The following is a 142,550-nucleotide window of genomic DNA, read 5'->3' as shown; positions in this document are numbered from 1 at the left end:
TGATTCACACTTTTTCTAAGCACACTCAGTTCAGGAGCTGTGAAGTGCCTGGTGAGTAATGAATGAGATGATCCCAAAGCTTGAAGGTGAGACTGCAGGAGCCACAATCTGCCTGCCTCATGAGAGCCTTTCTGGTGAGCACTTTGTTGTGAAAGCTGAAGGAAAGACTCAATGAAAAGAGTTCTGTCTTGCTGAGGCAGTCACAGACACCCAACTTGCCATCCTGTCTCTCTCCCTCTGAAGTATTTAATGGGCACTTGGCACACTGGGTCAAGCAGCCACTGAAGAAGAACTGGAACAATAATCTTTTTTATCTCAAGAGATAGGTAGAACTTGGATTAATACAGCTCTTTCTCATCAGCAGTTACTGATTTGAGCTCTTATGGGTCTGCCCCACTAGTTGCTTAGGTTTATTAAGAAACTAGGGAATGGCAGGTTCTGTGTGAAGGGGCAATGAGACCACACTGAGTAACTTAATTGGGTAAAAAAATAATTTAACAAATAGAGGTCTTCACAGCAGTATTATACCCCTGGGGGCCAGCCCTGTATATTTACAGTCTTGAAACCAATGGAATCCATGCAATTCTAGAAAAATGGATAGAAAAAAAGTTCTGGCTTTTGAATTACTGTGATGATGTAGCAGCTCCTGGATCTATAGTAGTGTAGGAGTTTCTGAATTGCAACCAACGAAATAGAGCTCCCCGCCAGCTGCCAGTGTGGGGCTGGTTGTTTGCAGGATGCTAAGGTCACACACTGGACTCTGTGGGACTGCAGAAACTCCTCCTGCTCTGGGGTCATGTTCTGAGTGTTCAATCATCCTCTGCCCCATAGCCCTAGGGTTCATAGCTTTGCTAAGATGCACTATTCTTGTTTTTAATTAAACCATACATATATATATATATATATTACTCTCTGTATATATGTAATTGTGGATCCTGACAGTACTCCTTTCCTTAAATACTACAGCTTTCAGTAGGAGCTGAACACTGCCCCTGGGGAGCTGTAGTAAACAGCACATGGGGTTTGTGAAGTGCAACTGGAGCTGGTCTCTATGAATCTGAGAGGTACTGGTGCAGCTCCTGTTGTTTACTGGGATCTGGGTACAATGCTGAAGCTGTTCTGTAAATTTTGTACAAACCTGAATTTTTAAAAATCTCTATTTCATACACCAACCTTGACCCGTGGTTCTGCAGTGGAAGCTTTAATAGGATGTTTGCCTGTGCTGTGGGAAATGTCATATGCAATTTTTCCCCCTTTCCCAGTGCTGATGGCCAGTCAGGTGTGTGCTTAGAAAAAGCCCATTTCAGTTGAAAGGCATGGTGCAGGTGCTGAGAGGGAAAATCAAGGAGCTTTCTGATATTTGCCTTTCCACACCACTCTGAAAAGCCAAGTTTAGGCTTTCTGGGGAAACCAGTGCAGAAATATTTTAAGAACCTGGTTCCTTTTATTGACCGAATTCTTGCACACACCCATTTCTTACTCCATAGGGCCCCAAATCTCTTTTTTTTCTGTTTAATCCAGACATCCCCTCAGTCCTTCAAAACCTTAGGGTTGTTTCTTCAGGGAGAGGCAGAGGCAGCCTCCCTGCCCCATTGTGTTCTTTGAATGCTTGGACATCATTTTGCCATGTGAAATGAAGGATCCTGTTCTGGAGATCTTTCAAGGAAGCACTGCTCCCAGAGTTGTAGATTCAGCTGTGCTAAAGAGGCAGATGTGAGAAAGGAGAGCAGGGTTTTGTTTCTGAATGTCTGCTAAATTTTGTTCTTGATTAAGAAGTGCATTGCTGAGCTCAGCAGCAGGGATGGCAGTCACATTATTACCTCAGATTTCTCATTTCTGATCTGAGATTTTCTGATCTGATCATTTTTTTCTGGTTTATATTCCAGTACCAGAGAAGTTTCACAGCTCACAGCCACTTGTGTATCTGTCTTTCCCAAAGAAACATGGAGGTGGATCTCTCTCATGGCTCACTCTGGTAACCCAGATAGCTCTGCACCTGGTTAAACCTGAAGAGACTGGATAAATCTTGCTTTCTCACAATACAACAAGAACTTCACTCATTGGCTTTTGAGTTCAGTCAAGTAATGAATGGGAAAAGCGGGGTCTAAAAACTTAGTCTATCCATGAGCAGAGGAATTAAATTCCTCACATCAGATTTTTTTGTCATGAGTCTTGTTTAATATGATCAGATACCATAGACTTTGAAATCTTATAAAGAAAAGGTTTTGTTCTTCTATTTTCTGTCACAGGCTTATGAAATCCTAGGGTCTTATTTACAGGAGGACAAAAAGCCAGCAGTGTTCTGGGTTCTAACCAGTGACAGCAAGAATTAGAAGTGATGCACTTCTGTGTGTTTCTGGTATTTCCACATCATGTGTGCTGTCTCCTGGTATGTCAGCAAGTGATGGAGTTTAAGTATTATTGCAGGAAGCAATGTTACAGGCAGTCTCTGAGAAGGGGGTGGGAAATGACAGAAAAAATGCACCTTATGCATGGTTGTAATTACTGTTGAAAACTCATGTTCAGTGCAAATTACTACTTACAGAAAGGAAGGACTTGACTAAAATGTCATGTTTGCCATTCTAGCTTTTTTTTGCCTTTTTTTTTTTTTTTTAATATAATAGGGTTGTTTATGTACATAAGTCAGCAGAGTTTGGAGTGTGATGCAGATCAGGAACATATGATCTGCCTGCTCAGGTTTTTCTTGTGGTATCATGGCTTGTAGATGAGAAATTTCAGAATGGTATTTGTGCACAATTTTTCATCTTACCCAGGGTTATTTTGTTGTTTTTTGGTTTTGCCTGTTTCCATCCTGCTCTGGTTCTTCCCATGGTGCAGCATTGCCACGTCTTAGTAATGAAGCCTGAGCAAAGGCTTTGTCTTGTTGTCAGGGTTTAACACTGCCCTGGCAGTTAAACCCAATGAGAGATTCTCTCTGTTAATCCCCCACCCCTCCCTGATAAAGGAAGGAGAGAGAATAAGGGAGAGAGACTGATGGGTTGGGAACTGAACTACACTGCTTGAATGGAACAGTAATGATAAATAGGAAAAATGACTCAATCTACACAAATACACAGGAAAATTGATCCCAGGTTCCTCCCCCTCTCCCCCAATAACTCTCACATCACCACCAAGGCTGTAGGGCAGCCCTGGGAAAGTCCAGGCTGGAATCCTGGAGTCAGCAGCAGTTGGGAGCTGGAGGCAGGAACACCCAGATTCAGGCTGGGATGGATCAGGAGCACAGGCAGAGGAAGGGATGGAATCCTCCCAGGATGCTGAAGCAAAGAGGGAGAGGAGAAGAAGGGGAAGCAGGAAGGGGTTTGAGCCTGGTGATCCCTCCAATTTCTCCTGAGGATGAGGTGGATGGGATGGAATCCTCTGTTTGGTCACTTCTGGCATCTCTCTTGTCCCTTCCTGCCCACAGGAGGGTTCCAGGTGTGACCTCTTGACTCCTTTTCTCCTTCTGGAGGGCAAACTGTTCCTCAGAGCTGAGCAGTGTCCTTGGTTCTGCTGTAACTCTAACCATGGAGTGGGATCAGTCCCAGCAGCAGACACTGCCTGAGAAACTTGCTGTTTGTTTCAGCAAGTGCAGCTGCTTCCAAGAGACTGAGCTGAAAGCAAAAGTACAAGACAGAAAATCCCCTTTATCCTGACCCAACCCAGGACACTTTTACTGTTACTGAGCAGAGCCTGAGAAGTGTCCTGGATGCAAACAACATTTCTCTGGACTGACAGTGTTGCTCTGACCTGAGGAGTGGTTGGCAGTGATCCACATGCCTGTCTGAATTCTGGGGAATCTTATCACGTGCATCAGCAGGATCAACCCTTTCCCATGGAAGTGACCAGGGAGCCCACCCAGAGCTTTGCTTTCTGCCACCAGACCTTTGCTGTGGGACATGGAGCAGGAGGTGCAGAGCCAGGGACTGTCCCTTTCTGACATTCCTTCCTGCCCCATAGGAATGAGAGTTTCCTGCAGGAGCTCTCTGGATTCTGGCTGAAGGTATATCCAGGTATATCCTCTCCCTTTCTCCTCTTCCCCTGTAAATCACTGGGACAGGAGCTGGTTTAGGGCTCACAGAAGTGTCTGTCCCTCTCCAGTTGATAGCCACACATCCACACGTTTTCCCCTGAGCTGGGTAGCAGATGGGGTGCTCTGCTTTTCCTTGGCAAGGACCTTGACATTCCTGCAGACTCTTGAGTGCTGAATTCTTGGGAAGGTTATTATTACCTTGCAATAAAAAGGTGGTCATTGTTTGAAAAACAATTTGAAAAATTGTTGAAAAACACTTTGAAAAAAACTTCCTAGCAGGTAAGTAGTAATGAAATGTACTACTAGGCACTCTGGGTGGCATCATGAGAAGAAAAGAACCCCTGATAGGTAACCCACACAAATGTTCTTGGAAATGTTTCATCATTAAAGCCAAGACACAAACAAAACCATTTGCCATTTAAATGAGGGGTGTCTGGAGGGGTTGACTGGCATGACAGGTCAGTTCATCTGTTCAGTCCCAGTTGTGCCAGAAGCTGTCTGGTTGGGCTGTTCTGTTTCTGGGCAGCTTTTCCTGTACTGCTCTGTCAGGGCTGGTGGCCCCTGGGAAGTGGGTGCCTGGGAGCAAAAGGCTGGGTGGAGATGGCCAAATCAGTGTTCTTGTTAAATGACTCACTCCTGATTTTGGTCTTTTTGGCTTCATCCTATTTGAACTTGGTTCCTTCTTTGTGAAGTGAGAAGATAAGAAAGGCCACATAGGCCACATGGCTCTGTTGTCTGTGCCATTTGGCTCAAAGTCCTGTCTCTTAAAAGTGACCAAAGTCAGATGTCCAGGAAAAAAAAAAAAAAAGTGTAGCAAACTTACAGCAAACTTCTCCTGAGCATTCTGTCATCTGCCAACAGATCTTCTTCAGTCAGAGAAGTCTTGTAACTAGGAAGTTGTTAAGTATAGGACTGGTTGTCAAGAGCTGGGGTGACAATAACTTCTGACTTGTGTATTCATTTCCAGGAGAAGAGCTCTGCTGGGGCTCTGGGATTAATGAACTGCTGAAGAAAGGGCCATGGGATACTGAAGCCCTAACAACTTATCCTGGCTTTGTCTCATTTCTTGTCAAGAGCAAATCAGTGTCTCTGAGCTCCCTTTCTCTACGTGATCAGGGGAGCACTGACCTGGGGATGCCATGAAGCATGGTGTCAAGATGTGTGTTATGTCAGGGGATGCCTCATTTGCTCCAGAAATAGATTTGTAGCAGTACAACTCCCAGTCTGTCCCCTCTGCCTCTTTTCTGCATAGTTATTCTTGGGGGTCATCTCATCTTAAAAGAAAGAAAACATTTCTTCATATTTTCTTTGTATTTCTCCAATGTGACTGAATATCAGTTTTCACTTAAGGATAATACTTTAAGCATTAGTTATGCTGCTGAAACTTCACTGTCTGTTAACATCTGATATTATCAGTGGATTTCACTGATACTTTGTTCTGCTTTAAGAAAGAGCATTTATGGGGTTTACTTCACAGGAATACAGATAAAAGTCTTTGCAATTATATATATATATAATTTTTTTGTTTGTTTATCCATGCACGAAATGAAGTCATTGCCATTGGATTTGTGTATGTTAATTATAGCTACTCCAAAGTATTTTTCATCAGCCAGCTTTTGATAACACGTTCCTCCCCCTTCTCCCCCAGTAACTCTCACATCACCACTGAGGCTGCAGGGCAGCCCTGGGAAAGTCCAGGCTGGAATCCTGGGGTCAGCAGCAGTTGGGAGCTGGAGGCAGGAACACACAGATTCAGGCTGGGATGGATCAGGAGCACAGGCAGAGGAAGGGATGGAATCCTCCCAGGATGCTGAAGCAAAGAGGGAGAGGAGAAGAAGGGGAAGCAGGAAGGGGTTTGAGCCTGGAGATCCCTCCAGTTTCTCCTGAGGATGGGGTGTATGGGATGGAATCCTCTGTTTGGTCACTTCTGGCATCTCTATTGTCCCTTCCTACCCAAAGGAGGATTCCAGGTGTGACCTCTTGACTCCTTTTCTCCTTCTGGAGGGCAAACTGTTCCTCAGAGCTGAGCAGTGTCCTTGGTTCTGCTGTAACTATAACCATGGAGTGGGATCAGTCCCAGCAGCAGACACTGCCTGAGAAACTTGCTGTTCATTTCAGCAGTGCAGCTGCTTCCAAGAGACTGAGCTGAAAGCAAAAGTACAAGACAGAAAATCCCCTTTATCCTGACCCAACCCAGGACACGTGGCAATGTGTGCTCAGACCCAGAAAGCCTCCTGTGTCCTGGGCTGCATCAGAAGCTGCAAGGCCAGGAGGGCAGGAGAAGGAGTGCTGCCCCTGTGCTCCTGTGGATCCCACCTGGAGTGCTGTGTCTGGCCAGGGAATCCTCAGCTTGGGAAAGACACAGAGCTGGTGGTCTAAGTCCAGAGAAGGGCTACAAATAAGATTAGAGAGGTGGAACACTTCTTCTGTGGAGCCAAACTTTGAAGGGGGCTTGTAAGAAAGGAGACAAACTTGTCTCAGGGCTCTGTTTCTTCTGTGGCAACACCCCTGGCTGGTAAAGGACTTGAGATGCATCTTTTGGCAGGTTGTCCTGTCCTCCATACTTTATGTCTGGTGACTACAAGCCAGCTATACAGTAGATACAAACAAAGAAGTTCAAGGCACTCTGGTATTAATTTTTGTTATTAAATGTTGCATAGTTTTTCTGGAAGTTCACCTTCACTTCCTTATTGACCCCATAAATAAATTTGCAGTCTTGTTTTAAACACTGAGAATTTTGAGTGGCAGAAAAATTATTTATGTGGGGTACATATTAGGGCTCTCCTATAAAAATAACCAAAATCTGTGTTATTAATCTCTGAACAGTAAATCTTATTGCTAAATAAGGGGCTAAGACTCTCTAGATTAATTTTAAGATAAATCCTCCTTTAATTGATTGTTGGGACAATACTTTTTAAACCTCTTATAGTTCAAGTCTTTGGAAAAATGTAAAAGCTGTTGAGTAATTCAGCATTCCACCTCCACCCAAGCCTGTGTGACCAAGCCTTTTAGAGCAGCAACTACTCTGTTCCCATGGAAGAGAAATGGTGGAGCAGTGGGCAGGCAGGTATGGCTAAATCCATGAGTTCTTTGGGGATGCTTTTCAGCCAAAGAAGGTGTTTTATATTACTGTTTTTAAAAAACTGATCAGTGTTCCTGAATTAGTGGAGCTGTTCATTGTGAAAGGAAACCTTGAAGCTGGGATTATCTTGGCCTATATAGAACTTTGCTGCAGACCACCACTTAACCCTCCCTACGTAAAGGATGGGATGCATAGACCCCTCTGGTATCTGTGTAGTACCCACCAAAATCTGAAAAAGAGCCAAACATTGTTTCTCAATACACAATGTGCTGGGCAAGAAATATCCTCTTTGTTTCTCATTATCTGTTCCACACCACACGCTTCTGAGGTGCTGTGCTTCCAGTTGCACCTGCTCTATGATCACTGAAAAAAACTGCAAAATGCTGCAGGCTCCAGCCCTGAGAAGAAAAGTTTCCCATACAACAATTTTTCTCCAGTTCTGCTGCTCTTACATCCCTGTGGGAATAGTCTCTGCAGACAGCCAAAGGGTCACTTGTTAAAAGATCCTTTAGCACAGAAGGAGGTCATTCTGAGGTGGGATTTTTTTAGACAGAAAAATGAGGAGCTGGCAGCTCTTCAAACTTAGATCAACCTTCACTTTGGGCACCATCTCACTGCTGCTGTAGCCCTGCTCACTTTCTACATCCACCTTGGTGGAGTGTGGGGATTGTTTTGCTGGGGAAGATTGGGCTGTTAATTATTTAAAACCATTAAACCTGGATTTTGAGTTTGATTCCCATCAAACATTCAACAAGCTCTACTTCAGGGTGTTTGGGCACGCAGCAAAAACTTCCTAGCAGGGGAAGCAGCCTTTCCATCTCCTGGCTCCCTTCCCCTTCTGATGTCTACTCTGATGCTGAGGTGCCCCCAGCCTTGGTGCCTGCATGGGAGGAGCACTCTGGTTCCTGCCCCACCAGACAGGCTGAGCTGGAAGGAAGGAAGGGAGGAAGGAAGGGAGGACTCTCAGGTGACAAGAAGTAGGTCCCTGTTAAAAGAGGCAAAGAGTTTGTCATGTGCCTCTCTGCTCTTGCTCCAAGGAAGTGGGAATTTCAGTGGAGCTATGGAGCAGTAGCAGGGAAACCTGGGCAGTTCCAGTTGCATTTTGCTGGTAGTTTAAATCCAACATGTTGCTGGAGCTGTGGAATATTTCAGGCCCCTGATGTCAGATGCTGGGATTTGGCTCATACAGATGAGTGAAGCCTGAAGACTCCCTGAGAAGTGGTCTCCAGTCTTTGGATGTGAAAAATCAGAGGATTTTTACAGCTCTGGTTTCAGCTGCCTCCTTTGAAGAACCAACGAAGAAGCTTTCAGGGCACATGAAGCTCAGAGAAGAGTGTGGCACTACAGAGATTCCAGGGCAGGCAGTGGGCACAACTGCCAGGTGAAACCATTCCAGCTTTTGCTTTAGCACTGCAAAACTTGGCATCAGCCTGTGCTTGTGGCTGTTGGCAGGAAGAGCTGATCCTGACTCAGGGAATTGATAGGGCAGCAGAGCAGTGGATCTGGGAGAAGCTCCTGATGGAACCTGGCACCTTGATTCTGGCCCAGGCAGTGGAGATGAGGTCACGGGTGGGGAGAGCGTTGCAGAAACCTTTCCCTGGATTTATTCCTGTACTGCCAAAACACTGGGAGAACTGTCCCAGCACTGATGTGATCTGGAAAACAAGAAGTTTTCATTGCTGTAATCTGTGGTACTACCAGGAACAGAAAATATGCTCTGCCCTTACAGCAAAATACCATCAGCAGAAGCAAACTCAATTCATCCCATCCTGTCATAACCCAGTGTCATCCCCACCTGTTATGGGGAGGCAACCAAGATGTCCTGGCACTTCAACTAGAAACCATGGGAGAGTCAGGAATTTCCAGGTAGGATGTTGATTCCAAGGGACCAGGAAATAGTGAGAAAGCTAAACAAAAAACCTGGGGCCAGATTGTTGGAATTGTGGCTGTGTTGGTTAGATGGAATCCTAACTCTAGACTAAGTTCGAGTCCTCTAGGTTGTGCTGCAGCAAGTTTAAGATCTGACAGAGAAATAATGGTATTCATGGAATTCTGAACTTGTTACTACTGCCCCCAAAAAATCTTCTTAACCCTTGATAAAACATGGCAACAGAACTCATTTCTGTAAGAGCTGAGATCTGTGGGAACCTCCATCAATCCATAGCCACTGAGCATTAAATGTAGCAGTCCTGTGCCAGAGCATCACATTTTTACAGATACCTGTAAATAAAGATCATAAATAGTGATTTTGAAGGAGGAGAGAGGCCAGTGGGCATCATAGGTTTAAGACCATATCTAAGGTACGTGATATTCTGCTGTACCATACCTCTGTCCACAGTATTCTGCTCTATTTTAGTCTAAATTTTCTACTTCTATTTCATGGCAGAAGAAAGGAGAATCCTCTCCTTTTCTTCCTTTTTATTGTTTTTATTTTTTCATTTTCATTAAGAGACACGATTGCAACAACCTCTTTGATTCTGACAGTCACTCTGCTTGACTTCCCTCTGGCAGGTCAGAAGTGACCATTTGTGTAAGGTAGCAACAGGGCTGGGAAGCCAGGAAACTCATGGAATCAGAGATGAGAAAATGACAATTTTTAGCAGAAACACTAGCAAAATAAGAGAACTCCAAGCACAGTCTGTGTGCTTGAGATCATTACTGGGCAATCTTATGTAGTCTCCCTCTAAAATACTGAGGAAATAGTGTTTGGGAGTGTTTTATGATGTTTCTCCCTGTGCTTCTTGCTTTGTCCCTGTTGAATACTTTGTCATTTTTGTACCTCTGATGCCTGTTGTTAGTGCTGCTCCTGACAGGTAATGAAAAAAATATTGAGGTTGCCAATTTCTGGTGCTCTTTGCATATTCAGCATGAAAGCAATGAGAAAGGTAACTAAAGAGAAATGAACTGTACTGAGAAGTACTCTGACCTGGAGCAGGATCTTCAAAGACTTGGAAGTGTCTGATTTCCATTTCTTTTTTTCCTTTTAAATATCACTTGATCTTTGTGGTTAAGAGCAAAGCTGAGATCTGTATTTTTTTTAAAGTAAAGCTTAGAGCTTTTTGGATGTTCATGCAGGTCTTGGTGCCATTTTTCTTGTGCTGACCTTAAGAACGTATCAGAGGAGACAGAATTTCTGCAAGACTATTTTTGGGCTAAAGATGGTTCTAAGTCAGTGCTGTGCCAAGCAAACCCACTAGGTAGGAGGCTGTAGTTACTGTTTTTCAGTACTGAAAGATGGATTTCCTCTTAAAATTCACATCTCTCTGAACTGCTAAGTTTCCAGATCTTTCCATGCATTCACGTTAGCACTGGATAGGTGAGGGATTGTAGTATGGATCAAGTGTCGCGATCTTGCTTACCTCTGACTCTATTCCCTGCCACACAGAGTGGGTCTGTGCTGATACCTGGGCAGGTATCTAGGGCAATTTGGGAGCCTGGGAACAGTTGAGGAATGAATGGTTTGATCTGACAGCACCCACTTTTGCACTGCTCACGATCTTGCTGTCCTGGATTTTCTTCTCCAAGACCTTGTCCTCTCTTCTTCATGTTGCGTGGAGAAATGGTGTGTGGTGGTTTATCAGAGTTTCTTTCACCTCCTTCAGCCCTCACTTCACTTCACAGTATGGAAAGCCAGACTCTTCCCACTGAATAAATGAGTGACAAACTCTTGAAATCAGTAGGTTTTTGGGGTACCAATTTCTGCTCCTTTAGTTTAAAAAAAAATAAATTTACTGCTTCATTGCTAAAGTTTAGGGAAACCAAAAACGAACACCTGAGCTGCAATCCTAGCACCTCCCTTGGGATGAAGTAGTTATGACGAGGAGCAGTTCCTCATCTGAAGAACTCAGTGGATATAGCTAGTGATCCTGTTTGGGGATATATAATGCTCTCTGCCAGTGGTAGAGTTTTTACTGTACCATCCATTTTCCCACGAGTGAGAGGAGCAGCTCAGGGTGTAGGGCAGATGAACCTAAATCAATCATGCCCCAGGGCCTGGGAGATGAACAACTTCTGTCCCATTTGCTGTCTTCTTTATCATACTGCAGTTTTGAGGCTTAAAATAAAAAGCTTAAGATGTAAGGACTGGGTGGTACATAACCATTTTGCAGTGGGAGGTCTTTTCTAGGCTAAGCAATGGGTCTGCTTTTTTCAGTCTTTTCTTGTATGTCACACTTGCTCAGCCTCTTATCTCTGCCATGGACATTTTTGAGCCCTTTCTGAGTTCTGCACCTAACCCCTGGAGTTGCAGAGAGCAGCCCAGGTTGGTTGTAGATCTGGATTGCTACAGGAATTCTTTGTTTCTGACTGCTTTTGTATGGCACCTCAGTGTATAATGGTGCAATCCCCTGGGCCTCTGCATTTCAGTAAAATAACTGAATGAGCACCAACAAGATAATTACTACTAATTAGAGGGGCTTCTCATCTGTCTTGCTGTTGAAGATCAGCTCTCCCTGTGTCATTCCTGTCAGCTGTTTTATCTAATCTCTACTTAAAGACAGAAAGTAATGGTGACTCCCTGGTATCCCCTAAGCAATCCATCCCACTTTTTCATTATTCTGTTGGGGGTTTTCTCATTTCTGTCACTTCAGCCTTCTCTGCTTCCATTTAAATCCCTTGCATCTTGTCTTATTTGTTTGGAGAGATGCTTACTACCTTGTAGCAGTAATTAAAGAGTGTTTTTACTTTGTATTATTCTATCTCTGCACTGCATACTTTACTTTCAGTCTTTCCCCATAGCTTATTCATTCTTGTTGCTCTTTTGATTATTGCAACTTGCTCCATGGGTCCCCTCCATGTAGAACACACATCAAGGGCTCTTGAAGTTTCCAGCTCAGACCTTACCTGTGCCAAGCTTGGCTTGTCCCTTGTCTCTGAAACTGCTCCATCTGGTCTTTTAGCCCTGTGTCCTCTTGGGAGTGTCAAGGAATCTCTGGAAGCCATTTACATGGATGAGTCAGGAGCCTTGTGGCAAAACCCCAGAATTGGTAATTAGAGTAACTCAGCCAGGTAGTGACAGTGTGTGTATATATATTTATATATAATCTGAATCAAAATGAAGTGACATCAAATGAAGTCATCATTCCTGAGAGCGGTGCAGGATCTTGGTGTGTTGAGGGCAGGGGGAATTTTGGTCACAGGTTCTTGTAACCCTCATGGATCTTGAAATATAAGGCAGGATTTGGGTGATGTCAGCTGATCTCATGAGACAGAAGATTGAATTCCCTTGAGTCTGGTCACTGCACCTGGCAGTTACAGTGCACCTCTGGGCTCAGGGGGTGTCACAGGAACAGGGGTGACATCAAGTATCCAAGGTCAAAGGAGAAGTAAGGCATTAAGCTGGATACTGAGCTACACCAAAAAAAGGCACCTGTGTAATTTATAACCCCCAACAGCTGTGAACATATCTGATAGTGTGCAGGAGATCTCAGCTCCAGGTCTTAAATCCTGGCAGGAACGCCTGAGGAAGACAGGCTCTTCCTTGAAGTCTGCCTTGTGGACAGAGAGAGGAGAGGAGCAGGGCACTCTGGCACAGGTTCCAGCTGCAGATCAGACCTGGCACTGGGGCAGTTTTTGTGCCTGTAGTGAAGCTGCTCAAAGAGCTGTAAACAGCCCTACTGCTTGGTGTTATGTGGAAAGGGAAATGGAAATACTGAGCAAAAAAAGGTTCTTGCCAATGGCACCGTCATGCAGATGAATTCATGCTCTTCAACATCATTGCTGTCTATGTTTTTTTTGAAACCTTTTTTATACAATTTGGCATATTACTGGAGCTCCTCTGCCTTTAAAAGCTCACAGAGAAGATTTCTCAACCACTTTGGAGAGAGGAGGAAGGGAGTGAGCAGATTGCTGGCTCTGGAGTATCTGGTGTTACCCAGGTAGGATAAACTCAAGGTGTGGGGATGCAGTGTTGTGCTGGATTGAAGTCCCCTCCTCAACTTCTGAGCAAGACCTGACCTCCCAGGTCTGAAAATCATCCTTCCCAGGTCTGAAAATCGTCCTTCCCATGTCCCACATTTTCCTGCCAACTCCACTTCTGGTGTAGCCTGTGTGAGAGCTGCCTTTGGCTGCAAAGCCTGTCAGCTGAGTTTGTTTGTGGAACATCAGCAAGAGCCCAGAGGCCAGGTTGTATCTTCAGGACACTGGTGTAAGAAGTATCTTCTGCAGTTCAGTAGGGGAGGGAGAGTCCTGGTGTATTTTGTGCATACAGAGAGACATCAACCAGGAGTTAACCTGAAGATTAAGGACAATGACAAGAAAAGGAGGAAAAAAACCTTGTCTGGCTATCAAAGCCAGGCTGACTCTTTTAACAAAGCTCTTACCTAAAGCTATCAAGAGCATGCAGTTAGTAATGGTAAGGCAGACTGAGACACAGAAAAGAATAACACTTTTATTATTAATATCTCATGTTGGGATTGCATGTTTAACTGAGTGTCTCACAGGGTGAGCCCTGTTAAACTCATCCCAGTGATACAAAATGCAGTACTAGTCTTCCTCATTTGTTCTTTCTTCCTACTAATTTCCTTCCTCTTGATGTCCACCCCACTTCTGCCTTTTCCTTGAGGCTATTCCTCCTTAAAATGCGGGAAGAGTCTACAGATAGCTGGGGTGGTTTTCTGAGCTGTCAGCCCTAAGAATCCCCTGATGTCTATACACACCTCTAGCTATGTCTCTCCTTACTGCCCTTGAGGTTTTCTGCCCACAGTAACCTGTGTGAGGAGACCTCAGCCCTCAGAGAGGCATTAGACTCAACAAAGAAATGAAAAGATAAAAATAATGAGCAGAGGCTGAGATGGCTGAATTCCTGGCTCCACTGCAGATGTTTCAGTGTGACTTGACCATATAATTTACTCTGAATCTGTAAAATCAAAGTAGTACTTCCTTTTCCTGTTTCTTTCCCTTTATTTTACATAGTTGTAGTGGGGCAGACACTGTCACCATGTTTCTGCAGCACTTAGCACAATTAGGTGATGAGAGCTGTAGCATCTAGGAACTTACAGACTGCTATGCCAGAGGAAGGCTGTGTAGTGTAATAATACTGCAACAGAGCTGATAAAAGGAGCAGCATAACCACCAAAAAATGAACTGAAAGGCAAGCAGTGTAATCAAGAGGGAGATGCAGTGGCTGAGTGCTTTGAGCAGTTTGTGGTGGTGTTTCCAGCAATGGCAGGAGGAGGTCAGGAATGGCAGGATTTTGTATCAGTCACTGCTTTGTGTCTCCTGGGCTTCTCATAGCTCCTTTCCTTCACTCGTAGGCTCTTTTAAACAACAGTATTAATTATGACTGTATGCAGACTGATTTTCTTGATTAAACAAAGTGGTTCTAAAAATGGGCTGATGAGGTAAACCAAACAAGCCATGGATGTCTTGACTTCCAGCTTCCATGCAGTTCCTTCCTGGAACACTGAATTCCTGATCCCTGAGGGAACATCTGGGTGTCTGGTGGCCACACAGACACACGTACATGTGAGATTGCTTGGACCCTTTGTCCTTAATGGTGTCTTTTTTCACTTAGTTTCTTCCTTAGAGGAACATGCCCTGTCTTTAAGTTATTTGTTGTCTCTCTACTCCTCTGGTTCAGCATTATTTCTATAATTTCTCAATGGCACTCAAGGAAAAAAAAGGGCTTGTGAAAAAAAGAACTGAGTTTTCAAAATGTGAACATATCTGTGCTAAAGTGTACTCACAAAAAAGTTATCCTAGCAAGTTCCCAGAGGAAACCACCACAGCAGTCTCTTCCTGGTCTTCTGAAAGTAAAAATCTCCACTTATATTTTCACCCAAACTCCTGAAGGTTCCCACTCAGCTGGGTTCAAGCATGCCTTTAATTAGTCTGAAGGCAACTGTGAGTGTTGTGTTCTTTCAGGAGGGAGCAGAAGGCTGGAATGATCTTTAAAGAGAAAACCAAGATCCACTGGTGGAGGGATGTTAGTACATCCTGAGCTGCAGAGCACAGGAGTTGAGCATCAGCCCTGTCTTTGGAGGGAATTCACATCATTTCTGGGTAAGGGTTTTGGTCTGTGCAGAGCTGAGTGTTCCCTCTGCCAGACAGCTTCAACCTCACCTCAGTGCATCTTCCTTAGAGAAGGTGAATGGTAAATTCAGGAGCAGGTGTACATTTGCTTTCATGGCAGAGCAAGAGCCTCTCTGTGCCCAAGCAAGCTGAATTTCCATTTTAGCACAAACAAAAATTTTTTTCAGTGAAGTTTAGTCCCCTGTTTGATGGGAGCAATGATAACTGCTCATAGGTTTACACTATCTTAAACAGGAACGCTGTTAACTTCTGATTTTTTTTTTTCTCCTGGGACAGTCCCCAGTTTTTCTGTCTTAAAAAAAAGGTGGAGGAACAGTGAGAGACAGGAAGGGAAAATATTGACTTGAGAAGAAAATATTATCAGAGAAGCAAAAAAGATTTCCTGTTTTCATGAAAAGATAATGAGAAATGTAACACTGTCAGCCTTCCCTGGGTTTAAGGCAGAGGTCTCATGAAGCAATGTATTTATTATCTGAAATTTGCCAGCAGAGGGAGTGTTGCAGTGCAATGAACGCAGATGGTTTCAAAGAGCAGGGAGGTTGCTTGAGCAGGAATTTTAACTGTTCACATTTCAAATTTTAATGTCATATTGTTTTGTTGACTGAAAAATGATCCTTTTATATCTTGGAACAGTAACACTATTAATTATTTGCACATTTTAAACTTTCACATTTCAAGAGTGCCTTGGCTAAAATGTAGGGTTTCTTTTGGTACAAACAAATTGTCAGTTTCTGATGTACGTGTGAGAATAAATCAGCAGATATTTCTATGATAGTCGAGTCTGATACTGCTTCATTGATACAGGTGTATTTCTAATGTAAAGTGCAGTTTGTTGAACTTAATGGAAGAAATAAACCACAAGCAGAAGGTACAGGGAGCCACGAGCTTCAGTTTTGTGCTGTAGAAATGAGTTATCTTGCACATTCATCTTATGCTTAGCACAAGAAATCTTTATGCCTCTTCACTACCTCCCCTCCTGGCTGGGGCTAAAGCAATGATGAGAACTTGGTTGGTGAGATGCCTGAGCTGCAGGACAGTGAGAGCCTGGAGTGCATCTCTGAAGAGAGGATGCACCTCTAGATGGCACCCAGATCATGCACGGTAACATAAATAAATACACCCTGGCCGAGGGGTTTATCCTGCCCAACGTTTCTGCTGAGCTGTATGTGGTAGCAGGAGTGTTAATGCTGCCAAAGGAGGGGGAGAAATGGTTTTGGCTTTAGGATATTAAGTTGAAATTGGCTTGTTAAAAGGAACTTGGAGTCTCATATGATTGGGCTGCGATGTTGAAGCACTCACTCAAACAGAAGCAGAGCATGGGCATGCAAGCTGGCAGGAGGGGGAGATGCCCTGAGATTTTTGGCAGTTATGATGCTGTTTTGATGTTCAGATATTAGACTGGTTCTCTGCACACTGTTCCCATTGGTTCCAGCCCCTTCTCCCTCCTGCCCTGAGTGATGGTCGCTGCCAGAGCCCTGTGCAATTGCTCCGCTGGTCCTGCTGATCTGGGAATTGCTCAACCATTTGGAGGCTTTCCAGTGAAGTTATGAAATTCATGAAGAGCAAGGCACTTGTGCAGAGGATGGCTGCTGTTGTTTCCTCAGGCCATGAGTTGTTAGGGTAGTGCATCTTCTGCCAAACCCATAGCACTGCCTTGGAGATCTTTTTTCAGCAAAAATTACCCCACTCTTTGGGAACAATCAACAACTCATCCCTCTCTTGCAGAAAAGGGGTGTGTTTTTCTAGTGACTTTAGATATGAATGGTTCTGTCGATAAAAATGTTACAGCATAAGGGTGGAATACCCTGCAAATAGTGCTGTTGTTGTGTATAGATGATTAATAAAACAACTGTGTCACCAAACTGCTAAAGGACTTTGTACCAAAGTCACTTTTGGACTCCTGTACCCATCTGCAGTGACTGAAGCAAGAATCTGCTGGGGAAGTTCTGCTTTTCTCACCCATCCCATCCATTGTCCTTCCTCTTGGACAGTTAAGATGCAAATGTTTGTGTCCTCCATCAAAAACTGCCTATGTTTTGCAAATAAAATGTCATCATTCCGTGGTTATTGAGCACTTTCCTCACTGCCTGCAGAGGATTCTGGTTTTAGTACCTTTCATAGTTCCTGTCAAACTGCCATTTGTGTGCAGAGCAGAAACAGTCTGAAGGTTCAGAACCACTTCTCAGGGTGCTGTGCTACTCTTATCACTGCTTTGCTCTTTAAAAACATCCATAGTACCTATAAAACCACTGAAATGACAGGCAATTTGGATAACTTGTTTTTCTGCTGCCTGAGAAGCCCAAGTTCTGTCCAAAGTTAATGTTTTTAAATCTACTTCTTACTCATTAAGTGTAACAAGGTTTGTTTTTACAGGCAAGTAGCAGAAAATGAGAGCTTTGCCAGTCTGTTCTCTTTTCCTTTTTCCTTCCCTGCTTTCCATTATTCATGATGAAGGCAATTTAAGAAAAGGGCATGAATAGACAGATTTGATAAGAAGATAATTTGAGGCCATGGTCTGGCTAGCTTACATGGTGTTTTTGTCAGAGTTTCTAATCTGCTTTCATGTTGTCTTGAATTCAGGGAAAAACTGTGCCAATGTTCCTTGATGCGGAACTTGCAAGTAAAAGATGAGACCATGTAAGTGGTCAGATGCTTTTTGTGGTTGTGAGATTTAAGAATAAAATCCTTCATTGAAAGATTGGTTGAAGTCCTACCAATTGTTAGGCAGCAAAAACGAGGGAAATGCCATGTCTGAGAAGCACACAATTGTTGCAGTAAGGTATTGTAAGTGTAAGCAAAATAAGCAAATACAGAATCTGATCTTGAGAAAAAAATGATATATGACTTTCCCCGCAAATAAAAAATACAGGAGTGGCTGGGTCCATGGGAGCAAACATCATATGAGCATTGCCAGTCCTCAGCTAGATGGCAACTTGGATGAAAGGTGTATTATGGTATGGAGATAGAGCTCTACAGGCATCAAAGTCACAAGTTTTATTTTCTGTTAACTTTAGGCTGATCTGATTATGTATGGCTGCAGCCAGTGGCAGCAAGACAGATCAGTAACTTCAGTGGGATCCTATTTTCTTGGTGCTTTTCAGGTGCAGTGAAAGATGAAAGAGCAAAGCAGGCAAGGGGGAGCTGTGCTGTGGTTTGCCTATTTTCTGTGAAGTGCAAAAGCCTTAGTTCAGAAGTAGTTCTTTTCATATTTATTCCAGGCTCACATTTTCCATCTGTTTATCTTCTTTTAGATTCTCAGCATGTTTAAACACACACTCCATGGGTGCTGAGCTTATTCTCAAGAGCCCTGCCCAGTAAAGAGCCATAAGTTGACTTTGGAAATTCTCAGTGAAATCTGGGAATTCCAGACTTGAGAACTGTCTTTAATCAGCAGCCTGCCTGAGATCCCTGCCTCCTGACTGTTCCCTTCCCAAGGGTGTGAGAGGTGGAGATGGGAATGAAAGAGGTAAAATAAAGAGAGGAGGAGGAGAGGAGAGCAAGGCCAGAGCAGGGACACCGAGGCCACCGAGGAAAGAGCAGAGAGGAGGTTCCCCAGCAGAGGTTTCCCCACAGCCCTAGTGAGGTGGCAGCTGTCCCCATGCCCTAGTGAGATGGCATCTGTCCCCATGCCCTAGTGAGATGGCAGCTGTCCCCATGCCCTAATGAGATGGCAGCTGTCCCCATGCTGGGGAGATGGCAGGGTGTCCCCATGCCCTAGTGAGATGGCAGCTGTCCCCATGCTGGGGAGATGGCAGGGTGTCCCCATGCCCTAGTGAGATGGCAGCTGTCCCCATGCCCTAATGAGATGGCAGGGTGTCCCCATGCAGGGGAGGTGGCAGCTGTCCCCATGCTGGGGAGATGGCAGCTGTCCCCATGCCCTAGTGAGGTGGCAGCTGTCCCCATGCAGCCCCTTGGGAGGAGCATGGTGGGGCAGAGGTGGATTTTCATCCCTTGCAGGATGATGGCGAGGGTCAGCCATGGATCTGCAGCCCTGGAGGAGCTGGTGCCATGGAGGTGACAGTGCCACAGCAGCCATGGCTCTGTGTGCAGCTCCTCAGGGACTGCCCCTCTGGGAGGCACTCATGTCCCAGGGCTTCCTGAAGGACTCTCCCGGGGGAAGAAGGTGAGGAGTCCTCCCCTGAGGAGGTAAAGGGTCAGATACCCCAGGGGGGAACTGAGCCTGAACCCTCTTTGTCCCCTGTGCCCTGAGGGGAGGCAGCAAGGAAGGGACCCGGGAGACGGGGGAGGTGTTAAGATTCGGTTCTGTGTTCTCTTTTTCCTCCCCTATTTGGCTTTTGCCTGTTACTACAGCGGGGTAGTGAAAATCTCCCCGTTCTTCCCTTACTAATGAGCCCTTAGAGGGGGACTTTCTTCTCCCTGTCCCTCAGAGGCTGAGGGATGGGTTGCCTGAGGCCCAGCTGGTACCGGCTGGGCCCAAACCACCACAAAAGCTTGGTCAGGGATCCCTGCCTCATGTCTGCTTGGTTCTGTGATTGTAGAGGCTCTACCAAACCCTGCCCCTTTTGCTCCGAGTCCTTTAGACTTGATTTTTATAGAAAAAAAAGAAACAAAGGACACAAAAAGAGAAGCAGAAAAAAAAAAAAAAAGGACACAAGGAGAAGCAGTCCCACAAATCCTAACAATTATACCCACTCCGGGTTGGAAGGAAATTAAACTGCATGTGACAGGTGGTAAGAGCAGAGGCCAGGCCTGCCTGGAGGCCCCGAGAATTCAAAAGACTACAGAAAAAGGTAAAAATGGCACCATCTGAATGCAGTTTCCCTCAGGACTTCCACCATGCGAAGTTTAGCGAGCTCAGGAATTTCAGGTTTGCTGGAGGTCAACTCCAGGGCTCTGTTCTCTGTTAGGCAGAGGGCTTGCGTAGATACAGCAGGAGGTGAAGCTTCCAGGTCCTCTCTCCCACCAGGGGAGCTCCATCCCAGGGAACTCCAACTCCATTACCAGCACTGGGGCTCGTGTTTGGTCCTGGACACACTCCAGGGATGCTGGTTGACATTAATTGGTGCCCTTCATACCTACACTTGGTTTCTTCATTTCCCACCAGGTTTGAAGTGGGGCCTCTGTGTCTGCTTTGAATTGCATTGTTTTGTATAATACTTATGAAAATCAAGTAATTCACTCAGGGAGGGGTCACAGTATGAATAAATCAACTGTAATAAATCTCTACCCTGATTTTTTTAAATGTAATTCCTAATTATCCCTGGGGACAGTGGGGCGTCATAATTACTTTGTTCCTACTTGCCTGAGCAGTTTTTATCTTAGTTTATTGCCATCTGTAAATTTGTGTTCAGAACACTGCTGAGGAGTCAGTGCTGTTCCTGCTGAACAGCTGCTGCTGTGCTCAATGCTGTCTCAGCCAACTGCTCACAGTTTATGGTTCTCCATCATGATGTGGAATGCTGGTCACCTCCGTCCTGCCAGGAGCGGGATTTGACATTATTAAGGAACCTCAATTACATGTATCACTGATTGCACACAGCAAAGGGCACGTTGCTCTGCCAGCTCCGTGACTCATATTGCCATGATAGTGCAATTTGGTCAGGTTTAATGGTGTGAAAGTCATTTTGGGGCTTGGTTTGAACCACTGAATCCTCCTTCCCCTCCCTGCATTCAATTTGCATTTTCCTTCTGTTGACAGAAAACAGCAATTTTCTTAAGACTCCCTTTTAGAAAAAACCCCAGGGCCTTCCTTTTTCCAATTAACCCTCTGTGTTTTAGCATCTAGAATCCGAAACTCTGTGACATATCCTTTGATGTGATGTGGAATTTGTCCTCCTGTATAAGGACTTACATTTCCTCTGTGACAAAGCACTCTGGTGAAGGTGACATGCAGCTCAGCCTTGTGTTCTAGTCTGGTGGCTGCCATTCCCTTGGGGTCTGTTGGTGGGGTTTTGTTTCTTTTAATAGAGCTGTCTTTCATTTTTTATTATGTCAATTTACAAGTTTCAAAATGTGCTGATCATTCTTGTGATGACTGTTAAAACATGGTTAAAAAGGCACCCAGCATTAGTGTTAAAAGCTGACATTTATACTTACATAGCTTCTTCTTCTAGGCATTCATGGAATGAGGCTGGAATCATCTATATCTTTGTTGGGTGTGCTGATGGAACTTCTAACAATGTCTGCACCTGGAGCTGGCAGACAAATGGAAGTGCTGTTTTTACCTCAGGAAAGCTTGCTATGATTTAATTTTCTTCTTTAAATTTGAGAAATATCTGGACTTCTTTCTGATAGTTAAAAGAAAACCAAGACTCTCCTAGGCTATCTGTCTACAACAAAGACAGGTCTGAATACTAACACTCTGCTTTTGATCTTTCTTCTCTCAGCCACTGATTTGGATGTGTTCTGATAACTGATCCATACAGTGTTCCTGTTTTAATACTTCTAGAAAATGGCATCAAAGACTTTTCGGCTTTGTTTTGGGCTTTGCTATGGGTAATATCCTGTTATTCAATTGCAGACATGTTCTGCAAGTGTTAGTGTCATATTTCTGTAATTTGGACAGTAACAATTACTCCTTAGGTTTATCACATGAACCTTCTAAGATTTTAAGATGGATTCATTCGAGTTTGTTCATCTACTAGGGAGGAATAATTTACATTTGGCTTCTGAAAATCTGAATGTGAGATATGTCTTGTTATTGGGCTATGAAAGAAATGGGCCAAAGTGAAATATTAGCCTTTGCATAATTGGATATTAAAATTAAAAAATATTAATTAAGAGATATTAAGGAAGGAAAATTAACAAATAGAAAGACCTCAGATCAATCAACAAGTAAAATATCAAGAATAAGTTCCAAAGACATCATTGTCTACTACATGGTGTTTCTGAGTCCCTTTTGTAATAATAATTCATGCTCCTCTGCTGCTGTGGAAAACCTTTGCTAAATCATGCTTTTATTTATTCATAGACCCCAGAGCCAGTTGAAAACTACATCAGTGAAGAAGAGTTTGAAGATGATCTGAGTTCTACCCCAAGCACAACAGAGCTGGAGATACGTGGATCCAGCCAAGAAACAGATGAGGATTATTTTGAGACCCTGTCACATCAGAGTGGTTCTTTGTCAGATGTAAAAACTGAGCCTTATGAGAGTGCATCAGACACAGAATCTGTGAAATCTGTTTCCAGTGATATAACTGGGAAAACTTGCTTGGATTCAAACTTCCTTTTTACTGAAAAAAAACATCTGTCCTGTAAAACCAAGGCAGAAGCAACCCTCTATGAATTCAAGTGCTCAAGGCAACCAGAATTTCCCCATTGGGTGCAGTTAGAAGTGTCCTCCAAAATAAAAGCAGCATCAAGAAAACCTGAACTTTGCATACAGTCTGCAAAGTCAGAAGGTGAAGGCCTGGGTGATGAAGAGCTGACATTAACTAGTGAAATTTCCAACACAGAGAAGCAAGTTGGTGAGGAGGGTGTTATATCACAGACAAATACAAAGTTTGTAGCAGTATTGCAAGATAAAGCAGAATTTGAAAGCAGTAATGTGCAGTCCTCTACCAATTCAGTACTTACAGAAGGTGCTGTCACCAGGCAGACAGAACATCCTGAAGTGTTAAGCATTGCTTGTTGCAAAGCAAACTCAGAAAGTTGTTTGATTTTCCCTGAAGCACAGCAATTTTCCCTCCAGTCAGATGCAGCATCAAGCTGTAGTTTGCCTAATCTTCATTTTGAAACAATTGGAACAAATGGACCTGGCTGTAAAAGCTGCACTGAGACAACTGACATTTGTCAGTGTGAATTAGATTCTATGTCTAGTATCAAATGCAGCAGGAAGCACTCAGCTGACAGTGGGGAAACTACAGGTGAAAGGACAAAACATGGAAATACAGCTACCATGTCAACATCAGATTCATTCTTGCACAGGAGTTGTTTCAACCCAAAGTGTCACCCTTCACTCCCAAGGTCAAAGATTACAGAAAGTAAAACATGGCACAGTGTACCTGAAAATATCAGTGCTCAAGGCAAGACAGAAGATGGGGGAAACAAATTGAGATGGTCATGTTCCAGAACACATCTTCAAGGGCTGAATTTTGAACACACTTGGGAAAACTTTGGAAGGGAATCTGTAAGCCCTGAAAAAGCAGTAGAAATAGAAGGCAAATTTGGCATCAAAAGATCTTCTCTGGATACTGCCACAGACTCAGCTGAGTGTCAGCCTTCTCAGCCAGCAGGCTCTCCTCAGTGCACTGATGATTATTTGCTCTCTGAACAGGGGACACGTGGTCCTAGCCCAGAAGCAGAATGCACATGTGCTGAGAGCTTCTCTTTTACACACAGTGATGCTTGTGAGTGGAATCCAAAAGAAAAGGAGATTTCATCTGCCCTGGACTGTGAACCAGTGATCTTAAATACTGAAGGATTACTAAAAAGTGACCAGTACAAAGCTGGAAGAGATCTGGAAGCAGACAAATTCCTTTGTGGTACTGATACTGAATCTGGCATTGCTGGCACAGAGAATTTAGCAACTTCTCTTGTAGGTTTTCTTGCTGTTGTAGAAAACAGAGATTGTGGTTGTTCTGCAAAGTGTGTTTCCACAGGTAGCACACAGCAGAAAAATTTGAAGGAGAACGGCCTTGAATCTGAACTCTCAGGTATGGAGATCATGGGAGGGGAAAGAGGGGCAGATGAATCTTCTAACCTTGCTGTCAGTTGGAAAGTCCTGGAAAGCCCAGTGCTGTCAGATGGCAGTGAGAGTGTTGCAGAGCACAGAGAGTCAGCACAGCAAAATACAAGTTGTGAAGCTGGTGCCTTAAGGAGTCAGTCTGAGCCAGTAACAAATGAACATCCTCCTCAGAAAGGAAGGGATGGAGACAGTGTCTCTGATGTTAAAATGACTCCCAGATCAGATGGTACAAGCCAGGGAAGGCATTTAGTGACTCCTCCAGAGTTAAAGCCTGCCCTGATTATAATATCTGCCAAGCAGAAAGAATTACAGCCCAAGACACTGGATGATAACCTTCCTATTGAAGTGGTAACTGGGACATTGAAAAACTTAGTGAGTAAGGATTTGATGTCTCCTTATACTACCAGTGAAGCTCCTGATGAGCCAGAGAGAGTTCTGAGTAAAAGCTGTAGCTGTGAAGAACAAATTCTGGCCACCCACCCCATTCCTGGCAGTGCAGATGTACTCCCTGGTAGGGAGACAGCTGAAGAAAACACAGAAGTTTCACAAGAGAAAAGAGAGAAAAAAAATGGAGTTTCATCCTTAGGGTTCATCTGTAGTAATTCCAGTGTAACAAGTGCAACAGAGGAATTCAGTGGTGTTACTTTACCACTGGGCAATGATATCCTTACTGCAGAAAGTCAAGCAGATCCATGTGAAGAAGGACCATTAAAATCACTGAGCAAAAGTGGTGTTATGGAGAAAGAGCCTTGCAGAATAAGGACTAGTTTTGATCTGGAGACAGAAGAGCTGAGAAAGTCTGGAGCTGAGGAAGAGGAATTCAAAGCACATCAAGACAGAGAGGAAGGCTTATATCTGCCTAGTGCAGGAACACTGGGAATGTGCCATGCAGGTAGTTTGTGTCAGCAGCCTGGTGCTGGCGTTGATCTTCAGAGGCCCAGCAGCACCTCTGAACAAGCAGGGTATAGGCAAGGAAATGAGGGGTGTAATGGTTCAAAGGAAGAATTAAGTATTTGTGAAGAACCTTCTCCTAGCAAAGGAAAAGAGGCCTCTTCTGCAGAAGACACAGCTGGCCCCAGCAAGGATAGCACCCTGAATCTGGATGTATCTGATGTCTTTAACTATTCTGTGAAAAAGGAGACCCACAACCCTTGCATGCTGGGCCTGGATAATGTGAGTACCTGCAGCACCAACAGTGAGGAAATGGATGAGAGCTCACTGCACAGCCTGGGAAGTAACAGCAGTCTCTGTAAAGCTGTGCCAAAGCCCACGAAGAATGGAAATAGTGGGAAAACTTCCAAGTTTTTGGTGTTCTCAAAAATGACATCTTTCAGGAAAAATAAGCCTGGCACAACAGAAAATCAGGGAAGCAGCAGCTTTTTTGGCAGCAAGGTGAAGGTGGATGAACTGGATGCTGGGAAAGAGGATGAAGACACTGAAAGTTTGCAGTCTTTCAAGAGTTGTTCATCTGGTTCAGGCTTCCACAGGAAGGAGAGCTACACATCTGAGTACTCTGATGATGATGATTTATTCTATGAGAGACCTGCAGGTTTATTCAGCAGGATGAGCCTGCGGAAAGCTTCTGGCTCAGGTCGGATCCTGATGGAAGATGTAGATCCAAATTCAGCTTCTCCCACACTGGCAGCTGTCAAATATGCAGACAGACAAGTTCCAGGTCCTGCTGAAAACAATGACAGTGAACCTGGGGAATACTCTGGGGTTAGAAAATCACTCCCTGAAAATGAATGCAAAAGAAACAAAACCGCTGAGGGTAAGAAGTTCAGGACAAGGTTGGCCTTGGCACACAAATCCCTCTCCAGCTTCTTTGAATCCAAATCTCCAGAAAAGGAGAATACTGAGCAAAGCTCAAAAGTAGCACTGAAGAATGAAAAGGAGAAAGCCAAACCTCGCCAGAGTGCTTGGAAAGGTTTTCTAAAAAGCAAGGAGGCAGATGGGCTAAAAAGACCTGTCTTAGCAAGTTTGTCACCACCACAGGAAAGTCTGAATGCAACTGGTGACCAGGGAATGAGAGCTACATCAGCAGAGCAGCAGGATAGTTCCAGTGAACACACAGGTTTAAAAACAGAAACAATTAATGGCTCCTCAACAGACACAAACTGTTTTGATAGCTCTGTGGAGCCTGCTCATGTCTCTTTACCTGCAGGCACCTGGAGAAAACAAATCCAGGCTCATGACTCTGGGGTCAGATACACACAGAGCTCAAACTGTGATGAACAACAGGATGCTCTGAGCAACAGTTTCAATCCTTCTCTAGAGGAATACTGGATGAAATCTCCACTGAGCCCCACTGACTTACAGATGGCATTTAGTCAGTCAAGTCCATCCTGCCCTCAGCTCTCAAGCTCTGATGGGAAAGACATGCCTGCCAGGCCCATGAGTCCCAAACCACAGAGCCCAAGATCCACCTCTCAGCACAAGAGCTTCCGCTACCCTGGCAGGATTTGTGCCACTTCCCTCATCTCTCTGGGGAACATCTCTGCAGCTGAAGGCAATTTTGAAGCTCCTGAGAGACCCAGGACACTGAAACCCAGGGGCAGTCTCTTGGTTTCTGTGCACTCGTTGGACAGTGAATACCAGAGGGATGACAGTGGGCTGAGCAGTCAGTCCCAGAGCAGCTTAAACACAGCCCCTTCCATGAGTGACATGCTCCGGGATGAGGTGAGTTCCTGGGAATGAGCAAATGGTGCTTTGGTTTGCAGCATCTTTTGCTTTAATCTGGTTTAGGAATTGGAGTGAAACTCTTTAATGAACACGTTGGTTAGACGGGTGCATAAAGAATTCTCTGTCTAAGATAGGTAGCACCGTTTAGTCCTTCCATTTCCATTTTTTTCAGGAATCTCTGGAAACACAGCAGAGACATGGGGCAAAGTATATTTGCAATGCTTTCTTTCCAACATAATTCCCATCTCAGCACTAGGGCTGGTCTTCCATATGTGTGTTGATAAGTAATTAGCTTGTAAAATTAATTTTAATGCTGGATTTAAAGAAAAGTCCTTTTCTGTTCTACATCAGTAAGGACGTTCTTGCAAAAGAAATGCATCATTGTGAAGTTCCTTGGGCTCATTTCCCAGTGTGCCTTCCAGTCTGGGGACACATACACATTCCCTGGTGTTTTTCCCGTCCTGTCAGCTTTTTCTGTGTTGTGGTGTGTCTTACCAAACTGCACTGGATCAGCTTGCCCCTGGTGAGCCTGATTACCACCCTGGTAAGTAGCTCTTCTTAGCCTGCTGGAGCACAGACCAGCCCTTCTGTCATTGCCTGCTGATGGTTAACATTCTCAAAGTTACATACAGGACAAAGAGTTTATGCTGAAAACAGCAAGACAGAGGAATTGCCGGTGTGACCGTGTGTTTAGGTTTTCATTACATGTTTAATTAAGTGTTTTGTGGCGTGATTTTACTTATATAATTGTGTTATCCAGCAGGCAAGAGTGAACTGTTGTGATCTGTCCCATGTTTGGGATCTGTGCAAGTTCTCCTTGCTCCTCTCCAACCTGATGGGTGTAGACACTGAGTGCCAGCAGGATGCACTTTGCTTTTTCATGGCATCTAGTGGATAAGAAGTGATTCTAGACTGTGACATCTCTTACTGGTGGCAAAAAAGAATTGATCTGGGATTGTTGGTTAATTGAGAGTAATAGAGAGGTTCCTAAGGGCTGTTGATTTGAGTTCTTCAAATGAATTGTGAGAAACTGGAGAGATAACATTGGTGTGAAAAGAGACTCTAAGATCACTCTTTCATCAGTGTTATCTCCCACCTTAAATACTATTGGTGCTAACACTAGTGCTACCTGGAGCAGTAGTTAGGTGCCTCAGGGCATGATTGATTTCAAGTTGTTCCAGTATAAAAGCTCTAATTTTGTGCAGCCACTCCTTAGAAGCAAATGAGAGTGAAGTGCAAAGCTGTGCAGTTCCTTGCTCTTGGCCCCACATCAAGCAAATAAAATAGCACGAAGAGCAGCACATCAGGAAGCACAGGACTTACTTTGTCAGACCTGCAGGCATCTAGGAAGCCCCTTCACATTGTATAACTGCAGTGCAGTTGGAAAAGCCAGCCAGCCAAAGAATGCTCATTACTCTATTTGCAGAGACACTCTCTGTCTTTGTAAATAATATTTTACAGACAGAGTGACCTAAATCCCAGTAGTAATGTTGTTGTAGTACACCATCCACAGTGAGGGTGAAAAGGACAATGTCTGGTGCAGAGGGAGTGTATATCACACCCTCAGAGCATAAGAGCTGCTGCTTCAGGGTGAAGTGCCCCTTCTTCTGGTTTTCCACAGGCTGGTTTTCCAAAGCCTGGTTTCAGCCAGCCAGCACACTTGGGAAAGCATTTTCTTCTGAGTAGCTGATAACCAAGCTTTGCCATCTTCTGTTCTAACTGGTTTGAAGTCAACAAAATTTCCAGGCAGCAAACCCTGTGTTTTCACCTGCTGTTTGTAAAACAGGAGTCCAAACAGCACTGTCACACTCCACCTGAAAAGAGGCCAAATGACAAGTGGGTTCCTCAGCTCCAAAGGAGGCTCCCCCAGGTTCCAGCATCCCCACGCCCCATCTCCACCCTGGAGAGCAAAGCCTGGAGGCTTCCCTTCCTTGCTCCAGATGAAAAAGCCAAGGAGATTCCAGAGAGGAGGAGGAGGAGGAAGAGACCTAAACACCTGTATAAGTGCTTCAGCTTCGATGATGTTTGGATGGAGAGGACCCAGGAAAGGAAACTAGAGAAGGAGAGACAGCCAGAGAGAGGGATTCAATTGCAGCACCTCCCAGAGGACCAGTTAAAAGTAAGAACCTGTGCACCATCCTCCTCACGCTCTGGGGCTGTCTTCCTCTCTGCTCTGACTGCTTCTTTCTGCTCTCATCATGCTCCTGTCTTTACACCTTGTCTGGTACCAGGTCTGGCTGCTTTTCTTTGGGCTTGGTAGTCTGTGGAGACTGATGAAACACTCAGCTGGTTCAGAAGTGATGCTCTCTGAAGTGGAGGGGTTTTGGTGACTATAAATGGGCAGTGTTGCTGTGTTGGACAATAGGATGTGAAAGCATCAGATGGGTCAGTGAGCTGAAAGACAGAGAAAGCAAATCAAAGTTGCCTTAAGTCAACAGAAATTAAACTGATGAAATCTCATGGCTGTGGAGCTTTAACAAGGGACATCTAACTCCAGCTTCCCTTGGATCTGAGGCCAAATCCACACTTCCTACTGAGGCAAATTTCTTCTGAGAAGAGTCAAGTATTGCCATTGGAATTTTAGCTGTTAGTATTCACTTCTTCACTGAGAGAGACTTTTAGCTCAGCGTTGCTTGTGACAAACTTTGTGGCTGTTGTGACTCAAACTGATGGCATCTGTTATTTTTGGATCTAGAGCTAAGGTCTCTTCCTGCCTGGGAGAGCCATGGATCTGTCTCCAAAAGCCATATTTAGCCTTCATGCATAAAAAAAAAGAACTTCTGGGGAAAAAAGACATGAGACAGAGGGGCACTTCATGCAGAATCTGATGATAATATGGAGGTAGCTTCTGAGAAAGCTTGGGATCAAGTAGCAGACATTCAAATAGAAGCATTTTGGGGGGTTTTCTAGTTTGGTCCATTATCTGCATTTTTTTCCCTTTGCCTCTGTTTTTCTGGTTGCCTGTTTCTGGTTGCTCTTGCATCAAAATAACAACATTTGAGGAGAACTTAGGCTCCAGCTCATACAGCCAAATAGTTCTGAGGAGGGCAAGGGGGGAACATTCACCTGACACAGCTCAGCTTGTCCACTGTGGCTTGCCAGGAGTGAAGGTGTCCTCACATCTGTCTGCCTGGACATGAGAGCCTCCCATGGAAGCCATGGACACCTGGGACAGAAAGCCAGGCCAATTCCAGAGACAGGGGTTCTGAATATCTGCCCACTGTTCTCCCCTTCTCAAGAAAAGGGGCTGAAAATCTGCCATTTTGTATTTGTAGGACTCCTCAAACCCAAGTTGTTCCCATTTGCTGCTGGGTTGACTTCAGGGTATGATTCTGTGATGTGTTGCCCACTCTCAGTTCAGTGAGGTTGCTTCCCTGGCTCAGCCCCACTGGCACCTGTACATTGAAGAGAATGAATAGGGCTCCTCTCAGGCATAAATGTATGGTGACTTAAAAGAAAAATAATTAACTGTGTTACTTTTCTACCTTGTTGAGAGTTCTGAGTGCTTAGTGCTGGATGGGCACACAACAAGCTAAGGGAATATTAAATCCCAGGAGTACACAGACTCAGTGATAAAAGTCATTAAAACATACTAGAAATATTTCTTACAATTCCTTGACAAGCCTGGATATCTAGCCCATGGTGCAGGGCATGTTGGCCAACACTGGGGCCCTTAGTGCTTCCAAGAGGCACAACTAATTCCCTCAAGAATTTCCCTTAATGCCATCAGGTTATACAGCTTGAGTGCTGTCTCTTTGGCTGCCTGACTCCATGGTCTGGTGCTGCCAAAAACCAGCTTCTCCTTTAAATATTCCCCCCTTGCCTCATGCTGCAATCTGAACTCCAAATTGTCAACAGCAGTGCAGGGATTTGTGGGTGCCCCATTCCTGCTGGGAAACCCTCAGCTCCCTGGGGGCCTTTCCCACCTTTTCTCATTCCTTCTTTTTTGGGTGGTGGAGGTGGGTAGATCATCTCACATAGGTTAAGTTCTCCTGTTTCTGTTGACTTCAATGTGTTGTGTAGGTTATTGACACTTTCATCTTTTTGGGCAGAAGAAGAGGGCACAATGGTGAGTTTTATTGAAAAAGCTGTGTGGATTCAAGGTTTCTTCCCTGTGTTCCCAGATAACTGCATTTCTTGGCTTGTATGTTTTATTTATAATAGCCATCACACGGGGTTTTTTTTCCTCTTCTGTTTTATTTTGTCTTTGCAATGCTCCATTCCTGTAATAATGCTGCCTCATTCATAGTTCCAAGTATGGTGAATGTGCTCTCCCAAGCTGCAGTGTTTGAGGGCAGCTTTAGAAGGATGCTAAATCCCTTTTTATAAGGAGAAATAAATTATCACAAAGGAAGCTTTGTGAGATGTTCATTGTCTGTTGTGGTTTTGTGACTGGAATAAGGCAACTGTATGAGGTTTTGGAGGTCTGAAATTGCAAGTCTGATGTTTGGTGACACATGGCTGCCTTGGGTTGTGTGGCTTCAGTTATGGTGAGTCTTATTGTATTAAGATCAGGTCAGAGTACAAGGTGATGTAATGCTGCAATATTGTGGAAAAAACTTCATAGGTCAGGCCAAGGAGGAATAGAGAAGAAATTCTTTATTTTCAAGTGCTGATTTTTGATCCTGCTGTATCGTTCAGATCAGCATGACAAATGATCACAGTGGTAATAGGCTTTTCTGAAGTCTGGTACTTGAGATTCAGAGAGAGACAGAGAGTCAAGAAACTACCCTTAAACCAAGCAAAATAACCACTGGAAATACCACTCCTAAGCAACTCTGTATACTGGGCTTTGTTTTCCTCAGGCCCAATAAGCTGCTCATTTGCTTTACATGGGAACATTCTGTGTAAATCCCTGGAGATAAAGTCAAAGCTTGACCCAGCTGTCCCTTATAATGAAACCAGAAACAAGTTCAGCAGCTTCTGTTCTTGTACCTTAGAGTGTTACCATTTAAAGCTCCTTTAAAGGGAGCTCAGTTCCTCCCCACCTTGCTCACCCTGCACCCCTGGAAGTGGAAGAGAAACTCAGGTGGCTGTGGATGAATCCATTTTCCTCTGTTTGCATGGAAGCTTTGTGATTCACGTGGTGATGGGCTTCAAGGTGTAGCCTGGGGTCCTTTTTTATTGTAATGCAGTAGAAATCCCCTGGCTAGAGCAGAGGCAGTGCTCCAAACCACTGGTGCATGTAATGCTGTCATGGCAATAGACTCTGGTTTTGGAATGGCTTTTGCCAAAATTCTTTCAGTGATAGCTCTGAACTGCATCTTTGCTCCCATCTTGTTCTTTCTTCTTTTGAGAAAAAACTGAAAGGTGACTGTTAAGCTTGATGCCTCTCAACAGCGGAGGCACAGACCAGGCTTCTGCCTCCATTTGTTAGAGCACAGCTTCTGCACTGCCAAATTAGAGAGATTCCTAAAGGGCCCATCAGGGGACTGTACCCAGAGAGGGTTTAGGGCAGAAAAAGCTCTCTCTTTTGTTTTGATAGAGCAGTGAGAAGCAGTGAAAAATGGATCTTTAGCTCAGTGTCCTGAGTATGACCTTGGGAAAATTGATTTTACCCCATCTGAAATACAGAAAACTGATTTTTGTTTATGAGAATTGTGGGCACCTCCCATACACTTCTAGACGGTCATGAACACACTTGGAGAAAGGATTGGATGGGGTAAGTCCCTGCCTGTTGTGCACCTGACAAGTCCCAGACATGGAAGAGAGCTGTGAGCTCCTCTCAGGGACTGAGCTGCTGGGCATAAGAGCCCAGAAATAATGCTGTGGGACCTCTGTCAGCAAAGGTGGGAGAGAAGGTTGTTACTATGCTGAAATTCCCCATTTTCACTCCGCTCCCTTGTAGGTGGGAGAAAACCCTGCCCATATATTCCTGATGTGTCTTAAAATGCTGCTTCTGACTTGGGGTTGTAGAGGCTTGGCTTTCCTGCTAGAGAAATCAGATGATGCCTTTATCTGGCATTTTCTCTGATATCCTGGAGATGAATAAGAAGGAAGCCTGCAGTTTTTACTGGAATAGCTCTGAGGCAGTATTCTACAGTCTTGAGCAGAACAGTAATGCTTTCTGTCACCTTGCATGTAAATAACCTAGACTTTACCCTTGGTATTTTCAGAGCTCTCTCTCAGTATGGTGCCTGGTTTGCTGGGTTTCATTGTCCCTGGAAGCATTTGCTCTCACTGGGCCTCTGCTGTGACTTTGCTGGGTAAACAGGCACAGCTCAGGTTAATTTCAACTGGGTTTGTGCTGCCATCCCTCAGGAGGTTGTGGGTTTGTGCCAAAGTATTGGCTGTGTTCTCTTTTGGGTTCTAGGACAGGATGTCCAGGAAGAATATAAATGGTAATAGAAATGATAAAGCTGGCACAGAGCAGCAGCACCCAGCTGCTTGGGCAGGGTGTGGGTATTCAGTGGGCTTAGTTTGCAGTTTAGTTTTGGAAGGATGTTAGGACTAATTGCCATCTTTTAGGGAGGAGGCTTCAGCATTCAGGCTACTCAGCAGCTATGGGACATGGTCTGTGTGGTGGTAGGGAGAAGGAAAGAATCTTCAGAAAGTACTGGACTTAAATATCACAAATTCTGAGTTTAGTGAAGAATTAATACATTGCAAGTGAATGTCACAGCAGCAAAAGGAGGAGGCAATAGTGACAGAGATGAAAAAGGGCTGTTGAGCAGCTCATCTCCCAGCTGCCCACAGCCACTGCTCTTTGTTTGGGTGTGCCAAACATAAGAGGTCTGGGAGGGAATAAAAAAGAGAGGGAAAATTAATAAAAGAACATCTGCATTATGCCCTAGGTTCTCCAAGTTTCAGTGACTGTGTTGTCAGATGGGTCTATATTCTTGTAGTATATTGCCCAGTGTTTTGTGGTTCCCTGATGAAGCAGCAGAGGAAGGTTGGCCTCATTTCCCCCTATCAATGGTGTTGAGACAGTAAAGGAAACCAGTCTTGTCTACACTTTGGATTTTGTTGATTATTTTTTTTTTAATTCTAGCAAATGTCTCCATAAGATAGTGAGTTTGTCTGTGGGAGGATGGAGTATCTTTATGACAGTGCTTTATTTGTCTGTGTGATTTCTAAAGAAACAAACAAAAAATCTTGTATTTTCTGTTATTTTAAGCCTGACTTACTGAGGCATTAGAGGTCATGAGTGGTGTCTCATGTAGCTGTATGTTTTCCCCCTTAAACCAGCAAATGTTATCAATTGAGTGCCATCCCAATGGCATGGAGTTTTCAGATTTTCATGAAGTTGTGTAAGTTTTGTAAAATCAATCAGCCAGGTGAAGGAGAGAGCAAGAGATCTGAGTTGCACCTTTAACTGAAGCAAAGAAGGTTATGTTATCCATGTCCTGTGTTGTTGGGACAAGCCAAATAAATCCCTAGAGGGAGAACTTTGATTGAAGTGTTGAATACCAGCATGGGAATTACCAGTCATCAAATTGCAAGCAGCAGCTCAGCAGCTGAGGGGATTATTTGTTGGGGTGATATGCTTCCCCCTCCCACTGGATACCCTTTAGAGGAAGGAGTGTTGTGATGAATGAGTCCAGGATCTGGTTATCCACTGATGTTCTCCTGCCCTTGGATTTTCCCCTCTTTTCTGAGCTCTCCAGCCCCAACCATCCCCACATGTCACTAACACCTCCTGCACCACCAAGCACCAGAGCTGAGCTGCTCTGTGATGGACAACCTGAACATCCAAGTTTTATCTTTGTTGTCTTTGTGTTCTCTGTCCTGTTGCAGGCTGGAGTCAGTCCATCCATCATGTCTGCTGTGGCCTTTGAGCTCCTACCCCTCAACCTGCACCCGTTTTCCCAGAGCACCCCGACAGGCCTGGACTGCGTGGGCAGGAGCCGGCGCACCTCCTCTCCAGGTGGGTACCTGCCTCTGAGCTGGCCATGGCTCACAAGAGAATTCAGCTTGGTGTATTGGGCGTGGAAATTCTGTGATAAGCATTCCAACCTATTTCTGTGGAATGCTGCATCCAGGTATGAGCGAAAATCTCCTTTGTAGTTACTTCTTTCGTGTGCTTTTCACCTTGTGGTTGCTGCATCGGTGCAGCCTAAAAGCAGTGCTCAGTTTTTTAGTGACCAGAAGATCACCAACAGCAATGATACTGTGCTTGGTGTAGAAACATTTTGTTTCATGAGAACTGTGTCTCCCCGAAGATGGTGTCATTTGTAGCACACTCTTGCATCAAATATCTGCAAATGAAACAGACTGTCTTGTGTTTGCTGGAGATCAGTGATGCAGTAGGTATGATGAGGTTCCTCTCAAGCTGCTAATTAGGCACTAAAGCAAGTAAATGAGCCTCTAGAGACAGATTTTCCTGTACTTTAAATCATCTTAAAGAACAAGTATGTTGCGTTTTCACAAGGAATATACATGAAGTATCATGTCTGATTAATTTCCAATGACTGACACTTTATCAGAATTAAAATGTAAGTAGCAGAGATTATTGAACAGTGAGTCTTATATTTGCCAGGTTTTAAGATTCTCCATCTGATAGTGCCTGTTCAAACACTGCAGATACCTCTATCACAGCATTTTGGAGAGGGATAAGAAAAGAAGACTGTAGACTTGTTAGGCAGTTAGGAATCTAGCCAGGAAAAGCCAACCACAATTGGGTGCCAAGCTGCCATTTCTGACTTAGAAAGTCTCTTTGTACCATTGATTAAACACTGCTGGAATTACCTAATTAAGGGACAATAGCATTGTACTAATTACATCAGCAGTGAATGCTCATAATATTTTTTCAAGCAAAGCTGGTTTGCTTTCTGGCACTTTGTACAACTGGTGCACAGAGTCATGAAGCTTCATCTGGGAATGAGGAGCCAAGGTGCTTATGACAGTGTTGTCAGGAGAGCTGTCTCTGTTCTCTCAGCACTCAGGGCTTTGATCACTTGCTGGCACTCTCATTTGCTGTTGCCCTAATACTTAGGACCAGCTTCCTGGCTGAATTAAAACAGCTGCAGCTTTGCCCCTTGGAAATCCCTGGTGGAGACTCATCACTGTCAAGTTGTCTCTGCATCTCTGACATGAGGAGAAATCCCTAAGAGCTCCTGTCATGGAAGATGATCCTGAGTCACAGCTGATACAAACTTCATGGTAGTTCCCAAGTGGGACCTGGGCGAGTTAAAAAATACATATGAATTTTGGAGGGTGAGTAGGGGGTGTAAATGCAGACCGAGGAACTGGTAGTGCTGTAGGTGTCTGTATGCTATCCCAACATGGGGAATGAAACCTGAGCCATCCAGCATTCCAACAATATTCCTGAGGTAGGTACAAGAGGATGTCATACTGTGAGCTAAGCTCAGACCTCAAGAATTTCTGCATAAATGTAGCAAAAGAAATGAAATGGAGCAGAATCCTGTTTCCAGCTCCAAACACACACCACTGGGGGAGAAAACAGCTGAAGAGAAGCAGCTCTGTAATGGTTCTGTCACAGCTCTCCCTGGGAGCTGCTGCTGGGAGCTTCATGTCAAGCATCTGGGGAGTGATGAGTGTGTGCATGTGTCCTTCCTGGGGTAGGACCTGGCTGGAAAGAATACTGTAGATTACTGAAGCAGTACTCCTGAAGTTATTGGATGAGTTTTAGGATTGGGAATGTCTCCCAGTAGTGAAGTAGAATGCCCTCTGCCACAGCTTTGTTGTGATACATGTTGCTTTTGACATAGCTGGATGTCATTTAAAATAAATATATAAATAATCTGTTTAATCAAATTTTTAAGGATTCTAATGCTGAAGTTGCAACTGCTTGTATTAATGATCCTAGCATGTGCTTTAGTCATAAAAGACACTGGATATGAAAGTACTGTGCAATGTGCAGTGGTACTGTATGCTTCCACAGCTTAAATACAGATACAATTTTCACTCTCAAGGTTTTCAGCTGGCTGGGAATGCTGCAGTGATTTTGGGGGCTGGGGTGTCTCAAAGCCCTCTTTGGCTCCTCAGGTACAAAAAGGCCACAAAAAGACATCAGAAGGTGCAATGCATAGCTATGAGACTTCTGCCATGTGCTTACCCATTGCCTGAGGACAAGAGTTTAGCACAAACTCCCTGGTTTAGGTGAGGCTGACAGTGCCCAGCTGGAACATATCACCAGTGCTGGCAGAAGAATTTAATTTTAATGCTGTCCCTGCTGTGCTCTTTAGCTTCTTCTGAGCAGTCCCTGGCACTAGAGCACTGGGTCACTGCTCTCTCTGTTTTTGTACCATGCTGGGAGAAATGAGACAGGCTCAGCCCTGCCATTTGGATATTGCAGCAGTTGGGATCAGGCACACTGTGGTGCTCTTGGTCACTGATCAAGTTTTGCAGACTGCCTTCCTGTCTCATTTTCTGTCCAGAGCAGCCACTGGAGAAACCTGTGAGGTACCAGTAGATGGCCCTAACATCTGTGAAATACAGAGCAGCTGGGGTGGGACTAAACTCAGCAAAGGGTCAGTGAATCTTGAGCCTTCTTCAGAAAAGTGTAGAGGTTGAACACTTCCACCAACATGCACCCACACACAAGGTTAGGAAAGTAAACTGTCCTCTTCAGACATCAGGAGTGAATGCTTTAGAACGATCTTCTTAGCTGCCCTGCAGACTTTGGCAGGTGGATATCAGGTGTCTTTCCCCTTTTCTTGTCTGACTGTGCCCATGTCTATGTGCTGTGCAGTGTCTGCTCCACAGCTCCTGGTTTACTGCAGTGTTTGAATAGGCTGAGCTGGAGTGGAAGACCAACATAGGAAACAAACCACTTCTTAGTGAAGATGTGGGAATGCATTTCTGCTTTTGGCAGCCTCTGATGATCTCGAGACACCATTTAACACAGGAATTCCCCCAGGAAAAATGGGTGAGAATGAAGGGCCCCGAATGTACTGAGGGGAGCAGCAGTAGGGTAACAAGGCTTTGAATTAAAGCAGTGAAATAGCAGATTGGTCTGCAGGCTGTCTTACTTCTCACCTCCCTCCCAGTCTCTCTCCTGAGTCTGCTACCTGTTTGTTTGAGATACTGCCTAAAATTGAAGATGTTGGTGGGAAGCTGCTTGTTGGACAGTGGATGCCACTGTGAGAATGGTGAGTGGGCTGAAGCTAGGAGGTGAGATGAGATGAGATGAGAGGAGCAGTTCTGGGTGCAGGAGCTACTAGCTCACAGGTCTAGAGCAGAGTGAACTTTCTGGGGAGATGCTGCCATCTCTGAGCTTTTCCATTGGGATTTTTCACCCAGAGGCAACCATGAGGTGACACAGTGAGACAGACACAGGTAATTGTCTTTAGAGTCTTTACTTTTAGAGTCTTTAGGATGGGCAAGGGATCAGACCCAGCCAGCACGGGTTTAGGAAGGGCAGGTCCTGCCTGACCAACCTGATCTCCTTTTATAATCAGGTGACCCGACTGGTGGATGAGGGGAAGGCTGTGGATGTGGTCTACCTTGACTTCAGCAAGGCCTTTGACACCGTCTCCCACAGCATCCTCCTGAAAAAACTATCAGCCCGCGGCTTGGACAGGGGCACTCTGTGCTGGGTTAGGAACTGGCTGGAGGGCCGGGCCCAGAGAGTGGTGCTGAATGGGGCTGCATCCAGTTGGCAGCCGGTCACTAGTGGTGTCCCCCAGGGATCAGTGTTGGGCCCGGTTCTGTTCAATATCTTCATTGATGATTTAGATGAGGGGATTGAGTCCATCATCAGCAAATTCGCAGATGACACTAAGCTGGGGGGGGAGTGTGGATCAGCTGGAAGGCAGGAGGGCTCTGCAGAGGGACCTGGACAGACTGGAGAGTTGGGCTGATTCCAAGGGGATGAGGTTTAACACGGCCAAGTGCCGGGTCCTGCACTTTGGCCACAACAACCCCATGGGGAGCTCCATGCTGGGGACAGAGTGGCTGAGAGCAGCCAGGCAGAAAGGGACCTGGGAGTCTGGATCGACAGAAAGCTGAACATGAGCCAGCAGTGTGCCCAGGTGGCCAAGAAAGCCAATGGCATCCTGGCCTGTATCCGGAACAGCGTCACCAGCAGGTCCAAGGAGGTGATTCTGCCTCTGTACTCAGCCCTGGTGAGGCCACACCTCGAGTACTGTGTCCAGTTCTGGGCCCCCCAGTTCAGGAAGGATATCGAGGTCCTGGAGCAGGTGCAGAGGAGGGCAACCAGGCTGGTGAAGGGACTCGAGCACAGACCCTATGAGGAGAGGCTGAGAGAACTGGGGCTGTTCAGCCTAAAGAAGAGGAGGCTCAGAGGAGACCTCATCGCTCTCTACAACTCCCTGAAAGGAGGGTGTAGCCAGGGGGGGGTTGGGCTCTTTTGCCAGACAACTTTCAACAAGACAAGAGGGCAGGGTCTTAAGATGTGCCAGGGGAAGTTTAGGTTGGATATTAGAAAGAATTTCTTTACGGAGAGAGTGATCAGGCATTGGAATGGGCTGCCCAGGGAAGTAGTGGATTCTCCGTCCCTGGAGATATTTAAAAAGAGACTGGATGTGGCACTCAGTGCCATAGTCTAGCAACTGCAATGGTGGTTCAAGGGTTGGACTCAATGATCTCTGAGGTCCCTTCCAACCCAGCCAATTCTATGATTCTGTGATACTGTTCTCGTGTCTACTTCTCAGAATCCATGAAACTTTTGGAGAGGGTCACTTGTATGACTGTAAACCTTCAGGGTTCCTCCCTCTATGAGGGAGAAACTTGTAACTAGGGTATTACAAGATTATGTTTGTATCTCTGCTAAAACAATCTTAAACCTGTATTACTTCAAACCTTTATTTAAATGCAGGCTGAATCTTTGTGGCCATTTTCCTTGTGACTTGGGAGATTCAAACAGCCTAAGATCTTTACATTTCCTAACATTTTTACATTACATCTTTACATTAACATTTCCTGCTATGAGATAGGTACAAGAATTCCAGCACAGTGCTGGTGTTGGTTGTGTCATCCAAAGAGCCAGGAATTCATCCTGCTTGATCCATGATGAACATACGGGAGGCCTTGGAAGTCTTGCATGAGCACTTAGCATGGGCAAGCCAAGTTCTCAAAGTCTGGATCTTTTGTGGATAGTCTGCAAAAAAGTGACCATTTTGAAATACTGAGCTATCTATCCTCTGGCCTCACTGGTGTTGTGGAAAATATTTCTCAGAGGCAGAGGAACTGTTTATTTACTCAGCATCATGTGGCCAACTTTCATCTTCTTTTCCCAGCTATAGAAGGGCTGTGAAACTCACACTTGGCAAAGTTAATGTGAAGTTGTCTGACAGCCACTGGAGAAATCTATTCAGGGGGGAAACAATAGCTTTATAACAGGACTTCATCATGTCTTAGAAACATATAACAATCCTGTAGCTCAGCAAACTAACAAGCTGAGATATTTATTCCTTTTTTTTGCCATTTTAATTCTTGAAAAGACACAGGAAAAGAGTGGTATGCAAGTCTTCAGAAGTCTGTCATTGTAGCTGCAGCATGAAATGTCCATTACATCCATCGTCATTAACCTGTGGAGGTGCCATTGAATTTAAGTGGCTAAAAAGCAAACATGTTTTCCAGCTGTATTTTTCACTTTGTCTCTGAATCACAGAAAGATTAGACCCACTAATCAGTCCTCAGCCACAAATATTTGCACTTTGTGAGATCTCTGATAACATGTAGTCATTCAAAGATTTTCATCCAACCTTAAAAGCTGGGTCAGGGCATGACTGAATTCCTGAAAAATTGTGTCAGCAGGTGAAGTGAGATTGTCTGAATATTACTTACTGAAGTGAAACTTTCCCATGGGGCAATGAGTGAAAAAGAATATTCTAGCAAAACCTGAATGGTTCTGGCACTCACTGTTCAAAGGTGCAGGACTACAGAAGAATCCAAGAGAGACAAAAAAATGTAGCAGATATTTAGGATCAGGCTGTCCAGGACTCAGGTTAGCTGTGCAGTCAGATCCTGCATCTCTAGTTGGAGTACACTGTTGTAACAGCAACTTAAGTTAATTTTTCTCTCTGGAGTCACTAGAGAAGAAATTTTCTTACATAGATTTAAAAAAAAAAACAAACAAACAACCAAAAAAGGTGGTTAGCGGTGGTGCAGTTTAGAACTCTGATATAATATTGTGCTTTCCACAACCTGCCTTTCTAGTGTTCTTCCTCTCTTTCCATCCTATTAGCAAATGCCTGTGCAGGACGTACATACACTGTACATAACTCTGTAGCACTTTCACCTAGGATTACAGCACTCTTGTCTCTGGCACTGATTAAACATATATTGGTATTTGCCAAGAGCATTCGTTCCAAAGAGTTGTAGAGCTAGCAGGGGAATAGTGGGAGAGATTTAAGCAGGTTGGGGGCAAATATCTCCCAGGCTAAGGAATTTGCCACAGAGCCTCTGTGAATAATGTCAGGTTTAGCATTTGAGTCAAGGAGAGGTACCTGGATTTAACTTCTCGTGTACCAAGCATGGATTTCAAGGAGCAGGGGTAGGATAATGAGTACTGAAATGTAGCCTCTTCTAAGCACCTTTCATGTCTGAAAAACTGCTCTGTCCTGTCCTCAACACTCTGCTCTCCCCATCCACAGAATGGGGGTCCACAGCTGCATTTATATTTGTTGTTAATACTTAGCTTGCCTATCCCCTCACTATTATGGTCCAGAAGTGTTTCTCTCAGTTTTTACTTCACTGCAGGCAGTTCTAGGAGGCCCTGGCAGGATCAGCTCAATGCAGAAGAGTGGTTCTACTGCAGTCAAACAGAGAACATATTTTCATTTCTCTATTGTGAGGCATTAAACCATAATTTTTGATTTAAATACCCAAATCAGAAGATACTCCATCTAGTCCCCTGCTGATCTGGATGGTCTCACCCCCAGCAATCTATTTCTGTTCCTACACTTATCCTGGTAACATAAGTGTTAATGTTTTCTGCTCCACATGGTAGAAGCCATTATTTTGAAATTTTCTGAAATTATTTTGGTGGTTTGACAAATCTGCCAGGATAAGGCAGGTGTTTTACTGGAGTAGCAGTCTGGAAATGTCCTTTATCATAAAACTTCAGTGGCATCTCCAGGCTGGTGTTAAACTCTACAGGAATTTCTGCATTCTGGGGAAGCCAGTATTCTTTCAGAATAGGGGACACCTTGAACACAGGTTAGGTAATGAGAATATAAATTTTCTAGTTAAAAAGTAGTTAGTGATGCTGTTTCCCTTGGGGCTGAGGTCTCTCACAAAGATCCCACACTGAAATAGTGACCACCCCAGGTCTACAGTCTGGGAGTGGATGCTAAATGATTTTTCAAAGCTCCCAGATTCAACTTTCCCAGCTCTCAGCCTGTGCTTTTCTGGCTTTGATTTCGTGTTGAATTCTTCTTCTGAGTACTTACAAAAATAGTTTTTTAATAGCAGCAGCCACAGCCAGTTCTGAGCATGATTAGTGTATCTGTGGAGTCCTTTCCGAGTTCTCAGGGGAAGCAGCTAACACAAGGGCTCTCTCACTCGGGCGTTTTTAAAACACATGAAATGCTTCTATTCCCACCCATTTATATTTTAATCCCACAGTTCTGCTGAATTAGGAGGGAAGCTCTCTGTCCCACCCTGGCTTTTTAATGCCTTGAAATCAGCTTTAAGGAAATTCAGCTGCAAGAAGCTGCAGCTGAGAGCAGTGGAGCTGCCACCGAGGGAGCCTCCTTAGTGGACCCCTATGATGTCAGGGATGCATCGAGGCAAGCAAGCAGAGAGGAGGAGAGGAATCCAGCTCAGTCCTCAGGCAGCACTGCCAGGTACCACTGCCCTGGCAGCAGCTCCCCACCACTCTACCCATTTCCTCCCCCAGCAGAGCAGAGCCCCTGGCTCTCCCTCTTACCTGCCTGCATGAGGACCCAGCAGTGCCCCAGTGAGTCCAGTGGGGCACACAGTGGGGAGAACTGCAGCAGCAGTGGGAGCTCAGGGCTCTCACCAGGCTCGGATTCAGACAGCAGTGGGGTGGTGTGTGGTGGTGCTGGGATGAGAGGTGTCCTGTCCAGGTACTGGAGCTTGGAGAGTCTTCACTCTGCCACAGGTAAGCTGGTTGTTCCTTTTTTTCTTTTTTCTTTTTTTTCAAAAAAAAGGGGAAAAAAAGCCCTCACTGCTTTCTGATATTGCACTGACCTTGAGAAGCAAAATCAAACCTGGAAAAAGTATATAATTTGGAAATGTAGTCTTTTAGTCATGAGAAATAATGAAGATACTCAGTGTGTGCTCGTTGTTCCCCTTGCAGACTCACAGCTAAAGCAAAATGACACAGACCCTTAATACACTTCGTAAGTCAGACAGCAAGAAATAGTCTCTTAATGGCTTTGGAAACAGTGCTTAGATCTCTGTCTGGTTAAATCTGTGCTTTCCTTTTGGATCAGCATTTATTTCAGTTTGGTTTTACAGCACGCAGTGTCAGAGCTGGCATTTCTGTGTGTAAGTGCCAGTGCAGAGTACTGCTGCCTCTAGAAAATGTCCAAGTGAGGTGCTGTGCAGCAGCTGGGAGCTGGGTGGGTTTGCATTGCTGTGTACTGAGAGGGAAAGACAGGTCCCTGAGCCAGCTGCTCAGGTTCAGGTTCTCTTTTCCCATCCTTCATTTAATTCCTTTTTGAAGCAGAGGTTTGGGAAGCGTGTTCATGCAACCTGGATTTGGTCTGGCTTAGCCTGCCCCTGGATCTAGCATTCTAGTTTTTAATCACTGATGTGCCCATCTAGGGTTTATCTGCACTGCAAGCAGGGGAAAGAAGCTTTCTCGTTCCTAACTGATACTAGGAAAGGAGTCTGGCAATTATTTTAATGCCCCCCCAGTTGCTGAGCTGTTCAGTTTGTTTCTTGACTGTTGCTGTTTAGAGAATTTTTTTAGTGAAGCTGTAGGAAATTAGTTCCTCTCAGATAAATGCAGTCAAGTGCCTCCAAGGCCACCAGTGCCTGTCGTTTCCTTAGTAAAATTCCTTAGTGCTACCAGCTAGAGGCAAGGCTTGGGAAGAATGTTGAGTGTAGCTCTGTGTAGTCTGCTTTAGCTGCAGAAAGTCTTCTGGTTCCATCCCCTACTGTGTGTTTGGAGCTGCTCAATAAGATCTCTGCTGCTTCTCTGGAGTCTCAAGTGAGAGTGACTGCACTGCCATATGGAGAAGCACCACAGCCAGGTGGCCAGCCTGGCTTTCCAACCCACACACAGGGCCTGCTAGGTGGCCAGCAAACATTAAACACCTACAGTGTGTCCTGAGAATTCCAGGGGCAGGAAAAAAGGCTTAGGGTGAGATAAGGCCATTGATGTTCTGGCTTGGGGAAGGTCTGTGCTGCAAATGCAGGGAGATGCAGTTCTGTGTCTAAGTAGCATGTGCTGTCTCAGTTTCTTCTGTAACTGGGAATGTAAACAATCCCTAGCACAGGTCTGACAGTGGCATGGAATAACCCTGGCACAGGATCCTTTTCCATGCTGCTACTCAGAGAGTGACACGTGGGGCAGCAGTGGCGATTCAGTCCCCTCTGTCCTAGAGGATTTGCTGCCAGCTGTTCTCCAGGGATGCATTCCCAGGCTTAATCAGGTCAATTGATACACATGACATGCAGTGCTATAAAAGAAGGTTGATAACAAAAGCAGGCCTTGAAGTGAAGTCTCTTTTTCTAAATGCTCTTTTATTTCATATCATAGAAGCATGGAATGGTTTCGGTTGGGAAGGACCTTAAAAGCTGATCCAGTTCCAACCCCCTGGCATGGGCAGGGGCACCTCCTTCTGGCACCTCCTTCTGGTTGCTCCAAGCCCCATCCCACCTGGTCTTGAGCACTTCTGGGGATGGGGCATCCTCAACCTCCCTGGACAACACGAAAGAATTTCTTCCTCGTTTCTAACCTGACCCTACACTCTGCCAGTTTGCAACTCTTACCCCTTGTCCTGTCATTATATGCCCTTTTAAAAGGTCCCTTCCCAATATTCCACAATATTCTTGCTCCAAAGGGTGCAAGTTATGGTGTCATTTTGTGGATGCTGCACAGATTTAGCAGGACTTGCAGATGAAACAGAATGGAATGGAACATGGTATGGACAGACTGGGGGCAGGGAGAAACCAAATTTATGTTTCATAATTACAGTATTGCTATAGCAATAGAACAATAAAAGCAGATCACTGCACTGCAGGCTCCTCAAAATCCAATGGTTGGTGTCTTCTCCTGTAAAGGATGTCTGAGCACTTTGCCTGTAACTGCTAACAAAGTGCAAGTGATAATTAGAGTTAAACCTTGCAAAAGTATTTTGAATCTGCTCTATGAGTATTCTTTGGATTAAACCAAGGCAGACTGTGGTAGTAGAACTGTTCCTTGCCAGCAGTCAGCTGGAGGACTGGGGCAGAGTTCCTTTAAAGAATGTGCTAAATAACATTTCTGAATGGTAAAATCTAACACACTGATTAAAACAAACAAAAAAAAACCCCAAAACCCAGCAGAACCAGTGCTGGCAGTGCATGATAGTAGTGGTCAGTAGTATGCAATATGAAATCAGAATTACTATTCTAGTGGTAACTGGAATGCATAGCAGTATCCTCACCTTGGAGGGGCAGGGAGTCTCCAGCATGTTAGTGTGGTTCATGTCAAGAAGTAGGGGGAGAAAAGGTGTAAGCTGTGGGGAACTGCTGGGAGCTGCCTGATGGGGTATTTAAAAAGGGCTGGAAGATGAGTTGGTATCTTTGTCTGCTCTAAAGGGCTTCTGCATTTCCAGTAGTGGTTTTAAGTCTGGAGAACTGGACTTGTCAGGCAGGGTTTTGCCTTTATTCTCCCAGTGTGCACATAAACTTGTCTGCTGGGATCTCCATACTGAGTCTGTTGCTGTCTGAGACTTCATTAGAAATAAAACTGGCTCTAAGTGACTGAAAAGTGGAGGTGAGAACTCTTCGGTGCAATTCCAGTGCATCTATCTGAGTTTATCTTTCATGTAATTTAGGTCTCATGAGAGTGAAGAAACATCTATGTGTGTTTATAAATGTATGCATTTAACAGGTGTGATTTCAGAAATGAAATTTACATCCTCTGTGTAGACATTTTCTGAGGGTCACAAGGGGGGAAGAAGCTCCCTTTCCTTCATACTCTTCCTTTGCATTCATTAATGAATTTTGATTCCTTTTGTTTTGGAGTTGTCTTTCTTGTAAATATATTCTGTTCAATATCTTCATTGATGATTTAGATGAGGGGATTGAGTCCATCATCAGCAAATTCGCAGATGACACTAAGCTGGGGGGAAGTGTCGATCAACTGGAAGGCAGGAGGGCTCTGCAGAGGGACCTGGACAGACTGGAGAGTTGGGCTGATTCCAATGGGATGAGGTTTAACACGGCCAAGTGCCGGGTCCTGCACTTTGGCCACAACAACCCCATGGGGAGCTCCATGCTGGGGACAGGGTGGCTGAGAGCAGCCAGGCAGAAAGGGACCTGGGAGTCTGGATCGACAGAAAGCTGAACATGAGCCAGCAGTGTGCCCAGGTGGCCAAGAAGGCCAATGGCATCCTGGCCTGTATCCGGAACAGCGTCACCAGCAGGTCCAAGGAAGGGATTCTGCCCCTGTGCTCAGCCCTGGTGAGGCCCCACCTCGAGTACTGTGTCCAGTTCTGGGCCCCCCAGTTCAGGAAGGATATCGAGGTCCTGGAGCAGGTGCAGAGGAGGGCAACCAGGCTGGTGAAGGGACTCAAGCACAGACCCTATGAGGAGAGGCTGAGAGAGCTGGGGCTGTTCAGCCTGGAGAAGAGGAGGCTCAGAGGAGACCTCATCACTCTCTACAACTCCCTGAAAGGAGGTTGGAGCCAGGGGGGGGGTTGGGCTCTTTTGCCAGACGACTTTCAACAAGACAAGAGGGCAGGGTCTCAAGTTGTGCCAGGGGAAATTTAGGTTGGATATTAGAAAGAATTTCTTTACGGAGAGAGTGATCCGGCATTGGAATGGGCTGCCCAGGGAAGTAGTGGATTCTCCATCCCTGGAGCTATTTCAAAAGAGCCTGGATGTGGCACTCAGTGCCATAGTCTAGCAACCGCAACGGTGGTTCAAGGGTTGGAATCGATGATCTCTGAGGTCCCTTCCAACCAGCCAATTCTATGATTCTATGATTCTATGATTAATCAAGAGGATACAGAATTGAAAGAGAACTCCCATTGTTACAGCATGAGTTTTCTGCAAATTCCATTTGAAAGAATTATGCAGAAAACATAGTTGAGATTTGTGTTAAGTGAAAAATTCTACTTTTTTTAGCATCAGTCTAGCATTTTTGGTCTGCATGTCAATACACATTACATTACATTACATTACATGAGGAAGCTCTCCTCCCTGCAGCTACATAGAAACATGAAGAGAGGAAATGCTTTGCAGATCTACCAGGCTCTCCATCTGAGGATGCCACAGGACTTGATAAGCATAAATAATCCCCACAGAGGACCTAAGAGGCTTTTGAGGGTTTGTGTTGGATAGAAGAAGAGGTACAGATAGTTTGGCACTTGCTGTTTTTAAATAGTTATGAGTAATTTCCAAATGCTTGGCCAGTGCAGTACTCCAGTAAGGAAATGAGAGGGAGCTGGGGTTGCTCAGCAGTTCGGAAGATCAAGCCTCAAGTATCTTAAAAAATGGAGACATGAAAAAGATGGACAAAAAGATGTGAGGCCCCCAGATGCAAGGTGACCCAGTCAGTGATTCCGTGGCACTATGGGGATGCTAACACTGGTTTCCTGGGGAAGATTCTGTCCCAGGCTCATTTTGCCTGTATCCAACTCATCACTCTTGTACAGCCCTACTGAGCAGTGTGTTTCCTTCAGGGTATTCCTAGGTTGGAGTTTGGGCTCTCTGCTTTTCCAGCTCATTTGTTGCAGGTCCCTATCTCAATGATATGTCTTGTTTATGCTTTTGCTTGTCTAAGTTGGGCAAGACTGGAAATAAAAAAAATTAAGGACAAAGGGGGAATCAGAACTTGGTGGACTAGCAGTTGCCATAGTTTCCTAAAGACACCCTCTGTGTATCTGTGCATATGTAGGAACTGAATCTTACAGACTACAGTGCCTCCACACAGTTCTGTGCCTCCTGACATGCACATATCCTGGCGATATGGCCTTTAAACAAACATGAAAATATAGAGTATGGGTGGGTATTTGGTTGTTTTTTCTTTAACTGAGACTGGTTTGTTTTTTTTTAAAAAACAGTTTTAAGAGATTTTTTTTCAAGTTACTGCATTACTGTGGCTGATGGGTGAGCATAATATTGCCCTGCAAAAGCTTTGCATCTTTTTTTGTTTGGCAGGAGATTTTCTTCTGATTTGGCAGGAGATTTTCTTCTGAGCTTTTCCTCTTTCCTTTTTCTCCCCATAGCCCTGCCCTTCTGGTACTGGTGTCTGCAGTTGTGTCTCATAATTCCACTGACCCTTCTTTCCTTGGGGTCACAGAGTTAGCAGGAGTTAGAGAGGTCACACCATGTGATTGAAGGTTCAAAGTGTTTCAGAATGCTTACCTCAAAATACTCCCTGTAGCATGGTGATGTTGTGTTGAACCCTTGGCTTGGCAAATAGAGAGCTGGAATGTTTCAGCTGGAATGTTTCAGCTGGATTCATTGATTGCATTGCTGCATGTCCTGTTTGTTCCCCTCCCCTCATTTATTTCCTGTTTCACCTGCCAGAATAACTTCCACTCATCTTCTGAACAACTCATTTATAAAACCCAACCAACCAACAATCCGTGCTAAATTAACTTGGATTTTTTGCTCATGTGTAATGGTGACTGATACAGTTAGGAAAACCTAAGGGAATTCCTTAACTTTGGAGGAAGAATTACAAGATGAACAATTCATGAGCTGCCCTAAAACTTAAGTAAACATTTCTTGAAAATACATCTTCCAAATAATATGTTGAGCACTGCTGAACTGTGTCTTGGCATCATCTGCACGGAGTGAGGGCATCTGTATTAATAGTGGTTGATTTCATTCTAGTGAATGCAACCTCAGTAGCTGCAAAGTGTACATAACCTTGGCCCCTGACACATTCAGCACACTTAAACATTTTTTTCACTGATGCTAGATATCCTCTAGCATCATGCTTTTCCATGGCTTTTCCATGTTGTACTTGGTTATCTCAGAAGTCTTTTCCAACTGTGGCAATCCCCTGACAAGAACAGAAAGCAGTGTTAATGTAGGTAGAAAAGCCTCATCATGTTTGAATACCTCTGTAGCAGAACCCTTTTTTGCAAGGTCAGCTGTTTGCAGTTCTAGTTACATCTTAATGTGTTGGTTTGGTGGTGTTAGCTGAGTTTCCCTTGAGATTTTTGTGTTTTGTTTTAAGAGGAATAAATGCTTATTCTCATCCCCCTGATGCACAGATTACCACCTGTGCCTACCAAGTGAGACACATTTCCATCTTTGCTGATGCTGTGTTTGCAGGGGAAAAAGGTGTCTCTGTAGGAGCACTGCCTGTGCCACTGCCCCAGCTCTACCCCCTGTCCAGGTACACCATCTGAATTATTTTCATTCTCTGCTTTCAAAACTCCCATGAAGAAGATTGTTGTTACTGCTCTATTTGCTGAGGAATATGACATTTTCTAAGGCTGTATTTTACCTTTAAAGTAACCTTTCAGGCTTAACACTTCTTTCAGGTTTGTCCATGTTTCAGTTGCTGTTATTGCTCTGGATAAAGTGAAATAGCTTGGAGCCACTTCATTTAGATACTACCAGAATCACAGCTCTTGCAGCTAGAAGCTTGAGGTGCCTCCTTTCTCAGCCTGGGTAAGCATGCAAAAGCTTGGGGTAAGTGTTCATTTGGGTTAGCTGCACCTACTTCATGTAGGTAAAAATTGCAGTGAAGAAGTAGGTTATAAAGTGCTGCCCAATAGTATGTATGCCCAGTGGTCCTGAGGAACATGCATTATTGTTGCCTACACATGATGAAGCTTTATTATTACTGCTTAACAGTTTAAAAAAAAAAAAAAGGTAACAATCAGGCCTTTATTTTTACATTACACTGTATCCTCTCACTAAGCTTGTCTGTAACCAAGATTCCTTAATAAAAACTTGTTCTCCACTTCATCTGAATTACAAAAAGTATCTTTGGAGGATTAGAGAAACATGGTTCTCTTCTGAGGGTCAGTAATCATCTGTGGAGGTTTCTTAATTCAATTGGAATCCTGCTTCGCCTCAAAATCCTGAGGTTTGTTAAACCAAATAACCAGCTCACTATTTCCTTAGTGTGCTAGGGACAAGCTGGGTGCCCTGGGCTGGGCAGGATGTGGCTTGGAGAAGGTGAGGTGTCTGCTGGAGTACTGAATGCCTTCCCAGACCAAATTCCTGCTGGAAGTGGCATGTCTGCACCTGAGAGCAGGACAGGAACCTGGCTGTGAACTGAGAGAGCCACAGCTGGCACCTGGGCAAGTGTCTGGGATGACACTGTGTGGAGATAACAGGTGCTGGCAGTGTCACTACAAACATCTGGCTCATCTTTGCCTAAATGGTTTTAGAGCTTTGCTGCTGTGCTCAGTCCCTTCTCATCAAGGAGCAGGAGATTGCCTGGACTATGATGTTGGCTCCTAAGTAACATTTATATTGTTATGTAGTACAGACAAAGAGTAAATACTGAAGCTAGAGTAATTGGTCCATTTCCAAGTCATGCTGTATCCCAAGGAGTGCTCCTAGAAGTGCATTCGTCTCACATGCAGACAGAATTCTGTACTTTGTGGCTGGCAAGTGGTAGCAATTCATGCTTCAAAGGCAGCTGAGTTCACAGAGAAATAAAGCACAGAGCAATTGTTTTCAATGTCCTTGTTCTTGGTCTGTTCATTGCTCTTTTTATCTCATGTTTGAGTGTGGGTCTATATAAACAGTCGTTCACTGGTTAAGCTTAGAATTATTATCAAATCTACCTGAGAGGTTCAAAATGAGAACTTCTAGATTCGGGGTCTCAAATTGTTTAACTGCTGATGGATAAAATTAAGGTTTCTTGCAAAATCATTCTTAAAGGCTCTAATAAATGCTTAAGTAATTTGAAATCTATTTAAAAGCACTGTTCAGATATTTGGTGCCATCCTGCTGCACTGGAAGGCCAGTTACGTGTGAGTATTTATAAAATAACTTCAGAAGGAAGGTTTTGATTCAGGAACATGAGGAAAATGCACATCTTTGATTTCACTTTAATTTTTGTCCATCAAAGAACAACATCACTGTAATGTTTCATGTTGAGAATATTTTACATAGAGATAAGACTGACTATGTTTTCATAACAGCTGGCAGAGATGTATTTCCAGGTGGGAGTGAAATAGGAAGAGTTTTGCTTCTGGCTAATGGAAATAGTTTACATGAGGTAGTTTTGAATTGGCCTCTGCTTTTATTGAATTCAGTCCTTAAAAAATATAGGCAAAAAGATGATGTTCTGGGGGGCCCAATGTTGATGCAAAATTCTCTGGTTTTATGGGGAGAATTAAGTTGTCTGTGCTTAATGAAAGCTTTGCATTTCAGGTGTTAAAAAACATCAGCATAGTGAGGACCAAGAGCATTACCCAAATGCACACGCAGAAAGACAGAACTGGCATTTAGAAGTGGCAATTCATAGATTCTTTTAAGAAGAAAAAGAAAACTCCAGGCAGCATGTGTGAACTAATGGGACGTGGCTGCTTCTTCTTGGAGCTGCTGCTGAGGTTGTTCATTGCAGTCATCTTGAGAAAATACCAAGGCATAGACAAGTTTGGAGGAGGAAAAGCTGTCCACATGATTATTGGATGAAAAAAGAAAAAAAAAAGAGCTGGGTTGAAACTAAATGTTGAGCTGTAGCAATAAGGTGGAGCTCAGAGTGAGAATCAGTCTCAGGTGCTGAGAAGATGCACCCTGAGGGATGCTGGAGCTGCTTCTGTGGTGTGACTTTCACTGCTGTCTCTCAGTGTCAGGGTTTAACACTGGCCCAGCAATGACACCAAGTGACAGATGTTCCCTGTTAATCCCCCTCCCCTCCCTGATAAAGGAAGGAGAGAGAATAAGGGAGAGAGACTGATGGGTTGGGAGCTGAACTACACAGCTTGAATGGAACAGTAATGATAAATAGGAAAAATGACTCAATCTATACAAATACACAGGAAAATTGATCCCACGTTCCTCCCCCCTCTCCCCCAATAACTCTCACATCACCACCAAGGCTGCAGGGCAGCCCTGGGAAAGTCCAGGCTGGAATCCTGGGATCAGCAGCAGTTGGGAGCTGGAGGCAGGAACACCCAGATTCAGGCTGGGATGGATCAGGAGCACAGGCAGAGGAAGGGATGGAATCCTCCCAGGATGCTGAAGCAAACAGGGAGAGGAGAAGAAGGGGAAGCAGGAAGGGGTTTGAGCCTGGTGATCCCTCCACCTGAGGATGAGGTGGATGGGATGGAATCCTCTGTTTGGTCACTTCTGGCATCTCTCTTGTCCCTTCCTGCCCAAAGGAGGGTTCCAGGTGTGACCTCTTGACTCCTTTTCTCCTTCTGGAGGGCAAAATGTTCCTCAGAGCTGAGCAGTGTCCTTGGTTCTGCTGTAACTCTAACCATGGAGTGGGATCAGTCCCAGCAGCAGACACTGCCTGAGAAACTTGCTGTTTGTTTCAGCAGTGCAGCTGCTTACAAGAGACTGAGCTGAAAGCAAAAGTACAAGACAGAAAATCCCCTTTATCCTGGCCCAAACCAGGATATTCAGGTAACATTCCCTTCTGTTCTGTTCTGCTGTCTGGTCTGGGGCACAGTGGGGCCATGCTCGGGGCTGTGTGTTGAAGGGGTCAGTACAGAGTTCATCTGAAAACCAAACCCCTGCAGTAGTCAGATCTGAGCTCAGCTGTGCAGCAGCTCCAACAGGAAGATGCCAGGAGGCTGCTGAAAGCAGGGGTATGGTCAGAGGATAAAGCACTCTCAGCTCCAGGCTCAGCTGTTTTGTGTGTGCTACAGAAGGCAAAACTGCTCATGTGGTTATTGTGCAGATTTTGCTGTATGGATTTCTCCAAGTGTGTCAATTTCTGATGATAGGAAGTGACCTGGAAAAGAAAATAATAGCATGAATTCTGCTGCTTTTGTTAGAAGCCCTGAGTAGCTTCTGAGTTGGCTCTGGCTGCTGACTGGAGTGGGGTCTGGCACTGCTGCAGGTACCTCCTGCTCAAGGCAGAAACCTTCCCTGCCTGCCTGGTAGAACCTTTGATAATAAACATTTTAAGAGAGTTTAGTATGAAAACACAGCATTACTGATACCCTGAAACAGTGGGTTTGAAATGTGGCATTCTTATTAGCCTTAAAAGCCTGCATAAATTAAAAGTATGCAGAAACCATCTGGACTGAAAGTTGTTGATTGGATCTCTCAGCTTTCTTTAGTGAGAGCAGTAGAGTTCATTTGGGGGTAGTTCTGGTCCCAGTTATGAGCTTCAGCACTGAGAGATTCTCCACAGTGCTGTAAATCTGGGGTCTGGCAGTCCCAGCTGAAGATGCTGGTAGCATGTACAGGCTGGTCCTCTCCGTAGCCTGAATTTGGGGGATTTTCAAGCTTTCTCCTGTGCATCTGTGGTCACAGCTGGTGGTATAATGCTCACCTGTGCTGCTTTTCCTGGCTCATACGAGAGCAGGCATTGGGCAGCTGGGATTTTCATTGTGTCACCCCCCCCCAGCTGGGTCCCAGCTACCCCTTGACCATCACCTCTGAGACACTGGAGGAAGGCTCCAAAGTGAGTGTTTGTAGGACAGCTGCTGCATCCTTTAGACATCCACTCCAGATGACTCCTCTGCTCTGCAGAACTTGGCTTTCTGAAGAAAAACAATATACTTCTGAGGTTAAGGTAAAGAAATAGCACAGCTTTTCAAGCTTATAACTTGACACTTGATCAGAATTATTTTAAAAACCCACTGCATTAGTAATAGCCAAGTCATTAATTCAGACTCATTTGAATCATTCCTGATGTCTCTGGAACAATAAATATAGATGGGCATGAATGCTTCTGGTTCAGTTCATGGAAGACTTTGGCCACATTCAAGTTTCTGAGTGGAGATGGGGGCTGTAGGCTGGCATTCTGCCTGCCTCTCAGGACTGCTCTGCCGCCCCTTAGCTCTCATTTTCAGAAAGCATCTTCATTACAAATATTTTTCCCAGTTGCTATAAAAATAAACAGTAAGGACAACTTCTGGGTTTTATGTGAATATAGTGCCAGAACAGGGAAGAGAGGGATCCTCTTGTCAGAGGACTTGTTACCTGTTCTTAGATTTTACTCTTCTCTTCAGGCATTCCCTCATGTGCAGTGGCACCAGGGCTTTCGCTTTATCATACTGAGCAAAGAGGAGGTTCAGTGCTCAGAGGAAAATGAGCCTGTGCTAAGTGCAAACTATACAGATAAGGACAGAAGTGTTTTTTTTTTTTCCAGCTTCTTTCCAGCCTTTGCATATGACAGAGGTTTTAACAGCAGCAGGACTTGCCATTCACTGTGCTGGCTGGAGTATTGATCCTCTTCTCTGGTGGTGCAGGGGGGATGGAAGTTTCCCTCTGCACTTGGCAAGGAGGATAACTTGGGTGACTGATGCAGATTTTCTTTAATTCAGTTAACTCCTGTTTCCAGACTCCAGCATCCTCTGCAGTGGGCTGCTTCTGAAAACCTTGCCTACTGTGGAAAGTTGTAGTTATGCTTCAGGTCTTCCTCCCATCCTGAATTTCAGAATGCTTTGGGCACCTCTGGAGTCTGTCTGGTCCAGTCCCACTGCACAGGGTCACCTGGAGTGAGTAGCCAGTTGAGTTTTAAATACCTCTGGGAATGGAGACTCCATAAGCTCTCTGGGCAGCAAGTTCCAGGCTGTGATGACCCTTACAGTAGAAAGGAAAAAAAAAAAAAAAAAAAAAAAAAGTGTTACTTTTTAATGTAATTTACTGTATTTCAGTTTGTATCTGTCCTTGTCCTCTGAGCCTTCTCTTCCCCAGTGTGAGCAATCCAAGCTTGCTCATCCTCTCTGTCTGTGTTGGGTGCTCCACACTTCAGTCATGTCTGGCCTTTTGCTGGACTCATTTTCCTCACAGTGGAAACACACTCATTTTTTCCTCACAGTGTCATTTGCATTGGTTATCACCCCAGTCCTGAATTTAGTATGCTGGGGATTTTTGCGTCCCAGCCACCTTACTAAACATCCTTTTCCCTGGGGGTAGCAGAGCAACTGCTATTGCATCTGAAGCTTTATCTGGCAAGTACTTTTTTTTTTTTTTTTCTCCCCAAGGGAATTAGGTAGATGATATTTTCTGAAGATAAACAGCAGGAGCAAATTGTTGGTCAAGCAAGCACATAGTTGGAGAGGAAGCTTTGTGGCCACCAGACAGGTTGGTGTTGCCTAATTGCAAGGCATCTTGTCCTGGATGCTTCAGTGCTGACACAGTGGCTGTACAGGCAGTGTTTGATGCCCAAAGTTCTGACAGATTTGATTTTTCTAGGCTATGAATTGCATGGTGTGGGGTTTTTTTGTGGCCACTTGCTGTACTTTTCTGCATTTGGCAGTGGGAAAGTTCACACCTGGTCAGTTCTGATTTGCTTTTCTTCAAGTGGTGTCAGAGATGATCTGTGTCGTAGCCAGAGGTGGGTGCCAGGGCAGACTGCAGGGTGCATGTGAACCTGGTTGCACTTAGAGTTTATGCTGCAAGGATGAAGACTTGTCTGAAATAGCCCCAGAAAGCACTGAAGATGTATGCTCTTTGATCAAGCCCTCTCTGATTTCTGTATTCTACACACTAGGGCTTATTCAGCCTCTCCATTTCCAGCACTCAGCAAGTACCAAGTGGTCCATGTTGACACCAGAGCCTCCTATTTCCCTGCTGCAGAACTGTAATTCCCAGCCTCAGAAACATATGTCAGAGGTCAGTGTGCTTGTTAGAATGGACACTTGTGAGTAAATTCTATCTATAACCCAGTTTAAACCCAGCATCTGTTGGATGTGACAGGCTTCCCTTGTTACCCAGGCTGGGATATGAAGAGGGTGTCAATCTAACAATTGTTGTTACTCCATTTAAAGCATTACAGCTAAAAACAGGGCTTTCTCCTTGAAACAGGGATCCAGACTGCTTGCTTCTTGCCAAAGCACCTGAGGTAGCCAGACGTCAGGAGGGACTCAAAGCAGATAGGTGTGCTGGGAGAAAAGGATTCTTACCATCTCTGTGCTCCCTGTGGTAGGCAGGCACTTGAGCTATGCTCCTGCTCTCTTTTCCTCTCCTGCAAAGCCTAAATACAAAGGACAAGCTTACGTGGGTCACTAGGCACTGTCTGTAAGATAATTAAAAGGAAAACAGAGCCAAAAACATTGCTTCAGGTACCTACAAGGACCATGGGAAGAGCTCTGCTTTTGCTGCAGGTTGGGATTTTCTGGCTTAGCACTGAGCCAGTATCTGAGAGCCATGGGATTGGGAGTGCCTGAATGGATTTTCCGAGCTTAACAGTAGCTGGATGTACCCATTCACTGCCTTACATGGATTGCTCTTAAAATCCAAAGCAGTTCACACCCATTGGAGCTCCAGTTGTGCTGGAATGGTACCCAGGAGCCTGCAGTACAGCAGCGAGAGCAGAGTGTTCAGGTGTTGTCTTACAGCATGCAGAGTGTTGTGCCAAGGCAGCAGGTGACAGACAAGAAGATCCTGCACTGCAGTGGGATCCTTCAGTGGGTGCTGCTCTATGGGGCTCTGCAGGGCCGTCCTGCTGCTGCAGCCTCCCTTGGCCATGAGGAGGAGGAAGATGCTGGTGAGTCCTGCTGGGGTGACTTGAGAAGTTGTCTGTTCTTGGCTTCTGTCAGTCTTCTCCCTTCAAAGCTGAGCTGGTGAAATGAGGGTGAAACCCCAAATTTGAACATTCCTTCATCTGCAGTTAATGCTCAGCTGTTTGACTCTGCACTTAAGGAGCAGCTGAAGCAGGAGAGAGCATGGGTGGCAGAAATGTGGTGATCAACACATAAGAGCACTTATATCTCACAGCTCCACCAGTCATGCTCTGAGTGTTTGCCCACAGCCATAAGGAAGGAGCTGTGTTTCAATACAGTGCAGTGAAATGCCCTCTCATCTTTCTTTTCTGTTTATTGAAGCCAAATGTCTGTATTTTATACTTTCCAGGCTCTTGTCGTGGAATGGTCGCAGCAATACATCCATAGCAGAGCATCTCAGAAAGATGATGGGTGTTTGCAGTCTTCAGGTGCTCAGAATATTTATTCTTCAGCTTCTTAACTCCACTTGGAAAGCACACAACCGTTGGATTAGTTGTTTGGAGCTGCCATTGGAGAAATTGTGTAGAGAAATTGCTGGGTGTATTACCACCCAATGTTTGGACTTGAGCACAGAGCATTACTGAACACCACACAAGATGGGATCCCCAGTTACAATATTTTCCTTGATTTCATGCCTCTGCAGAGCAGTAATATCACTGCTCACTTCTATTTATCCTGCATTTCTACTGCGTGTGAGCTCTTGCACCTTCCTTCAAAGACAAAACTATTCTGAAAATGGTGGGGAAGAAAATCCTTCTCCTTTGGACTTTCTGTTGGAACATTATAGCTAGAAATGTCCTGGCATGTAGACAGATATTTCCTCCTGAACACATGGGAAAGAGTAATATTGAAGAGTTAATGAAGGTGAACTTAGAGGGGAGAAGTTGGTAATTTTAGCAGATTTTGTGTTGCTGCCAGGCCACCCTGCACTTCTCCCAGCAGCTGGGACAAGGGGAGGGAATTGAAGAAGGAGAATTTATTCTGTGAATAAATGTTGGATCTAATTGCCTCATATTAGAGTATTTTCCCAGCCTGTTGCTGCAGGGAGTTTTCTCAGCTCATGCCAAGCAGAGTCAGAAGATCTGAAACTTCAGAAGCAGGGGGGGAAGCTGCATCCTGTGAGTCAAACCTGAGCTCTGCAGGGTCCTTCCCTCCAGTGCCCACAGCTGGGGAGGAATTCCTCCTCCTTCCTGTGCAGCCTCAGCGTGCTGGGACCATTTACAAATCCTGCTTTTAATCAGAGAATTGGAGGGGTTTTTTCTCTGTTACCAAGGCAAATAGAGGCTGGTACGTGCGTGGTGAAAGTCCTGCTGTTTCTGATGCAGTCTGGTTGTGTAGCCGTGATCCACACATTGCCAGTTGGACTTTTCTGGTTCCAGGTCAAACATTTTCACTTATCACAATGGCTTTTGAAGACCAGACAAAATGAAGTTAATGTAATTCCTGTGCCCAGAATGAGCCCTGTCCCATGCTTCCCAGATACCCAGGGCAGGATTTATACATAATCCACCCCTCCTGTGCTCCCACCACCTCTGAAGGGCTTTAATGAACTTAATATTTTAAGATTTCAGGAACGCTTTTTTATTAATCAACTTCCCAGATTCTGTCATACATGAGCAATTTATATTAGAAGGGTAAAATGTATTTGTAATTAGAGCTTACCAAAACTCAAGTTTTCAAATTTTGCATTGTATATTAGATTTTTAAAAAAGAGAGAGCTTTATTGTTTTGATTAAGGTTTTGGTGAAATAGTCTGGTTTTTTGTACTTTTATTGGAGGTGTGTGTATGAAGGGAACCAGACTGGAAAGATTTTCAGTTTGCGTAGAGGTTTGCAAGCTAAGATTATCTGTTTTTTAGCTGCTTCTATCTGTGCCAGCTGTTCTGTCTGAGAAAGCATCTGCTTCCTTGAGGGTTCCCTGGCCCTATAAAATGGTCATATTGTGAATTCTGGCAGCTCTGGGCCACAGGACCCATAGTATTGCTGGGATCAAAAAAGAAACAGCAACAGCAGCAACCTGGAACTTACTGGCTATTTGAAAAACCCAAATGCTGAAAAATATTCTGTAAACTTAATTGTCATGACAAGTAAAATGAAAGATTTTCAATATTTATTATTAGATGCCATTAAATATTTATTTTAGATAGCATTTATTATTAAACAAGGTGCATCTTAATTTCACCTGCTCCTTACTAGGAGAATAGTTGTCTTGATTAGTTTCTTGATTAGCTTACACATTCAGCACATTGATGTAGCTGCCCTGGGCCTTTTATGTGCTTTTGCCAGCACAATGTGATTATGGTGGAATAATGGAATGAACAAAATGTAAAGTACAATCAGAACAAGTTCTCAGGCAGTTTTTCATTATAGAAATTGGTGCAGAAATTAAGAAGAAATACTTTCCTTTGAAAAAAAAACATTGTTATAGAAATTTTCTTGGACCATAGGGACTCCTGTAGGTATTCCTAACCTTGAGAAGTAATCTTTCAGATCCAGGAATCTCATCCTGGGAAGGAGGATGGCCAGGTGGCTGCTTTCAGTCCCTCTCTTTGGTGCACCTTTTCTTTTTGTATCTCAAGTGACAATACTGTCCTGCACTTGTTTTCTTGCTGGTTGGGACCACGTCAGAGGCAAATGTCAAGTGACAATTTCCAGTCTGCTCATTGTCTGACAAGCACAGATGAAGAAACCCCTGTGAGCTGGGGTGTATGTTCTGTTCAGCTCTGTACTGGCTTTTGTAGAAAGTGAAGGCAGTGTTCAAACTAACCTTTTGGTGAAGATACCAGAGGTGGAGAATTGCTGTCCTTATCTGGCTTCTTTCGGTGCATAGAAATTTCTCTTGACACTGTAGTGGAAAATTTGACACAGTGCAGAGGCAGAAAATGCCAAATGCAGAACTGTCAGAATCCCTCCTGCAGGATGCCAACTTGGCTGATACAGAAAGTCCAACTATTATTTCTCAGCATGAGGCATTTGACACCTAAGCTGCTTTGCCCTACTAAAACCTGCTCAGTTCCTCGTGCAGCTCTCAGCAGTTTCACACAGACACTTTTTTCCCCCTGTTATGTTTCCAGTTTGCATGTGTTTGGGGACTGCAGGTATGGCAGGCACCTTGGGTTCCTTAGAAACACTTTGATCAGAGAGAATTTAAGGATTAGGAGGTCTGTTCAGGAGGAGCAATATAAAGCTTTGTAATAAAATTCACCCAGGCAAGTGTTTTACTCTCTTGGTTTTTTGTAGCCTCCCTGCCTCCTCCCCCCACCCTCTCTGAGTAATTACTTGATCTGTTCTGTAGAGCCTGGGACCTCTGTGACATCACTGAAGAAATGGAGTTTGGGGTTAGGTATGCAGAAGCTGGTCATAGAAATATTGAATGTTTTGATGTTTTCAGATGGGTGACCTCTTGGCTGCCCTTAGCATTTGTGAGTAACCTGTCCTATATCTGGGTCACTGTCACCTCACCTGTCCTACCCATAGGGTCATTGTGCTTTTCTGTGTGCACAGTCACTCACCAGTTTTTTACTTTGGATTTATCTTCAGTTCTTCTCAAACATCCTGATGTCCTCTTTGTGTCATCCATATATGACCAGCTTCAGTGAGCTCTTTTTCACTCCCAAAATGTCCCCATCATCTCTGGTTCTCTATTACTGGGCTGAACACAAACCTCCTTGTGCTGCTAATGCAATCTCTCATTTTGCTTTCATCACTTATGGGCAGCTCCATGGAAGTTTCTGACACAGGTATCTGTTCTCCAGACACCTCCACCTGAACCTCCTTATAGATCATCCTGTACTAAACCTGGGGTTTTGCTGCCCAAGTTTGACTCAGTTTAACACTCAACACTGTGCCCCTGGCCTCTGTTGCTGTAAACTGCACCAGGTTGTGTCTTCTGCTGTCCCATGTGCAACTTCTTCGGCTTCAGGTCTGGATAAATTAGTTTAAAAGTAATTTTAAAACTTCTGTGGGCATTGCGAACAGATTTCAGTTAACTTTTACTTTTCCAAAAGTAAGCCTTAGAAGTGTGTCTGGAATGAAAATTTAGGCTTTCCAAGGCATCTTGTTCTGCTTGTATTGCTGTGAACTGAAAATTTCTCTTGTAAGAAAGAATGGTATGTAAGTGAGAAGATGCTATCTTGTGGAAAGACAAGTTTTCCAAAACAGTTGCATAATATTAGAGGCACGTGGAAAATTAAAGGCTATTTTGTATGAGAAGTTAGCTCTCACTAAATCTTGCTCTGCTCAGCTCAGAACTATCTAAAATAGTGATTTTCACATCAGGTGTCTCATTTGCATTGGGAGATGCTCATGTTCTGGGAGGTGATTCAGTGATTAGCTCTGGTGACTGAGAAATGAGCTTTCCTCCTTTAGCAGCTGAATACATTTGTAAATAGCTACCAATAGAGACACATATTGCCCAAGTTGAGGGGGTCTCTTGTACTCACATTCTTCTCTATACAGTAACCCTTTGCATAAACTGTTTGTGCTAGTCTTTGACATGACACCTGGAATGTCGTTTTAATGGCTTTCTCATAACACAGACTTAGACTGATGTAATGGATGGATGGATCTCCTGTTGCTGCCCTTCGAGGAATTGTATTTGAAATTGATGACTTGTTCTCTGAACAAGTAATTAGCATGAGGGATCAGAAAAATAGCCTCACAGAGGTAAAGACTATATGTAGCATAAATTGGAAATAGCAGGGCTTTATAGGGGGCAACTTCTTGCTGTTATTGTAATGCAAGTGGGCATGATTTAATTGGGTAAGAGCAGAGGAAGCTCTTAATTGGAATGAAAAAAGAGGTGAACATTCAGGAGAGAAGGTGCAAGTTTAGCACTAGAGAGAAAATGATTGTGCAGTGCTCACTGAAACATGCAGGTAGCTGGGTTTGAATTTGGTGAAGAATTTTGTAATACAGATACTTGGTGGGCAGTCAGCTCATTTCCAATGAATGCTGATTTGTGACTCCAGGTAATCTGAGCTCTGCTTTGTGACAGTTGTTGCTGGGGATACTGAGTCAAGTGAGGACAAAAGAAGACAAGCATGAGGCATGTGGAGCACAGCATTGGGTTTGTGAGTAAGGCTGGAATCTCTGTCCACCAGCAGCCCTTTCTGGGGAACACCTTGTGTGTCCACTCCTCAGCTGGAGAGTTAGTTGTACCCCCTGGATCCTACAGCCTCACAGGCACAGCCATGTAACATCTGGCAGTGCTCATGCAGAAAGGAATTCAACAAGTGCTTGGTATACACTTCAGATATATTTTCACACTTGGTAAGTACAGAAGGTAGCATACAAAGTTCTGAGTTCCTGAGGAGAACCATGCTTTATTTATATTGATGCTGGTTTTAATGTCAGACAAAGACAGGAACTCATTTCTGTATTGAAACTTACATTTACGGGTGAAATTATGGGAGGAAATTAATACGAAATATTAGTGGTAGCAGGAAACAGAACTGCTGTCCCAGGAATTCCATGTTTTGTATTCCTGTGCTGGACTTGCAAAGTTTGTGCATTCTCTCTCCAGTAGGAGCAGACTGTGAGGTGGTGAAAAATACAGGGTTTGGGTTTGGGGCTTTTCCACGTGTGGAACGTGAAGGCTTTTAATGTTGTGTTTAATGCAGTTTCCAAAGGGTTTCCAATTATCCCTTACAAATTAAGGAATTAGCTACTTGTTAGATTTTCATGTTGAAACACTTGCCAGAGGAAGGAGCCTGGAAGCAGGAGCCAGTGGATGGATGTCTCCTGCACATCAGCCACATCATCAAGACTCTCAGGGCAGAGCCTCTGGTATTTGTTTCCTGGCAGCTGGCCATTCTTGAAGCTTTGAACCACATATCTTATAAACTCAGAGCACGGGGACTTGAGTGGAATTAAGTTGGCTGAATCTGGGCCCTAATCCCAGTGCTCTCGTCTGTGGTTTAGCACTGTTAATTACTGTGCATTCTGAGGTTACAGTCTTGGTCATTAATGCTGAAAGAGGTAGAAAACAATATTATTTTCCATGCATGAGATTCCAGATATCCTGTGCTATCTGGAGACTTAAGACCTCAGATGTTTAGATCTCTGGGCATGGTGATGGATCTCTGTGTTGGGATCATTCTGCCACTCTGCTCTGTGTTGGGGGACATGCAGACACACCTGGGGGAGTGATTCCTTCCCTCTTCCACTTAACCACAAGCAGAAGTAGGGCTGTGATTGCTTAGTGGAGCCCAGGTTTGAATTCAAACTGTCTCTTCTTGGGTAAGATCTGGAAGGCCTTGCCTGCTGAGTTGACTCCCCAGGTGTTTATCTGTGCTGGGAACACCCATCTGTGTCTGTACTCTTAGCTTGAGGGGTGTCCTGGGCACTGCTTAGAGAGGGACAGACAGAAATTCCCTGCAAAGGGCACTCTGTCATTCTTAAGTGGGCACCAGAACTTCTACTGCCAAGGGGATTTTTGTCTAACCAAGAAGAGCAATCTTTGGTACCTCTTTTTACAGACATCAGCTGAACCTTCAAAGAATTCCATGCAGTTTTGCTTTCAGTGGAACAGGAATATTTAATGATAGTGACTTTTACCTGAGGAACTGAATTTGGAGAATCTCTAAAATCTTAGCTTGACACCTAAAATGGAATACAGAAAAGGGCTGTAATTCCTAAACCTATACCAGAGATGAAAGAAGCTGAAGTCATTAGCCTTCTGAGCCAGTGTAACAGCTTTTTTCTCTATTATTAATGTTTGCTTTAGAAATGAAGATGTACTTTCTCACTTGGTTCATTTTGTGCAAGTAATTTATATTCTGAGTTCAGCCATAGTGCTTTCCTTAGTGCTGTGGAATTTGGTTATACCAACAACGAAATTAAAATCCAGAGGATTAACCTAGGGACAGGCATAATTCCGGGAAACCCAGTGTGTTATCTTATTGCTCCAGTTTTCAGTAACAGAAGGAAACCATTCAGCTCTTTTTGTCTCTAAGTTATGACAGACAGCTCCTAAACTTGGGCTGCAAGAGAGAGCAAGGTTTATTCCTGTGAAACCTGAGAAGCTACTCTACCTTTTGGCTTTGAAAAATGAGGAGCTTAGGAATCTGTAAGCAAAGTATATTTGGGAAGAAATGTCCATAATGAAATAAAAATAAATTGGCTAGCCCAAACCCTGAACTAAATGTATACTTTTAAGAAAATACTGCAGACCAAATTCCTTGTTAAGTGATCTGAGGAGGTGTATTAGAAATCCAAGCCTCTTTAGGGGAATTTTCCTACTGCATACAACTCCTATGTAACCCAAGGTGGCAAACACCACTTCTGCTTTTCCCACTCCTTTGCAGAAGCTCTTCACTATGGAAGCACTACATTTTTTGTTAGTGTTTTTGTACTGTGACTTGTGGAGAGAAAGGGCACAAGAACATGAGAAGTTCAGGACCCAGTTTGTACAATGCTTTAAATTTAGAAATTGGACAAGCTGTGTAAACTTATTCTGCATTTTTGGGGCTTTTTGTTATTATTTGGTAGTTTTTCCTGCATAGCACAAAAATTGTTCCAAGTTCTGTCCTGCTCCCCTCTGTTTTTAGATTTGATCTGCTTCACTGGGAGCACTGGAATGTGAGCTTAGATCCCACTTGTGGAGAACACAGCAGCACAGTAAGCTGTAGGTTGATGCTAAATTCAAATGCCTTTCAGTAAAAATACAAGATTCTGCTGTTAGTATTTTACCCAAGAGTCTCTGTGCCTCAAACCCCTCTTGGTGCCCTGTGTTAGGACAGAGGAGAATGTCTCACTGTACTGGGTCAGTCACCCCACCTGGTTTGTATTCTTGAGGGCAGGTAACTGAGAGAAAAAAGCACTGTACCTGGTTTTAGGTTTATATACTATCTTATTTGGTTGCATGTTACAGGTACAGATCAGAACTGTGAAACTTGTGATGTATCAGGGCATTACAGCATTTCCACTGGCCAGAATGAACAGAAACCTGCATTAAGGTTGGGAGAAGTCAGTGCTTTTAAGTGTGGTTTTACTGCAGCTACCTCCAAGATTTGAGGTGGCAATAGAAATTTGGAATATGTTCATCCATGGAAGACTTCAGTGGATTTCTTGGTGTGTAATCCATATTAATCAGCAACAGATCACCTTCCCATGGTTGTGTTAGGGCTGTGAAATTAACAGGAGGGGATAACATTATCTTTTAATTTAAAAAGATAGGTCTGACCAAATGTGTCTACCACCTTTCAACAAGAAGAATTCCTAATTTAAGATCATAATTCCACTCCTAATTTAAAAACACAGCCCAGGGCTTTAAATAACCAAGCTAATAGGGTACAGCTCTTACAGAAAGAACAATTTTTTCCTGTTCTTTGCCACTGCTGTAGGGTCACAGGGTTGGGTCTGCTACAGTTTATGAAAGAGCTCATTTCGTTTTTCAGGTTTTCAGGTAGATAAGCAGACTTGGTTTACTCATGTTACGCAGAGCTTGCTCACTGTCTCAGCCCTGTCCCCATGATGAAGAACAGGAACAGGGGGTTCTTGGTGTCAGGCACTGGAGCAGGTTGGTCAGTTCACCCCAAGAGGTTCCTTCCTGAACAGGACTGCAGGATTCTAAGCTCCTCTAGAAGCTCAGGTAGCCTCTGCCTTTCTTTGCTCCACTTGCTCTCCAAACATGATGAACACTTTTTAAAGAGTTTGGGAACCTGTTGATGTTCCTCAAGTGCTTGCTTCCCATCAGAGCTGAAGGTGCTGTTTGGGGATCTGCCCTTCCTAACCTTGACATGAAGAGGAGCAGGAACATGAGGTGAGTCCTCTTACTTGTTGGTGTTCTGTATCACTTCCCTTGGTCCAAGATAGGCAGCAGCTTCTTGGCTGTTTCCTAATTTTCTTCTCCTCATCCAGATTCACCCCCTTTCATTTTTAGGTATTTAGGTTTTAATTTCTGAATGAGAAAGGGATCTCTGAAAGAAGTAGGCATGGCTGTTGTGTTAAGAAGGGAGAGAGAGAAAAAGTGAGGGATTGTGTGGCATGAGTGTTTGCCAAGGGACAGGCTGTTCAGTGGCACAGACTATCCATGATTTTATTCTAAAGCAGAAAGAAGTTCCCACTGGTCAGAGCTCAGCCCCAAAGGCATTGGCTGTAGCAATAGGCAGCAGCAGCCCTGCTTGGAAAGTTGGGTTTTTTTCAGATGTTTCTACATGAATAAATTCAGTTTGCATAATGGAGTGAGGAATACCTCTTTTTATAGCTGACCTCTTTTTGGCTTCTCAGCTTCTTTCACTGTCTAATAGCCAGAGACAAGCTCTATCTGAAATTCCCACAGTTCTTCTTCCCTTTCATTCCCCACCTAAAGACCACTTGTTTTTTTTCTGGATTAGTGCTGGGAAAGCAAGCTGGGAAATGTGAGAGTAAGAGGCTGCATTTCAAACTAATCTGAGTGCTGGGGGTAGCCTGGAACTACTAAAATCTGGTGCCATGTGTCCAGATAGGATGCAGAGAGTGGAGCAGTATTGGTCATATGGTATAGGATAACCAAGCTCTTCTCAGATTTATGGCACTTCTGCTTCAAGTCTGGGTTGTAATCAGAATTTTAATTTCAATTTTTGTAGAGGGATTACAATCTGTATTTCAAAAAGAAAGCAATCAGACATTTTAAGCTGGATTCTGACTCCTGCAGTAATTCCTGAAATATCATACTGGTTTTGTTTTAGAGCTCATTTGCCAAGACCAGTTCTCTGGAATATTGCAGATGTATTGAAAAAAGAAATACATTGTTTGATCAGTCTTTGCTCAGCAGCATGTTATTTAATGATGCCATTAAATCTGAGGAGCAGCCCTACACTGCAATATTTTCTGGGAGGTTATGATTTATCTCTTAAGTAATGTATTACTTTAATTTTTAGAATGTATGCCTCTGGCTCTTCTCTTTGACAGTTGAAATCTCCAGTGTTGATCTGGAACCGCAATATTTTCAGCCTGTTCTGGATGCTTGGTGGCTCCTGTGGAGCTTCTTGAGAGAAGTGCACTTGGACTGAAGTTCAACACTGGATGTGTAAACCGAGAGAGCTTCTGTACCCTGTGCTCCAAGTTGGTCAGCAAGTAGAGTCCAACTGTATGCTGCTGTTTAGCATGTTTTGCTTTGAGTTTATCAGATGATGTTATTCTGTAAGGTACAGAATTAGACCTCAGTCAGTTTTATATTATTCAGGGAATTGCACAGAGAATGTAGGTCATGATTTCACAGGGAAAAATGGGTCAAAAAAATATTACTGAGTAAGTCAGGGTCCCCTGGTGCTGTAGGGATGCAAAATGGAGATACATCCTCTACATGGTTAGTAGGCACCTCTCTCATGGGATCTGCATTGCTCATCTGCAGAAAGTGGGAAGAGATTTGGGGTTGTGATTGGAAGCCCTAACCCTGTGTTGTCCATATCTAACACACTTCATGGCCTAAGGGTAAGTCTGGGATGCACGAGGAATGTGGGTTTGCTGCCAAGTCTTACAAAATGTGGGGGAGACAGATCTGTCCCACAGAGTGTGCTCTAGAAAGATGCACAGACATCTTTTACATGATGTTGGTGGCCTTCTTTTGAGCTAAAGGACAACACAGGCTAGGAAATCTAGTGGCAAAAAGGTCCGAAGGGTTTTATTGTATCTTGCCCTAAAAAAAAAAAAAAAAAAAAAAGGCAATTTGGGAATGTTTCTATAGTTTTCTGGTGGGTTTTTCCTCTCTTGGTGACTGAGACTTTTTGCTAAATGGCATCATTAACATTGGTGCATGACTTTCAGCTCCCCATCCCTTCCCTATGAGTACTCTGAGTGGTTTATTCAGAGGTAACATGTGCTTCTGACCATAGGTAGAGTCACATTGCTTAGCTGGTAATCAGTGAAGTGGGTTTGAGTTGGAATAATTTAACCCAGTTTCACAGACACTACTTCAGCACCAACTCTTAGCCCAATACCCTTTGCTGTTATAGCCTCTGGTAAAGCAAGGACATCACAATTTCTCTCTTACCAGAAGGAAAAAGACCTTGATGAATACAAGTGATTGTCAGTAGTAAATTAAATAGTGAGATTAAACAGTGAGTAAATTAAACAGTGAGATTTCAGGTTGCTGTTGCAGGTAATTGAAGTTTTCCAGAGGGCCTGTATTGCAAAACCAAGCTTGAGCCTGGTAAACACTTTTCAGCAGGGTTATCCTTCCAGTGGTGTAGGGACTTCCACTCAAACTTGTCACAAACACCACAAGCAATTCCAGTTGGAGAGGAGATAAGCAGGTACGTAGTTGGTTTTTCTATATATCCTGCTCTCCATCCCCAGCAGGATCAGCCTGAGCCAGTAGGTCAAGTGGGGTTTTTTGCACACCTACTGTGGCTCCAGCAGCTGACTGCACATCCCCAGTTTGCCTCTCAGATGCTACAGGGAATCTGGGGAGTAGAGGCTTCCTTTGGGAGAGCCCTTCACGCCAAGCACGCTAATTAGTACTTGCAGAAAAGGAAGGAGGAGAAAAGCTCAGGAGACTTTTGAACTAGTCTGGCTTTTTGTTTCCCTGAAAAAAACCCTCAGCTTTTCCATTTTGTAGTAGTGTTAGTAAAGAGAAGTCATGCTTGTGCAAAGGGCTGTGTGTGCCACTGTTAACAATGATGCCTCTGCTCTGCCTCAAACAAATCTGCATCTTAATAAGTCTGAGAGTGGGATTAGAGAATGTGCTGTCATCTGTAGAGGACAAAAGATCTGAAGGGTCTGAAGTCAGAACTGACTCTGCTAGAAACCAGACCACCAGCTTCACCAGCTTCTTCACTGGCCAGGATTCTGAAGTGTGCTGTGCTGAGTTTAGTACAAAAACTCAGTTTTGGGCTGCCTTTGAAGATGAGAGTTCAATTTTTTCTATTCAGTATTCTTGTACCTGCTCTCCCACACCTTTGCCTCCATCACACCAACAGACCTCTTCAGTAATTCATGGAATTCTTCATTTATGAGACTGAAATGCTTTTCCAGGCTGATCCCTCTTTGCCAGGTGATGAATGACTGGCAATTGGAAGTTCTTCATCATTGTTTGTGCTGGCTTCATGACATCTCATGTCTCTCCAGCAGTACACAATCCAAAATCTCTTTGAAAGATTACTCAGTTGATGGGGTTAGGGGGTGGGGGAGAAGTATCTCTTATCTGTTTCAGGATACCTCTGTGCTGAGGATTGTTTTTAGGGAACCAGCAAGTCTCCTGACATAAATCTGAGAACTTGTTAACAGCCTTTCAGCCATATTTGAGCACCTGTTATCTTTAAACAGGAAGAAAAACAGATAAGAAAAAAAAAAAAAAAAAGGCATTAAAAGAAGAGATGATGTCAAACTCTGCAGGACAATGTAGTCTTTCCTCATGAAAAGAGCTGTGGAGAATGAGACTGTTGAGAGGCAAATCCTGATGTGAAGACAAGCCCCGTGCCAGCAGGTTTTGTCCCCTGAATAAAATGAAGGGAAGCTGGACATGGCCTGGCACAGGGCATTTCTTCCTTAACCAGTCAATGTGCTATATGAGCAGATCAGCCCTTGCTTTACTGCTTTGATCCTGGCATACTTCTTCTTCCTGAATTATGGATCCAATCCAAAGCCTGTTGGGTTCAGCAGGAGTAGGATAGTACCCCCCATAGCATGTTAGCACAGGAGCTGATGGGGAGATCAATGCTTATCACTCTGAAACATTTATCATCTAAACTTATTCCTCCTCCCCAAGATGGTTGTATCCAGGATACCTAGAGGGAACAATTAAATGGTTTGTCTTTAATTGACATAAACCTTTTGAGCCAATAAGCTTCCTACTCTGGTAGCAGGCTGTCAAACAAACTGAAAGAGCGTGTTGGTCAGCAGGCAGAAATTAATATCAAATATTTGCCTGGAGATGTTTGGAAGCCAGAAATGTTCATTAAAATGATCTCCACAGTGGATTAGTCAGCTGGTTGTGGAAGAATACTGAAAATTATTTTCTGGTGTGCTTTTGGCCTCCTTGCATGATTATTAACTGTGAGACTTAGCTCTGTAGCATGCTGCTAATGAAGTGGGGCTGCAGTGCTACAGACAAGTGTGGTCCCTTTTTTTTCTGTGCCCCAGCAAGGCAGTCAGAGATCCTGGGGTTGTCAGGAGCACAAGCCAGCCAGCCTGCCAGTTTCCTTTCCTCTAGGGATGACATGTCACATCCCATTTGACTACCTGCCTCTTCCAGTGAATCTCTCCCTTTTTTTCTTTTAATTTTAGAATTGTTTACCGCGTGCTTTTTCCAGGCGAGGCCGCAGCCTTTTGGACCTTTTGGGCTTGGTTTGGGGGTTTTTCATCAGTCAGCTGTGTGATTCAGTGCTGTCCTCCAGGCAGTGGTGGCTCCAGTGTGGAAACTGAAGGGCAAGGACAAGATGTAACTGGCAGCAGCAGATCTTATGTTGGTCAACACTGCCCCAGCTCTATGATCTGGTGAATCCTGGTGAACTCTTGTGAAATTTACTTAGGCTCCAGGTGCCTTAAATTGTTTCATTGCCTCCAGATCCAGCCTGATTTCTCTCATTTTACTGGGGAGAGTGATGGTTTCCTTCATTCTATTCCTGGAATCGTTGTCTGCTCTTAGCTAAAGTAACATAATGTTTGAGGTGGAGGTTTGTTCTGTAATTCCACTCTACATTTTTTTAGGGACAAAAGGATGCTGAAGGGGAAGATAGTGCCAGAAGTGTGGTTTTGTGTCCTCTCCCTGAAGGAAGCTCCTAACAGCTGGCTGTGGCTTGTAGCCTCTTGTACAGCTCTTTGTAGCTGGATATCCTTCATCTGGGAAGCCCATTCCTTATTCCTTGCTGGCCTATTGCTAGAAAGCTGTAGCATGTTAATTGTGTACCACTGCTTTTTAAATCTATTCTCTGTAGGAAAGAGACAAGAAAAATTGTTTCTGCTTCAAACAACCAGAGCAAGGCTTTTATCATGTGCTATGTGGCTCTGTATCCTCCTTCTGACCACCAGGCTGCTTTGAAGGAGAAGACAAATGCATAACTAGAGTAAGAAATGTGTTAACTTTAATTTCTCGACTTTCAAGTTTTATATTCCAAAGCTCTGTTGAACAGAAACTGCAAGACCATTACATTTTTTGCTAGCTGTGCTGTTCAGATATTGATCAAAATCTGCATTCACCGTTTTACCTGAGGTCTTGATGTATTATCTCTGAGCTAGCTCTTTCTTCTACCTAACTAACAAAGAAACAAACAAAAAAGTCCCTTAAATTATCACATTCTTTGTTTTGATCTAAATCTGTTATTATTGGAAAATTAAAGCTCATCTAGGAAGTTTTTTTGGATAGGATTTTACATCTGAATATTATCAGGGGCATTATGTGCATGTAACCTCTTTCTCCAAATTATAATTTAAAGCAGATCAGAGGGATTTGGAATTTGGTTAGTATAAAAGGATTCTTATGGACTTGTGGCCTACCCTGTGCCATCTTTACCATCAGCATGTGAGAAACATATGTGCTGATTGTGGGCTTTGTTAAAAATTAAGATTAATTCCATCTTTTCTGTCTCAAATTCCTTATTTGAGTTTTCTTATTAGTGTTTGCTTTTTAACTTTGGAAAATGTTGGGGTTTTCTGTTGGATTTACTTATTTGGCTTTCAGTTTCTGGGTTGTATTGGTATCTTCCTTGGCCAGGCTGAAATCCACAACTGAAAATATTACGAACAGCTAATCAAACCCTGGAATTCTTTGTAGGATAAAAAGACATAGTGACAACACTGCTTTGCATTCCTCTTACAAGATTTACTGGGATATGAAAACGTCCACAATAGGGGTATGGAAACCAGGGCACCTCCAAAGCTCAGGGTAGGTTTCCTATTCAAGGTAGCATGGTGGATAGCAAGATAATATTGTGAGCTTTAGGTTGGGTATTAGGAAGAAATTCCTAAGCCCATGGCCTCTTGTCTGGACACAGGACTCAAGGTGAGCACAGGGGCAGAATCCCTTCCCTGGGCCTGCTGGCCACCCTGTTCCTGATCCAGACCAGGATGCCATTGGCCTTCTTGGCCACCTGGGCACACTGCTGGCTCCTGGTCAGCTCCCACTTCAGCTGTGACTCAGGTGTGTGTGGCCCATGCTTAAATGCCACATTTGGGCACTTCCCAGCCTGGCCAGAGCTCCTGGGGTGTCCTAGGTTAGCTCTGGGTTAGCTCTGTCAGCCTGCAGGAGCTCTGCTCATTGCTCTGCTGGCTCCCTGGCTCGTCAGCCCTGCTCTCAGCTCCAGTCCTCACCCTGCACAGCTGCAGTAGTAAGGCTCCTTTGTTTCCAGCCTTGCACAGAGTTGTTTCAGCCCACCAGTGGGCAGCAAGTCTGCTTCTGCTTGCCAGTGCCTCCCACCCAGCCTTTGGAGAGGTGGCAGGCATGGAAGTTGTTGTGCCCCTTCTGTTTTGGGGAAAAGTCTCTTTTTCTGCTCTGCTCACTAAGGGAAAGCTCTGAGCTGCAGCCAGGATCTGACAGCAAAAGACCAGCTCCCAGAAAGACGAGTCTTCAACCAGTGTTTTTCAGGGAGGGCTGGGAAAGCCTCAGATGAGGGCCAAGGCAGCTGGAGGAGGAGAGGCTGAGCTGAATAGAAGATTGGCACTGGTTCCCCTCCTGCCCTCGTCCTGTGCAAGGGGGAACTCATTTCTTTGAGGGGAGCAGGAAAGAGCTCCTGGGTTTGAATCAAACCAGAAAATGGCTCCAGCAAAACTCCCTTGAATACGATTTTGTACTGCAAGCAGTGCCTCACAGACTTGCATGAAAAGCTGAAAAATATTTCAGTCTTCTGTGCCTTAGTCAGTCAGAAATATTGCCTGAGGTGTGTTACAGGATGCAGCTGTACAGGCAAGAGTTACAGCCCTTCTGTAGCTTCTGCTTGGGTGGGTGGAAAGGTCTGCAGGAAGGAATTTTGATCAATTCAATTTAGTCCAGAGAAATAAAATGACAAGAGGATCTTATTTCTTTCATCTTTATTAAATTCTAGGCTACATTTCCTTAAAAGACTTATGTGACTGTAACATTTTATTGATTTAGCACTAGTTTAAAAAAAGTTGGAGCTGTACCCTGGCATATTGAAGGATACAGATTCCTTTATGGTTTAGCAAACCTTTCCTATGCATTGTCCAACATCACTTGGCAAGGGATTTTATGTGTCTGTTATGTGAGGGTGCCCAGAGAGGTATTTGAATGTCTTGGATGCAGTCAGACAAGTAGCCCAGGGTACAGCTGAGCACAGTCCTGCATAGAGCACTTACGCCCTGTCTCTACACTTGGCTCCATGCACTTTTGTCCCTGCATGTGGAGTGAGCATCCTGCAGGTGTGTGGAATGTTTGTGTCATGCAGCAGAGCAGGAGCAGCCCCCTCACAGGCAGCAGTGTTTGGCACAGGTGTCTGACTTGGCTGCATTACTGCTGAGGGCTTTTTTGTTTGGGTTTTTTGTTGTTGTTGTGTTTTGGTTGGTTGGTTTGGGGTCTTTTTTGTTGTTGTTGTTTTGGGGGTTTTGTTGTTTTATGGTTTTTTTGCAGCTGTGCCTGATCCTTAATTTACCCTCCTCAGTTTATTTTTTTTAAAAAACCATCAGGACCATCAGGGAGTTGCTGAGTCTTAGAGTCTCATAAGAATTCCCTTTCTTCTTGGAGCCATCTGTATTCTGGGTTACCTGTACAACTTATTTTCTAGTGGTATCTGTAAATCACCTGGGCTGTCCTGTCCTCACCTCTGCTCTTTAGGAGGCTTTTCCATGACCTTACTGTTCTCTGCTTGGTGCTATTTATGCCAAGAGTTGAAAAGAACCTTGGCTCCCTCTGACCTCTGGGAGTTCACAGACTATGTCCTTATTTAATAAAAATAAGCCTGAATTTCCAGGCTTCTGTTAGCTTTTGTATGGCAAAGAGAAACCTTAGGTAACCCCTGAGCCAGATGGGTCTGAGCAAAAACGGGCTTGAGAGTCAGGGATCTGGGAAGGTGGCATCAAACCCACCATTAGTCAGTGATCCTTGTCCTCTCAAGAGGCTCTTACCATTGCATTTGCATCATAAGGGCAAAGTTCCTCCAGAAATACCATGAACAAGGAAGATGTTTGGGTTAAAGCCCCTGGCAGCCTCTGTCTTGCGTGCTTGTCTGACACTGAGAGCTCATGTTGAAGATTTGGAGCTTTTAGGCTCTGTATTAATGGCCTTAATTCTTTACATTCCTTGAGATTTGTTTATGTCCTTGGAAGCTGACCAAATTGGATGATGGAAGTGGCTCTGTGTGAGCTTAAGCTGTGCAGGGAGAGAACTCAATTCCAGCCTTGCTAGCACATCTTTGGTTACTTGTGCTGAGATACCCATGGGACTGCCCAGAGCAGCTTAAAACGAGTGATTCTCAGTGGTCAAGATTTTACTTACTGGTGAGCTCTTTTCCTTTGAATTCCCTTCTGTGTGTATGTTTCTGAAGGAGATGTCCCCTGCTTCTCACTCCCATGCTACTCCTAAGAGGAACATTTTTTTTAGCTGTGATACTGAAAATCTGAATCAGTGTCTGAACCTCCTTCACCCCAGCAATGGCCTCAACCTGGAGCTGTCTGGCACCACTCTGCTCACTCTCAAACTCTCTCTGTTTTTAAGGCTCTTTCCTGGATTCTTGGTTTGTAGGAAAGGTGCTCATCCTTTTAGTAGCAAAGACAGAATGGTGCCTCCTAATGTGTGCAGTAATGATACGTATCCCCAGCAGGTATAAAGTTTATGATTTATATGCACCAAAGATTGCCACAGGGAAAAGGTTTTGTGGTATTCCTGGTTCATCCAAAGTTGGCCTAATAGTGGAAAATGGGGACAGCATAAACCCAGGGGGACTGAAAGCATGTTGAGTTCCAACACAAGGAAGATGTAGCGAAGCACAGCACCATTGTCCAAGTTTGATGCTTGCCCAGGTTCTGTGAAGTGCCTAGGACGAGGGGATTTGAAAACCCAGGAAGGATGATGTCCTGACTTGGAGAGTGTTTTTGTGGGTTCGGGTGGAGAGGTGACTTCTTGCCAGCATGTGGCCAGGAGAACAATAACATCCTGCCCTGCTGGTAGGAAAACAAGCATGCTGGTGTGCATTAAGAAGCTTGTGATGCACATCCTGAACATGACTGTTGGCAAGGCACTCATATTCCCAAGCAAAATCAGAGGAGTATCCTGGGCTGAGAATCAGTTGAAGGGATAATGTGTAGACAATTACAGAGAGATGATTCTGTGGGTACTTTGAAGCACCAAAGTGTCCCCTTCTGGTCTGCCACCACTTGATTCTAGGTATTGTCTTTTTTCCCTGCTATTTTCTTTCTCTGTTGTAATTACTGCTGGGTGTGTGAGCTGCCTTGCTGCCTTTGGTGTCCTGCCCATTCCCTGTGGATGTCAGGGGAGCTGGTGGGCAACTGCTGCTGCCTGATGAGAAAGCCAAGTTGAGTATGTACAGCAATGAGAGGAGGACCACAAAATCCTGCAAACCTGAGCTTTTCCTACCTTTCTTCCAAAGCATAAATTCAGGGGTTTCTCTACTTTTTCCTTAAAGAAAACCACGTATGTTGCCATTCGCCTCTCTGGGCTTCCTTCTGCAGCTTGAAAAAAATGAAGGAAAAAAAAGGAAATGTCAGACCATTGCAAATGTACTGCAGTGGAGTCCTGCCAGGCAAGAGCCTCATGCCAGTGAGTCCAGCAGAAGCAGAGTGTGGGGTGAGTCTGCCCCAGGAGGGCAAATCTCCAAGTGACTGGGCTGGGGAGTGTGACTGAGTTGGTGCTGACCTGATCAGACAACAACCAGATCAATAAACATGTAATCCTCTGGCCAGACTTCTTGCAAACTTGCCTTTTCATTTCATCTAGAGCCATAAAGGTGGCTTAGGTGGTTTTTGAAATATTTTTACAAGTGGTTGGAGAGTGGCCTTAGGCAAAGCTTTTCTCTCCGCATGTCTCAGGATATTCTAAACTGAAAGGATGCTGTCGTGGTAGATAGCAGTTGCATAAGATGATTACAAAAACAAGTGAGCTTTCAGTCCTGTTTACAAAAGACCTGATATTGTGAGATTTTCTCCCAATGGTAAGAGCACAAGGAGCTATTTTACTGGAGAGTGCAGCAGGGGAACTGGAAAAAAGTAATATTTAGTCCTGTCTGAGTGTGCTTGCAAATAATGGTGCATGCTAGTGCATGTTAGTGCTGCAGCAACACTTTAAAAAGTAAGAATGATGAGATCTTAATCCAGTTTCAGCACTGCTCCCAGCACATTGCTTTGGCTCTCTCTGCTTTCTGCCATCACTGTTGTGTCACAGTTTGTCCCCCTGATCAGAGGACCTCGCAGACTGATGTTGGCTCCATTCTCAAGTGTCTGTATGGTGGTAAATCAAGGAGCTATATTTTTTTTAAAAAAAGAGCCCTGTTACAGTTTTGGAACATGCTCATCCTGAGCCCATTGTGCAGAAATAATAATTGTGTTCTTTGAGTAAATGGGCAGGAAAATGGTTTCCAAGGGGACATGAAAGTGGACATCATGGACCATGTTTTAGATGTGACTTCTGTGGCAGTTTTGCTTTAAATGACACACTGCTGTGTATAAGGCATGTAATTTGAGAGAAATTCATATTCTTTGGCACTATCATCTGAAAGGTTATTGCATGTTCATTAAGCAGTCACAACAACAATTTTATTTTGAGTTGACCTGCAAGCAGTTTGGTGATTATATTGCAAAAAGCTCCACAGTGCCTGAATTTTATGCATTTGCATTAAGCCCCAACAATTCCAGGATGTGTCTGATCTTGTGCAGCTGATCCCTTGTGTCTTTCTCCACACAAAAGACATGGAAGGGAGCAAAGCTGTGGTTATGGCCTAAATCATATGAGCAATTAGAGGAATGTCTTCCTGTGTTGTAAAAATTAGTCCAGCTTTAGCACTATCTTTCAGCATTTAACTCCCAGTTCTTGCTTAAGCAAGATGAGAAGGCTGTGAGCTTCTGCATCTTCTGTGCTCTCAGTACCCGCTTGCTGTGTGTGATTAAAAAGGCTGCTTGGAAAATGGGAATAAAGTGTAAGACACATGGCAGACAGGGTCTGGGAGGCAGTCTGGGTTCAGCTCTGTACTGGGCTGTGCCACAGGAGGAACTGGGATCTCCTCACTGAAATGGTTGAGCTCCTGCTTACTTGTGACAAGTCAGTGGTCTACAAGGCACAACTGAAGAGAGCATTTATATACTCAGGTGAGCAAAGGATTCACAGGTGTGACTGTGACATTCAGGTTTGGTTTGCTGTGGGCCCTATTTTACCCAAGCTTTAGTTTGGTGTTTCTTCCCTGGAAAGATCTGTGGCTAGAAAGGTGGCAAGGTAGCTTCCAGCTGTCAAATTGGAGCAGTGTTAAGGAGCTCAGGACAGTCTGGGATGAGCAGGGTTGTCTGTGTGAGTTAGATCTTGGTAGCCAGGCTGTGACAGGGACAGGGATGAACAGCCTGGCTTAAACAGTGAATTGGTGTCTCTGCCCTCCTTTTGGAGAGAGGGCATCATGGGCTAACTTGAATTAAAACTTTAAAGCTGCCTCGTGCTTCCTGCTGGAGGTGCTGTGACTGTAAGCTGGATACTGCCTTTAATTGAGAGCTTCCCTTGTGACCCTGGCACAGCTTTGCTCTTCTGGTGGCCACAAGGTATTAGATGTGATGTGACCCAAAAAGCTGTTGTGTTTGTTGTCCTGGTGCACTGCCCACCCTGGGATGGAGGAGAGCAGTGAAATTTTGCTGTGAGCCTGTCTGAACTCTGAGCTGGTCCTAACTCTGGAGTGGCTTCAGGCCCTTGGCTCCTCTCCCATCCCAGCACAGGCATGGTGCTGCAGCAGAGCCAGAGCATCAGGCAGGTATGAGAGAGCAACAAGCAAACCTTGCCAGATGAAAATGCCAAATGCAGATGCCTTGCCAGAGCAGTTTCTTAGTGGTGAAGTGAGGCTTCAAGGCATCCTCCCACTGCTGCTCTCAGGACAGCCAGAAATTGGAGCAAGGCACCATTATCCAGTGCAGCTGTGCTGTCACTTTTTTTGCACAGGTGAATAGCACTCAGAGCACATCTTGCTGGTCAAAAGCTTTCCAAATCCAGTGCAAGGCACAGACTGAGAGAGCTGTTCCTGCTGAGCAGGTCCCTGTTCCCCTTAGCTGGAGATGAGGGTGAGTGGGAGTGTTCTGCTCAGCATGAATTCCTGCTCCAAGCATTCCTCCCTCCCCACTGTGTCCCAGTGCCTGCTTGAGCCACTGCACTGCATTGTCCTGATCCCTGGCTCCCCATGTCCTCAGTCCCTGTGGGGCTGGAAGAGCCAGGATGTTCCAAGCCTTTGGTATGGGGGCAGCCTTAGGGCCTGGGGACTGCTTGAGCTGCTGCCCTTGACCTCAGCAGGACTGAAACAGCAGCTTCTTAACCCAGAGCACTGGTGCTTTTAGCAGTGCTATTTGACAGGGCCCTATAACAGGAACTTTAAACCAGCACAAATAATAATATCTGGAAAATTCCTGCCAGTGACTGAACGCAATTAAAAGGCAAATGTCCCTCTTCCCGTGGAAATCCCAGCTGGTGACTTGGTGGCAGCAGTTAATTAGTCTGGGCAAATGATCTCGTGCTGTGGGTGTTTCTCAGTGCCCTCACACTAACAGTTAAGCTAACTGGATAGAAAAAAGGGAATACTCCTGTCTGTCCTTCTGTGGTGGGAGCAGCAAACCTTCAGCCCCTGTGACTCCTTGCCAGACGGAGTCTTGGCTCTGGGCTGTTTTGTTCAGTCCTTTGCTCAACAAAATGCTTGGTGGCACCAGTGTCTCCTGAGGGTCCCTGAGGTGCCCCCAAGAAGCAGTAACAGCTCTCGTGTCAGGACCTGACTGAGCTGCACAGAGGTGAAAATGGGATTATCCACTGTCTGAGCTCCCTGGAGGAGGGTGAAGGAAGCTGAGGCCAAACTGGATACCAGTGACTCTGAGGTTTGTGCTAAATGCAGACCAAGAGAGGCCCAGTGAAAAAAGGAATTCTACATTTTCGAGCATGGTTGTGCTTGAACATGTGCTGGGTTTATAGAGCAGATGTGTGACTGTCTTGCACCTCTCCCAAGGAAAGCCCTGAACTTGCATGAAGAGAGCAATGTCTGCTGGTACCCAGAAACACAATGCCCTTAATTTAACTAAATTTAAGTGAGTTCCTGGCAAATATATTCTTGCTGACCAGTCTAGTTAAAATGTGCTACGTGAATCTTTATAATTAAAAAAAAAAGCCTGCTTGAACTCATTACATTATGATTTCAGTGTCTTAACTTTAAGTATGAAACAGTGTGTAGGCTTGCTAAATTTATGTGTAGTAGGAAGGATATCTTGTGCATCTTTTTGGGCACGACAATAAGAATATTGTGGGATGATTTGGAGAGAATCCAGAAGTAAGTAATGAGAGTAATCTGAGAAATGTGATCTACAGAAGTTTGGATGATTATAGGAGGATGCAAAATAGAGGAGGATGGGGGAAGACATGAGACTTGAAATGCCTAAAAAAATCTGTTGTGAATGAAGGTTATAATTTGTTCGTGGGCTGGGAAGAGTTGGGCGTAGAAGGGGCAGAGAAATTGGATTCTAGGAGAATACCTGGAAAGAGAGAACCTGGAGAAACCATGAAATCTCAGTCAGTGAAGACCTTGAGAAAGAGGTTTAGGGAAATGTCTCTCAAAAGCTACGATGGCTGTTGACCCATCTTTGGAGCATAGACTGGCAAGGAGGTCCCTTCCAGACTTGCCTTTTGTAGACAAGGTCAGAATGACCACTGGGTCACCTCCTATGCCTTGGGTACAATCAAAGTAATTGACTTCATTGATCTTTTTGCTTTGTACTGTAGAGTAATAACTAAATACCTTTGGTTTCATTCCAATATTCTTTACTCTGGAAATAAATGGATTAAAATCCTTTCTGCACAGTTAAGAGCACAGCTGTGGTTTCAAGAAGTTTTGAGCTAGCTTGGTATGTATTTAAAAGCATTTTATGTATTTGTAAAGAATGAAGATGACTATACAGACTCCCCTCTTTTAGGGACATGTAGGTGTTGGAGTTGTCACTATTGTAGAGCTCAGGGTACTTGAATGGTCCTGTAGATAATTCAAACTACTCAGGACATGTAGGAAGGAAATACCAGATGAAGTTTGGGGTTCTAGGTGGCTTAGTATCCCATCTTACTTAAAAATTCTGGAGAATTTAATCTGTTGTGAGTCCCCATTGTTTCCCAGAAACGTACAAAAAAAATCACTGGTGGCTTAATTCAGATAGGATAGCATTTAGCTGTTTATTGACATCCTCACTTCCTGGGGTGTGGGAGACAGACTACAGATGCCAGAGCTTGTCAGGGCATGTTTTCAGCAGTGAAGCACTGCTGTTAGTGGTACATGTGATTTTTGGGGGATGTCTCACGTGCTGCCTTCCACGACTGCTGTGCTACGTCTGCATTTTAATGCCTGCCTGACCCCATTCTTTCTCTCACATGGGTCAGCAGCTGCTAAAAATGGCACTTTTTACCCACTCTGCTGTGATACCTCTGGGGCCAGCTCTGTGGTGTTGGGTATTATCTCTAAGTAGCTGCATCCAGCTGCAGACTTGGGTCATCTTACAGCAGGGGAGAATTGAAGGAGGTGGAAATCAAGTGCTAGACCAAGAGAAGATTGAAGCAGAACCCTCCAGAAGCTGCTCATGGCCCTGGGAACACAATTTACAGGCTGTTGCCACTAGTCAAACTTTGCCTGTTGATTCCACTGGGTAAATGCAACCCATGAGTCCAAGACTGAAGGGGCTTTCTCCAGTAATTGATATGTTTCAAATTGGTTTCTGGCACAGATTTGTATAGCTTCATATGTTAATTCCAAGGCCCAAATCTTCTCTTCTTTCTCCAGTGTAGATTGGTAGTAGTTAAATTGAGTGGTCACTGGCATCACCTTCTAAAAGCCTATGGATGTTGGTAAAAATGGTAAAAAGTTTGTTGACCTCATCAAAGATCTCTCACCTGCAACCAGGTGGACACTAAGTTGAGGCAGGGGCATCAATTCTGGTGAGATGGAATTCACACTATTTCCATTTCCCAAAAGGGAGAGGAAAACAGTAGGTCAGGAAGCCACCTTCATGAACTCAGCTCTTGCTTGGGTTGGCTGATTTCAAAGATCAGCTTTTCGTGTGTTTGAGCAATAGCTTGGGGCAGGAGAATCAGCTGTGTTTCTTATGCAGCCATGCCTGCAGTGCTGTCACCAGGACAGGAGCCTTCTCCTCACAATTTCTAGGTCAGTTCTTCAGCTGTCATCATTTTAGTACTGAGAAAACCCTACTGATTTTTCAAGACCAGTCTCTGTTATGAGCTCCAGCACTCGTTGCTCTGCAGAGTAACATCCTGACACCATGTCTGGCTGCCTCCTAAAAGAGTGGATGAAACTGGAGTTGGCTCAGAAGGGAAGTTGTGGCCTTAGTGGTGATGTCACTGGAACTGTGTTGATCCCTGACCGTAGTACCTGGGTGCCAGACACTCCTGGATCTCTGTTGTCAGTACCCAAGCCCAGTCCTAAGTGCTGACTCCGTCCTTTGGTGATCCCATGCAGAATGTGATGGATCCAAGTGTGACCTCCTGCCAGGGTATCCAGAGTACTGGAAACCCGTATCCAGAATCCTGCTTTCACCTCAGCCAGGCTCTGGGCAGGCAAACATCAAAGGAGGCTCTTCTGCGGCTTTGGACTTCTACTTATAACAGGAGCACTAATTAAAATACTTTGTGTAATCTCTCTGCTAATACTTCTTTTGGTTGTGAATTCCTTTCTTTGTGTGTGTGTGTCCTCCCCATCTCATTAGGAGAGTTGTGTACATGGAGAGCATTTTTCTTTCACCTCTGCGAGTTCTTTCTAACCTTTATCAGGCTGGAAATGCCACGCAGGATTGAAACGAGGCAAGCACTGCTCTGCCTCTTCTGCTTGCTTTGCTGTTGACATTTTTGAGATTATGCAACCAGGGTTCTGTGCATTTTGGGGAGGAGAATGAGCTCAAACCTCTTAGGTTACTGTGAGGTTAATAATGAAAACTCACACAATGTTAATTGATTGGAGACAGTGCTGTGTACAGAGCAATTCTTCCTGAGAATAACAATTTCCAGTTCAAACAAGCTCAGCCTGTATTTACAGCAAAGGGATACTGGGGTCCAGGGGGTTGTTTAAGTTCTGATCTGCTTTGATGACATCTGCTGTGCTTTCAGGAGGAAAGAGAAGCAGATGCCAGGAACACAGCCTAGGAATGGGAGCTTCCTCCCTTCAATGGGGCTGCACCTGCTGAGTTCAGAGAGCAACTCAAGGAAAAAAAAAAGTCCCATTTTCAGAGCCTGCCCTCTGCATTTGTGTTTGAAAGGAAAGGTGGCAGACAGAAATGGAATTAATCAAGGTGTGAGGAAACAGGATTGTGAGGAGATTTATATACATCATATATCAGTGCTGTCAGCTGCATGGCAGCCTCTGGGAAGGGGCTTCTGTCTAACACAGAGGAACTGGGAGCTCTGGAGGGCTGAGGCAGGTGAAGGTGGGGAGGTTGCTGCAAGGTGATCTGAGTCCCTCTTTCCCCAAGTCCTTTGGGTTTGTTCTGATCCCTGCAGAATGGGGAGAAGGAAGGGGAGACCAAAGGGTCAGCACAGGCTGTTGGTCTAAAGAAAAAGCCAGCTGGTAAAGTTTTGTGAGTTTGCTTTAGGCTGGTTTCTGAGAAGAAGGAGCTCATCTCCTTGGCATTTGGCTGCATTGCCCTTTCTAGGAGTGCAGTTGGTAGCAGAGCTGAGTGTCTCCAGCAGGAGGAAGGGATGAGGTCTGTTCATCACTTTGCTTTCCCATCACCAGGGCTCTGCATTGCGGCACCGGCCTGACTCAGACTGAGCCTCTGTGCTGCAGTCATTCCAGGGTGCCAAGTGCCAAATGGATGTGTATGGAATAACCATCAGTGCTGCACCTATATGGCCTCGTGCACTTAAAATGCATCCTACATTTTTTTCATGAATTTTACAGCACACCAAACTCCCATGATCCCCACTATCTGCCGCCTGCATCACTCGCTGAATTCCTTACTAGAATCATGCTCCTTCAAAGCTCCTTTGCAATAGATAAGCAATACTCTGGTTGTTCTCTTCTGTCCCTGAGCTCTCTGGATTTTACAGAAGCTGAGAAGCAGTAGAACAGTATCTCTCATGGTTGCTTCTGGAAAAAAATCTGCAGAAGTTGGGTGAGCATTAAGGAGAGCCCCTTCAGAGCTACCTGGCATGCAGAGCAGGCAGGGGGCACCTGGTCCTGATGGCTTTTCCTTGGTTTGGGCTCTCCAGTCCTCTCCTTACCCCCTTCAAATAGAACAAATGTTTGTGGTATTCTCAAAGGCAGATAACTTTCCAGGCTGGAATGACATCTTCTGGGAATATGTTTTAGAGGGGGTGTTTTTGTTTGGTTTTTTTGTTGTTGTTTGTTTGTTTTCTCCCCATACTGCAGAATGGAATTTATATCTTCTGACAGTAGTGTCTTGGGGGATTCTTTCTTTTATCACTACTTCAGTCTTGTCCTTTGATATAATAATCCTGCATTTCATAGTCTGTCACTCAGAAATGGTGAAGTTAGGGCTTCTTCTTCAGGGGTATGCCACCAAAGCTGAAAATAAAAATAATAAAATTTAAAAATAAACTCTACAAGACAGGGGCAACAGCTGTGCCTTAACTTAAAGATGCCGGTGCATAGAACCATTCAAAATGTATATAAAAATAAGCCAGCATCTTTGTTTCATCTAGGCTATGTCATCAGCCAGCTTAAAAACACAGATACTTAGAAGTACCCCTTCAATTTTTTTTTTAATACACATCAGCCACATCATACTCCATAGCAGTTTTCTCTTGGAGGAGAATAATGTTTGTAAGTATGGGGAGATAGGTTTTGTTTTCCTTAAGCTTCATTTGAAAAAAGGGTAAAGGTACTAAGATTACCAGCCCATGGGATCTGAGCCTAGAAAACTTGTGTTGCTTTGTTCATATATTTTGATATATGAGAGTTCAGAACTTAGGCAAGATATGGGCAGCAAAGACAGAGAAAGTAGCTTGGTTAAATTGTCAAGGAAAGGAGAAACTGGACACTTAGTTTTATCATCCTAAGTGAACATACATCAGGTATAAGACCTCTAGAAAGTAAGGTTCATTTCCATTACAGTTCTTAATTGGCAGCTTGTTACTGGAAGAATTCCTTTGTCATTTACTTTATTTCTGAGCTGTGATTTTTAGACCCTGAAGGGCCAAATGATTGTTTCACTGGTAAACCACAGGAAATCCTTCAGTGTCTGTGAAGATAAAAGTAATTTCACAGACTGAGCACTTCTGAAGATGCCATTTAGCATGGGGCTTGGCTTCATTGCTTCCTCCCCTGTGCCCCTCAGCTGCATAGAGTGGAGCTGGAGAGATGTTTGAAAAAACAGGAGGTGTCTCTGGAATTGTGAGTCTAGAGCAGAGGCTGAAGCAAGTTATTTGTATTTTTAAAGCTAATGGTTGGGAAGTAGTAAATGTGTATCTTCTGTCCAGAAACAAAGCATTTTCCTGGTCTTCTTTGTGGCTTATGGGGTCTGTGTAGCAATCAGTTCATAAATGGAAGCAATAACAGTGGCACTGTGAAATTAAACGCTTTAAATTTTGGCTAATCACAGGAAGGGTCCAATTGGACATGTCTGCCTTCCAGTGAAAGGATTATTATGTTTGTTTTAGAAGTTCAAGCAACTGGTAAAGAATTGCAGGGTTGTTGACCCATGCAGAGTGGCTTCTGGAAGGCAGAGTCCTTGTCTGCATGTGACACTGACATTGATGTCAGATTTGTAAAGATGATTTTGACTGCTTCAGCTCTCTCTGGAAGAATGTCTCTTTTTTTGACATGTGCCTCAGGTAGGGCTGCATTTGATTGTACACTGTGTGTGTACACAGTGTGTGCACTGGTCAAAAGGAGGATAGATTTGGCTTAGGTGGAGTGACCTGTGAAAAGGTTTCACCTCCTCTTACCTTTTTTTAAGAGACTTTAACTTTACCATCTGGGAATGGGGTCAAGCTTTTAAATCTGCCTCCAAAGCTTCCAAAATATTGTGTTGAATATAAGATTTGTAAGTGGTGTCATGTGTAATTCTGAATGCATAGTTCAAAATGCAGACTTAGCACCTCAGGCTCATGGTTTGCTGAAATGCTGATCTTACCAATCCTGCTCTGCTTTGCTTGTTGATGCCTGCAGTAAGCATCCTAAGGAATGAATTTAACCCTTGCAGGCACACTGACCAGTGTAACCTTGCCAGATTGCTTTCCCCTCTTAAAGGGGATGATTAATTAAAGGCTTGAAATTGAATATTTGAGGTATTCCAAGAGGACTAATTTTCCTTGGAAGAATTTTTTTCCAGTCGGGTGAGATTACATCTGACATTTTCAGCTTTTATTTGGACCTGGGGCTGAATGTTGTTAAAACACTCTGAAATTAGGTACCTTCTCACACCAGTTTCCTGGGAAATTTGTAGTTATTGAATGTGAAGTCTCTTTTTGTCTTACGGAATTTACAGATTTATTGAGATGCAGTAATGTGCAGGTTCAGTAGCTCAAGCTTGATTCTTCAAATTTGATTTTCAGTAGTATATCTACAGGGAGCAAATTTCCAGGGATTTCCAGGGAGCAAATACTTCACAGTGAGCAGCTCTGTTCCTTCTACAGTGTGAACAGTTTTGAGTGTATAAGGCTGTAAGACTTGTCCTTGAGTCCTAAATTGTATTGCATAAGCAGATTGTTCTCCATTCACACTTAGAACTTGTTTTGATGCAGAATCTTTGACTTTATCACAGGCAGAGAAGTCTGGAGGCTCTAGTGAAGAGAGGTGTTGAGGGCTGGGCTGGGATTCCTGCTGAGGATTAAGAGGATTCCTGCAGACTCCCAGCCATGGACTGGGCTCTGTCCTCTCAGCCAGGTCAGCTTTGTGCTCTCCTGCCTCATTTCATTGCTCTGCAGAACTGGTCTGCAGCTCAAGTGACACAGCAGTACTGGATCTGAAAACCAGAACTGGAAATATGCAATTTCTGAGTGAGCTTGACATTTCCAGCTTTTTCTATCCACAAGGTCCCTCCAGACAGAGTGGCACCCTCCTGTTGTGCACCCATCTCCTGGTGGAGATGCTCCTGAATCTTCGCTCAGAACACAGAGCTGGATGGTGGGTGGGCATGGGCAGCACTTCTGCAGTTTGCTCAAAGCTCATCTCCAGATCTGTTCTGAGTAACACCAAGGAAGAATCACCCTAACTCAGAGCCTGGCTCTGCCTCTCTTGTTTTGGGGAATGTTGGGTGATTGAAGTGTGTGCTGGGAGGATCCTGAAGAGCTGTAGTGGCAGCTGCACTTAAATAATAAAAATAATTAATAATAATAATCATCATCATCCTTGATTTCCTGTTTTCCCTTCAGAAATATTTGGTAGCTTGACCTCAGGGACTTTCTTGGAGCTCAGATTAAAATACAGGGAAGGTTGGAGGGATTTCAGAAAGGTAAAGCAGTTTTGCTGGTATTTTTAATGAAAAGACTGTAGCTCCAGTATGAAAGCAGGAGATGTGTGTTGCATGAACACTGGTCAGTCAAAATGTCAACAAAAAAATTGTGCTGCCCCTTGAGACTTATACTTGATAATGCACAAGAGGGATGGAACGTCCTCTCATGACATTCGTTTTTAATTAATTCTGTGCTCCAAGGTCATAGATACAAGCCACTTGTGGGTCTGGATAGCTTCACAAAGATAAAGCCTGGATTTACAGCATTATGCAGAATTCTTGGTAAAAACAAAGGTCACATTTTTCAAATTTAAGTGTTCCAAGTTAGCTTCTTCAATCCATCTTCAGCCCCTGCCATAACCAGAAGGGCCAAGCAGTGCCTCTTTGTGCTGGCTTGGCTGGAAGCAGCTCAGTGCATCTCCTGCAGCCTCCTTCCAGCTTCTGCTCTTTCATGGTTTTGTCTTAACTAAAGGTGGCTGCACTGCCAAAGGTTATAAATTATTGCTGTGACCATTGTTCAGTCTTAATCATTCAGGTTGTAAAGTTGATTTACTCCATTAGATGAAAGACAGGTTTTTTATGTGGGGTTTGTTTATTTTTTCTTGCTTCAGGGTTGACTGATGTGAAAACAGCATCAGGAGGCTGATATATTTCCATGCAAATTTGGCATGGCTAGGTGCAAAGTTTTAAAAACAAGATGATGATATAAATTGTTCTACTTTATAGTGACAATTCTTCACAAGAAAGACCTTAACCATTATTTATAGTATAGTCTTTTCCTGGGCAGTAGTTATAGTTCTGTGTATGGTGGAATTTTGTTGTTTCTAGACTTTGACTTAAGACTGAAGAAAACTCTGCTTTTTGGCAACAAAATCTTTAGAAAAGACTTAGCTTCTGAGGGCATACTTGAATGTAAAGACTTAATGAAAGCACAGATTCTTTGGAAAGGAGCAGAGCTGCAGGGCCAGATGTTAACTCTGGTACCACCTAGGATGTCTTCACTTAACAGTACAAGCTGGGCAGCTGCTTCTTCATTCCATTCTGTGGGGGATTTGAGCCTTAGAGCAGCATGAAATGCTTTTAACAAAAGTGTACTTAATCACACCAAAAGGATATGACCTTTGTTTTTAACTTGGCTCTTGTGGGTGAAAAAAAGAGATACTCAGGTTCTTGTTATCAGAGGCATTAGGTGTCCATGTCTGGGTGCTTTGGAATTCCAATGCTGAAATACCTCTGAGACAAAAGCTTTAAGCTGCATATATTGTTGGTGGTTTTGGTGAAACTTATGTCTCCTAGGCATCATCTCAGTAAATCTCAGATGATGGTAAACATCATCTCAGTACTGGTAAATCTCAAAGGGGAGGAGGAGGTGGCCAAAATGGATGATGGCAGAGCAGGTTGCTTTGTGTAATGGAGCAGGAACTGCTTTTCCCAAGTGAAGCCTTGGGGCTTCTCACTCCAGAAATGGGCAAAATCCTTCTCCATCATGTGCTGGAAGCATGTGGGAATCCTGGGGGCAGTATTTCTTCAGGAGACAAATGTCTGCAAAAGGCAGGCTCTGGGAAGGAACCAACTAGTCCCAAGCATGAATTAAAACCTAGCAGTCTACCAAAAGTCTGCAGACTTGACCATAGGAAGTTTGATGAGGAGGAACTTCTTCACCTTGAGGGTGGGGAGCAGTCTGTCCAGGGAGATCATAGAATCATAGAATTAGCCGGGTTGGAAGGGACCTCAGAGATCATCTAGTCCAACCCTTGACCCACCGGAGCAGTTGCTAGACCATGGCACTGAGTGCCACATCCAGTCTTTTTTTAAATGTCTCCAGGGACGGAGAATCCACCACCTCACCGGGCAGTCCATATTAAACAGAACTGGGCCCAATACTGATCCCTGGGGGACACCACTAGTGACCGGCCGCCAACTGGATGCAGCCCCGTTCACCACCACTCTCTGGGCCCGGCCCTCCAGCCAGTTCCTAACCCAGCACAGGGTGCTCCTGTCCAAGCTGTGGCCTGACAGCTTTTTCAGGAGAATGCTATGGGGGATGGTGTCAAAGGCTTTGCTGAAATCCAGGTAGACCACATCCACAGCCTTCCCCTCATCCACCAGACGGGTCACCTGATCATAAAAGGAGATCAGGTTGGTCAGACAGGACCTGCCCTTCCTAACCCCGTGCTGGCTGGGTCTGATCCCTTGCCCATCCTGCAGGTGCTGTGTGATTGCACTGAGGATGATCTGCTCCATAACCCTGCCAGGCACTGAGGTCAGGCTGACGGGCCTGGAGTTTCCCGGGTCCTCCTTCCGGCCCTTTTTGTGGATTGGCATGACATTCGCCAACTTCCAATCGTCTCGGATGTCCCCCGTGAGATGGGGACATTCTGGGGACATTCAGGACCCACTCTGCTCTGGCAGGGAGTTTGGACTATGTGAGCTCCAGAGGTCCCTTCCAACCCCTGACATTTGGTGATTCTGTGAAATATAAATCAACTGGAATTTCCTGCAGCATCTTTATGTTCTGTTCTTGTTTAATAAAGTAAAAGGGACGAGAAAGGAGACACTGTGACTGGTGACAGCCTGGGTTTCTGACACTCCTGGCAGTGTCATTAGCAAGTGGTTTTTAGAGGGGCAGTGATTATCACAACCTAACCAATATAATTAAGACAGACAAGAGCAGCATGAGATTTGGGAGATAACTTGCAATAAGAAAACTCCAATTAAGTCCCTGGAAAGTAGCTGGGGTGGTAGGAGGAATAACAGCTCCTGAGAAAATATTGGGGAACATTTTCTACTCGAAGTCTTCACTGGGGACTGGTGATGAATAGAAGCATTGGTTATGTCCAAGTTGTCTGAAGAATTTTTTTGTTTGCTTTTTGGGGGAGAAAAAAAAAAAAAAAAAAAAAAAAAAAAAAAAAAAAAAGATGAAAACACAGAGTTTGGCTGTGTTTGGGTGTGAACCAGGGCTTTAAGGAAGAGCAGAGCAGTAATCATGTGGCTCCTTTGTTTTTATGTTTCCACATGGAAGTTTCTTACACTTGTGCAAGCAAAAGATCAGAGAACCCCAAGGGTGACCTTTAGGAGTTGACACCACACGTAACTGTGCACAGACACTGAGATCATGCAGGGGAAACTGGGAAAAATCTTTTGAGAAAATGATGTCTTTTTGGAGCAGATTACTGATCTTCCAGCTTGTGGGATGTAGCTATAAGGTTTGCAAAGCTGGAGCAGATGCTCTCCTAAAAATAGATAAATTTTTAGAATGCCTGAAATCTTACTGCAAAAAAAGCCTTTTTAAATTGATGTTTGTCAGGCTTGTCAGGTGCACCAACACTCTTTGAGGCTGCTGTTACTGCCTGTGTCTGCTGAAGGAGGTGTTGTCCACTGTAAATAACTATTGTCCTGATTTCCTGGCTCATTTGCTTGGATTTCCTCAGTCACACTTGTGGATGAGAATGGGTGGATGTGGAGCCACAGCCACGGTGTTTTCATGTTTGCAGGTGAGCTGAAAGCTCCTCTGGGATCACTGCTGACCTGCAGTGGGTGATGATGCTCTGCCAGTGTCAGCTCTGTTGTTTCCCAGCCTGGCAGGATTTGGGGAGGCAGCTGTTTGGTGAAGGGACAGCTTTGATTTTGTTGCTGTTTTTCACGTGAAGGGAGAGGAGCTTGGTCTGGGTTTGATTTTTACTTCAAGGCATGGCAGGCAGAGATCTAAGTAGTAGAGTTGGATAGGTAAAAATTCAGCCTGAGACTGGAATGTCAGTGTTCATTATTTGCTAGAAATAAGAATCATAGAATCATTCTGGTTGGAAAAAACCTATAAGATCACCAACTCCAACCATTAATCTAACTGTACGGAGCCTGATGCTAAACCAGGGCCCTAAGCACCACATCTTCATGTCTTCTAAACAGCTCCAACGGTGGTGATTCAACTGTGTCCCTGGCCAGGCTGTCCCAGTGTTTGATAACCCTTTGAGTGGTTTTTCCAGTGATATTTCTTCTAATATCTAATCTAAGGTTCCTCTGGTGCCACTTAAGGCTGTTTCCTCTTGTCCTGTCATGTGCTATTAGAGAGAAGAGACCAATCCCCACCTCACTGCTTCCAGGTTGCTGTAGAGAGCAATAGGATCTCCCCTCAGAAATGCAGCAATTTCAGTCTTCCAAGCAAGAAGTTATGATGGGTGGGTTTATTTACCCTCCAAATCCTTTCAACAGTCCTGTCAATGAATAAAACTTTTTCTTGGGGCAGTAAATGGCACACCAGATATTTCAACCAGTGCATCCTACCAAGGAGAGGGAAATGGTGTGCTTGGCTACCAGGAGGGATCTGTCTCCTAGCTTTGATTGCTATGCTTGATTTAATGTTTAGTTTAGGATAGACAAGGCTCAAAGGACTCAACTGGAATTGGCCCCATCATGTTCAACATTGTCCAGAGGTAAAGGAAATAGGATTTCCAAAGACATCCATATGAAAAATGAGAGCAAAGAGGTCAGTATGGATGAGTAATCAGATCTGAGCAAATAAACAAGTATGTAGAGTAGGAGGACATGCCTCCTGCTTTTTTCCAAGCCAGTAGCTGTGACGGGAATGCAGCCAGTAAATTACCAGTTTTTGTGGAGTGCAACAGAGGGGCTGTTCAGCAGAGGAGCAGGCTTTGGATCAAGAAAGTACATTTCTGGGCTTTCCTCTCTGGTTTTCCCATCATTCCTCAAAGCCAGTTAAAAGGCTCCCCCTCATCTCTCCCACTCAGAACATCACCCAGCAAGCAAGGGAGGAGGGGCTGGGGCAGCTCTGCCACATCTCTGCCAAGGCCAAGTGGACCAAGCTGCAAGTGGGAGCCAGAGCTGCAGGGCCACTCACAGTCCCCAGCTCTCTGCCCCAGAATTATCTCTGCTGCCCCAGGGAGCTGAGAACTCCCTTATGCCTCCCTGCGAGTCATTTAGATTCTAATTGGGATTTAAAAATTTCTTGAAACCCGAGTGAGTGGCTTGGTGCATTCTTGTCACCCTGGGAGGAATGTTACCCTGGGGGATGTGCCCAGCAGCCCCACAGAGGACCTGTGCTCAGCTTTCTCTTGAAGAACTGTGTCCTTTTTGTTTGCAAGTGCAGATTTGCTCTTTGCCTCAGCTAATTAGGAACTGGTTTCATTCACAACAGCAATTCAGTTCATGGCACGATACCAAAATGTTGCTTTAATTTTGTTTTGTTGAATCCTTTCCCTTAATGTTTCATTAAAATGGAGGCAATGAAGCTTGTTTTCTCCACTTAAATATTTCTGCATTCCCTCCCTGTTCTGTGTTCTTTTTTTTTTTCCCCTTAAAGATTTATTTCCCAGTTTCATTCCCTTCTCTGAAATGTCATTGTGAGGAGCTCAGCTTTTGTAAGGCCCACATCCTTGGTTGCTTTTTTGGTTGGTTGGTTGGTTGGTTGGTTGGTTGGTTGGTTGGTTGGTTTTTCCCCACATGAAGCTCATACTAATTTCTCATTGTTTCCTTGTTGCTAATTCCCTGCCAGACTTTGTTCTTCCTATGAAACTGGCCCCCATGCAGAAGCAGAAATGGGTGAGAGGGTCCATCAGCACAGGGAAGAGCTGGGGTGGGGTGGCATCACTGCTGGATTTTCCTGTGGCAGCTGCACAGGGACCTCTTCATATCAAGCAGCTGATAAATAAAGCACATAAATCAGAACAAGGCTGACAGAAGCACTACTGTGGCATCTATTCCAAAGGAAGATGAGTGTCTAGCAACTCAAAATGAGTGCAGGAGGAGGGTGGAGGGGCTCTTCTGACCTAGGCAATGTAGTCCCCATCCCATGCACCCCTTTCATTTGTTTTTTGTCTGAAATCTCTTGCTCTTAACCAGCTGCAGTGCCCTTTCTGTTGGGCATTGGGTACAACCACAGCAATTGCTGCTCAGTCAAGCAGAGGGAGTGATGTTGTTAGCTCTGAATTAATTTTCCCTGAGAGTGTAAATCAAGCTCCTACTGTTATTTCAGTGAATTATTTTAAATGTAAATGTCAGAGACAAATTAAATGTATCAATGTATCAATTAAAAAAAGCACACTTGAAGAAGTGGTTCTCTCTGCTATCCATGTAATGTGCATTTGATAAACAGGGGCTGCTCTTGGCTTTCCAAGCTGTCTGTAATCATCATGGATTCCTGCTGCAGCCTCACCCCTAAGAGCTGTAGACTATAAATCAAGTGCAGAATTTGGGGGAGACTGCCTCTAGCCCATTTGCCTTCAGTCCTGGGTCATTGCTCAGGCTTTTGACCCATGGCTGGAGCTCCTCACCAGCAGGGAGCTACTACTGGTCTGGTTTTTTCCAGCTGAGACATAAAGATGTGTGCCAGAGATCTCTGTTAAAGGGCTATGCTAGGCTGGGGAGTGCATTGCTCACAGGTTCTAAGGAAACTGTTTTAGAAATTTATTCTGTTTCTCCAGTGAAAGGTTGGGAGGAAATTTTTTTTTTTTTTTTCAGTCATGGGTAGTAGGGTTTGGTGGGTTTTTTGGCCAACAGCAACTTGTGTTCACAAATTCCTGGCACTTGGAATGCATGAAGCCGATCTATCCTTTGGGAAAGGAGGGGAACTCAGATGAGTTGAACAGTGTCCCCTGTGCTAGGTTACCCTGGTTTTAATTCAACTCTGAACCATGCTTAATAGTCATTTTCAGACTTTGACCTTCAGTAGCTCATCTCATGCCAGTTTATTTTCATTTCTCCCCCTTCAGATGAACAACACAAGGCTTCCTGAATTTTTTGCCTCCCTGCCATCCTGTTTGTTATGAAGATGGATGTCCCCATGGACAGCCCAGGTGTTTAGGTCTCCAGTGTCAGAAAGGCTTCCTGGGGTCTCCCAGGAGCAAACATCCTCCCATCCAGGCAGCAGTCCATGAGCATTTAAAATGATGAACCCTGGGTTGCTGTGAGGTTTTTACTCTGCTCATTGCTCTCTGCTGTGACACACAGAGCTGCCAGCAGCTCCCATGGCTTTCTGAGCAGCTGGAAAACTCTGTAGCTGTATGGAAGCTCCTCTCAGGGCTGCTTGGGATCAGCCTTTGGCATTTTCCCTTCAGGAAGGAAGGAGCAGAGCTGAGCCAGGACCCTCCCCACTGCTGGCTGCCTCTGCCTGCATCCCAGAACCTGTCAGAAGATGAGAGGGTGAACCCGGGTGCCTTCATCTGAACCATTTTATTCAAGCTTTATTTGGTTTTAGATAACTTTGGGTTTGTGATGTCCTTGGCTGTAGCCTGGCAGTGCTGTCTCCTGGCCCCTGCCAGCCTCTCTTTTCAGTGCCATTTGTTGTATGACCTTTTCTGCTTTGTATCCACAAGATAGGGATGGAGTCAGGATCCTGACACTTCATTCAGATGCATGGAGAGGGTTTGTGCAGCATTCTGTCATGAGCTGCAATTGCTGGGGTTGTCCTTTTGTGCTTTAATGACAGAAATCCTGGGGCTGGGCTTGGACTAACAACAGGATAAAGCAGAGTTTTAATACCTGCCCAGAAGGTTAGAGTTGGTCACAGCCCCTACCTGCATTCCTGTCTCTGGGATTTGTTGCCATATTCAGTGAACTTTATCAGGACAGACATCTCAGCTATGGAGAAGACTGCTTGAGCTCCCTGGATGCTTGGTGTTCTTTTTGGACAGAAGATTGTCCTTTGGTGTTGTCTGATTGCCAGGGACAGGTCAGCCCTGTGCTCTGACCATGCCAGCAAATTTCAGTGTGAAATAGATAAGAACACCTTAATAGTTGCCTGTCCAACTCATAGCGTGCTGTTGAGGCAGCTGCCAGACAATTTCAGCAACTCTTCTAACTTGGTTTTAAGGATTTTTGCATGCTGCTTGCTTCTTTTCTGCTTGACCTGGTTTATACTCTGTGTTGGGTCACTGCCTACTTCAAAAGCCATCATGCTTTTATTTCCTGGCTGGGTTTCTAGTGCATTGGGTCACCATTCCAGGCTACTGGAATAAATACTATTTATTTGTTTATTTGAAACCATGTCTGCCATGTGAGCCACTTGGGAGACAGTTGTTAGTGTTCATTAGCTTTATTTTTCCCTGGAACATGAGTCAGTTTGGGAAAATGTATAATGGCTGTCTGGGGCCATTCTTCATAGAATAGAGAACTTGCACTGAACTATAAACTGGTTGGGGGTTTTTGGGGTGGGGGTTGGGTTTTTTTGGTGAAATATGTCTGTGGAGTTTTTCCATCAGGAAAATGAATTCAGAATGCAGCAGCAGGTTTGGAGACTGCAGAAAATTGATGATGATGGTGGTAAGGCCAGAGGAGAAAACCAGGTCTCTGGTAAAAGCAAACAGAGCTCTCAAAGCACTCGGCAGAGGTGTGGAGTGCTATAAGTAATACAGATAAATATCTCCCTGGAGCTTTTGCTTTTTTTTATCTAAGCACAGATCAGAGAACAAATAGGAAAATGTGGGGGGAAAGAACGAAAGCTTTAAAGATGTCAATGAACATTTTAAAGCTGAAAATTACTTTTAGCAGTGAAACTAGCAGAAGAAGGTTGGCCAAAAGCACTGAAGCCTTGCATAAAGCAATGGGAAAGAATGAGATCAGAGGGGTGCAATTCAATTGAGTGACTGCTAACACCTTTCATAAAAATTATTTATTTTTATTCTTGAAAAAAATCTAGTTAGTTTTTGTTGCTACTAATACTCTGGAAGCTGTTCATTACTGCCAGACAAATGTTTTTCAGACAGTCTGAGCAAAAAGTGACACTTAAATGCACTTTAAAAAAAAACAAAACAAATTAAGGGTGGTAATTCTGTATAAGATTGTATCAGTGGCATTCCAGCTGGGTTGGAGTTTTATATTAATGAGGGAGGTTTTAGCCCTCAAACTGCATTAAATGCAGTCTGTACTACTGGCATGCATTTGGTAGAAAGCTTCTGTATCATGGTACAGTGTGTCAGAGGATATGCCAGGTATGAGAATGTCTGACATGTTTTGAGAAGTGTCACCTAAAGCTGGATGCTTGGGTAGTTCCACAAAAAAATCTGCTTCAGTTCATTTGCACCTCCACGTCCTGAGCTGCCATCAGTACTGAGGGGAGTGCCAGGCTCAGACCACAACAGTGTGTTTGCTGTGTTCAATATTTCAATATTTATTGAATTCAGAGCACAAGCAATAAAGTATTTAGTTCAAAAATAGCTCATCCAACCCTGGTCCCAGGATTGTGGGATGCAGCCTTAGCCACACATCACTTGGCATGGTAGCACTGGGGAGGAGAAGCTTGGCAGGTCTTGCTGTTACCCCTGATGGCATTTGATTTGGTATTATTATTATTATTATATTGATTATATTGATTTGGTATTGCTATTATTATTATTATTTGGCTTTGCTTTCAGGTAACACTGAACTCATGAACCCTCAGACACTTCTTGGTCCATTGGCACCATTCATGAGGTTTGAACTGGGTGCAGTGAAATGAGGACTAGAGGACAGGTTTCTGTGTCCCCAGACTCTGAGTGGTGCTTTTCCTATCCAAACTGTTCAAGGTCAAGCTGAAAAGTCTTTTTCATCTGTTACACAGATGTTTTCCTCTCCTTCAGCTCTACTCCTGCAGTCATCTCACCTCTGCTAAACTAAAAGTGCTGCTTCTACCAACTCTTGTTCTCTGCATCACGTTTGGGCTGGCTACACACTCCATGCAGAGAAATCTTGGTCATGGAAAGGGTTGTCCTAGCAGTTGTGATTCCAGATGAACACGTCAGCAAGTGTTTTCCTTAATTGCTGACATTTTTCAGAGATTTTTGGGAACAGAAAGTTTATGCTCAGTAGTCTGTACAGGCATGGGATGACTGATTTGTCTGCATGCCACTGGAGGGTATTTGCTGATACCTTGAACACATCTTAGGAAAATGTTCCTGCTTATGAAATAGATGAAGTGTTGCTTTCTTCTGTGCAAGGAATATAAATGCCATATTTTTGTTTCTCCCAGGCTTAAGTTTTTTTTCCTGAGACTTCAGTGCTTGTTCTAAGCACTAAGTCTTCATTATCTGTTGCTATTTTGAGGTGTGCTGAGCAGAATGCCTCTTTTGTGGTGGGAATGGATACTTCTGCATCAAACACCCTTGTAGGCAAAAAAAGGGGTTCTCAAATTAAATGTGGGACAAAGAGGAAGATGAATGTTTTTCCCAAAGGCTAAGAGTTGCCTTGGTCTGATAGGATTGGTATATCCTATCACCATCAAATCATAACTTATGTGGGTTGGCAGATAGGAGCTTGTTAGCTGCTCAAGGTTCCTGTCAACACTGCAATGTCATAATGAAGTCATGATTGTGTCATCTCTGCCCTGCACCATTTTTCAGAGCCTGTTTTCTTATTTTTACTTGACCCTTTCTTTGAATTTGATATTTTTTTGTAATCACACTTTCTAGTCTCTAGAAAGACACAATAACTTGGGGTAAAAAAACCACGAATGGAGAAGAATTCTCTGGAAAATGGATGTGCACCAGACTGGAGCTGTGCTCTGAAATAGCCTGTGTATTTTCCTTTCCTTTTTTCCATGTCTTCTGTGTTACAGTGCTCCTCACCCCAGCAAAGGTCAAATAACTTACCTATGGCTGCTGCAGATCTTGTGGGTTATATCCATTTGTTCTTTTTGTTGTTGCAGTGATTCCTGATGCACTGGACAAATCAGCTCTCACAGATGATGTGGGAAGTGAGGAGGACTTGTATGAGGACTTCAGGAGCTCCAACCACCGCTATGGGCACCCTGGGGGAGGAGGAGAGCAGCTGGCCATCAACGAGGTACTCAACTCCTGGCTCTCTGCTTCTGGTCAGCTGGAAGAGAGGTCAACAGCCAAACCAATAATGGCAAAGTGGACAGGGCTTCAAATGTCATTTTCTATGGGTAGTGCTTACAGCAGGTAATGAAAGGGTCTGGACTTTCCATCAGGATGCTGTCCCTATCACTAAAGGACTGTGATGTGAAGGTAATGCAGAGAAGGGTCCTTAGCAAGTAACTCCCAGATGGTTTTGGACAAGAAGTTTAAAACCATTAAAAGGCTGGTGTGAGACTTGAAATGTGTTGTACTGAAGGCAGAAAATGTTGAAAAAATCCAGCTGGTCTACATGCTCTCTTACTGGTAGGTGAGAAGGCTGCAAGAAAGGCTGCTTCTTCCTATTCCCTGGCAAATTCACTCCAGGGATGTGAAAACCATGCCTTTTTATTCAGTGCTTCCAGCTATTTTCTATTCTAGTGCTGACACTAATTAACTTGAGATCCACAATTTAAAAAATGTACTACTTGGCTGAACTGATGCCATGAGAAACACACTGAGAAGCCTGAAGCTGTTTTTTTCCCCCAGAGCAATGCAGTGGCTTTGCCTGGTGCATTAGAGCTGCAGCCTGTTGCACACAATGCTTTCTTTTGGTAGGATGGACTAATAAGATTTTTCCTTGGAAGAATGGAGCATATTCCCCATATCAGTGACCTTCTGCACTCTTAGGCCTTCTTTCTTTTTCCTGTGTTATGTTCCCTTTACACGACCTTCACAAGAAGGCATGGGTAGGCAAGGATAAAAGATGTTCTACATTTCCTTGTGGCAAAGCCTCACTGAAGCTGTTGGATGAGGCTCTGTGTGTTTGATGTGTGCCCCGATGTGCTGCTGAGGCCTGGAAAAGCTCCAGGAAGCAGCAGTGAGGATAACACCTTTTCTTCCAAAACAAAGGCAAATGCTCTTCTAGGAGTTTTCCTGCACAGAATCCCTGACTACAGCCCTGGTTGCCTGAGGTTAGGAAGAGACTTATTTTCTTCCCCTGTTGCTTACATCCAGGGGTTATCAAACCATGGGCAGAGCTTTTTGATTTAACCTCAGTTGGTTTGGGCTGTTGTTACTGGCAACCAAGCATCAGTGGAACACAAGAAAATCTGGAGTTGCGTTTCTCCACGTTTACCTGGTGTGTTTGTGAGATTCCAAAGCACCACAGGAATCAGGAGGAGGATTCTGCTTCCCTCCCATGGAGGTGCTTGCTCATCTTAGTGTCTCAGTAAACTGCACAGCCTCTGCATTTTTGTTTTCTTTTTTTAAAGGAAAAGGCAAAACGTTTTAGTTTTTGAAAGGGAATATTTACAAACCTTTAAAATCAGGGAAAAAAAATTGTCAGTGTGTCCATACAACCATCGTGTGTGTTGTGGAATTCTCTTTTATCATTTGTTCTTACTGAGAACAGTTGTTATTCTTTATTTTCTTAAAAGTTCATTTTATGAGACTAAAATTCTACCATGTAACCTCCAATCAGGAAAGCAAATGGCTGTGTCCAAAGCAGGGGTAATTTGTGTAGTCTTTGAAGCATCTGTGGGGTTTGGTTGATGACTGGAAGAAAAAGGTTATTTTTTGGCTTGTACCCTGGACTCTTGCCCATTCAAGGGCCACCAAAACTCTAGGAACAGGCAGTACATTATTTACTTTGTCAACTCTAGTTCCTAAGAGTAATTAACCCATCACTTAGCTTCACTGAGCCTTAGCAAAGTGCTTTCCTACACAACCAGTTCCTGGAACAAAAGAACAGTTAAATACAGAAGGTCTGAGGTGAAACACTAAATCTGTGAGATAGGGATTGAAAGGAACAGAAATCTTCAGTGTTGGAGTGGAAATATCTGACAGGCTGATCTTCACCTCCCCTGGTGGACCAAAAAGCTGGGTATTAGTTGAGTATTTTCCATAGCAGTGCTGGGAGGGATGTGGTGTCAAGATTGGTATCAGTGTCCAATCGTTTAGTTACATTTTGTGAGCAGTCTTGTCTTCGTTTTACTGTGCTCCAAACTGAGTTTTATTGGTTGTGGATAAGGAAACTATGGTAACAGCATTATTCTTAGTTTTCTTGGAAGAGGCAGCTTTAAAATAAACAGAGAAGGTTGAAACACATTTAAAGGCATTTGGCAGCCTAACAGTTGTAGAACAAAACACCCAACCACTGAGTTTCAGCTCATTTTGGATCAAGAGAAAGTGGTTCTGAAATAGAAAAGAAACCTTTCAGAGAAGTAATTTACTGGCAAGTTGACTAGAGGGATAAAAGGGAAGCTGGGAAGGTTGTATAGAGCCCACCTAAGAAGATCAGCATGAGAGTGTGTAAGAGCCAAGAAAAATCAGTCAAAAAGTAATAATAAGGATTTGGGATGAGAAAAGAGACAAGAGAAGTAATTTTCTTGGGGCATCTGTTTGACATTCTTTCAAATGCATTCTTGATGCTTGTGAAAGAAATCTCTGTGTTTAGATTGTACTTGGTGGAATTTACTTTGTGTTTGTTCCAGATAAAGGCTTCATCCTTGTATATTTTGTTTCCACATTATAATCAGGTAAAATGCAGGAAAGGAAATACACATCCTGCAGATGCATTTTGGTGCAGAAATACTGTGTCCAGGGCACAACTTCAAGCTTCATGAGATGTATTGTACAGGGATTGAAGCTGAGAATGGAAGGAATTCAAGTCATCAAAAGCCCAGCTCTTGAGCAGTCATGGTGGTAATGAGGAAAGCTGTAGTGCTTATTGTAATTGGCCTGGACAAGTAGACTTAGGTCTGTTTGCTTGGGAATCTCTAATGAATACACAGGACTTGTTCTGTCCTGCTGTGCAGAGGATCCAGATATAGCTCTGGGTTGGAAGAAATCCTGTTGCAGTTCAGCACATGGAGTCTTTAGTCCCACACAGCCCTAGGTGAGCATCCCCATCTTGTGAAAGCAAAGCACTAAATGTTCAGAATACAACAGCAAGATTCCCTACTTTTTTCTTCTCTCTTGTGCCTCTGCACTGGGTAAGTGCCCCTATACTCAGCCCTGGTGAGGCCACACCTCGAGTACTGTGTCCAGTTCTGGGCCCCCCAGGTCAGGAAGGATATCGAGGTCCTGGAGCAGGTCCAAAGGAGGGCAACCAGGCTGGTGAAGGGACTCGAGCACAGACCCTATGAGGTGAGGCTGAGAGAGCTGGGGCTGTTCAGCCTGAAGAAGAGGAGGCTCAGGGGAGACCTCATCGCTGTCTACAACTCCCTGAAAGGAGGTTGTAACCAGGTAGACGTTGGTCTCTTTTGCCAGATGACTTTCAACAAGACAAGAGGGCATGGTCTTAAGTTGTGCCAGGGGAAATTTAGGTTAGATATTAGAAAGAATTTCTTTACGGAGAGAGTGATCAGGCATTGGAATGGGCTGCCCAGGGAAGTAGTGGATTCTCCATCCCTGGAGATATCTAAAAAGAGACTGGATGTGGCACTCAGTGCCATGGTCTAGCAACCGCAACGGTGGTAAAAGGGTTGAAGTCGATGATCTCTGAGGTCCCTTCCAGCCCAGCCAATCCTATGATTCTATTCTATGATTCTATGAAGTGTGGAATTCGGTATGTGAAGCCTCAGTCCCAAGGAAATGTGTGACTCCATGGCTTCAATGGGCCAGAATTTTGTCTGAAACATGAACCACTCTTGACTTGTTTTAAAGTGAGATTATTGTAGTGTGTTACAGATGTTTGTGCTAACCAGTGCTTGTTAACAAGGTGCAATTAAGCTAATTGGTTCCAACATGTATTCTTCTGATTTAACAAACAAATTCACCCAGAAAAATGTTGAGGAAAGGGGCAGATGCTGTGTCAGTTCTCTGTCTTACTGACCAATACACAACTGGGGCTCCTGGGGTTCTGAAGCATTATTCTTGTGCTAAACTCTTCCATACCTCAATGGGAAGGTGTTGTAGGCTTGCCCAATGGTTCTCCACACACAGACAAGCTTAAACAAGGCAGACATGTAAATGTTTTTATGTATCTATTAAAAAAACAACAACCTCAAAACACAACAAAAACAAGCAAACAAAAATCAAACCTCCAAGCTCATAAAATGTTAATGCAGATGAAATCTGAACAAAATATTTTAATTTTGCTAAATATGAATAATATCTATCATAGCATTTTCACAGTATCTGTCTGCATTCCAATTAATGCAAACCTCTTGTGTCCTGTAATGCAGACACATTTTGAAAGACAGAAAAAAGTCTGTAACATCGTTTGAAGAATATAAAGAGGTGGAATGAGTTATGGTCACAACAGATTGCCAGACTGAAAACAGAATGATTATTATTTATAATAATGCTACAGTATATAAAATCCCCATGTAATCTTGTGCCACAATAGCCAAGGATAACCCAGGAGCACGTGGAGATGAGTGACTTCACCATTCGTATGTAAGGTGGGCACTTTGCTCTCACATCTGCCCTCTGCCTGATGCAGAGAAGAATTTGCCATGTATCCCACCAGCTGTCCCTGGGAGCCCTCTGCTTGGGATCCTTGGCTTCGTACCTCATTCTCCACTGCTCTTCTGTGGGAGGATCTTCCTCAGGACCATCAGGAGCACTGCAACATTTGCACCCCTTTAGAAGCTGAGCTGGAATTAAATTGCAGTTATTCCTCCTTGAAATGGTAGCCTGATGCTGTGCAAAGACAAGTCTGTATTGCAGAATCTTACTGGTACCATTCACTCTGCCAGTGTCTTTATTTTAAAAATCATTTTAGGTATGTCCATGCCCCAGTTGTTTGGTTCCAGCAGGGCCTGTGATGGTTAACAGCACCATAACACAGAGGGTATGGGAATACAAAGATTTGCTCAGAGAAGGAGATAAAGAAGGAATGTGACAGAGCAGGCCAGCTGGGTAAGGGTTAGTGTAGAGGCTATTCTAGGTTTAAGTGTTTGCAGTTGAATGTTTCTGGTTTTCTACCACACTTGTGCCTCAGGTTCCTCTCAGCTTGCTTTTAATATCAAAACATTGTTTGGATTTGTTCTCTCTCCAAGCCCTGATTTAGTGCAGCTCCTCTCTGCTAAATTTTCTTTTTTTTCCTAATCCCCGTAAGGCATTTGAACCCTATGGTGGAAAAATAAAATCCCTCCTGACTCTTCTGGCCCTTCAAAGAGCACTGTTAATCCCTCAAAGATCTTCCCTGTCAGCTTCAGCCTTGTCCTGCACTCAGTAAACTGGGGGCAGAGTTAGCAGCAAGTTCAGCCCCACTTGAATGCAGCAGAGGCACTGGTGCATTCCCTGCAGCTTCACTTTACTGTTTTCATCAAAGCAGCATAACTGGGGGGGTTGAAGGGAGGAAAAATCAGTGGGAGCAACCAAGCTGCTGAAAGGCCAACTCTGGTTTTCTGAAGGCTCATGGAAAGAGTCCCCCTCCTTCTGGGGCACTTGGGGTCACTCATTTCTGGGGCCCTGGCATGCCCTGGGAGAGTCATGAGCCTGCCTGCTCCTTGGAGCAAAAGTCACTTGCATTAACCCCACAACTCCCACACTGGAACAGACCCACTCTGCACAGGCAGGAGAACCAAGTGGCTTTGTCCCCAGCAGCGTGGGGCTGCCTGGCACAGTTCCCTGGGACACACACACACACACCCGTGGCAGGCAGCTCTGCGTGGGGTTGTGGAGTGTGTCCTCAGGAGAGGAGCAGAGCTGTGCTGCTGTGCAGGAATATCAGCTTCAGCTGCTGCTTTCCTGAAGTTCTGGGCGCTGGGGCAGGTGCAGTCGTAGGCAGCAATAACCTGGGAATGGATGGATGGAGGTTGGTTTTTTTCAGTTCTGCTCCTAGGGTTTTTTATATATGGTCTTTAGAGAGGCTCCTGCTCCTGGCAGTTCCACAGACTTGCCACTGGGAAGTTTTCATGTCAGCAGGCTTTGTAAAATGAGAGCAAGCTGCTTGAGCTATCCAAAACAGACTGAATATCCTTGTTCCTTTCATGTTCCTCTGTCCATAATGTCCATAATTTACCTTGCTAGTAAAGCAGAGGGACACCTCATTCATTTGCTGGTGGGGCTATCAGTTTCCCATCCTTGCCTTGCTGATCATCTTGACAGCCACTGATTAAGTGTGCTCCTGCACTGTATATTAGCTCACTAATTACTTGGTTGATGGGGCACGCTTTTGGAGAACAGCCCAGCAAAACTCATTCTCCAGGGTATGTTGTTCTGCTGCATTTTTTCCAGCCTGCTGGCTAAAATACAGGTGTGAGGAAAAGGTAGCCTGGGAAAGCTGCTTGACCATGCAGAATTTCTGCCCTGCTTTTCTGTTGTGTAGAACATCAGAATGTTTCTTATACACAGCTTAGGGATGTTGTTTACTCTCTCATAGCTTTTCTCCCTTTCATGCTCTACTTGTTGTTCCTCCCAGCCCTTCTGTGGCTCCTTAAATTGCATCAGAAGGCAAAGAAGGAGGATTCTCAAATTAACATTAGTGCACACAAGCTTGGAAGAACCTTCCAGACCTGTTACTTGTAAGCAGTTTTCCTGTTTTCCACACCTGCATGATTGGTATATTCTGTACAAGGTGAGGAGTCTGAGCAGCCAGAAAAGAGCCATAACACTGCTCTGCAACCTAACACATTTTTTAAAAGACTACAGCTAAAGAAACCTTGTATTCATGCTTTCTTGAAAACTCCTGTAGTGTCAGAAAGAAATCTGGAATCTTGTGGTCTGGAATCTACCAAAAGTCCTGTTCCCTCTCCAGCCACCTCTTTAAAAAGCCTCTTATATATATATATAGGGGTTATCTTTTAACAGTTTTTCAGCTATGTGTGCATCTTCTACCATGTCATGGAAGTCACCACATCCATCTGATCACTCACCTTGCCTTGGTGTTCCTCACCTCTCCACCCACCTTATCTGGTTCCACTGGCTTCACTGCAGTGTCCTCTGACCTCCCCTCCTTCAGGTCCCACAGCTCCACCCAAGCCTCTTCCCTCTCTCCTTTCTTTCCCTGAATTCTCTCAGGGTATTGATGTGTCTCTGCCCTCCCTGATTTCTCTGTTCCAGCCCTTACAGTGCAGAAGTGAAGACCTTTCCTTGTCTTTCTGTGCTATCAATGAGAGGCACATTTTCAGCTCGAAAACAGAATAAACAGGGGAAAAAAAGCAAAAAAAAAAAAAAGTGTTAAAAAACTTCTGACTCCTGAACACCTCTTAGTGAAAAAGGATGTCATTGCTGCCCTGTCCCTGTTTCTCACCCCTGGAACAAGAGTGTCATCTCCTGTTCTGATCCCTTCCTGGCCTTTGCAAGATTGGCAATCTTGCCAGGGCTCTTAAGATTCAGCATTTCTGTTCCTATCTTACCAGTCAGCCTGCCTTTATTTCAGAGCATCATTAAATACTGCCTCCTTTGTTCTGCCTGTCTCCAATCTTGTACTGAAAAGGTCTCTTTTTCCTATTGCAAGGTCTGTGCCAGTCTGGTTTTGCTTCTCACCATCTCTCTCATAATGTGCTTTTGTTTTGTGTCCCAGGCTGTTCCTCTCTGCACCCCTTGCCTGTCATCTGCCATTCAGTACTGAGGGGGAATTTTCCACATTTAGGCAAACCCAAATGCATGCCCAGCACCAGCCCAGCCCACGCTGGCAATCTCTCCTGCTCTCTGTGTGATGCTAGAAGCTCCCTTGCTCTCAGCAGCCCTTGGGGTGTGTGGCTCACAGCAGCAGCACTGTCCCTCAGACACCACAGCTCAATTCCCAGATGCTTCAAACATCCTTATAGGTCCTGCTGCTTTTCTTGGAAATGAAACTTGCTTTAGGAGAGCTTGGAAGATCTTCTATCCGTAGTAGAGTCTGAAAAAAAAACCCAAACAAAAACCTGGTTGCTAAGCAAATTCTGTCATTATCTTTTATTTTAAATTGCTGTGAGCCACGTTAAATGGCTGCTTTTCTTGCAGCGTACCAATGTGGCCATGCCTTGGCCTGTGCACTGCACCAAGAAACCATCCAGTTAATTTTCTTTCCATTGATAATTATCTCCTGCAGCTTAGTGCTCAAGCAAGAGAACAACTTGTAATGTTTTGGAAGTGTTACGTGAGTAAAGTGCCCAGGAAAGCACCGGCTGTGAAAGGTGGGTGGGCGGGCTTTACCCAGGCAGTACCAGCTGGAGAAACACCCAGTGGGATCAGCTGTGCTCTGGTAACACAGTGTTAAACTCCTTCAGATGCAGAGCAGGATGTGGGCCTCTGGCAGGCTGGTACTCATTTTAGAAATGTCTGATCCTGTGCAGGGCAAGAGGCTGGATGTTTGCTGAGGTTTTCTGGCCATGGCTCAGTAGTGAGTGGCTTCTTTTTGGGAGGTGTTAGCTGCAGTTGTCACTGAGGGTTAATTCTATACATAACAGGGTTCATGGTTGCTTGGTTTGGATGCTGGGAAAAGTGTGATAGTGCAGATGTGGGAGTTAAAGAAACTTGCATTTCATTAATTGATTTTTTCAGGTAGCAGTGCTCACAGTTTCATATTCTGTTCTTTTTCTCAGTTGCTGAACTGAAAATCTAAGCAGAAATTTGTCCATTGAATGTCCACACAGATTTTGGGTTCTTCTTCTGAAAAATACATTTGAAATGGTTTGATCTCCCCAGTGCTAAAAGTTGGAAGTCTTCTCATCACCCAATTAAAAAAAAAAAAAGTAAAACAGCTTTTTGTTATGAAAAAAGCAATAGTAATATGGTGATTTTTAAGTCAAAGAAAGGCTAAATGGGGGGGAAATCAGTCATATGAATCCAGGTGGAATTTGTTCCTTTGGCTGTAGCTCTGTTGCATGTTTCTGTGTGTGCTGAACGTGTGCTCTGTAGCTGTGGATACAAAGCATCCCAGCAACTGGAGGGACAAGGGAGTTCATGTGTGTGTCTGTGCCTTCAGTGGTGTGAAAAGACAGAGTAATGCTGCCTCAGAAGGCACCTGGCTCAGGAGCATCTTAGCAAAACTCAGGAAGGAGTCAGCAGTTGCATCCTCAGGGCTGTTTGCATGGCACACAAGCTGCCTGGCTGTGGCAAACCAGTGTGGGGCTGGGGCACAGTGCTGGCACTTCATCTCCTGCTTTATTACTTGTTAATAGTTTGACACATTTGTCACCTCGTTGGAGAGGGGGTGTTGGTAAGTGACCCAGTAAAGAGTACTCTGAGGGATTTGTAGAGCACAGGTTATTTGTACCTGCAGTACTGATGCTTTCTGGGATCAGAGCAATTGTGTTGGGTGCTTGGACTTGTAGCAAGCACATCCCTGTGTCTGCTAAGTACCAGGCATCTTGGAAATGTGTCTGGCTTCTTCCTGAGATCCTTGCTTTCCAAGTCTGCTCTCTTGTGAGAGAGCAGAGAGATGCTGATGGGGGGCTGGTCCCCTCTGTCCTGCTGCCCCCACTGATGGGGGGCTGGTCCCCTCTGTCCTGTTGCCCCCACTGATGAGGGGCTGGTCCTCTCTGTCCTGCTGCCCCCACTGATGGGGGGCTGGTCCCCTCTGTCCTGCTGCCCTCATTAAAGGGGGGCTGGTCCTCTCTGTGCTGCTGCCCTCACTGATGGTGGGCTGGTCCCCTCTGTGCTGCTGCTCTCACTCTGCGGCACGTGCTCTTTCCTTTCCCAGTGAACTGGATAAAACTCCACTGCTTGCCTTGTCAGTTACTTATTTGCCTGTTCTTCAGAACCACCTGTGCTGCTTATTACAGCTATTATTTTTTCACGTTTATGAACATGTGCCTTTCAGTTCCCAGTTCAGCTGCTATGATACTGAAACACTCTCATTTGGCAGAGAATCAATTTTATATTTTTTTTCTCTGCGCTCCTGTTCTGACTTAAGTGGCACCTAAAACAGCTTTCTAAAGCTTCAGCCTCACTTGCTGCACATAGAAGCAAGCTGATGAGGAAGGGCTTGACAATCATTAGTATAATTTTGATGAAAAGTATTCTTTTTATCTAATGTTAGACTGGGGTTTCTTGAATAATTTACTCTCTGAAGATTTGGTCACTGAGCAATTTCTGTGTCCACAGCTCTTTTTTGTGTGCAACCCAGGCCTTCAGGACTGCTCTGCACTCACCACTTGGGATTATTCCCCGGGTGCACTCCTGCCTGAGGATGGCTCTTAGAGGAAGGGTTGGAAGGAAATTCTTACAGCTGCAAATGAGATTGTAATGAAGGTTGTGCAACTCTGACTTGAAATATGCTCCCTCAGTGATAGTTACACAAACTAAATCCCACTCTCCTCCGAGCCACAAGGTAAAACCTTCAGCTGTTTCATCTCTTGTAAATGCCACCTACCACAGAAGCGTGTCTGATCAGTGACGAGTAAGAAGGAGGCTTTATTTCTGACATGGAAAAATGGCACAGGGTGTTGAGCAGTGTGTGGCATGAGCTGGAGAGCCCCCTCCCCACTGCAAACACTTTGAGATCCCCTGGAGGTAACTCCCCCCTGCCCAGACTCTGTGAAGGCTTGAGATGTGCAGGAGTGGAAGCAAAAGCCAGGTCAGAGCTGGAGTCACTCTGCAGTTCTTGTCCTTGTTGAGCCCAGGTTCTGCTCATGCTTGCTGGTTCACTGTGGGGTCAGAAGGGTGACTGCAATTTCTCCTTTATTGTGTAATGCTCCAAGATGACACACAGGGTAAATGTGGTGGATGTGCCCAGGCAATGGAATGCAAGAGGACACTTAGGTCCATATGTCAGAAACACAAGGGAACGTGGATGTGGCTTAGAATGTTTCCTAGAAGCAGCTTCAACACAGCTAGGTGAAAACGTGCCCTCCATCACATTTTTGCATCTTTTTTTCTGCACTTCTGTCTTGGTATCCATTTCTCCCCAACTTTCAAAATGGTCTCAGAGCAGTGCCCAAGAACAAAAGTACTTTGCCCTTTCAGATGTCTCTCTAGCTATTCAATCAAACTTTCTGTGCTTTTGCCTTCAAATGTTTGAGTGTGTTCATGAGTGGCAAAGATTTCAGGATATTACTGGAGAATTACATTAGTATGGATTTTAGAAATTGCCCAGTCCCCTTTGGCACCACCAATATGCCTCTACCAGCCTGTGTCTGGTGGGTCACTGGGGTTTGTCTCTTTCCTTTCACTCTAAGTGACTAAAGAGGTTGCTGGTTGCTGTGCAGGTTTCAGAGAAACATGTGTGGTCATGCTTCCCATTTATCAGGACCTTTCCTAAAGATCCACGTTGCTCCCAAGTAGTGTTCAATGGCTTATGCCCAAGCTCAGCCTGTTCTTCAAACCAGTCAGGGTTTGCAGAATGCCCAGGAGTTGTGCAGTACGATTGTAAGAGTGAAGTAAGAACTTTGTGTAAGCTGAGGGATCTGTGCATGATGCTGTGGTGTGGAGGGCAGGGAGAGTTGGGTTTTCAAAGCCATTAAGTGAATGCAAGCCAAAAACTCAAAACCACCTGGGAGCTTGGCCAGCCCGTGGGTGCCTGTGGTTTACTCTGTATGAGAAGTTCTGCTTCTCGTGTCCTGAAGCTGCACTGAGAGCACAAGCCCTTGTCCTGTGCACTATTCCCCCTGAGGCCGGGGACAAAGAGATTTGCAGGATCTTTAAATTCAGAAGCCAGCAAAACAAAATAATTTTAGACTTTATTTTATGATGCCTAAAAAAGACAGCTATCTTTAAAGTTACAGAAGCATAAGGAGATAGGGGAAAATGCTTGCTTAGGGCTTTCTGTATAACCACTGCTGAGGATAGCACCATTTAAGAAAAAGCTACATGTAAAACACATATTTGGTGAGACCATAACTCTTCAACTGGTTTCTTTTTAAATCTCTCACCTGCTGTGTTCCAGTGTATATAGAGAACAGCTTTACAAATCTTCAAGAAGCATAATGGGTATTGATGTGCTAACACGTAAAGAAAAAAAAGCTTCTTAATATGCATTTTCTCAGCTGTGAGAGTACCTGAGTGCATTCTGTTCATTCCTACATCATGTGGCTGCTCCCTCATTGCTCTTCCCAGAGATGGATGCTACCATAGGTGCCAGCACTCCGTGTGATTAAAGGGGGGGGGTGTGATGTCTGGTTCCTGCTCCTAGGACTCTGTGTGTGTGTGTGTATGTATATGTATACACACACAGTAGATATTTTGTTTTTTACATTTGAGACTATTGGGTAAAGTGCAAAGTCATCCTCTTGGCAGCCAGCTCCATGCTCCTATATGGAATAGCCCCAGCTCCAGGGCTGGATTGCTGGGTTCCCATTTCTCATTTTCAGAATAGGTTGTGTGGGAGGTGAGCAGCTGAGACTGACAGATCTGGAGGTGCCTCCCTTTGGAGAAGGTCCCAATCCTGGGCCCTCCTCTTCCTTCCCTGGGGAGTGCCAGTACTGCTGGCTGGTCAGGAAGAGGTGGGCTCTGCTGTGCTTGCCAGAGAGATGCAAGGGCTGCAGTTGTGCTCAGAAGCTGGCTCTGAGGGTGCTTTCCAAGAACCATCCCTGTCCTTTTCAAGGAGAAGTTCCCTTTCATCCTGATCTGGATCAGACATGGGTGGGAGCTGTGCTTGTGGTGCTGCACCCTGGGGTGTTGCCCAGGCAGCCTGATGCTGGGGAGAACGTCAAGTTCTTCAAAAGATGCTTAAGGCTCTGCAGAGCTGGCTGCAAGATTTCCGGTCACAGAGATGGGAGCATTAAGGCACTGGCAGAGGAATTTGGGCATTTTGGCCCTAGGATCCTGCCAGGAAGTGGACAGCAGGGTCCGGGAGGAGCTGCTTTTCTTGAAGCCTTGCATCTCCCCCCCTCCTCCTCTCCAGCATCTCCTTGCATACCCGGGTGCGGGGGATGCCGTGGGTGCCCCGGCTGTGTCACAGCCCCCTTTGCCTCTCGGCAGGTCCTGGCTCTTTTGCTGGCACGTTCTGAGGTGCGGGTGGCAGGACTTTAAAAAGCAGCCACCTCATCCGCTCCTGACCCTCCTTAAAAGCCTCCCCGACCCACACCTCCCCCCCGTCTCCCCCCATTTCATCTCCCCCCCCACTTCATCTCCCCCCCCACTTCATCTCCTCCCCCACTTCATCTCCCCCCCATCTCATCCTCTCCCCCCATCTCATCCTCTCCCCCCATCTCATCTCCCCGCATCTCATCATCTCCCCCCATCTCATCTCCCCCCATCTCATCTCCCCGCCCCGGCGGTGGCTGCGTTGCCAAGGTCCGCGCGTATCCTGGAGACGGGCGCAGCAAATCGCGGAGCCGCTCTCTGCAAGCCCAGCTCGCAGCCCGGATTGCAGGGATCCGGCTTTCCGCCAGAAGGAATTCCATGTCTCCCTTAGGCTGAAGCGATGGCGGCGGTGCCTTTGGCAAAGAAGGTGTGGGAGCCCGCGGGTGTGCCGATAAGCATCCCCCCGAGATAAGGGGGACACTCACACACGGGTGACAGGGCACACTCGTACAGTGTGGGACCGGCAATGTCTGTGTCTGACCATTTAGACTTCTGAGAGCTGCAGAAAAGCTTTTGTTCACTCAGCGCCCTGCCTGTACAGATCGCGCTCCAGAAGCTGCCGTTTCGGGATTTTTGGTTTTTTTTTTTTTTTTTTGTCGTTGTTTTTTTCCCCGGGGCAGAAGCCATGGCGAAGGTCCCCGAGCGAAGCAGGCACAAATGGAGCGTGCTCCACACTTTGCTCCGCTGCAACATGAACCCGGAGACCCAGCGGGTGGTGGTCTTTGTCATCCTGCTCTTCCTCATCATCGTCAACGTGGTGCTGATGTTTCTGTTGGCGTTTCACTGAAGGAGGACTGCGGGTAGTGCTGTGGTGCTTGGGGGTTTCCAGGACTGGGCGAGAACTCAGCAGGTCAGCATGTTGTTGTCTGCCTCTGGTCTGCTTGTCTGCCGTGAGGGTCACCCTGTGTCTCAGATACCCCTCCTGTCTCTTGCAGTCATCCCCTCCTTCCCCACCTCCTCCCCTTCACTCTCCTCCTGTCATCACCCGTGCCTTGCCCTTTGGATCACCCCAGAGAGAGACAAAGAGCTAACCTGCTTCATCAGAACTCCTCTCCGCGCCACTAATTAGCCCCGGTTCCTAATGCTGATAATATCGTGCCTGTGTGCAGCACTTCTCAGCTCGGGGGAAGCCCAGGGTGCTGCTGCTGTGTGTGCAGAGGGACAGACACCCTACAGAGAGCCTGTACCCCAGGACCTGCTCCATGGCAACCCCTGCTGAGCCCCATGAAGCCTCTGGTGCTCTGCCCTCTCAGCACTGCTCTGCAGAGGGGTGAGCAGGGCCCAGGCAGCCAAAGTGATGGATCAGGAGAGTGCCTGAGGAATCCGGGCTGAATGGACACAGCAGCAGTGTGGAAGGAATGTTTTGTTGGCTTTTCTCTCATCTCCCTGCTTAAACCTCGGTGCTGATCTGCTCCCTGGGTTGTAAGGGCAGGCAGAACCCCAGCACAGGGCACTCACTGCTTGCAGCCCATGTTTCCCACTGGCCAGCGGTAGCCACACATGGCAGGGAGGCAACTGGAGGAGCATTCCTGCAGATCCATTGGGAGGGAAAGGCAGCAAAGCAGGATCCTCACCCCAGGCATCCTGGTGTTTGATCAGCAGCCCTGAACATCACTGCACTTCCAGGCATGGGCACTGGCCCCTGGTGGAGCAACCCTCTACTCAATGGCATCGAAGGAGTCCAGTTCCTGGAAGAAGAGAGACTGGGAAGGAAACCACCACACACTGCTCTTAATGATGCCGCTTACATTTTTGCTGGAAAACTGTGCAAAATATCCAAGCCCTTAAAATTCGGCGAGGCCCTTCGGTTTGTGTGTTAGGTAATTGCAATTTATTTCATCAGGGCGGGGAATTTTCTGACACTCAGTGGCTGAAGTTCCTGCAGTCCTTTCAGGTCTCCATGGTGTCTGGTCTGGTGTTGAAACAGGCTGGATGGTGATGTTGTCTCTGCCCTAATAAGTGATGCACTCTGCACCAGTTCTTTGTGTTCAGTGTGTAATATATGTGTTATACAAAACCATGCCACTTTGGTGTGATGTGAAAATGGAAGCTGTACGTGGTAAGGTCCTTACATCTGAGTTTGGAACATCATTTTCCCTTAGAGCAGAGTCTTCTGCAGCCCTCTCTCTGTGGGGCAGAAGCAGGCCCCAACTTGTTGCACTTTTCAGGCAATCTCTTATGTTCATAAACAGCTTAGAATTATTGAAAATCTCACATGAGACTGTTAACTCTGTTAGATAGATATGGTGATAAAACAGCCACTGCAGCTTGCCAGTATGTTTCCCAAAGTTACCATTTAAAAAAACCAACACATAATCTCAGGACATAATAATGCTTTCAGAAAAAATCTGGGTTATCTTCCCTCTAAACTTTACCTATGGTCTTAGTTACAGATGAAATAATATCTTTATGGCATAAGGTGGAGAAAAGATTGTTTATTAGAAAGGACAAGTGAAAGATGTGAAACCATAGCTCAATCTTCAAATGATGCATTGTGGGACCAAAAATATGGATTTGGGATCATATGTGTCAGTCCCAGAGGTTTTTGGCAGCTGTTTTTGAGGGCAGACCATGCACAAGGTTTGAGCAGCCTTTGAAAGTGCTCGAGTATCCAGATCTTAGTCCTCCTGTAGTGTGGGTGTTTTGTTCTTGACAGCTGTGGCAGCAGGATGAGGCCCTGTGGTGTGTATGAACTGTCAGGTAGTGCTGTCTCACCTGCTCTGAAATAGTGCAAACCACATCTGATATTAGATGAGAACTGCAGTTCTTCACAGGGTCTGCACAAAGTCCTGAAGAGTATCTCCTAGGTTGGCTCTTTATTCCCAATCCAAGTGTTTGGCTCAACATGTAGGAGCCCTGTGTGGCAGGAGGTAGCTGAGCAGGAATGTCTGGTAGCCAGGCCTGGCCCTAGGTCCATGCAGTGACTTGTGCTCCTGTTCAGCTTGGTGTCATGTCACTGAAATGCTCCTCAGGTGCCTTCTGTGCCTGAGCTGGAGACTCTAGGTGCTTGTTCCGCTCTTGGAAGTTTGCTAGGAAATCTTTATTTTTTGCAACATTGATGATGTAGCTGGAACTGTTCTTGTGGTGATGAAGGAATCAATTCACCCCCTGCCAGCTGCTGCTTGCTCAGTGTGGGGACAGCCTATGCTGGCTGCTTGCTGAAGGGTTCTGCTGGGTTTGGAGGAGGCTGCCTGCCAACCCTGGTACCAGTGAGCTCCCCCAGTGCTGTACAACCTCCTCCTGCCCTGCTCTCCCTGGCCTGCTTTTCCCATATCCATTCCATACCTGTTCCAGTGTCCTTATTCCCATCAAGTTCCCCATGTTCTGCCCAGCTCTTGTGCCTGTGGGACCCGTTTGCCTCTGCAGCTTGGGCAGAAGGAGCAAGTGCATGTAAGAGGAGGTGGAGGAAAGTTTTACTGAGAGCTGGGACCACCATCAAAATCTTACTTGCTGGTACTCAAGAGAAAACACAAGTGTCAGGAATAAAATGGGTTTGGGGCTGACAGCTCAGAGCTGGCACATTGCCTCCTGCAGGGCAGCTCAGCTCTCTGGGAAGTGTTGCAGTTGTTGATGCAAAGGAGTCCAGACTTCCCCAGTGGGTGAAGCCCTGCCTGCTGCTAGGGAAATTAAAGCAGAAATCAACAGAAATAGAGAATGAATAAATAAAGAAAGAAGTAATAGTAAATAATAGAGAAGTAAACCAAAGAAGTTATTCCTTCCAGAGCTAGGGGGAGTCCAGGACAATGAGGGACAACCTGGAAGAAATACATGTTACAGAAAAAGGTAATGCAACCCCTGGTGAAACTGTTTCCCTTACCCCTGCATAGGACAATTTCACCAAATCATTGATACCGAGATACTTAGGAGCAAAGATGTAGTATTGTTCTTGGATTTAACATTTCTGATAAGACAGATTTCAAGGTTTCAGAATACACATTGGTGATAGGTGTTACAGCAGTGCCTGCCACAGGTGCTACCTGTTTGCTGAGAGCCTGGGAACACTTTTCCTCTTAATATTTAATGCTAAGTGAATTTTCATTTTCTTTTTCCACGGCTTGTCCAGGTGCTTGATACCTGAGAAATCCTAAAGTATCTGTGTTGAGTTTTATTAAGGGGAACCCAATGTTTTTCGTCTTCCTCAAGTTCACCTACAGCTGTGGTTGACTGAAAAGGGTTACTCAGTCTGAAATTAGTTGTGACTTATTCAAGCCTGCCTCGGGTCTTGGCTGAAGAAGCTGCAGGGGCAGATAAAGCCCAGGAAGAGTAAATCTGGTGATAAATCTGTGGGTGGTGACAAAAGGGACAGTGGGGAAGGAGAGCCCTTGGGCACGGCAGTCAACAGAGTTGGCCTTTTCCCTGTGCTCCCAGTGCATGCACTTGACAGGAGAGATGGGTGCTCTGTGGGAGGCTGGGACTGCCTTCCCTCCAGTCATCTCAGGGAATCCCTCCAGTCATCTCCAGGGAATCCTGCTGTCATCTCCAGGGAGTCCTGCAGTCATCTCAGGGAATCCCTGCAGTCATCTCCCGTAATCCCTGCAGTCATCTCCAGGGAATCCTGCAGTCATCTCCAGGGAGTCCCTGCAGTCATCTCAGGGAATCCCTTCAGTCATGTCCAGGGAATCCCTGCAGCCAGGCTGGGCATTTGTGGCATTTGGGCTGTATCCCCAGGGAGGGAGCAGGAGAGGGGGAGCCACCAAGTCACTGCCTCTCTGCTGAGCACTTGGGGTGCCTGCTGTCCCCTGGGCTCTCAGCTCCTGCTGAGGATGCTGTGGTGTCAGCCAGGCCCTTCTGTGGCTGCTGGATGAGTCCTTCTCAGGGGGAAGGGCAAGACCCTCCCCACTTTTCCCCGTGCTGCCCCCATGGTGATGACGTTCTCCAGCTGCTGAGCCAAGCAAGGTGCAGGGCTGGGCAGACACTGCTGCCCCAAGCCTGGCACAGGGCTTTAATGTTGCTCTTGTGTGGGGCAGGTTCACCAGAACACGTGTCAGGTTCACCAGGACACGTGTCAAGTTCACCAGGGCATGTGCCAGGTTCACCAGGACACGTGCCAGGTTCACCAGGACACGGGGCAGGCAAGAGCTTTGCTGTGCCAGTGCTTTGCTTTGAGTCTCAGGAGTGCAAAGAATGTCTGTGAGCAGGAGTGAGCCCCAGGCATGGTTTCCAAAGGGAGAGCTCTGCTTTAGATTGTATCTTTTCTTAATTTGTCCTCCCAGGCTGAACTCATTCCTGTGCTGATTTGTGCTTATCTGCTGTCTTTGTGATTTATTCGTGGAATCTCAGGCATGAGCTGGCCAGATAAGAAACACAGTAAGCATTTAGAGAGATACCATCAATAATTACTTTTAATTAATGCTTCAAGTGTTTTGATTTAAAGAAAAAAAAAAAAAAGAGAGAATAAAATAAGTCCCATTATGCAGGTTAAAGAAAGATTTTTGGAGGGCGAGTGCTGGTTATTTATGCTGTGTCACTGGGCTTGTTAACAACAGAATGTGCTGGAAACTCTGGAATAAAAACAATGTCTTATATTAATCTTCTTTTTCCTTTGGCTGGTTTTACTCTGGGCATGACTCTGGTGGTTCTGTATGGTGCCCCCACCGTGTCTGCACTGGGCAGAGGTGGAAATGTGACTCTTAGTTGCAGTGTGCATCTGTTGGTGGTGTTCTCAGTCCTGCTGCAAGCCCTCTGGTTTGTAATGACAGAGCATATTTTGTAATATTTACATATTTTGTAATGACAGCAATAGCCATGGATGGGGTGAGGATGCTGTTGAACCTTTCGGTAGAGGAGTCAGATGTGTGAGCCCTGGGTCAAAGTCTTGTTCAGACCCAAGATTTCAACCCCAGTCCTCACTCCTTGCCAGTTTTGAAATTAAAGAAAAGAGGAGAAGTGCTTGTGGCTGTTTCCCAGGTGCTGTCATGGCAGCAGCACATTAAACCTTGTTAGAAACCCATGGGTGGGCACCCACCTCCAGCTGCTGCAGGCTGAGGAATAGGGGGGCTGTGCTGAGAGGGACTCAGGGCTCCCCAGAGCACCCCAGAGCTGGGAAGGGGGTTAGAAAGTGCAATTGTCAGAGATCTGAGCTGTCTGGAGTGAGACTGTGGCACTTGGATCCTCCCTTGAGCTGGAGTGATGGGTGCCACACAACTGAGAGAGGCACCAGGACTGGGGGAGCTGAAAGTTACAGATACTTAAACCACTTTTGAGCCTTAGAATATTTCAAGCTCCTTAAGCCACTGTAAGGCTTTAGATGGGTTTAAAACGTTTAAAACATGTTAAGGCCTTAGATAAGTTTAAGCTGTTAAGCTGCTGTAGAGCTTTGGAATGACTTTTCTCTGGCTTTCAGTGCTTACGGAGGTTTGGAGGTCCTTTGAGCTCTTCATTGTAAGGGTCTTTCTCAACATTTTGAGTGAGGATGTGGCACCTGCATTCAGGGACTCCTCTCAGAAAGCCTCCCAGGCAATGTCTGAACAGTTCAGTTTCCCAGGTCAATTTCATCTTCTCTTTTCTTTGGGGGGGAGGAAAAAAAAAAAAGACTGTACCTCAGGAAACAGACAAATTAACATTTTCAGGGCTCCCCATTTTCAAGAGGTAATTGTGAGTGATATGAATAGTCAGCGTTTCTTTCCTTTGATGGTTTTAATACCCTGATGTCCTAAGACCAGTACCACTTTTACCTGTGACTTGGGGTAATGGCTCAGGAATAGATGTAAGTGTGGCCTGGCACTTTCCCTTGTGTGTTTCCAGGTGTGTTGAAGATTCTTGATGGGCTGTATCCATATATGATGTGTTTAAGTGGCCTTAAGGGACAGGCACTTGCTTAATCTGTTTTAAAATCATATTTGGCTGTGTTGCATCCCACAGCACAGCTTAATTGTGCAGCACAGGATAAAAAATCTGCTTTTGTACTCAACTTTTTGTCTAGCAGTTTCAGTGGGCATGTGATGGGTTGTGAGGGCACTGGCAGGTGTCCTCCTTAGCCTCAGGTAACTATTCCTATCCTTGCAAAAGAACTTCCCTGGCCTGTTTCAGCTAAAAATAAAATGGTCTGGAGCTGGAAAAATAACAGCTGACTTGACTCAGGTGGATGTGTGCCTGGCCTGCTCTCTGACACCCTGCTCATGATATAAATAAAAGGGAATAATGTAATTCCTGCCAGGCAGAATGGTTTTGTGGAAAGCAGTTCTTACCAAATAAGTGTGATGACAAATTGGGAATGTTTGGTAAATGGAGGCAGCTGTACAAGGTGTCCATGAGGAGTCTGACTAAATAAGCAATGTTTATCAGCATGGCACACTTGATTGGGTTCAGATCTTGGCTGACTAACAGATTTATTAAGGAGAATGACAGTCAAGTGAAAATAGTTTGAAGTGAGAAGTGCAAAGTGTTAGCCTGGAACATGGAGACAGAGCAAGAAGCAAGGAGGTGTTTGTGGAGCTGTGGTTCTGACAGCCTGGAGCCAGGCAGCTCCTCTTAGCTAGCCCAAATTCCTCCCTGGCAGGGAAGGGAGAGAAACAGAACCCCTCGAGGCTGGGTTGATTCATCATGCTTACGTGCATGAACCCTTCCCTGGGGTGCCTGTCTCTCCCTGGAGCAAAGGGAGATGCTCCAGAAGGACAACCCAGGTGGCTCCTTCAGACCCAGTGCCTGCTGGGCAGATGGCAGAAGATCTGGTGGTGTCGCCCATCAGGAAACACTGAAGCTAAAGTTTTGGAGAGGAAGCAAAAGCAAGGTGTCGGGATGATTTGAAAACTATCCCCTGGGTTCAGTTCAAAGGAGAGGCTCTCTGTCTGCTCCACACGTTCAGAAAAAAATAGTGTTAAAAAAAAATAGAAGAGAAGCTCTGGAAGCAAAGGGGAGGGTGAAGGGGCTGAGCTGGGGGACACTTGGCCTCTGGGGTCAGGGCTGCTGCAGGGTTTAAATGTTTGATGTGCTGACCCAGCTCAGCTCCAGTCTGTACCACACAGGTCTGGGGGGCAATCATACCTCCAGACTTCACAGCAACCATTTCAGTTCACCAGGAGGCTTTGGTTCAGGTGTTCTTCATGGAAGGTATCTACCTGAAAAGTAAATTCTGTTTTCTCTTCTCCCTGAGCTGCCCTGTTCCCTCTCCTGATGCTTCTAGGTTACTTTTTTTTTTCTTTTCTCATCTGTATGATCCAGTGTACTTGGCAATATCAGAGAAAGCTATTCCTGTTTTATTCAACTAGAACCAAGTAGCTCAAAGATAAGCATTTCTTAAAGGAGTCTTCATCCCTCCTTCTGTAAGCTGTCAAGATCTTGTATCTCTGTTAATATTGCCTGGAGCTACTGTCAGAATAAGACCAGGACATAGGAGGTAATTATGTCAAGGTGTCAAGCCTGAGACAACCCAGGGCTGAGAAATGGAGTGCAGAGCAGCCCATGGCCATGGGGCTTGGCAGCCCAGAGCTCTGTGTGTGTGAGGCTGAGGTTGGGGCAGGCACAGGCAGCAGCCCTGCTTGGCTCTCCTCTTTGGCAGCCTGGGCAGGGGCATTCTTTGGAGGGGTAAATGCAGTATTCCCCCCCCTCCATCCTTCTGTGATGCCCTGAGAAACCTCCCCAAGCACTGATCCACCAGCCCCTGCCCTCCCAGCAGCTGGGGGTGCAGAAGCAGCAGGAAGAGCAGCTGCAGCTGCACAGATACTCGGTGCAATACTGGAGCTGCAGTCAGTTTTCACTTTCCAAGCATCAGTGCCTTTGGGCTGCCAACACCACTGTCTGCAAACTTCAGTGTTGTTATAAACAAAGAAAAAAAAGCTAATTTTTGTTTATTTTCATAGCTGCCAGTGGCTAGGGGAGCTTTAAGGTGGCTGGGTTTGCATGCTCTCCCTTCTAATCTTTCTCTTCTAGAGACTGCTTTGGGGCTTTGCCAGAACTAAGCTGACCTTGATATTACAAGGTCAGCACATCAGTGTTGTTTCATGTGAACATTGAGAGTCCTTTTTCAAACCTTGTTTTAATTGCCAAGATTAAAACCTGTAGTAACATGAGCTGAGCTTTTTGAGCCTGGGAGCTCCCCTGCTTGGAATCAGTGAGCACTCCCTTCCTTTAAGACATGCTTCTCCTCTGGCAGGCAGCAGCTCTCAGGATGGAGCTGGTTGATTGGGTCATGCCTTAACACATTTTACAGAAAACCTTTTTATCTGCTTCCTCCTCAGAGAGGATGCTGCAGGATGCTGTGCCCCAACTCTGCTTGCTGCAGTGACTTGCAGGACCATGGCAATGCCAGCCCTGGCTCAGAGTGACCCTTCAGGATCTGCCCTGAGACAGGGATTGATGCTGAGTGCATTTGGTATTTCTGTACCAGCCTAGGAATTGAACTGGATACAACTGATCCGGTCTGCTCTGCCACATCTGAAGTGATGTGTCTGGTTCTGGGCTGCACTGGCAACCCAAGAACATCTTCCACCAGCACTTGTACCCCTGAGCTCTGTTTGGGGCAGGCACCAGTAAGACATTCCAGTCAGATTTATGTTCTTCATGGCAGTAAGTGTACACCTCCAAGTGATTCTGAGCAAATGCTACTGAGGGTGAGGTCAGTCACAGCAGCTCCCAGCCTAGCACCAGTTCCTTGCCACGTTGCTCAGGGGAAGGCACCAAGACTTGTTTGGCTCAGGTGCCAAAGCAGCAGGAGCCAGGTCTGCAGGCTGAGCTGCTTTCCTGGGACAGTATGACCTCTGCCTTGCTCTCTCCACAGCTCATCAGTGATGGCAGCGTGGTGTATGCAGAAGCCCTCTGGGACCATGTCACCATGGATGACCAGGAGCTGGGATTCAAGGCTGGTGATGTCATTGAAGTGATGGATGCTACCAACAAGGAGTGGTGGTGGGGGAGGATTGTGGACAGTGAAGGATGGTTTCCTGCCAGCTTTGTACGGGTAAGAACTTGACATTTCTGTTTGCCTCTCCGTTAGCATCAAGGATTTGGGGGGTTTCTCCAGTTTTAGTGTTCTGTACTGACTCCTGGACACTTTGACTCCTGGAGATAGTTGGCTCGTCGTGTTTTGTGTCTATTGCTCTGCATGTGGCTACACTAAACCAGGCCCTTTTGGCTGCCATCAGGGTGGAGAAATCCCTCTTGACATGAGTAAATGAGGGCAAGGAGGATTGGGTTCCAGCCTCAGGAGTTAAGCTGAGCCATGCCAGCTGAGGGCTGCCCTTCTGCAACCTGGGCTCCTGTTTCCATGTGTGTATATTGGCTATTTTGTGCCCAAGCATGCAGGATCATCTCCTTGGTGAGCAAGCAACAAATACTTTCCTACAGGAATCCCAGATGCAGCTGGCAGACATCTGCACTGTGGTGTGCAGAGCAGACAAGATGGATGAGAGCATGGCACTAAATTTAGTTTTCTGGTGCTGTGTCCAGTGCTGTGCATGTAAAGTTTTCAGAAGGCTGGGCTGCTGGGCAACCACACAACCCTGTACCCTAGGCATGGAAAAATGGAGGAGAAAACCACAAAAATTTTCTTGGAGGTCATGTGGGGCAACTGAGAAGGTCGGAGCTGTGAAACACTTGATGCTTTGGGGCACCAGCTGCAAAGGCTTTATAGACACAGATGTAGAGAGCAGCCCAGCCAGTTCCAGGTGTACACTGCAGGTGTTGGGGTAATTTCCAACAGAGCATTCTGAAACACATCTGAATTGTCAGTGCTAGTGTGGGAGGGGTGTAAAACAAGAGTGTAACTACTGTGCACTCCTTTCCTTTCCTCCTGAGAGGCTTTTTTCCTTTCTTTGGGCTGTGCCTGGTGGTGTGGAGGCCTGAGGCTACTTTCAGCACTTCAGGGCAGGCTCCTCAGGACTGCAGAGACAATGAGGTGCCTAAGGGCAGAGATTTTCAGCCCTTGAGCTCTTTATCTGGGTCACTTCAAGATCACAAGTGACCCAAAACTAAGGGAAGCATGAGGGGATACCAGGTGATCTCCAGTCTCTGTAGCAAAAGTCCTTTCAGAGGTGGGGCAGACAGTGCTAAAAAGTTTTGGAATGTTTTGTTACAGATGGTGGGAGACAGTCTCATCTGGAAAACTATTACAAACAGTGGATGCTTTTGTAAGTAAGGTTACTAGGACCAAACTCTAGGTACTGGTGGAGGCAGAAATATTTTTTTCCCCTCAAAACACAGGCCTTTTTTCTCTCATGTTACTGACAAGCTGTATGGTTATCCCAGATATTAAAAAAAAAAAAAAAAGTGATAAATATTTTAGGGGAAGCAGACTCATGCTTGCCTTTAGGGATGCATAGTAGCTAAGTTCTTTTAGCAGAGTTATTATGACAGCTCTTCAAGCATCTGAGTGAAGATCTCCTAATTATCACTTGGCCTCAAGATAACTTCAGGGAAGGCTGGTGTGTTCAGGGACTGGATAAATCCACAGGGCTCTTAGTTACCCCACACAAGTTTCAGGCCAAGGAATGAGTTTAGGACTGGCCAGTGCTGCTCACAGAGAAGGAAAACCAGGATTGCACAGCTGAATGGCTCAGCAGCTGTGAGCAGTGAGTACAGGTAATCTCTGCCTCTGCTGACAGGGGGGGTGTGCAGTATATTTTGTGTTGATGGACGTGTAACAAGTCCTAAGTAGTCCTGCCTTGAAGCAGCTACATCAGAAGTTTAAGGCAGCTCTGTCTCATATTAAAAATGCCATTGTACTAAAAATGGGTATGTATGCCCCTACCTCAGTGCTTTTCACTTCTTCTCCATGCTGAGTTGTGTACAGAGCAGTCCCATGGGCAGCCTGGGAGCTCCAGTGCTGCTACATGAGAGAAAACTCCCAACTGCACTGCAGGGCTTGCTGAGCTGCTGTTACCTTCAGCACTTGGCTGCTGCTGCCAGTGTGGAGTAGAGGGAGGTGTTCCTGTTCCTGCAAAACGCTGGAGTTTCTGCTCCTGCTGTGCTGCCATCTGATGGGCTGTGCCAAGGAGTTCAGTTTCACAGCAGCCCTGTCAAGTGTTGCCCGGCAGCGTTCCTGTGTTTTATATGAACATTAAATTCTTCTTTAATAGGGAACAGCTACTGAGAGGCTTCCTTGGGAGAGTTGTGTTTAGCAGTACAAAGTGTGACCATCTTGTGTGTCTGGCACAGCTTCGAGTAAACCAGGATGAGCCCATGGAAGATTATCCCCTGAAGGCAGAGGGTGGCAGGGAGGAGGAGGCTGGCAGCGGGTCCCGCCGCCTGGGCATGGGACAGAGCACCAAGGACCAGATGAGGACCAATGTCATCAATGAGATCATCAGCACAGAGAGAGATTACATCAAGCACCTGAAGGACATCTGTGAGGTAACGGGATTAAGGGGAAAGCAAATGTGAAAGACTTGTCTGAAGGATGGAGGATGTCCTGATCTTGCCCCGAGAGCGACCCTGAGCAGGAAATTTTCCTTTTCTGAAAATGGGACTGTGTTTCCATCAGAGCCTGCCCTGCTAAATGGCATTGCTTGCTCAGAAAACAGAAGACAGGTCATTACAACAGTATCCCAAATGCTTCTGTATCCAGAACACCCACTTGGCCTCTGATTAAATGGGATTAACTAAATTTCCCAAGCCAAAGAAAAGTGACTGCCTGGCATTGCTGTCTTCTAATGTATGTCCTGAGGTTAAGCACTCAGCAGCTCCATCCTTCAGGCAAGTCATGCTCAGATCACAACTGAGAGATGCTCAGCCACTTAGGTCTTTCCCTTACAAATACTGAGTGTTGGGACAACTCCTGGGGAAGAGACAGACTGTCATATGCTCTGGGATAAATGAAAGTAATTGATGAAAGAAGTGTAGGAATGTAGTTCTTCACTGAAATGGCACCAAAATATAGTGCCTTCCAGCTGGGGCAAAGGGTCACAACAAACAAACCTTTCCTCTCCCAGTGTCATCCTCCTCCCTTCAGTCACCCAGGCATTTCCTAACATCCAGTCATCCAGGCATCCACATCAGATCTGCAACTGGATTTAACTGGCCTGAATCCCTCAGAACATCCTGTGACCTGCAGACACAGAAAGGTGTCTTTAACAGGAGAGAAAGCAACTCTGGCACTCCTTCACGTGTGGATTGCAGCATTGTTTGAGGGAGTGACATAACTGGAACCTGGTTTATATGTCTGCTATGGGCTGGGTGGTGTTAGAGGATATAATAGCTAAACCATGGATGCACCCGTGCTGTTCCTGTACCCCTCTTCCTGCAAATCCATGGACTTTTCTGTTGATAACCAAAGGCCTTGGAGCAAATGTCCAGGAAGGTTTCTGATTTGGATTTCTTGTAGGGTTACATCAAACAGTGCCGCAAAAGAGCTGACATGTTTACAGAAGAGCAGCTGAAGACAATCTTTGGAAATATTGAGGACATATACAGGTGCCAGAAGAAATTTGTTAAAGCACTAGAGAAGAAATTCAACAAAGACCACCCACATTTGAGTGAGGTTGGCTCATGCTTCTTGGAATATGTAAGTACATTTGACTTCATGGGAGAGGGATAGCTGAGCACAGATTAAGCCAGGAGGTGTAGAAACTGATCTGACAGAACTGAAGCTGTGTTTGGAAAAAAAACCCCATCCACCCACCCAAATGAAAAGCCACTCACCCACCCAATACTCTCCTCCCAGCCAAACATTCTCTAGGTTTTGTGGATGTGGAAACAGCATTACTCAAGTGCCTCAGCTTCTGAGCACTGTGCTCCTTGCCAGCCTGTGATACTTTACAGAAGATTCCAAAACCTTGAGCTGGACCTGAGTTCACAACTAAGGTATTTTCAGAGGAGTGCATGATCAGCAGCTGCTGATCTGTCTATGAAAAGCTCTGAGCACAGGCCAGAATAGATGGAATTAACTTGGGCCATCAGGCAAGCTGCACATGGTCTGACTTGTCTCATGTTTTGCCCATCCTCAGCTTTGGGTCTCCAGGCTCCAAAGTCTGGGGTGGATACAAGTTACCAAAGAGCCCTGTGTGCACATAGCCAGTGAACTCAAAACTCTGTGAGCCATCAGCCTCAAGGTTGTGGGCACTAAACCCCTTAATTTCCCTTGCAGCAAACAGAGTTCCAGATCTACTCTGAGTACTGCAACAACCACCCCAATGCCTGCTTGGAGCTGTCCCGCCTCACCAAAGTGAACAAGTACCTCTACTTCTTTGAAGCCTGTCGCCTGCTCCAGAAGATGATTGACATCTCTCTGGATGGCTTTCTGCTCACCCCTGTGCAGAAAATCTGCAAATATCCCCTGCAGCTGGCTGAGCTGCTGAAGTACACCAACCCCCAGCACAGGTACCTCAGCAGGGTGGGGAGGGGAGGAATGGGGCTGATGGAAAGGGATTTACACAGAATCACATGTGGAGGGCAGCCTGACAAAAGCAGGTGATACTACAGTTCTTCTCTGTTACCTTGTAGAAACCAGGAAAAAGAAGTATTTTTCTACTGAAGACATAATTTTCCCTTACAGTAGTACTGTCCCTCCTGACCCTGCAAGGTCCATTTTATAACAGACTGATTTTCTATTTAATTTGGCCCACATGTGTGTGATAGCAGCACATACTTTGGTGTAAAATGTTTCCGGTGGTGGTGTTGAAAACTTTACTGCAAAAGCAGTGGTTGAATTTACCCCAAAATGTACCTGTAACTGTGTCATAGCACAGAAGGGCTGAGAGGTGGTCAAGAGTTCTGCCAAGTGCATCCCTGGTGGGAAGGTGTTGTCTGCAGACCAAGCCATCAGGTGAATGCTCTGCCCTTGGCTCGTGGAACCATGCCACTGAGTCAAGCATCTGAAATGACCAACTACAGGAAGAAAGATGAAAAATCTTTATTAAAGCCCAGTGTTGATATCAGTCCATTGTGGTTTGACTCAATTTAACCTTCCTAATGACAGCAGCAGAATTTAAACATATGTCAGTAAATCTATAAGCATGTTCTAAAAGTGACCTCTCACCAGAAAGCTCTTTCATGTACAGATGTTTTGCAAACTGTCTAAGCAACAGGTTGTGCAGAAGAGCTCTTTTCCAGCTGCTCTAAACTCAGAAGAAGTAGATGATAGCAGATGGAGGGGGGAAGGTAGCACAGTTTCTTTTGCACCCTTCTGGATAAACTCTCAGCTCCTGTTGGAAATGAAGGCAGTGATTGCTGAACTGTCTCATGTGGGCAGGATGGAAACAGGCTGTGTATAAAATCAGATCAGTATCTGTGAAGTTTGAAAAGTGCAGGTGTGGGAGAAATCACTCTGTGTGGTGAATGTAAATATAACAGGTAGGAAAAGCTTCAAAGTCTCTGACCCTTATTTCAGTAGGAAATCAGGTAGGTAGTGGGGTGGAGAAGGAGGTAGATGGGTGGGGAGGTAGGTAAGGAGGTAGGTAAATAAATAAGTAAATAAGTGAGGAGGTAGGTAAATAAATAGCTGGGTAGGTAGCGGGAGGGGTAAGAAAGCAAGTGGGGTGGACACAGGATGGAGGAGGGAAAGGGAGGGAGAAGGGAGGAAGGAAATAAGGATGGAAGGGGGAGGAGGAAAGAGAAGAACAGGGGGGGAAAGATGGGTGGAGGAGGGTTTAAGGGGATAAAGGGGGGGGGAGGAAATAAGCAGGGAGGGAGGGGAGGAGGGAGGGGGGGAAAGGTTGGAGGGATGGGGAGAAAGGGGAATGGAAGGGAAGAAGGAAGGAGTGAGCTGTGCTGCTGGTATTGCCACATGGGGGTCATGGCTCCTGAGGTTACCTGAGTGCAGGTCATGGCAGGTCATGCCTCCATCCAGATTCCATCTCTCATCTCATCCTCTGCAGGGATTTCAAAGATGTTGAAGCTGCCTTAAATGCCATGAAGAACGTTGCTCAGCTCATCAACGAGAGGAAGAGGAGGTTGGAGAACATTGACAAAATTGCTCACTGGCAGAGTTCCATTGAAGACTGGGAAGTAAGAGCTCACATTTACCTTGTCTGTGTGCTGTCTCCCTGATGTTCCTCTCACAAACATCCTCAGCCACAGATGGTTGTAAACATCTTCTTTGTGCTGTTCTCAGGGTGAAGATGTCCTAGTCAGGAGCTCAGAACTCATCTATTCTGGGGAATTAACCAAAATTTCCCACCCTCAGGCCAAGAGCCAGCAGAGGATGTTCTTCCTCTTTGATCACCAGCTTGTCTGCTGTAAAAAGGTAACCTCATTAGCCAGGGACAAATGATATCTACTGCACTGCTAAAGATTATGACCTAACTCCCTCTTGACCTGCTTCCTTAGTACTTACCAGCATCACGTGTGCTTCTGGCACACATGATTTTTATGTAATGGAAAGAAATCTTCCTTAGGCATACTCAGTTCTGAAACAGCCAATTTTTTTGCATACCTCATGGCATACATAGAGGTAGCTCCAGGTAACAGGCATGAGACCCTCCCTTGTTCATCACTGCTCTCAAATTTTCATTGTCAGTATAAAAGCCAAAAGGCAATCAGGATTTGTAGTTGTTGTTGCTTTCTAACTAGGACTGTAGGGTTCATGTATTTTCTGACACTGCCTCAATATGAGGATTTGGGGACATGCTGCTCAGTCAGAGCTCTGCAGGGCAGCTGATATTCCACAACACAGTTTTAACCTGGCAGACTGAACACCATACAGCCCCTCTGTCTCCCCCATCTCCTGAGGAGAGAATTAGAAAGGCAAAGAGACTCATCAGTTGAGAAAAACAGCAATTTATTAGTTAGTTCATCATAAAAATAGTACAGGAATATACTAACAAGTGCAGCTGCTCACCGTCCCCTGGCCTGCCCAGCCCTGGCCACAGCAGAGAAAATCCTGTAACTGCAATTCAGGAAGAGAGAAAGATATGGAGTATCCCACTGGTCACCCTGGACCTGTTCCTCTGCTTTGCTCATTCCCAGCTTCTTGTACAACTGCACGCTAGAAAAACATGGAAAGCTGAAAAGTCCTTGATTTCTTACCAAAAACTGTATTAATTACCAACAACCATTCACTCTATCCTGATCCCAGCATGGGGAGAAACCTCTTGATTCCCCTCTCTCCCGAGTGTCACCAGGACCTCAGCAATCTGCACTTCCCCAGGTTCAAACCCCCCCTCAGTTTTTTTCTTACTGACTGCAGTGGCTGCCAGGAAGATGAAATTCCCCCTCATATCCAGGGAGAGAAGTGGTCAGGCCAGGAAGCAGTAACAGCTGAGCTGTGGGATCTCTCTTGCAGGACCTCCTGCGCCGGGACATCCTGTACTACAAGAGTCGGATCAACATGGACGAGATGGAAATATTGGATGTAGAAGATGGGAAGGACAAAGACTTCAACATCAGTGTCAAAAATGCATTCAAACTGCACTGCCCAGACACTGAGGAGGTTCACTTGTTCTGTACTAAAAAGCCTGAGCAGAAGCAACGCTGGCTGAAGGCCTTTGAGAATGAAAGGAGACAGGTTCAGCTGGACCAGGAGACAGGTATGGAGAGAGCAGGGCTGGGAGGCTCTCCCTGGGGGGGTTTGCTGGGTTGTTTCCTTTAACCACCAGACAGAGCACAGAGGGGAGAGGGGGAGCCAGTCCATGCTCCAGTCCAGCTCTGGGCTGCACTTTCTGAATGAATCTGTGGAACTGGGAAAAATGGAGTGAGCAAGTGGAGTGAGCAGCCAGAGCAGTGTCCTCCCAGGGAGGCTGGTGTGGCTGGACTGAGGTCTGGCAGGGCTGACAGAACAGGCAGTGCATTCCATACAGCTTCTATTATTTTCTAATACAGAGTGACTGCCAAACTTGGCAAGATCTATACAAAACACGTTAATTGTGAGAGAGGGTTTTCATTGTTTTGTCCAAATCCTGCTGAAGTCACATGTGTCCTCTCCTGAGATCTGAACCTGGCCTGTCTTTAGCAGCCAGCAAAGCAGGGGAGGAAAGGGCAGGAGTAAACCTGGCATGAAGGATAAGGAGAGCACAGGCTGGGGGGAATGCTCTCTGCCCCCTCTAGCTTTGGGAATAGTTTCCTCCTGGGATTCTCATCTCTACCCCTGTATTTGCCTTACTGCCTGTGTCAGTGTCTTCTCACCAGTTATCCAGTGAAGACGTGCTGCTGACAAACTCTGTCTTATCTTCAAGGTTTTTCTATCACAGAGCTGCAGAAAAAACAGGCAATGCTGAATGCCAGCAAGCAGCACCAGACTGGGAAGCCTAAGGGTGAGTTACACCTGAACATACAAACTCTGCTGGGCCTGGGGTGGGGGTGTCCATGCTCACTACAAGGGAACAGTTTCTAAGAGGGGTCAGTAAGGGCTCATGAGAAGGGCAGATGGGGAACTCTGCAGTACAGTTCCTGGCAGATTCCGGTGCCTGGAGGCAGGAAACTATTCCCAGGTCCAGGAGAGCTACTTTGCAGCTGATCCCTTAGTGCCAGTCCCTGCCAGCAGCCAGGTACTTCCCAGAGGCAGCTGCTGTTCCAAGGCTGCTTCCCAGCCTCAGCCTGGAAGCCAGGCTCCCCAGGCAGGGTGCTGTTCTCTGGGTGAAAAGAGAAGGAAGGTTCAGCCTTGCAGTAATCCATGGGATGCAAAAGGGGTCAGGAAGGTCACTGCAGCAGGGACCATTCCTGCCTGGACAGTGGCTTGGGAATCCAAGCGGAGTGGCAGAGTGCCACGGGTGGATCCCATGCCCACTGATACAGGAAAATCTTGAGCAGCAGCCAGGGGAGGATCAACTCAAGCCAGAGAAAGAAAGGTTCCCAGACCTGCAGCACTGCTGGATAAAGTTTCCTACCCCCTTGTTTTGGGATGCCACCACCCACCCCTCTTGATATCCAGAGGAAGGGATATCACTTGCTTCTGCTGGAACCACGTGGAACCATGTTCTGGTGCTACCTCCAGCCAGCAGGTAAATCCCAACCAGTTCTGCAGTAAAAAAAAAAAAAAAAAAAAAAAAAAAAAAAAAAAAAAAATATCAGTAAGATTTGGCTGCACAGAGGTGGAAGTCTGGGAGGAGGGCAGAGCTCAGTCCCAGTGCAAAGCCCTAGGGGGGAAGCAGTAGATGAGAGCTCCCAAGCCTCAGGACTTAGAAACCCCCTGAAGGAGCTGTGAGAGGAAACAACCGAAGCCCCCAGTGAGGTTTTTTCACTGCTAATGACAAACTACAGCTCCTGAGCCCTGCTGTTCTGCTTCACACTTCTGGGACTGCCAAAGCATCAATTCTGAGCCTCCAAAAGCAGGGCTGAAACTCAGGGTCCTGCCCAAGACAAAGCCAATTCCTAGCCCCGCAGCCTTCCCCAGGGACAGAAGAGAGGACAGGGAGGAGAGCTCTGCTCAGCTAACCTGCTTCCCCATCTCTCCCCCCTTCCCCCCAGCTCTCAGCAGGCCATCCTATGACTTTCTGCTGCGTCAGAAGCCCCCCAGCCTGCCCAGCACCCTCCCCCAGCACCAGCTCTTCATGCTGGCAGAGCCCAAGCGCAAGCCCTCCAATTTCTGGCAGAACATCAGCAGGCTGACACCCTTCAGGAAATGAGGGCAGCCCCCCGGGCTTGTGCCTGAGCCCCTGCTGCTGGTCAGAAAGCACTTTATCCATCGGGCCTGGGAGGCAGAGCCCAGGTTCTCCAACTCCTTGGTTTCCAGAGGCTGGCACAGAGCTGCTCTGCGGGACGACTGACGGCGCTGGGGCTCTCTCTGGGGTGATGCTCTGCACGTCCTTGCACACACGGGTGCAGCTGTGGCAGTCTTAGCGAGCACAAACTCCCAGGAAGAGATCCCAGGAGGGAGCCTGATGTGTTCCATTTGCAGAGCCTGGAGTTGTCAGCTCCACTGCAGCTCCCTCCTTCCCACTGTGAGCTCCGTCAGGAGGGGGATGGCAGCGCTGCCCTGCACGGTTCCTTCTCCACTGGCAGCCCCAGAGCAGCAGTCCCCAGGCACTGACAAGAGACTTTTTCCATGGGGGCGTGGTGGGAAATGGCCTCTGCCCACCCTCTGCCCCCCGTTTCTCAGAGACATGATCCTCCTCCTCCTCCTCCCTCCCAACTCGGTCAGTCAGCATCCCAACCCAGCCCAGGCAGCAGTGAGGATTGCACCCTCACCTTCTGCTTTCCTTTAGCTTCAACACCACTGACAAACTTTAGAGTACACAGAGCTGTGCCAATCAACCTGCAGCTTGAGGAAAGGTCAGGAACCTCTGTAGGGGCTTAGAGTCACAGCAGGTAGAGAAAAAATGTGCCTAATTAATACTGTACTCAGTTCCTTAGATTCTTGTCTCTCCATCATCCTGCCCTGCCTCCTGGCCAATGAAAATGTTCCTTGTTTGTAATGTGTTTATTTATGGTAAAAATCAGAGCTGTGTATTTTGTAAGTCTGTAATTGTTCTTGTCAGATGTTGTTAACTTGGTGCCTATTTTGTCCATTTTCCTTTATTTAAAAAAAAAAAAAAAAAAAAAAAAAAGTCAATATTTGCAACTCTAGCTCCAAGCAGCCAGTCTGCAGTTCCATTCTGGAAGCCTGAAACCTAGGGGTGTTATGCAAACCCCCACAGACCCTCAGTTCAAGGGATGTTGCTATTGGGTTTTGACCTTTAAAAAAAAAAGCAAACAAACCCAGAAAGCCACTTTAAAAAGGCATAAATCTGACCTTAAGAGCCTCACTTTGACTACCCACGTTTCAAACCGTGGCCAAAAAAAAACCAAAATAGATTTAATGTAAAGCTTGGTGAGCACCAGGAGCTCCTTGCCTTACCCTAGTGGGAGTCAGAAGCCCCAGTGAGTGACTCCTCAGGTCAGGGCCATGGTGTGGAGGGGCAGACACCCACCCATCCCAAATCCATGCTGAGTGAGTGAGCAGAGGCTGCAGAGCTCACAAGTCCACTCCTCAGTTCTACTGGAGCTGCCCCAAGCCTGGGCATGCAGGGCTATGGGAATCCTGTAGCATCTGCAGTCATTCTGGGACTGGATCCCCAGCCCCCAACCAGGGGAAACATTTAAATTCATAAAGAAACTCCTAAAAGTGACTCTGAGCCTGTGTTTGTCTCCAGCATCTCTGTGTGAACTTGTTTGCTCTTCAGAGTCACAGTAGAGATTCTCCTCTTGCAGCTTAAAAAAAAAAACAAAAAAACAAAAAGAGCTTCACTACCCAGTGTCAGCCATGCTCCAAGGGTCCTTCCCCAAAGCCACCCTGGGGATGGCAGACTGGGGAAGCAGAGGCCAGACTGGTCACTGGGACACTGAGCCCAGGCAGCAAGATGCCAGCTCCTGAATTGCTGCTGATTCCTACAAAGGGAACCATGTCCAGGAAACATCAGCAAAGCTGCAGGGGATGCTCGAGCCCACTTTGAACACTATAGACTTGAAGAGGAATAGCAAAGGCCAAAGAAGAAATCAACCCAGTGAGAACTCAGCTGCTCCTCCTGGGCCCTGCCCAGCCTGCTCCCATGGCCCTTACCTGTGGGAAAACAAACCCCACAGCTCCCTTCCCTTCTAGCCAGAACCAGATGCAACATCACCATTCCCTGTGGTCCTCCAGAGAGTGGGGACTAAAACCAACCCCAGGACCTTCCCTCTCCCTCAGAAGCACAAGAGCTGCCTGCTCCTGGCATGGGCACCCATCCCTAGGGCTGGCACAGCCCCAGCCCCGGCGGCAGAAGGCAATTGTCACTTCTGTGTTTGCCCTCCTTGGCTGCTCTCTCCTTTCTTAGCCCTGGCATCTTGGGTTGGATTGCCCAGGAATGAAACCTGGGGGCAAGGGAATGATGAATTATCTGAGCTTATCAGCTTTTCAGGCAGTGGAGGGAGGAATGCTGGATTGTCCCAGGGAATTCTGCTAGCAGGGAGGGGCCTGGGGAGAATTTCCCCCCAGCAGATGCAGAGCCCTTGCCAGCAGGACCAGTTGTGAAGCTGCCTCAGGCTGCCCCTGAGCTCTGATCCAGAATTCCCATTCCCCAGAACAGCTTTGGGGCCCTGGTCAATACCTCACTTGTCTGCATTATGCAAAGGAGTTCTGTTATTATTCCAAGATTCCCTGGAAGCAACTTCTGGTCTGTTGTCTTTTTTGTGTGTGTGTGTGTATGTTGTTTATACACTCAGCTTTTCATGTCCATTGAAGTCACCCCAGTATCAGTCCTGACTGCCAGGGGTTGACAGTGGCACAGTGGCCCAAACTGCAGCAGCTTCAAAGCTCCAGAACAAATGCCCCTGCCCTTCCCTCCCACTAAAACACACAAGGATTTGCTATCAATGATCAGCACAGCAATACTCTGAAACACTGAATGTGCACTGAGTTATCTGAATTCTCAGATTATTCCCCATCCCTCCCAGAATTTCCTGTCTCAACAGGGCACACCAATCATTTCTAGAGAGAAGTTTTTTATGGAAACTTTGCAAGTGCCAAACCAGCCTGCTCTGGGCAAACATTTATTTCTGGGAGAGAGAAATACCTGTCAGTGCTCCTAAAAAGTGTCTTCAGCTGGGAGTCTTGTCTTGCAAGAGCTGGGATCTGATTCCCTGTGCAAGACTGAAACCATCCCAGGTGCTGCTGCTGCTGCCAGAGGAGGTGACCTGATAACACAGGAGGTGGGGTGACAGCAGTGACACTGATGAACAGGTAAGGCTCAGCACACCCACCCCCCCACTGCCGTGTCCAAAGACAACTTCTTCACTAGGAAGAGGATTTCACCAGGAAATGCCATCCTTTATTCCCTATCCCGCACTGCTTCCTGAGTTTCAGACCACAAACCTCTTGATTTCCTTTGGATCCAACCTCCACTGGCTTGAAATGATGGACACTCAAAAGTCCTCTCATCTCCTGAATCCCTGATCACTTCCTGCTCACACGTAAAGCCCTCAGTGTGTCAGACAGTGGTAACAAACTCACCAAGACTGAATTTCCCTCCCCTTCCCCCTGGCACCTGGGTTTGGGTCAGAGTAACTCCCATTGTGCTCCCAACTCAAAGTCTCAGGGAGGATGCAGGGATCCAAGAGGAAGCATTCGTGTCCACAAGGAGCACCTGAAGTTAGAAGGAGGGTTTCTGACAGCTGAACACCAGCCCAGGGACAGCTTTTGTCAAGCTTTCTGAGCTGTGATGGACACTGCGGCCTCAGCAGTGTCACCAGAGCTGCCTGAAGCAGCAAGAAGCAGATGGGAGCCTGCATCACCCACTGCTCTGGAGAGGAAACTTCTGCCTGCCCAGAAATGCAGATTTTCATGCAAGACAGCCTGAAGCTCCAAACACCACCAATCCTGCTGGGTTTCAGGGTAGAACTTACCTAACTACTGAGAAAAACAATTCTGCATTGTTACAGCAAGAGTTTCACTTACTCCACGGGTGTTTTGGGATGCTTGGGTTCTTTTGGGGGGGGGTTTAGCTGTATCTATTTCCCCCCCTTTGGTAGCTATCCATTTAGGAAGCTTTTTGTGAAAATCAGTTATGTTTCTCAATGAAAAAAAAAATCTGCACGGGTTTCACTTAGACAGTTCCTATCCAGAGTAATGTAAAGCATGGGAACCAGTCAGAAGAATTTGCTGAAGCTGCCAGAGACACAGAGAACTTCTTTCTGATAAATAATCAAGTTTCTGCTGAGAATTTTTTTTTCTTAAATCTCTATTTTGAACTATTTGTTTGGAATAAGAGAGTCTAACAGGTGGCTGTATACACCAGAGTAGTGCATATACTTTGAGTTTTGATAGCATCAAAAGCTGTACAAATATCTGTGTGCTATAGGAAAATACCAGATTCCTGACCATGGGCAAAATGTTCCTTCAAGGCCTTTTCTGGTCTGAGCATCACCTCAAGAGCAGTGATGGGGAGGGTGTGCAGAGCCCCATTTCTGCCTACCCTGAGTCCATCACCTCCCCTGTGCCCACTGCAGGGAATTCCAGCTGGCCAGGTGTCAGGGTTTAACACTGCCTGGCAATTAAACAGAATAACAGATTCACTGTTAATCCCCCTCCCCTCCCTGATAAAGGAAGGAGAGAGAATAAGGGAGAGAGACTGATGGGTTGGGAGCTGAACTACACTGCTTGAATGGAACAGTAATGATAAATAGGAAAAATGACTCAATCTATACAAATAGACAGGAAAATTGATCCCACGTTCCTCCCCCCTCTCCCCCAATAACTCTCACATGCAGGGCAGCCCTGGGAAAGTCCAGGCTGGAATCCTGGAGTCAGCAGCAGTTGGGAGCTGGAGGCAGGAACACCCAGATTCAGGCTGGGATGGATCAGGAGCAGAGGCAGAGGAAGGGATGGAATCCTCCCAGGATGCTGAAGCAAAGAGGGAGAGGAGAAGAAGGGGAAGCAGGAAGGGGTTTGAGCCTGGTGATCCCTCCAATTTCTCCTGAGGATGAGGTGGATGGGATGGAATACTCTGGCTGGTCAGTTTTGGCATCTCTCTTGTCCCTTCCTGCCCAAAGGAGGGCTCCAGGTGTGACCTCTTGACTCCTTTTCTCCTGGAGGGCAAACTGTTCCTCAGAGCTGAGCAGTGTCCTTGGTTCTGCTGTAACTCTAACCATGGAGTGGGATCAGTCCCAGCAGCAGACACTGCCTGAGAAACTTGCTGTTCATTTCAGCAGTGCAGCTGCTTACAAGAGACTGAGCTGAAAGCAAAAGTACAAGACAGAAGATCCCCTTTATCCTGACCCAACCCAGGACACTGCTCCACAAGAACAGCAACTCAGCCCCTGATCCAGAAGCCCAGAATGCAGAGATCTCCTGCATCCAGGTGTCCAGCAGCTTCCTGACAATATCAGAGAGGCTCCTGCTCACCCATGAGGACCCCTGCAATGTGAGGCATCTGTAAGGGATGTTCTGAGAGAATCAGCTGCAGGCTGGAGATGCTGCAGTGCTCAGCATGCCAGAACAACAGATGAGGAGCTTTTCTTAAGAAAAAGGCTTTGCATCTGCTGCAGCCCGTGTCAGAGCATCGGATTTCCTGCAGTGGGAGCAGACTGTCCTGTCACAGCCCTGTTCAATGTCTCAGCCTTGTCTCTGGGTGTTTAAAGCTCTCAGGCTTCTGAACAATTCTGTACCCCTTGCTCCCCAGCCTGATGAGGAATTTTGCCAGCATCTCTCAGGTGGTTCAGCTTCCAGCAAGTGCAGATTTCTCTGTTTTTTACTGTTATTACTTCTCCAGGTTTCAATGCTTGCTGTTCCTTCAAGTTTCCCCAGGTCCCTGCTGCTGCGGGTCCTGTTCCTGCAGTGCCTGTGTGACAGTGGAGCTGGCAGGACAAGAAGTGCTCAAGCATTGAGGACAGAGCTGTTCACACTCCAGTCACCTCCTGGAGCCTCAGCCTGTGCCTGCTGGCACTCAAAATCTCCATCCCAGTTACCAGTTGCCACTGGGGTTGCAGAGGGGCAGTATCACCTCGGAAGGTCTCAAATGGGGTGTCCTGAACCAGACTCCCAGTATCAGGTCCCTGTCCCCAGAGCTCCCAGCCTGAGCAAAGCTGTAGGATCTGCAGGTAAGTAAAGGGTTAAAGAACCAGAGCTTTGGTAACAGACAGAAATGAACTGAACAAAATCTGAAGTGTTCCCAACTGGTTTTACCCTCCTGAAGGCACAGTGCTGGTCATTGAGGGGGGCGGTGCAGGGGAGGGAATGAAATCAGAGAAATCCCAGCAGGTCCTTTCAGAGCTCAGGCAGTGCAGTAATGCAGCCAAACCCCCAGGACACCAGGAGCCAGGATGCAGCCCTGCATTTTCCTGCCCAGTGCTCTGCAGAGATCAGGCAGGGTGAGAGCAGCCCCAGGAATTTCCCTGGGTTTGGATTCCCTGCTCCAGCTCAGGAGAAGCCCAAGGGAGCTCCTGCCCCACCAGGCAGCACCCAGAGCACCTCCCATCCCACTGCCCTTCTCCCCATCCCTCCCACACACTTCCATCACAAGCTCCATCAGGAACATCCCGGGGCTCTAGCAGCTTTAGGAAAGCCCAGGCTGCTTGTTCTTTTCGGCTGACACTCCTGGGATTTCCCTCCCTGCATCCACACCTCTCTGCTCTGCACCGACTCAACTTTCCCGCTGCACAACTTGGCTACCCAAGCAGCTCCCTGGTTTCCAGCCCCTGCAGATGAAATTCCTGTGATACTTAACCCAGATCCCTGTGTACCTGTGTGTGTGACTGTTTACAGCTACATTTGTGAGATGGGAAATAATAAACAAGTTATCAAGTGCACTCTCTAATGCTGTAATCCTCCCAGAAAACATCAACTTCTGAGGGCACAAAATCAGATCTCCCCTAACCAAATGCAACTCCCTGACACTGTTCTGCTCAAGATTTCCTTCTCTTTTTCCACATCTGCTTCTTTCCCCTCCTCTCAGACGCAGCAGCCTGCCTGCACACCCATTCCTTACCCTTACTAAAGCTGCTTTTTAGCCTCCAAGAACCTGAGACTACACAAATCTCACTCCTTCCCCTGAGCTTCAGCAGCACTTACCCCGGTCACCATTTCACCTCCCTTGTGAGGTTCCCAGGATAACAATTCTTACCCTGAGGCCAAGAAATCTGTGGGAAGGAAAGAGAATTCCCCTCCCTCTTTCTGAAGCATCAAGCAATCCTTTACCTTTCTGGCCTTTCCTTGTCCCCATGAGGCTCAGCAGCCTTCCCCACAGCTCTGCCATTCTCTCCAGAAAAGAGACAATCCAATTCCCAGAGCTGCCCAAGGGCTCTTCCTGCTCTGCAATTTAAAACCAAAACCTCTGGAAGTTGTCCCGTGGAGCCTCTTCTGTGCTGGGTGATGAAGCCAGGAGAGCTGATAACACCCAGGAGAGCATTGAGTCCTGTCCTGGCTGTGTCATTACTGATCTGACCTTCCAGCCCAGCACTAGGACTCTCAAAGGACAATTCCCAGCTAAATATTCACCGAGACCTCACTCCCAATTCCCAGGGATCTCACCACCAAACCTTGCTGTGAGCTGATTCTGTCTGCACCGAACCACAGAGTTGAGAAACTAAAGCAAAATGTTAGAAAAAGCAAACTTGCTTTGAATCCATCTTTAGCTACAGGAGACTTTAAACCCCAAACTTCTTCCCTTCTTTCTGGCAGTTCCTATCTGAACAATTCCTGCTCTGGAAGGGGCTCTGGCTCTCCTGTGTTCAAAGCCACCTCCAAAAGAAGGGGAGTTCAGAGCTGGGATCTCACAGCCCCTCAGCAAGGAAGGGGGAGAGTGATGGGCACCCCGAGGCTGCTCCAGAATCAGGAGGGAAAAATTCAAACCAGTCCTGACCCATCCCTTTGGGAGTTCCACAGACACAGGCAGCAGACAGGCAAGGAGTCCCACACGAGGAATCCAAGGTTTGGGACATTCCTAGGAGTGTCAGTCCCAGCACAGAGTAATTCCTTACAGCAGAGACCACCAGAATCTCTCCCAGGAATGGGCAGATTCTGCAGGACAGGATTTCCCCTTTACATCCTGCAGATCCCAGCAACCCCTTGCTTAGGGATTACAAATTTTCATCAGCTACAAGGACCTCAAAAATCCAAACCAAACAAAAAACCCAAAACACCCCCAAACCTCTCTCCCTGTGAAACAGAACTGATCCTGGGACAACTGACAACTCTTGCTGAGAGAAAGGCAACAGCTCCACTTAAAGACAGCCCAAAGAGCAGATGCCAGGGCAGAATAGTTCATTGCCTTAAAATCTTTCTACAAGACCTAAAAACTAAGTATGTTTTACAGAAAAGGTTATAGCACACCTACAAATTTTTACAAATCTAAACAAGAGATCCTAGTCTGAAATGTGCTTTTAACACATAACAAGTTTTTCCTGAGTTAAAAACCTTGGTCAGAAGCTGTCACTTTGTTTCACTAGGCCCAGAATTTCCTTGGCAGTCTCAGGCAAAAGAAAATTGAAAAAGGAGCAAAAATAAAAATAAAAGGAGAGATGAAATCTCCTGTGGAGGCCGTGAGGTGAATGTTGTCAGCATTTATTCCTTGTCAGTAATTCCTGAATTCCCTTCCCAGCCTCTTGGCTGCAGCCCCCTGAGCCCACTCCCCAGGCTGCTGGGCCCGGAGGGGACTGTCCTGACACTGGGAATGAATTCCTGAGCTGCTGGGAAGAGCTCCCAGGGGCCACTCACACACAGCTCAGCATTCACCTGGGGCAATGGAGGCACCGGGGAGAGCCCCATGGGCTGAAAAACTGCTGGAACCTGGGTAAAGGTCACAGTTCCCTCTGGGATTGGCAGGGATGCTCAGCTACATCCATCTGGGGCTGTGGTGCTGAGGCTGGGTGGTGGTGATGGTGATGGTGGTGATGGTGATGGTGGTAGTGATGGTGGTGATGGTGATGGTGGTGGTGATGGTGGTGATGGTGATGGTGGTAGTGATGGTGGTGGTGATGGTGATGGTGATGGTGATGGTGGTGATGGTGGTGATGGTGATGGTGATGGTGGTGATGGTGATGGTGATGATGGTGATGATGGTGGTGATGGTGGTGATGGTGATGGTGGTGACGGTGGTGATGGTGATGGTGGTGATGGTGGTGATGGTGATGATGGTGGTGATGGTGGTGATGGTGATGGTGGGGGTGACGGTGGTGATGGTGATGGTGGTGATGGTGATGGTGATGGTGGTGATGGTGATGGTGATGATGGTGATGATGGTGGTGATGGTGGTGATGGTGATGGTGGTGATGGTGGTGATGGTGATGGTGGTGATGGTGGTGATGGTGGTGATGGTGATGATGGTGGTGATGGTGGTGATGGCGATGGTGATGCTGATTCTCATCCTCTCAAGTGAAGCCCAAGGCAGAGCAGAAGATGTGAGGCCCAGGACTCCATCCTGAGCTGCCTCAGCCCTGCCACTGCTCAGCCCTCACCCCCTGACATGGAAAAGGAAATGGATTGCGGGGAATCTGGGCAGGACTCAGGCTCAGGCTCTGTTTAACTCCTGAAGTTCTCAGCCTCCAGCAAGGACAGAGGGACCCTGGGGGGTCAGGGGGTCCCAGTGAGGACAGGGGGTCCCCAGAGTACACAATGTTCCCTCCAAAAAGGACAGGGGAGCCCTGGGACATTCAGGGGATCCCCCAAAAAAGGTCACGGGGTCCCTGAGGGGCTCAGGGTGTCCCTCCCAACGGGAGCAAGGGGTCCCTGGGGTTGCCCCAAAAGGACAGGGTGCCCTGGGGGGTTCAGTGTGATCCCAATGAAGACAGAGGGTCCCTGGGGGGATTTCAGGAGATCCCCCAAAAAGAATAGGGGGTCCCTAGGGTGGTCACTGTGTCCCCCAACAAGGTCAGGGGGGCCCTGGGGTCTCAGGGGTTCCCCAAAAAGGGCAGGGTGTCTCTGGGGGACTCAGTGTGTCCCCCCGTGAGGACAGGGGGTGGCTGGGGGGAGGTTGGGGATCCTCTAAAGAGGTCAGGAGGTCCTTAGGGTCTCAGGGGGTCCCTGAGGTCTCAGGAGGTCCCTGGGGTCTCAGGGGGTTCCTGAGGTCTCAGGGGGTCCCTGGGGTCTCAGGGGGTCCCTGGGGGTCTCAGGAGGTCCCTGGGGTCTCAGGAGGTCCCTGGGGTCTCAGGGGGTTCCTGGGGGTCTCAGGAGGTTCCTGGGGTCTCAGAGGGTCCCTGGGGACGTGCACACGGGGGTCCGGGTGGGCGAACCCCGCAACCCCGCCCCCGAAAGGCTCCATCGGGGTTCGGTGGTGGTTACCGGGGGAGGTTGGGGGCCGAGGCTGCTTCTCCACGGTTTATTTACCCTTCTCCACCCACAAAAACCCCCAAAATCCCGGGGAAAAGGGACCCGGGCGTCCGGGGATCCCCAAGCGGCTCCGAGCCCTGCAGCCTGGAGGTCCTCCGCATCAGTCCTCCGCCGCCAGGGGGCGCCGCTTCCCGCCGCCCGCCGAGTCCGCTCTGCGCGTGTGCGGAAGTGTCGGTGGTGCCGGCTCTAGGGGCTGCCGGGAGGATGGCGGCGGAGGCAGCGGTGGCGCCGGGTGTGGGGCTGAGGGCGCTGGACGGGCGGGAACTGCGGGTCCTGAGGGGGGGAGAGAGGGAGAGAGGAGCAGGGAGGCACCGTGGGGGGCAGGAGGGGTCTGTGGGGCACAGGGCTCCCTGGGGCAGGGGGGTTACGTGGGTTGCGGGGCTCGGTGGGTTGGGGCGCTGTGTGGGGCAGGGGCTCGGCGGGTCGGTGGCCGGGGTCTCGGTGGGGCCGGTGTCTGGCAGGAAGGGGGGGATCCCTGTGTCACGGGACCGCATCATTTGCCCATCCGGATGTGTGTGTGGAGGGGCATCCGGAGGGTCTGGGGGTGACAGGGCTGGAGGACACGGTCACGGGGCCCACGGGTGTCCCCAGGCCCCCCGCTTGATGTCTGCAAGGATCCAGAGGAGGATGGATCCAGAGTCTGCTCAGGGACATGGGAAGGTCCATTTGAAGCTGAGGAAATAATAAAACTTGTTGGCTCTGAGGGGAACTGTCAGAGGCTGCCCAGGGGGGTGGAGTCCCCTGCTCTGGAGAAATTCAACTGCTCCTGGGTGCAGTCCCAGAATCCTGGAATTGTAGATGCCCTGGGGTGGGAAGGGGCTTTGCAAGGTCACGCAGAGCAAGCCTGGTGCTGTGGGATGTGCTCCGGGGGCTGCTGCTTTAGTGGAGAGTTGGGCTGGGTGCTGTGCAGAGTTCCTTCCAGCTCTGCTCGTTCTGTGTCAGGGTGTGGGGCCCTTTCTCCTCTTCTCTGCTCTCTGGGTTGGGCAGCTGAAGGCCCTGGTGCTGAAATGTTTGTTTGAAGGGCACTGAGGGCCCCAACTTGCCTGGCAGGCTCTGGCCTGGCTGTCAGGAACCCCTTGCCATGCTGGCTGACAGCTTGGAGTTGTCCCACGGGTGCTTTTTGTCCCCAGCAGTGACTGTCAGGAGGCTGCTGCCAGCACACGGGGTGGGATGGGTGCAGGGTGCAGGGAAGGGAACTTTGTGCTCGTTGTCTGCTGGGTGCTGCTGCTCCCCCGCTGCTTTTCCCTTCCTGCTTGTGAAGGATCTTGCTGTCAGGGAGGGGGGGTTGTGTTGTCCTCTGGTGTCACAGGCAGTGCCTGGCACTGATCAACTTGTGTGGATGTGGAGATGGTGGCTCCCAAACCCCTGGGGCTGTCTCTGGGGAACTCGACCCCCTTGGCTGAGGGGAGAGGGAGAGGAAATGAAAAGACAAATTCTTCCTCAGCAACACTTTTTCCTCCCTTTTCCTCACAGGTTCCAGTCCCCCTGGGCAGATGGCACCATCATCAGGAAGCCCAGGAACTGCTTGGCTCCCAAGCCCATGGATTCCCTGCTGACCTGGGTGCAGGAGCAGCTGGATGACCAAACCCTCTGCCCTGCCAAGGTCAGTGAGTGCTGCTGTGACACCAGGGGACACAGACACTGTCCCACATCTCCATGGGATCCTTCTCACACACCTCAAGGCCTCAGCTCTGACTTTCAGCTCCACCTTTCCTGAAAAATTTCAAAAACTTGCTCTTTTGTGCTGTTGACTCTGCTGTTTGCTCTCCCTCTCACCTCCTGCTTTCTCTCTCTCCTCTTCTCTCTCTGCCTTTTTCCCTGAGCCTTTTTTTTTCTCTCTGGCTTTTTTCTCTTCCTTTCCCTCTGAACTTTTTCTGTGTTTTCTCCCAACTTTTCTCTGCCTTCCTCTGAAGTTTTTCTCTGGTTCTTGTTCTCACAGGCTTTTCTTTTCCTCTCTCTCTGAACTTGCCTTGGCCCTGCCTTCCTCTCTGAAATTTCTCTGCCTTTCTTCCTGAAATTTTTCTCAGAATTTTTTCTCTTGTTTTCCTCTGAAATTTTTCTCTGTCTCTCTGGCTTTTGTCTCCTTTTCTCTCTGAAATTTCTCTGGATTTCTCTGCCTTTCCCTCTCAAGTTTTTTTCTTTCTTTCTGGCTTTTCTCTCCTTTCCTCTCTGGAATTTTTCTCCTTTCTGTGACTTGTTGACTTTTCTCTCCCTCTCTCTGACTTTTCTCCCCCTTTCTCTCTGAAATTTCTCTCCCTTTCCTTCTGAAATTTCTCTGCCTTCTCCGTCTGAAATTTTTCTGCCTTTCTCTGTGGCTTTTCTCTCATTTTTCTTTCCTTGCCTTCTCTCTGAAATTTCTCTGCCTTTCTCCCTGATATTTTTCTCCCTTTCCCTATGAAATTTTTCTCTCTGAAATTTTTCTGTTTCTTTGAAATTTTTTCTCTTGTTGTCTCTGGCTTTTTTCTGCTTTTCTCTCTGAAATTTTTCTCCCTCTTTCTCTGAAATTTCTCTCCCTTTTTCTCTGAAATGTTTCTCCTTCTCTCTGGCTTTTTTCTCCCTTTTCCTGTGGATTTTCTCTGCCTTTCTCCCTGAAATTTTTCTGCCTTTTTCCCTGAGATTTTTCTGAAATTTTTCTCATTTTCTCCGATTTTCCCTCCAGTTTCTCTCCTTTTCCTTCTGAAATTCCTCTGCCTTTCCCTCTCATTTATCTTTTCGCTCCCATGTTTCTGCTTTCTGTCTCTTCTCCCTGTCTCCCTCTCTCTGTTGTTGCTCTTTGTATTAATGTGCTGCAGCTCTTCCTTCTCATTAATAAATAGCTTCAGTAATAGTTATTACAGACAATATTTTTAGCAATAATAAAAAGAGTGGGTTTATTTTTTTTCCCCTCCTATCATTGTAGCTCTTCTCTGTTCTCACTGCCTTAGGGTTTCCCTTTTCCCAGTCCCAGTGTGTGTGTGTGCAGCAGTTGTACCTGGGGGCTGGGAGCTCACAGAGAGAGTGAGGGTCTGCATGGCACAGCTGATACCCCACCCCCAAAAAGGAAAGGAAAAGGGAGAGGAAAGGGGAAAGGGGAGGAAAGGGGAAAGAGAGGAGAGGAGAGGAGAGGAGAGGAGAGGAGAGGAGAGGAGAGGAGAGGAGAGGAGAGGAGAGGAGAGGAGAGGAGAGGAGAGGAGAGGAGAGGAGAGGAGAGGAGAGGAGAGGAGAGGAGAGGAGAGGAGAGGAGAGGAGAGGAGAGAAAAGGGGGAAGGGGAGGAAAGGAAAGGAAAGGAAAGGAAAGGAAAGGAAAGGAAAGGAAAGGAAAGGAAAGGAAAGGAAAGGAAAGGAAAGGAAAGGAAAGGAAAAGGAAGGAAAGGAAGGAAAGGAAAGGAAAGGAAAGGAAAGGAAAGGAAAGGAAAGGAAAAGGAAAGGGAAAGGAAAGGGAAAAGGAAAGGGGAAAGGAAAGGAAGGAAAGGAAAGGAAAGGAAAGGAAAGGAAAGGAAAGGACAGAGTGCTCTAATGACAGAGGTGGCACATGGAGATGGTGACAGTGACCTGCAGCACTTGCTGTGTGACTTTTAGCAGTGATTTTATGAGTGCAGCAATGCCATGGGTGGGTGTGGATGCAGCCAGGCTGTGTCTGTGGCTGTGTCAG

At 45.8% G+C, this 142,550-nt stretch overlaps 1 protein-coding gene across 2 annotated transcripts; it reads left to right on the top strand.

Moving 5' to 3' along the window:
• Positions 1–42,172: 42,172 nt before the first annotated feature.
• On the top strand, positions 42,173–129,661 carry ARHGEF4 (Rho guanine nucleotide exchange factor 4). Of its 2 annotated transcripts, XM_008500864.2 has the most exons (11): positions 42,173–42,466; positions 96,285–96,421; positions 119,054–119,233; positions 121,429–121,623; positions 122,594–122,773; positions 123,356–123,588; positions 125,085–125,214; positions 125,321–125,452; positions 126,491–126,734; positions 127,380–127,457; positions 128,611–129,661. In XM_008500864.2, exons 1-11 carry the CDS (start codon positions 42,280–42,282, stop codon positions 128,766–128,768), a joined length of 1,854 nt encoding a protein of 617 aa, XP_008499086.2. In that variant the 5' UTR covers positions 42,173–42,279; the 3' UTR covers positions 128,769–129,661. The 2 variants fall into 2 exon arrangements, with proteins under 2 accessions (XP_008499086.2, XP_030312400.1); XM_030456540.1 differs by lacking the exons at positions 42,173–42,466; positions 96,285–96,421 and adding an exon at positions 118,777–118,842.
• The last annotated feature ends 12,889 nt before the right edge of the window (positions 129,662–142,550 follow it).

The sequence above is a fragment of the Calypte anna genome, chromosome 9, assembly GCF_003957555.1.
Source record: "Calypte anna isolate BGI_N300 chromosome 9, bCalAnn1_v1.p, whole genome shotgun sequence".
Classification (NCBI taxonomy): domain Eukaryota; kingdom Metazoa; phylum Chordata; class Aves; order Apodiformes; family Trochilidae; genus Calypte; species Calypte anna.
This window is presented reverse-complemented; position numbering and strand designations above follow the sequence as displayed.

What these genes read in the sequence shown, in the direction of transcription:
- ARHGEF4 (XM_008500864.2), top strand. Translation starts at nt 42,280, where the DNA reads ATGAGGACCCAGCAGTGCCCCAGTGAGTCCAGTGGGGCACACAGTGGG. An exon ending in GTTCCATTGAAGACTGGGAA is followed by an intron (nt 125,215 to 125,320) that starts GTAAGAGCTCAC and finishes TGCTGTTCTCAG; the next exon opens with GGTGAAGATGTCCTAGTCAG. An exon ending in CCAGACTGGGAAGCCTAAGG is followed by an intron (nt 127,458 to 128,610) that starts GTGAGTTACACC and finishes CCTTCCCCCCAG; the next exon opens with CTCTCAGCAGGCCATCCTAT.